Below are 140627 nucleotides of genomic sequence, written 5' to 3'. Positions count from 1 at the left end.
AGCTAACCAGTGTTCTAGTCTGTAAGCATACTGAAATGACTAGTTTAGATTTCACATCCTGCTTGAATAATACCTTCTTCTTCTTGACCTGTGTCTCTGGTGTATTCAGATGTAGCTCAGCAGGAGTAAGGTGAGATCTTGCTCAAGTGTATGCTACTCAGGTTGTCTTTCTGCTTGTGATGGTTGAGAAGCATATGCTGCAAGCTGAAGTGGAGGAGAGAGAAAGGCTATTTTTTCCCATCAGTGAGCTGCCAAGCTTTGGCATACGTTCACCATGTTGTATAACCAGAGACAGGAGGGATATTTCAGAAGCACATGGGCCACTAACACACACACACACACACACACACACACACACACACACACACACACACACACACCACAACGGCTTTCCCTAAAGCCCATGTTGTTAACACATTCCCATCTGCTTTACAGTGATAAAATATTTTCATGCAGGGATTTATTCTTTGGACGGTTTTAATATTATGCATATAATTCTGGAGTGTTATATGACACCATACCTCCTTAACTTTTGAATTCAAACAAACTATAATCTTGGTTGTAATTAACATCTCCAAAATAGTTTCAAATTAAAAGGATGAAATTGTACTAATAATTTCTATTTACTGGATACAGATAGTGAGTGCACTGGCAAGGAACGGGGCAGAAAGGACAAACAGCACCATCTGTGCAAGCATCCAAGTGACAGGAAAGAAAACTACCATTATATTATTTAACCTGACCTAATCGCCATGAAGAGTCTACACTTATTTTAATTCTGTGACATTTATAATCAAATAAACTTATGATCAAGTAAATTCTGTATTTGAAAATATGGAAATGAAAGCAATCAGAAAACCCCATGATTTTATTCATTTGACCAGTGGAAATATGATTCTATGGCATTTCTCCAAGTTCCACTTTCCTATCCTTACAACATCTGTGCTCTTACTCTTAGGAGACTAATAATATACCTTTGGAATATGTTTCTGTTTATACAGAAGAAGATGTATAAAGACATGGAAACGTAAAAATCACTATACTGTGACAAAGTACAGACAGGGGACACTCATAAACATATCACAATTTGGAGAGCACATTTGGCTATTTTTCATAAGGTATCATGTGACATAATTAAAAAAGCACTACTTTCCAGAAAAATATTGTGCAGAAGCAACTCAACTGACAAGAGAAGCAAAATACAAATATGAGCAAGATTCCAAAAATGTGTATCTCCACACTGCAAATGTGAAGAATATTGAAAGCAATTTTAAATGCTCATTATTAGACTAATAAAATTATAATCAAGTCACACAGTGAAATATATGACTAGCATAAAGAAATATGTTTACTTGTCCTGACCACATACACGTCTTCTATATGCATATATGCATATATATGTATGTATATGTATATATGTGTATACATGTATGCATATATATCTGCATATGCCACTTTATAATGAGAAATGATCAAGTGCTTTTTGCTATACATAGAAAAATGTTGGCAGGGGAGAAAATTCAATTTATGCTTTATAATCTTCTGATCTGGTTATATTTGCTCTTTGGAGATGATACTTGCTTCTATAGAATAATATGAAGAAAATAAAAACAAAAGGAAGTGAAAACAAAAGCAAATTGCTCTCATTTTGTCCCAATGTCTCCTCTGGATGGCGACTGGGCTGCTTTAGAAGGGGCCATCTCTTCCTTCTTGATGCACCCAGAGCATTAGCATCCAGGCATAGATTATCTGCACTCATTGTCGTGGATGACTAGCGCTGTACTTAAGTCAATTTGGAGAGTTTATACTTCTCATGGGACATATGGTTCGGATACTTCTTATCCCAATTCCATACCCCTAGATTAGAAGACATTTAATTTAGCCATTTCAAGGCCTTGTGAATGAGTCAGGGACTCTCTCTCTCTCTCTCTCTCTCTCTCTCTCTCTCTCTCTCTCTCTGAATGTATATAAAGCATGGTGATGTTATCTCTTACTTATTCTTATCAGAATTTTAAATCTTTTCATGTGCCTTCAAAGAGAAGTGCCCCTGCATTCCCAGTTCTCTTATCTACTCTCCTCTGGGCATTATCCAGCTCCACTATGAAATTATTTGAGTGATTTCAAGATCAGAATTGCAAATGACTTTCTCATCATGGTTGTGCGGGGATTTGATGCAGTGCTCTGGTTTGTTTCTGTTGCCTTCGGTCTTGATAAATCCTACTATGTGTCCAGGTTTAGGAGCTAGTTATCCAAATCCATTTAGCCATCTTTGCCTTCTGTAAGACATAAAAATCTCCAACTGAAAGTGGAAACTGTTCTGTGGTTTCTAAATGACAGAATCACAAAATCACTGAATAGTCCTCACTGTGTCATTAAATATTAACATATTATCCTATGCATACTTTCATTTTATTAATTGGGGAAATGGAGGTCCAGAGACGTTAAGCAAGAAATCTTAATTTTAAAACCCAAACTTTCAGGTGGGAGAGTTTGGAGGGAGTAAAGGGAGAGGGGATCTGACATTATAATCTCGATAGATAGATAGATAGATAGATAGATAGATAGATAGATAGATAGATAGATAGATAGATAAAAGAAATTTTTTATAATCCAAAATTTTATGTCAGGCCTCTCTTTGCTGCATCATTCATTGTGCAAGACACATATTCAAAGTATTTCATAATTATTATACATAGCACCAGTTAACTGACCCACACAAGTATTGGGACAGGGTCCCGAAGAGAGCCTGAGATAGCAGACTCTAGCTATTTATTTTGATTAGCTTCTAAGATCCTGAGAAAATGGCCAGTGTTGCTTCAGTTGCTGTTGAAGGATTTGTGGTGGTCAAAGAAACCACTTTTGACCAGGTAATATGGAATCATTTCTATATATTAGTAACAGGCATCTCATGGTACCATGACTAGACGGTAATTATATCTGTAGAGTGCTTTGTTTTAATTTAGATAAAATTTAGATATACTTTATCTGTATTTGTATGCTTTGATGTGAGAAGACTCAGAGTTCCTGGAAAAATGATGTTTTAAATCTTTCAAAATGTAGGCATCAAAAAAGTGACTTTCAGTTGTTCCCAAAACAACACACAGCAAACCCAAAATCTAACTGTCTCACACATCCGCAGCATTAGTGAAACGTAGACTTTTAATATCAGTCATAACAATGAAATATTTAAATTGCAAAATAGATGCATCTACACAGCATCTGTGAGCTCTCTAAAAATGCATGAGCTGCTGCTCATCTGTCTGCAAGGAAAAATGAGTCTCAGTAATGCTTTGCTCTACGCAATAGGCTTTTAAATTGTGATTTATGCAGTCTAAAAGTGGCTAAGTAGTCCTTGTCAAGAAGACTATCATGAGATGGTTTGATGGAGATCATTTTGGAGAAGTTACCTAATCAACACAATTCCTCCTTTCTCAGAAAAGGGGAAAAAGGAATAGCAAATTGCCAAGTGACAGGAGGAGGGAGAGAGGGAGAGAGGGAGAGAGGGAGAGAGGGAGGGAGGGAGGGAGGGAGAGAGGGAGAGAGGGAGGGAGGGAGAGAGAGGGAGAGAGGGAGAGAGGGAGAGAGGGAGAGAGGGAAATAGAGAATTAAAAGTATTTTTTGTTCTGTTGTTTTTTTTTTCTTTCCAGCTTTTCAGGAAATACTTCCTAAGGCATAGCACATGTCAAAAGTAAAGAACACGATGTACAGAAATGTTGCACCCTTCTCTGTCCTAAACCAAAAATCTCTCCCACATCTGGAAATTCTACCCTGCCTTTGCAAGTCCCCAGATAAAGCAAAAATGATTACTGTAAAACGCCAAATACTCATATCCTTTTTTTGTCCCCAATTTCTTTCTTGTCTGGTTTTAACAAGCCTTTCAAAAATATCAAGTTAAATCACAGCCTCACTTTCAAAGATAAGTCTTTCTGAAAATCGAAGACTATATAAATATAGATAGAGGATCTCTTCAGTAAAATATGTCAGGTGCTTGAATGAATTAAAAGATTAATCACATGTATTAATTAAATATTAATAAAGCAATTTAAATTAATTTCTTGAAACTTAGTTATATGAACTAGAGGATCCTGATGTCAAATTCTGTCTGTGTCATACAGAGCTCAGTCTAAAATCAAAATCATTATACTAACACACATACACATACATTACACATGTTGGTGCATGCAAGAGGAAGTCATGTGCATTTGTGGAAGCTAGCAAAATAATCTTTGTAAGGTTATAGTCTTTGCTTGTGTTCATGATTAAAGACTTCAACACAGGGGGGTGGAGAGAGAGAGAGAGAGAGAGAGAGAGAGAGAGAGAGAGAGAGAGAGGATATAAAATGAGGGAAAGCAACAATGGGCAGCCAAGGACAAAGTGAAACCCATGAGTTCTTATGTGTCCGAACTTAGTAGTACAGTTGTCTGGTAGAATCAGGGGAGTCTTCTAAACCTATACACTTAATGGAAGAGTAGAAGAAGCCCCAACAAGAGCTAGGAATACCAGAGCTCTTTAAATTCAGTTTTGTCTCACACCAAATGAGTCAGCAGACCAATGACAAAGAGTGTGCACTATTTTACATCATGGATGTTCATTGGCAAATGTTCCAAATCTCATCTAAAACCCTCTATTTTAGTCAAATTTGCAATATGTGTGTGTGTGTGCGCGCGCGCGCGCGTGCCCGCACATGCGCGCATGTGCCCACATGTGTAATATCTGAAAAATCAACCCAGACTCTCCAAATTAACATATTACAAAGGCACCAGAATAATATCCCTGTATTTTAGGAAAAGGAGAGACATATTAGCACATTGTTGAGAATTAAATCCTTAGAAAATGAACTGAAAGCCTTGCCTGGCTTGTGAAAAAGAGGACCGGGTGCTGCGAGAAGAGATTAGAAGGCACCGAAGAGGACCATGGTATTGTTATTCCAGCATGGTTCTCCTACACTGTAGTGCTGGCTTTCCTACACCAAGAGATGTGGACCATGTTCACGTCCCTGAAATCTAGACAGAACTGGAACCATGACAGAAGTGACACTATTTCTTTTGGGCTAGGGTAAAGATAATGCATATCCACTGGGCTCTCTCATTCTGGAAAGTCTCAGCATTGAGTTGGTCCTAATATTATGAGGAAACAACCTATTAAAGGTCCTGTCTGTATGATCTGGTTAACATTTCTAGCTAGCTAATGTCTTACTATGAGCCAGAAGCAGCAGTTGGATGATTTTTGTCCCAGTCTCCAAATAGCCCCTGCAACTGATGTCAGATGGAGTACAGAAATAAAACACTTCACCAAGTCTTGCCCAAATTACAAATATGATGAGTACAGTTAATATTTTATTACTTCCTGTCACCAAGTTTATGAAATATTTTAGATGACTATATTAACTGAGTCAATTTTTTCAAAGAAAAAAATACATATGATAATGGATGTATATTGTTTTGTTAAATTGTGTGTAATTATCTCTCATAATAATTAGTACTTTTATACAAGTAATATTCTTTTCATTTTTAAAGATTTATTTTGTTTTTAATTATGTATATGTGTGTCTATGTCATGGTATGTGCACTTGTATGCAGGTGCCCTTAGTGAACAGAAGGCAGCACTGGATCGTCTGAACCCCTGAAGTTACATATGGTTGGGCCATCAGACATGAGTACTGGGAACAGGACTTGAGACTTCTATAATAGACATGCTCCTAACCCCTAAGCCATCTCTCCAGCCTCAAGAAATGGTATTTTCTGCTGGCGAGGATGTGGAGAAAGAGGAACACTCCTCCATTGTTGGTGGGATTGCAGACTGGTACAACCATTCTGGAAATCAGTCTGGAGGTTCCTCAGAAAATTGGACATTGAACTACCTGAGGACCCAGCTATACCTCTCTTGGGCATATACCCAAAAGATGCCCCAACATATAACAAAGACACGTGCTCCACTATGTTCATAGCAGCCTTATTTATAATAGCCAGAAGCTGGAAAGAACCCAGATGCCCTTCAACAGAGGAATGGATACAGAAAATGTGGTACATCTACACAATGGAATATTACTCAGCTATCAAAAACAATGACTTTATGGAATTCATAGGCAAATGGAGGGAACTGGAAAATATCATCTTCAGTGAGGTAACCCAATCACAGAAAAACACACATGGTATGCACTCATTGATAAGTGGCTATTAGCCCAAATGCTTGAATTACCCTAGATGCACAGAACACATGAAACTCAAGAAGGATGACCAAAATGTGAATGCTTCACTCCTTCTTTAAAAGGGGAACAAGAATACCCTTGGCAGGAAATAGGGAGGCAAAGATTAAAACAGAGGCAGAAGGAACACCCATTCAGAGCCTGCCCCATATGTGGCCCATACATATACAGCCACCCAATTAAACAAGATGGATGAAGCAAAGAAGTGCAGGCCGACAGGAGCCGGGTGTAGATCTCTCCTGAGATACACAGCCAGAATATGGCAAATACATAGGTGAATGCCAGCAGCAAACCACTGAACTGAGAACGGGACCCCTGTTGAAGGAATCAGAGAAAGGACTGGAAGAGCTTGAAGGGGCTCGAGACCCCATATGTACAACAATGCCAAGTAACCAGAGCTTTCAGGGACTAAGCCACTACCTAAAGACTATACATGGACTGACCCTGGACTCTGACCTCATAGGTAGGAATGAATATCCTAGTAAGAGCACCAGTGGAAGGGGAAGCCCTGGGTCCTGCTAAGACTGAACCCCCAGTGAACGTGATTGTTGGGGGGGAGGGCGGTAATGGGGGGAGGATGGGGAGGGGAACACCCATATAGAAGGGGAGGGGGAGGGATTAGGGGGATGTTGGCCTGGAAACCGGGAAAGGGAATAACATTCAAAATGTAAATAAGAAATACTCAAGTCAATAAAAAAAAAAAAGAAAAAAGTAATGGTATTTTCTTAACTTTTCTTCCTGAGACAGTTGTAGATTTGCATGCAGCTATAAAATGTAATACACAGCTCCCATACAATTTCTACCTAACTTCTCTCATCATAACATGTCATTAATCATAGCACAGTGTCACCTCTCAGAAAATGTTATTGATACAAGCCACCAATCTTACTCAGATTTACTGGTTTTACAAATAGAAGCTGTGCTTGTGTGTGTGTGTGTGTGTGTGTGTGTGTGTGTGTGTGTGTGTGTGTGTGTGTAAGTCTATGTAATTTTACCACAAATATAGCTTCAGTTGATCACCCTCTAGTCTAGAAACTGTGATCCTCCTGTCTCTGATGCTTCTCAGCCTGAAGTAGCAGGATTCTAAGTAGGCACAGCCACACTCGCAGGTTTTGTTTGTTTATTTGTTATATGCAGATGGGTGGGAACTAAATTCAGATCCTCATGCTTTCACAGCAGCATGCTTACACACTAAGCCATCCATCTATCGCCCCTGTCCCTGGCTTCCTTTTCTTAGAAAGCACTCCCGATATCTATAAAGGAGCAGAATGTACTACCTCATCCCCCAGCAGAAGATTTAAATGTGTTTTCCACCAGATATTTTTAAGTGCATGAAGAATTAAAAATATGCAAAGGACTGAATCTGGAATAAGATTAAAAATATAAAATACATAAGGTCCCGTGCAATTGACTTGCAAATTTGCCTATGCCTTTGGAGAGTTAAGAGAGGGGTGTACTGAGTTTTCTAGTTCACAACAATCTTAAGAAAATAATGATGCAGTTGCTCAGAGATGTCTAAACTGATTCTGAGGATGGTAGTAATGCCTCCCGTTGTGTGGACGGAGGTGATGTGGTTACCGTAAGTGAAACTGATTGACAATAAGACAATGAGAGGCAGGGCTTGAAGCTTAGTTAGACTAGAAAGCACATGCAGTAGATGATAGCTACCGATTGCCTTCATTTCACAACAGGCAAAGGGAAACAAAGACCTCATGCTGCAGATTTCTCATTGTTTTAAAAAACAACAGCAGTGAAGTTGCACTTCAATGAGTTATTGATTCAGTTCCATGATGCTCACAATTATATCAGTAACTGAAAAGAGCACATATTGGTTCAGAGTTGCTCTCCCTCCACAATTTGAAATCTCTGGATTGGAACAAGTCATGCAAGGCAATTCCTGTATATATGCCCTCTGCCAGCGCAGCTTTGGTAACTGTTGAACACTGCTAAGGGGAAGGTTATACTCTCCGCCCCATGCAGAGAGTGTGGCCTACATGGCTGGTTAAATGTGGCAGTTTATAGACACTGACACTGGTTCTTTAAAAGGAACCAAAGAAAGAGCTGAGCATGCTTTCGGGGAATGTAAATTTCCCACAATCATAGGAAAATGTGTTCAATATCCTTAGTCATTAGGGACTCACCAAATGAAAACCACAACCAGGTCACATTACATAACAGAATGGAAAAGAATCAAAAGCAGCAGGTGTTGGCAAAGATGGGAAGCAACTGGAAGGCTCTCATTGCTGACACACATGTCAAATACCAATTCTTGTTGTATCTAACATGACTTAACATAATCGTTTTTTTATGACCCAGCAACTTCACATATCTATTAACCAAAATAAATAAGTGCATCTGTTACAAAAATGAAAGACTTGTACATGTGCATCCAGGGCTACTTTATTCAATTATCCATCAACTGAAAATATCCCAGATGTTCATCAGTAGAAATGTGAACAAACAAAAGACTACAAATGAACAATAAAAAGAACAAAATAGACTCTGTCTATTAACATAGATTTGTTTTAAAAATAGATTGGATAAAAAGAAACCTAAACAGAAGAGTACCATAATCCCATTTACGTGAGGGTCAGGAATGTGCAGACTGATTTAAATCTGACTGCTAATGGCAGACCTGCTGGTTCACATCTATATTCTCAGCTACTTGAGAAGCTGGGCAAGAAAACTTCTAATTCAAAGCTTGCTTGGGCTACAAAGTGAGTTTAAGGCCAATTAGCATAGTTTAGAGAGACAGTGCTGCAAAATTTGTAAAAGACTGATGCTGCAATTCAGAGGTAGAGTTATATGCATGAAGTTACAGGTTTAGTCCCCAGCACTGCAGACATAAATAAATATACAAATAAACAAGCAAAAAAATTATCCTGCCTTGTGGATAGGAGAACTGATCAGAAAGATTGAGATAGTCAACTAACTCGGATTCTTGGGACTCTCATATTCTCAACCACCAACCAACAAACGCACACGGGGTGGATCTAGGCCTCCCTGCACATATGTAGCAGATGTGCAGCTTGGTCTTCATGTGGGTTGCGAACAACTGGAGCTGGGACTATCCCAGAAGCTGTTGCCTGTCTGTGAGATATGTTCTCCTATCTGGGCTGCCCTGTCTGTCAGTGGTAGAGGAAGTGCCTAGCCTCGCAGAGCCCCCTCCCCCTCTCAGAGGAGAAGGGGAGAGGAGATGGGGGAAGGATTTTGGGAAGGGGTGAGCTGGATAGGGATAGTAAGCAGGACATAAGGTGAATTGAAAAAATAATTTAATTTAGAAAAAAATGAGGGATAGTTCTAGAAGATGAAAATATTCTGTATTCTCAATTGCCTGATGGTTGTGTGTTATTATAAATTCATTAAAGTTCTTTATATTATGCACATAAGATCTTATACATTTTAATGTATGCATTAGGCTATAGTAATAGACTAAGATAATATCTAGATTTTGACAGAAACAAAACTGGTCAAATCAATTTTCCAGCTTCATACAAGGAAACAATACCAGCCTCCATGTTTCCATGATGTTCATAGGTACATATACAGGGCCAGTTACATTCAGAAATGACAAATATTGAACACATAATACCCCAAAGAGAAATCCTTCTTTTCCCAAACGTTTCTATTATACAGAGAGGCATTGCCTGCTATCATACCACACACACACACACACACACACACACACACACACACACACACAAACAATTATTAAAGAAATAGAAACCTTACTGAAACACCCTATTTTCTAAATGCCCATCTTCAGTTAAGCAAAATCTTTTTCTTCCGTTTACTTGGTAAAAGGGATGCCTATGGGACCTGCCTTCCTTTAGCAATGCTTTCTCCTGTAAGGCAAATGACCGCTCCTGTACATCTAGTTTATCTTTAAGGAAGTCACATCTTAGTAAATATAAATTGCTCAAAGGTTATTATTTTCCATTTTATTTTTGAGATTAGAATTGAAGCAGGTCTCCCTTTCCTCTCCTCCCCTCAAGCCATCCCATAGACCCCACTCCACCATCCTTCAAATTTATAGCCATGTTTTTCTAATTCTTTGATAAAATGGCACATCGAAAAGCAACATGGTTTCTTTCAGCTTACAATTCCAAGTCACAGTCCATCACTGAAGGAGGTCAGAGCAGGACCCTGGAGGCAGGAGCTGATGTGGAGGACAAGAAGGAATACCTTCCCCTCCCCCAAAGTTTACTCAGCCTGCTCTCTTATAGAATCCAGGGACCACTAGCCCAGGGTTGGCACTACCCCCAATGGGCTGGGTCCTCCCAAATCAAACACTTACTAAGAAAATGCCCCATCGGCTTGTCTTTTGCTAGCTCTATCTTCTGGAGGCATTTTCTCAATCGAGGTTCCATCTTTCGGCTTGTGTTAAGCTGACATAAACCATAACACTATGGGCCCAAAACGCAGAATTCATAGGCACCAACTTAAAGCAGGAAATAACTACTGAGTATGTTGTCCTCAGATTGTTTGCACCGGTCGCTCTAGATTCCAACTCCTCTTGTCAGGCTTTCAAAAGTGGGAAAGACAAGATGCTTTTGGCTTCCATGCAATCAAAGAGGAAATTAGAATTAGGATTATCCTAATGAGTCCACTCTAATGAGAGAGATGTGGTTCCCTAGGAAACAGGATACTCTAGAGAAGTAGCAGTGAGTACTGGGAATCTGAAAAGTAGTACAAACTGGCCAAAGAGAACAACAGGGCAGAATAGCAGAGAGCTACAAAATGCTCTTTTCTCCTTATTAACTTCTGGAGTGACTTTGTGTTGAGAGCTCAGTGACCTTTTCAGTGATCCCACTATGAACTTCATCTCAACAACATCTCAGAGCGGTAGAGAGGACGTATCAATTCATTTCCTCATTAGTGACCTCTTCTGTCTTACACTGTATTTCTTAATAGTCCCTGCATTTTCTGTGGGTGTCAGCAAGAAGCCTAGAGCAGATATTTAAGGACATTATTTGATGGGACTCATTTATGAAAGTTAAGAGATAAGGTTAGCTTTTTTGCAAAAACCACTGAAAAGCACCCGTTATCTCAAAATACACATAGGACACATCAGGACCCTGGAAAGAAGAGTTATTCAAATTTTGGTTGACTTACATGCTGCCACAGAAAATACTTTACTTGTACGTAAAATCACCCGCTGCTGCCCACTGTACCCTTCCAGGGAAGTAGGAGGGCCAAATACAAATGTGAAAATTGTTACATGCCCCAGGCTGAATTTTGAAATTCTCCAGTCTGCCCCTTATACAGCTTTAGAAAGTATCAAAGGAAATATATATTTCTGTATTCAATACCAGTGTTACCACAAACATTTTTTTAAAAAACATTTTCTCTAAATTTTAGGCACATAGTCTCCGTAAACTTTGATTAGTGCCTTTTCTATTTTGATGGATATAACAACATAGGTCTTTGGAAATCAGTTTTTAATCATATATGCTTATTCCAAATATCCATAAGCTATATTACATCCTTATCCAGTACAAATCAAAACAAAAACTTTTGTTTTGCCATGGCACTATGCTGCACAGAAGTTATTCTCATGTGATATCACACAACAACTGAATCCTCAATGTTGAACTTTTCAACTGAATTTTTGATAGGAGTAGTAGTAATATTATGTGTTCCTTTTGACAGATAGACTTTTAATAACTTCATGGTGAGTCGATGAATTATGTGCAAATAAAATTAAGTCATCATTGGAATTAACAGATGTTCCCCTTATTTGAAGGCTCTAATAGAACGAATATAAAAATCCATTTATTTACTGTTTTGTGATGTTCTTCTGCTCATGGGTCAAAAAAAGTTTGGAATAAAAATGGAATTATTGTTGAAAATGACCATTTTCTCTAACTTAAAAGCTATATTCTATATTGAACTTGGGGTACACATCTATAATCTCAGCACTTGGGTGTCTGAAGCAGGAGGATAGGGAGCTTCATGCTATCTTAGGTTACCTAGCAAGTTCTAGACCACCCCAGGCGTCTCAAGATTCTGTCTCAAAAAAGATCAAACCAAAACAGGTTTCTATTTCTTTTTTTCACTGAGTAACCTCTAAATTAGTTTTCTGAACATATCATTGTTAAGTTGTTGTTATGGGGTATAGGTTTCTTAACTATCAAGTTCAAAATATGCACTTATGCACTGTTTATGCATTTGCTCCCCTAGATTTCCTTATTATCACTTAATGTATTAGTTTGACTCCCTGGTCAAATGCTAAATGTCTCCATTTTTTTTGTCCAAATGACATGTTCATATGTAACTTTCTTTAGAAATGTAACATGGGTAATTTGTTAATGATCATGCATTTTGGTTTTTAGCCTGTAGAGGACTGGCAAACTTCTGTCATCAGGCTAAATCTAGAATATAATTTTTGTAAATAAAGTTTTATTGGAGCACACATATTCACTTTATGAATATTGTCTATGGTTGCAGCAGAAACCATGTGGCCCACAAAGCTTCAAATATTTCCATGTGGCCCAGTAATTATTTAAATGCTATTAAAGATAATGTCCACTGAACCTTGTTCCACATTCAACATAACAAGGCTTAGAGGCCTTAGTTTTCAGCATATAATTTATAAACCCAGCTTTGCCACAGCAGCATTGATACTTTGGACTGGGTATTTTGATAACAGAGGAATTCGCCCATGAACAGAACGATGCATTTTAGCATCTGTGTTCTTTATTCACCAAGCACCATCTTTATCCTCCGTTGAAATGACTGAAAGCATCTATAGATGGTGCCAAACACCATTTCTGGGTCAAATCATCACTAGACGAGGATTATTTACCTAATTTATAATTCCCCACTATTTTATATATTGTGAATTTTTAAGATTTTGTTTTATTTTGAATTATGTGTGCTTGTGTATACCTGACTGTGACTGAGGGGTTGCCTATGAAGGAGAGAAGAGCCTTAGATCTATTGAAGCTGGAGTTGCTGTTCGTTGTGAGTCCCTTGACATGGGTTCAGGGGATCAAACATGGGTCCTTTTGAAAAATGGAAGGCATTTTTAATCACGGAGCCATCTCTTTCTAGCCACAATTCTATGCATCTTAAGGCTGTGACTTAATGCTGCCTGACTGAGTGGTCACAAGGGATAACATTCTTTGAGGAAAAGCATGGAATCCTGATAGCTTGTTCTTATCTTGTGACAACACATTAAGAGTTTTAGGTTGGGGGCTGGAGAGAGGGCTCAGCAATTAAGAGCACTGACTGCTCTCCCAGAGGTCCTCAGTTCAAATCACAGAGATAACATGGTGGCTCACAGCCATCTGTAAAGAGATCCGATGTTTTCTGGTGTGCCTGAAGACAGAGACATATAAATAAAAATAAAGAAACAAATCTTTAAAAAAGTTTTATTTGAATGTTTGAGTGTCTTAGCTACAGCTCCTATTGCTGTGATGAAACATCATAACCAAAGAAACTTGGGGAAGAAAGGATTTACTGAGCTTACACTTCGGTATCACTGTTCATCACTGAAGGAAGTCAGAATAGAAACGCTAACAGGACAGGAACCTGGAGATAGGAACCTGCTCGTGCAAAAATTCTGGAAGGGACCTGCTTATTGAGTTGCTTCCTGTGGCTTTCTCGTGCTGCTTTCTTATAGAACCCAGGACCACCAACCCAGGGATGGCACCATTCCAATGGGATAGACCCTCTCCCATTAATCACTAATTTTAAGAAATGCTTTATAAGCTTTCCTATAGACCCATCTTATGGAGGCATTTGCTCAATTGAGGTGTCCTTTCCTCAGATGACTTTAACTTGTGTCAACTTGACATAAAACTGCCCATCACACCAAGTTCACTTAAAAGGAACTAAATTATACTCCACATTTTCAATTCTTTAAACTTCTCATAATATTATGATTTGGATATGAAGTGTCTCCTCCAAAAGTTCTTATGTCAAAGACTTGGTTATTGGCCAAGTACTTGGGAAATAACTGAATCATGCAGGCTCTGATTAAATCAGTGGGTTAATCTACTGACATATTAATACTGGGAAGGGATGGACACTTTTGGAGGTAGCCAATAGAGGAAGTAGAACACTGGAGAGCGTCCTTGGAGGATTTATTTTTCCCAGTTCTTTTCTGGGTCGTTCTCCTTCCCAGCAGCCAGGAAGTGAGCAGGTCTGTCTCATCACATTCTGCCCTTGTATTCTGTCTCCCACAGACTTGGAATCAATGGATCCAGCTGACTATGGATAGCACATTTGAAAATATGAGCCCAAATAGATCCTTCCTCCTTTAAGTGATTATCTCAGACATTTTTTCACAGCAACAAAAAGCTAGTTAACCCACATATTATTCTATGATAATAGTAGATTCTTTTGAACTGTACCCCAAACAAACACACTATTTCTATAGAGCATAGATGGGGCTGGGGATTTAGCTCAGTGGTAGAGCGCTTACCTAGGAAGCGCAAGGCCCTGGGTTCGGTCCCCAGCTCCGAAAAAAAAAAAAAAAAAAAGAACCAAAAAAAAAAGATGACCTGGGTTTTTCTAGATTTTAAAAAAAAAAGTCTATAGAGCATAGATAATAATTTAATTGCTGTCCCATCAACTGATGCTTGTCTTGGACTGCCTCTGTACTACTTGAAATTTTAGAGGCATTAACAGGAATTAGAAGAGATAATATGGGACTCTCCTCTATTTTACTTGAGATCTGTTGTTTGCAACCACCTCTGACTTCGATTTTTTTGATTAGATTGATTGTTAAGAAGAAAAGTAATTCATAAATAGTCCTCATGTTTACTGAGTGGGCTGTAAAATTTGGCTTGAAACTAAACTGAAAATTATTCCTTAAAACAGACTTGACAAATTATTACCAGTAATTACTCGAGGAAGCTCACAGTGCCAATATCCTGAATGGCAGGAACTCAGCTTCGCAATCACCAGGAAGCTGCTGTCATTATGATGAGTCTTACAGAAGAGGGCATCTCATTCCCAGGATCTAGGCGGTTCCGCACAGTAACTCCAAACACTGCTATTATTGATTTTTTACTTTAAATTTGGCATGTTGGACTCAGATGTGGGGGCTTTCTGATCCTGGTTGTGGTTTGGTGTTTAGACATCTGCCTCAAGTATTTTATTGTCTGGAAACAATGTTAATTTTACTCATCAATATGACACCGGGGATAAGATACAGAAAGGACTCTTTGTACTTTGTTATTGTTGTCACTTCAGTAAGATTCCCTTCTTTCCTTCCATCCTATCTATCTATCTATCTATCTATCTATCTATCTATCTATCTATCTATCTATCTCATCTATCTATCTCATCTATCTACCTATCTCATCTATCTATCTATCTATCTATCTATCTATCTATCTATCTATCTATCTCATCTATCTATCTCATCTATCTACCTATCTCATCTATCTATCTATCTATCTATCTATCTATCTATCTATCTATCGATCTATCTATCTATCTTCTTTCTTGTTGATCCAGGATCTCTGTAGCTCTAACTGTCCTGAAACTCACTCTATACCTTAAGCTAGCTTTAGAATTGCAGTGATCCTCCTGCCTCAGCCTTTCAAGTGCTGGAATTACAGTCCTGAGCTACCCATGTCCTTTCCCCTTTCTCCTAGTCTATAAAATTGCTTTCAGTCTACAATATAGATTTTATGCATTCAGTAGCATAATTACCACAAATTAATTGGCTTTGTCCATGGAAAATACCAAACTGAGGCAGAGTGGAATGAATGAGAAGGTTGCGTTGGTGGAGTTGTTTTTAATGTTTGAAGTTGAAAGGACAGTTGCAGTTTGCCAATAAGTTTCACTGATCTGGGGACTGGAAATATAGCTTAGCAGTTAAGAGGGCTGGTTGTTCACCCATGGAAAGCAGCTTATACCTCTCAGAGCATCCAAGTCCTTCCTGTAGCATCTGGGAACATCCACATGTATATGCAACTGCACATGTGCATGCATCACATAAATAAAAATAAAACCAATATATCATTACAGTGTTGACCATTATTTTTAGAAAATCTTCTGAAATTACATATTGACCATATACTTAAGTCATGGGAAAAATTAAAGAAATAATTCCAATAAATTAAGCAAGATCTGAAAAAACATACATTTAATGTATGTCTACCACTGATTTTAATCTTAGTTGCAATGAAAATGTTTTGTCTTATCAAGGAATTGGAAATGAAAACACAAGAGTGTATTTCATAAAATTATAAACCATTCTAGACAAGCATTTCTTATTTCAAAAGGAAAACAGTAGCTCTCAATTTAAATTTTACAGCTGGAATGTAAGTCATGTTAACAGTGTGTCACTGACTGGATGGTTTCATCGCTGTGAAATGAAGCATGGTTCAATTCAGCAAGCATTTATGGTACATCTATGAGATGAATGCCTGTTCTAGGTGTGGCAAGGAACATAGAGAAAACAACTGTACATTTGTGCTTTACTAAATGAAATAACCAATGACCTAAGAGGTGAGTGGTGCAGGAGGATTATCTGCTGATTATCTCAAGTTCGTGTTCTGCTAGCAGAGGGAAAATTATGTTAGAAAATATGACAAAGCAATTTGCTTTGTCTCACTTTCTAGCTGTGTCACCATGGCAGATGAAAAAAGCAAAACAAAACAGTGAATTCAAAACAAATTACACATGTCAAAAAGAGGCACTGTAATGCTTGCAAAGAGGGAAGGAAAAGGATTTTTCTTTCAATCCTTATGCATTTTGAAGATACTTAGTTGGTGGTCAGGTGCGCATAGACCTCTGGGGTTTAGGTGTCTGATGTTTGCTACTCTTGTAGAGAAAGTTAAAAGGGAGCTCTCACGGCTATGGCCATCCTTTCTGATAGCTAAGTGAAAGAGGACTGCATTGGATATGAAATGGACCTTTCTGTTTATGAGATAGTGGACCAAAGGTATTTGAAGTTTCCCATGGGCCGATGAAAGGGTAGAGTTGATATTCTTCCCATGACTATTCAGTTTTCTTTATCTCTTTTACTCCCAAGCCTTTCCATACTTCTGCCTGGAAGCTGAGCCTGCTGTTGTCTCAAGTCATCCCACTAAGTAGACAATAAGCACACACTCTCAGGGTCCCAATGAGCCACAACAGTTAGCCCATTTTGATAATTATAAGTGGTATTAGTTAGTTACTTCTCTTAAGGCCGTGATGAACCTTAAAGCAAGAAGCAACTTAAAGGAGGACTGATTACTTTGGTTTACAGTTTGAAGGGACATTATCTACTATGGCAGGGAAAGCATGGTGTCAGGAGCTAGAGGCTGTTGGTCATACTGCATCCCTAGTCAAGAAGCAGAGAGAGAACAGAAAGTGGGGCCAGGCTATAAAAACTCAAGGTCTGCTTCCCAGTTACCCACTTCCTCCAGCAAAGGTGCATGTCCTAAAGGTTCCTACAGCCTTCCCAAACAGTATCACCAGCTAAGGAATTGAAACACACGAGCCTATGGGGAACAAAATAATGAAGAAGCTCACACACTTATAGTTAGAGCGTGGTCCAAATACATTTCCAGTCATTTCCGTTATCTTTATTGTTTACATGGAGTATCCTTGGTTAATAAGGTTCACTCACAATCTACTGGACATGATTTCTGTTTGTTTTTCCACGGAGTTTCCTATTTCCAGAAATTCACAAATGATACGTGGCTTAGTCTGTCAAGGTGTGAAGGAGATTTTGAACCTTTTTTATAGGCATCAAAATTACCATCTCTCTATGTCTCCTTAGTGTTGAAACTTTGGTCTATTCAAATGGGTTCTACTGGAACTTTCTCTGCCTGACCTCATCGTAAGTGTTTCTCTACTTAGCAATTCTAGTCAATATCTTTTCACATTTATTCCTGGCTCAGTTATCTTTCTAATTACCTTGACAAAACAACTGACAGAAGCATAATTAAAAAAGATAAATGTATTCTGATTTTGCTTTACAGGGTGACAGTCCACTCTGGCAGGAAGGGCCTGGCTGCAGGAGCAGTTCTGTCTGTGGTGTCCAGAGTGTAGCAACGGTCCTCCAGAAGGATACAGGCAGGAAACAGAGAAAAAAAAATGGAACCAGAGGCTCGTTACAATCTTCAAGGGACCGATTCTCTACAACCAAGCCCTACTTCCTGATGGCTCCATATGTTCCAAAGTAATGCTAGAAGCATCCAAAACCAGACTATTCAAAACCAGAGCCTTAATGGGACATTTCAGATGCATGGGTATAGTCATGTCAAGACCAACATCTCAGCACCATGGGAATGGCAAAGCCTTCTTAGGACAAGACTCAGGGATAGCAATGACTCCTTTGGTCCAAGTGCACATGTTGACAGCGTATGCAGAACGTGCCTATCATATCTTTCTTCCCCTGGATGTTACAATATGAATACTGTTCTCCCTGACAAAGGCTGTTCCTATTGAAATTAGCTAAATCTGCCTCCCCATTTATCTGTATACAATTTCTGCCTCCTTGCTTGTTTGTCCATCTCTGTATTTAGCTGCATGCAATGGGTCCATCTCCCTTTTCGGTTGTGTGAGTTCAACACACTGAGGTTCTGCTGGACTTGGTGTGCTTCATCAGAGAGCCCAAATCACCCTATCACAGTTCCTCTGTGTCCCAGTTTCTGTTATTTCTTTCTTTCTTCACCATCCCTGGTCAAGCCACGCAAAGACATGGCCCAATGCAAAACATTCTCTGATGTGGCTTCATTAAAGAATTTGAATTTTGTATTATCATGAACATATAGCTTCATATCATAAAGAAAATTACGTGATACTTCAAATGTGGTGCTATAACAAATATGAGATGTCTAGATGACGGACACTTATATGCTGACTCTCATAAAATATGCCTTAAATCTCTGTGGTTGAGAGAACATCGTAACATTATTTCCCTAGGAGTTTCTCAGCTATATAGAGCTGCCTGAAAGACGTGCAGAGAGCCTCAGGTCGTAGCTTTTATGAGTCTATACCAACAATGGGGTGGAGTTTCCAATGATACAGCTGCATTTGTGGCATGCATGTTCCTGTAAGTAGCCACTCAGCCATACTTCTGTACGTAACCTCTAATAAACTCATTAATTCACCATAAAAAGGAATATTGCCCATAGCGGGAAAAAGGGTAGGGCAGAGTACTTAGAGGTGACTATTTTGTCTCTAGTTTTGAAAAGTGAACATGTCTATTTGTGTTTTAGATCTTGCCAAGATTTAGAAGTAAATATTGATTTTTTAATTTCTTCTTACACAAAACTTAACATATATGATTGATATATAGCACCTTGGGTTTTATTTAATAACATAGTTGAGAATTTATGTAATATCAGACTATAAAGAGCATCCCAAATAATTTTAAAGCTGCATAACATTTTATGGGGGTGTTGAGACGGTTTCTCTGTATAACAGCCCTGGCTTTCTGGAACTCACTTGGCAGAATTTGCCTCCCAAGAGCTGGGATTAAAAATGTGATGCACCATGCCTGATTCAACACTGCCTAGCATTCTAATGTGTAGTTGTACCATAATTTTTTAAAGGCACATCAGGGTGATAGACATTGAGTATCTTCCAAACATATAAAAAAAGAAGTTACAGTGAACAATTTGCATACTTTTCACACACATGTATATGTTTTTGCATGTATGCATGTGTCCATTGACTATAATTTCTGAATTTAGACTTTCAGTTTCCACTAAAAACGAGTCTACATTTGTTTCTTTACACAGAGGGACATAACATTCAAAGTACTCAAGACTTTTAAGTTGTCAGAGTGGTGGTAAGTTTTGATGGTTAAATAGGCAGATGTTAATATTACTATACAAATCAATTAATATCCTACTCAAAGGATAAGTATCTTTGAGGCTAACCATGGTTTTACTTGTTGTTCTTGTCAGAAACATTACTAGTTTCTGAATTACACAAAAACTAGAAATACTCACACATTCACTTTTCTCTTTTATTCTGGCCTCAGCACCGTAAAAATAGTTAATAGTGGAGTGAGAATTTGCTTTTATTTTCTGTCTAGCCCTCTACTCAGTAATTTTTGTCTTAGATTGCCCACGATGGACCTAAAACCATAATGAACTGATTTAAATCACAAAACCATCAACAGTAGAAGTGAAGTTAGCCTACCAGCAGGTATTTTAAAACCAAAGACTTAAGCATAGGATGTCAAAATGAATCCAAGGGTTCATTTAATAATGAAGGGTTTAGTAATCCCAGGGTAATCACTTAACTATTGTACCCCAGTTTACTCGATTATAAAATGAAAAGAAAGATCATAGTTTAATCTATTTGTTATTTTAATTTTTATTATTTTTTTCATTCAATATTTTGACCATACCTCCTTTTTAACTCCTCAGAAATCCTCCCCATCTCCTTCCTCCCCCACTCTGAGTTTTTAAATTCCACAATTTTGCTTATAGCAAAAACTGTTTTATATTGGATGATATACACTCCCCACCATCATTTCACAACTATCATGCTTGTTATGAAACAACACTAAATCTTACAACATGTAAGGTACTCTAGTATTTTGTGTTCAATTTAATTCCTGTATTTTAAACAACGTGTTTATTAATTTTGAGCATTACATAGAATGTATTTTGATCATATTGATTCCTTGATTGGTATTATCTTAAAGGCCAGAGACCTCTTAAACTAATATCATAATTTACTAACAGATTGATTCCTGATGTTGAAAACATTAAAGTTAAGTAATCTCTCTCTCTCTCTCTCTCTCTCTCTCTCGCTCTCTCGCTCTCGCTCTCGCTCTCTCGCTCTCGCTCTCGCTCTCCCTCCCCCTCCTCTCCCTCTCCCTCTCCCTCTCCCTCTCTTTTTTTTCACTCTTTGGTTGGTGGTTAAGTCTCTGGAAGCTCTGGGGGGGTCAGTAATATGGAGGAGTTCTGGCTTATGTTACATATGCAGCATCTGTATGTTTTATTGTTTAAATTACATTTTAACTAGCTAGAAGAAAATGTAATACTTTCATTTTTTATTAATTATATTAATTTATTGGGGGTGGTACACTCCTGTCAGGGCACACATGTGGAAGCCAAAGGACAACGCATGAAAGTCTGGCCTCTCCTTGTAACCATGTGGGTCACATGGTCATCGGGCCATCAGGCTTAGCAGCAAGTGCCTTAACCCACTGGGGCATCTCATCCATCTATTATATGTATTTTTATGTGACGGTTTGCACTGCAAGCAAAGATAGTAAAAACAAACTGAATTCAAATGAGTTAGTGATATGAGGAAATATGACACTGAAGTTAGCCAATGTTAGTTCATGTTTGATTTTAAAAGAAAGGTCAATCAGCATGATAAATGTGATGATAATGGCACAGTCTCTTGAGCAACTAAAATAGCCTTTGGTTGAATTATCTGTGACACAAGCCTTCATCAGTTGTATATTTCTTGTAAGAAATATATTTCTTATAAATATTGTGATCTCTGTGCAAGCATAACATGGTTTAAATAAAAGATCTTCAGCAATCCAAGGTTCCTATGCCTTCGGAGTGAATTGCTTAGAATTGGATACATATACGGCATATGCATCCAGAGAATGTTTATCTGCTAGTTAGTTGTCTGGTAAGAAGACAAGCACACTTGAAAGTGAGCTGATAGGGAAAAAAGATTAGAGCTTCCAATTCAGCTGAATTATACTATGAATTATAGGGTAATAGGAGTGGCTGCAACCCTGCCTGGGATAGCCATTAGCATGGATAAAGTCATCTTCCCAGGCCATTTACTTAAAAAACAAAACAAAACAGTGATTCTGAAAATGTTGCTTCAAAGAGAGTTACAGATAAGGCTCAATGCCCCAGCATAGGGGAATACTAGGGCGGTGTGGCAGGAGGGGGTGGGTGGGTGGGGAGCACCTTCCTAGAAGCATGGAGGAGGGGGATGGAATCGAGGATTTGCAGAGGGAAAATAAGGAAGGGGATAACTTTTGAAATGTAAATAAGTAAAATAATCAGTAAAAAATTTAAAAATTAAAAAAAATAGAGAGTTACAGAGGGTTTTATGGTTCCCCCAAATCAAATATCAATGCAGATGCTCTGAAGATAATTACTAAAAGCAGATTTATTTCTGTTTTGCTCAAAAACAATTTAGTAAATATAAGTTTAGAAAACGTTGAGAATAAAAGAAGAAATCAAAGCGGTAATGTATGAATCATGAAGCCATAATTATTAACATTCATTTTTATCTCCAAATGCATTCACACTCATTGGAATTATACTATAGATATTTTTGTTGTTTCATTTTTCAATTCATCGTTCACTCATAAACATGATTGAGAGGATTTCTGCTTAGAACACCTATTATGCCATCAATTTAATGGCTATATAGAATTCCTTTTGTGGACACGGTATGTATAAGTGAGTTTCCAATCAAGCAAACAGAAATCACTCTATAGATTTGATGCAGGAAAGGACTTGATATTAGCAATTTTCTACAAAGTTACAAAGTCTCAGAAAATTAGAGAAGGGTTAGTTATTAGCTTGTCACGAATTATCCCAAACATACTGGGGTGTAATAAACTTTCTTAAAATCAGTAAGTTTATCTGAGAGGCGATTGTGTGGTCAGCAGTGTCAGCTGAGCTCCTCTGGACAGTTCTTGTCTCACCTAAGTTTCTCCTGCGTCTGCAGTTGGGGATATGTTGGTTTTGCTGACCTTGGGGGGGCAGGGCTGCCTTACATATCTAAGGCATCAGCTGGACAAGCGGTCTGCCTAGACTCTGCACACGGTTAAGTCACTCTCCATGAAGCTAGTCTGTGCTCATTCTCATAGGGTTTTAAGACAGTGAGTAGAAACACTTGGGTTTTCTGAAGGCTTTAGCTTGACACTGCTACAATGTCACTTTCATAGCCTTTAAGGATTCAAAATAAGGAACAAAGCCAGCCCAGATTCAAAGAGAAAAAAAAGATTTCACTTTTATGGAAATGGCTTTATCATCACCTTGAAAACAAGTCATGAGAGCAGATGGGGGAATACTTTAGGAGGCAGAAGGGAGCCCATAACAAAAGGGCAAGGGGGACTTAAGGTGGCAGTGGGGGAGGGGAGTTGACTGAGCAAAAAGTAAGATGGCACATATACTTGAAAGGGAAGAATGAAATCCATTATTTTGTGTGCCAACCTGAAAATGTTTTTAAATGACACACAGAGAGATAATTTTCTAGTTTTGCAAACATTTGACCACTGTGTATTTTGTTGAGACAGCAGAAAACCATACCACTACTGTGTTGGGGCCCATTGGGCTTTATCAAATATAGCTCTGCGAACAGTACTGTAACTACTCCTTTAAGAGGCACTGCTAGCACTGAGAGTTCAGGAATCCAAAGGCTTCACTGTTGTTAAAACTGCCACAGATGCTGTTGAGAATAAAGGGTTCCCTGTAGTCTTGCTGTTGCTTCTGCTGGGAGGACCCCAGAGATAGGAGAAAAGGCTTCTCTTTCTTCCTCATACTACAGTCTGTCTACCAGTGCTTCTCATTGGCAAACCTCACAGAGGAAGCCAGTTGGGAAGAGAGCCAGGAAAGTGTCCTTTGTAGGTTTCTTTCTCTCTGTAATACAAAAAGAAGTATCAAAAGTAATAGCGGAGAGCTAAGTGAGATTTGGCTATGAAATGATACCATTTATACACCGACCCTTTATCGCTAGATATTTAGATGGCTTCTTTAGAGATACAATATAAATATAGACGGTAAACACAGCAGTGGGAGTGTCCAAATGCTATGAACAATGACACCTCAGTTCCAAGAACTGGGTTTAAGCTTAGTCCTGTTGTCCCTGAGCTTAGCAAGAAATGGGCAAAGGAAAACTAAGGACAGTCCAAAGGCTGTCTGCTCCGTGCTCCCACCAGGGCATTTGTGTTCATCTTCAAGGCCAAAGTCTGGGCATTCTACACATTTGGACTTCCTAATGCTCAGAGTTGACCTCAGAAACTCTATCCACACTTCCTTTGTACCAGATGCCATGCTCAAAATAGAAGGGAAGTGTCTAAAGCAGTTTTTCAAGAAAGGAAAATAATCTTATTGCAAGTGAAATACAATGTGGAAAAATTAAGCGATTATTTTTCACAGGTGAAATTTCTTCCTCAGAACACCGACTTAATGAACACTAATACATTTCACAGCTGTAATCACTGAAGTGCCATTTTTATTTTCCACTCTGATTTATATGTAACAATTATTTATGGTATATTTCATCTTAATGGACCTTTTGCTTTGATACAGTTAAAGGAGTCTAATAATTCTATAGTATGTATACAATAAAGTTTACTTCACTATTTTTCTTCCCTAGGACAGGGTAATATCCCCAAGGATAGAAATCTTGTTTTTTGGCTCACAGCTGTAAATATCTTGTATAGCTGTTCTTAACCTATGGGTTAATCAGATATCCTGCATATCAGGTTTGCAACACATTATTATGATTTGTGGCAACAGCAAAATTACAGTTATGAAGTAGCAACGAAAAAAAAATGTTATGGTTGATGGTCATCCTAACATGAGGAACTGTATTAAAGGGTCACAGCATAAGGAAGGCGGAGGACCACTGATCTAGTAGTTCATTTATTGCAGATAGAACACAATTTTGTAGAATGAATAAATGCAACTAAACTCATTACTGATGGCTATTTTAAAAGACAGTGTCTGCGGGACCTATCATGACTGCCCCCTGAAAGACCCAACAAGCAGCTGAAAGAGTCAAATGCAGATATTTACACCCAACCAATGGACAGAAGCTGCTGACCCCTGTGGTTGAATTAGGGAAAAGCTGGAGGAAGCTGAGGAGGAGGGCAACCCTGTAAGAGGACCAGCAGTCTCAATTAACCTGGACCCCTTAGATCTCTCAGACACTGGATCACCAATCAGGCAGCATACACCAGCTGAGATGAGGCCTCCAACACATATACGGCAGAGGACTCCCAGGTCTAGACTGAGTCAGAAAGATTCACCTAACCCTCTAGAGAATGGAGGCCCCAAGGAGTGGGGAGGTCAGATGAGGTGGGGACATTCTCTTGGAGACAGGAGGAGGAGGAGGAGGAGGAGGAGGAGGAGGAGGAGGAGGCGGCATGGGATGTAGAACAGTCAGAGGGTGGACTGGGATGGAGATAAAATCTGGACTGTAACAAAAGAATAAATAAAATTTAAGAAAAATGAAATAAATAAAGTTTGAAGATGAAGGGACAGTTGCAGTTTGCCAGTCCGTTTTACTAATTTGTGGGATGGAGATAATAGCTTACCAGTTAAGACGGCTTACTGTTCTTCCAGAAGACCGGAGTTTGATACCCAGCACGCAAGTACAGGGATTAAAGGCGTGCATTTCCACCATTTGGTTTAGTATTCTTATAAATATATTGCATACATGTGTTTACTTTTGTACCATAAGATCGTAAGAGAAGAATTGATCAATCAAACACAAGAGGTGAGCAGTTAAAAGCACTTGTTGTTCTTCCAGAGGACCCGGTTTTGATTCCCAGAATAAAAATGGCAGCCCTCAGACATCTGTAACTCTAATTCCAGGTGATCCAATGCTCTCTTCTTACCTCCAATGTCACCAGTCACATGCATGTTGCACATGCATATATTTGGGCAAAACACTCATACACATAAAACAAATAATTTTTAAAAACCAAAAGATACACAGCAAAAAAAGAGCAAAAATCAAAAACGAAACTGAAGAACTTCTCTCTAAATTTTCTTCCAAAGTATTCAGGCAGTCCCTGGTGTGTAGAAAGGTGACACTTCTCTTTTACAACCCTATCCCCCTACCTATCTGTGAGTGCTCCCATTATCAATCTCAGGGTTAGAGTCCTGTTAGTGCTGTTGGCCTTTTACTTCTGTTGGCTTTGTTTGATTTTGAGGAAGCTGTCTCTTACATTCCTGCCCCATGTTCTGAGCCCTGAACAACCTTACCTTCTGAAGTGCTTTTACCAAGTCCCCTTGAGCCAAGTTTCCTAAGCTTAGTATCTCCTGCTCTTTGGTGGAATGCTTTCCTCGGTGCTTTGTGTAAGCAGATTCAGGGTGTTGCACAGACATTTCTGAATTCCAGGGTAACAGTCATTTGGGAAGCTCAGGTAGGGACCATGGGGACAGACAAATACATTAACATACTTAATATAATATTAATCAATTGATATAGGAGTGTAGATAAATGAACGTATACTGTCAATTTTTGTGCATGGGTGTGTACTTGACATAATCTAGAATCATCTTCGAAAAGGGAATCTCTACTTAGAAAATGCCTCGATCAGATTGACCTTACGTGAGTCGGTGGGGCATTTCCTTGATTAATGATTGATGTGGAAGGACCCAACCCGCCATGGCTTTGTTACTTAGTACAGGACAGTCGGTGCTGGGAATGTCAGATTCCTGCTTTGAATTCCAGCCTTAACTTCCCTCAGTAATGGCTTGTAACCTATAAGATAAAATAAACCGTCTCCTCCCTAAGTTGGTTTTGGCCAACATCTTATCACAGCAATAGAAAACAATGATAGAAAATATGTTCAAAGTTCACATTAGCAACGTTTCAAACCAGTTCAAAGATTGCTCTCTTTAAGTCCTGAAACTATAATATTCTATAATCTTTCGGGTGGAGGGTTTCTTTATAAAATATTATTTTCTGATTACAAATATAAAATTTGGGGAACTAGAAAAAGTTAAGATGAGTAAAGAACTTACAGCCATAACTCTGAAAAATATATACATACTTTGTTTTAGAGACAAGTTTTTGCTTCATAGTCCAGGCTTGCCTCATACTTAGTGGGTAGTCCAGGCTAGCTTCAAATTTGTAGCAATCCTCCTGCCTCCATACCCTGAGTGCTGGGATTATAGGAATACATCAATCATCATGCTTATTTTATACATCTACTTTCTTCCAGTATCCTTCCTGTAAGTCTTTATACAGAGTTAAGATGAGATTGCATATATTTTTTCTGTTATTTCCCAATAGTATAGCAACAATTTACCTTTAAGACTAAAAAAGCTCCTTTGCATATTTGTAAATGGCTACATGTTAGTTCATTATTGACACCTGTGATATGCTCTGGTTGCGTGTGCTAAAATCTGACTCCCAAGGTTACTCAGACTAGAGGGCACTCATGTTTTCTACCACCATCCAGATGTTCTTTGTTCTTGGGGACATCTATTTGATGTCAGAACAGTTTCTTTGTCAGCCCCAAGGGTTTCTATTCTACCTAGAGCAACTGGGGAACTTTCTAGAATAATGACCAGTACCCATCCCTAAACCAGAGCAATGAGAATGTGTCATAAATCTCAGAAGTTCCGAGTGGAATGTAACCTAGGCATAATTGAGAAGATGCTCCTACCTGTCCTCCTTCCTTAGGTCCAGCCATTCTGAATGTTGAGGCAGACTGTTATAACTCCCTCTCTTCCTTCTGCTGTCTTTTTTTGCTAACTTCTCAACCTTCAAACTACTTCCCAAAGCACTTCCCCAAACCATGTCAGATGAAGTCATGGCACTAATGGATGTTCTACTACTACTACTGCCTGTATTACATGCTAACGTAGGGTCATAGCCAGAGTGAGGCCCACTGCCATCACAGCAAAGCCAACTTTTGTCCTATTTGCCTCCCTTGGGTCCTCTAACTGCATTGCTACGCTTCTGAGTGAGCTTTTTGCTTTTGTTCAAGCTGCCTTTGTTCGTACTGTTTCTAGCCTGCAATGAGCTGCTTCTGCCATCCTCAAAGACTACCATTATCCCTTTTATACTTCAAGGCCCATTTCAAATATCGCTCCCTTATTCAACTTGTTGACAATCATCTATTGAGTCACTACTGTGCGCCATTCATTTGTCCAGCAATTTTCTTGGCGTTCCTACTGTATCTATGTGCTGAGGATGCATCCGTGAACAAAACAGACACGAAGGCCATCCTCTCTTAGAGTTTACATTTTAGTGAGTGGTGTGGGGCGATAAAACCAACAACAGGAAAAGTCCAAGCACACACATATCCAGAACCAAAACCCAAACCAAGTATGTAAACAAGAAAATGTTATGCCAAGAAATGAAAGGGACAATGACTGGGTGACTGTTTTCATCCAGAATGGCTTCTCTCAGGAGGTGACATCTGTATTAAGATTTAAATAGCAGGAAGGAAGGGACTAAACATTCAGTGTGTGTGTGTGTGTGTGTGTGTGTGTGTGTGTGTGTGTGTGTGTGTGTGTGTATAAGCATACTAAGTGGGAAAGGTGCCTGGTTTGTGGGGAGACACCATACCACTTTGTTTATGCCAAAGCAGCTGAAGCACAGGGCTGAGGAGAACAGGAGCAAAGTTAGAGCCAGTGCAGATGTATTTTCCAAGCTGAGGTAAAGAGTTGAAATCTGATTCCAAGTGTAGTGATGGAAAGCCCTTTGGGGCTTTTAGAAGGCAAGAGAGTGACATACTAAGGATTGTGTTTGAAGAGTATGGCGAAATGTTACATAAGTCAACAGATTGGAGGGATGATAGCAGGGGCAGGGAACAGATAGGGGTTTTGGGGGTAGCGCTTGTCTCCTTAAAATACTTGTCCAGTTTTGAGATAACAAAAACTAACAGCTCCCTTCACTTTTAGGTAAAAGTAGAAAGATCTTACTATTACGTTAGAAGGCTTGGAGAAACCTACCCCTCTCTAGCCTCCTGCACTCCTCTTTGCCTCTGGAATGCCTTGCAGTTTCCCAAACACACCCTTTCTTCAGGTGGCAGAACCTTTGGACTTGCTGTGGTTATATATTATTGCTGTGTGTCGTAAAGTAAACACAACATAAACTTTACCACCTTACCTATTTTAAAGTACAATTTAGGATAGCTTACATGAATGCAATAATTACACTTGATCTTAGCCAAAAGGCCGAGAAGCGATGAATGCAATAATTAAATCTGGTCTTTTTGTCTGGTATCTTTCACTTAACATAATGTTCTCAAGGTTCATTCACATTCTCACACATAAAAGGTTATTTATTACTCTTTATAAGAGAATACTATTCCATTGCATGTATATACTATAATTTGTTTATCCATTCACGATCTGATGAAACACTTGGGCTATAGTGAATAGTGCTATGGTGAACATTCATATGGAACTGTTTAAATGTCTGTTTTCAGTTCTTTTTGATATATACAGAAAGGTTGGACATATTGTCTGTGGTTGCCACCAGAAAACATGAAAAACGGGATGTCTTTTTTTTAAAGGATTATGTTATTTCTAATTATGTGTACATGTGTGTGAGTATATGAGTCTGAGTCTAGGTGCCCATGAGACCCAGAAGAAGGCCTTGCATACCATGGAGCTAGAGTTATAAGCAGTTCTAAACCAACCAGTGTGAGTACTGGGAATTATAAACACTCTTCTTCTGTCAAAACAGTAGGAACTCTCAACCACTGAGCCATCTCCCCAACCCCCAAACTCGATGCCTTAAGGCAGTAGGAACATTTTCTCTAACAGATTGGAAGGCTAGGATCATGAGATCAAAATGTCGGAAGACCCTGTTCTTTTTTTTTCTTTCTTTCTTCCTTCCTTCCTTCCTTCCTTTCTTTCTTTCTTTCTTTCTTTCTTTCTTTCTTTCTTTCTTTCTTTCTTTCTTTCTTTCTTTTTTTATTAACTTGAGTATTTCTTATTTACATTTCGAATGTTATTCCCTTTCCCGGTTTCCGGGCCAACATCCCCCTAACCCCTCCCCCTCCCCTTCTATATGGGTTTTCCTCTCCCCATTCTCCCCCCATTACCGTCCTCTCCCCAACAATCACGTTCACTGGGGGTTCAGTCTTGGCAGGACCAAGGGCTTCCCCTTCCACTGGTGATCTTACTAGGATATTCATTGCTACCTATGAGGTCAGAGTCCAGGGTCAGTCCATGTATAGTCTTTGGGTAGTGGCTTAGTCCCTGGAAGCTCTGGTTGGTTGGCATTGTTGTTCATATGGGGTCTACGAGCCCCTTCAGCTCTTTCAGTCCTTTCTCTGATTCCTTCAACAGGGATCCCGCTCTCAGTTCAGTGGTTTGCTGCTGGCATTCACCTATGTATTTGCTGTATTCTGGCTGTGTCTCTCAGGAGAGATCTACATCCGGTTCCTGTCGGCCTGCCCTTCTTTGCTTCATCCATCTTGTCTAATTGGGTGGCTGTATATGTATGTGCCACATGTGGGGCAGGCTCTGAATGGGTGTTCCTTCTGCCTGGAAGACCCTGTTCTTGCTGATACTCTGGGATGAATCCTTCCTAACCTCCTTAGAACTTCTGTAGATAACCATTGATCCTTAATGCTCTTTTGTGTTACATAGATGTTGGCTTCTGTTGTCAGATGGCCTTTTCCCTGCAGGACTCAGTCTTCACATGGACTTACCTAGTTACCTCTGTTTTAAAGGACCCAGTCATTATTGATTAAGGGCCCTAAATGGATCAATATGACTCCTGTATTAACTTAATAACAACATTTGTAACAAGGTTATTTGAAATGAAGCTATCTTCTGAGGTACTGGAGTTATGGCTCCAATTTATCTTTTGGAAGTATACAAGTCAACAGTGACCCCCTCCCAGGAACTTATGTGTAGTTAAATCCTGGGAATTTAAACCTGGAACTGCAATGAAGCCATGAGGCTTCACATTTTCAACAGACTCTCCTAATGTGTGTCAGTGCTACTAGTTCAGGCACAGGGTTGACACCAGATGGCAGGATCTGACATTGGGCCATAGTTCTCAAATAAGACAGGCACAGCTTTATTAGAACATTGCTTCAAGCTATCCCACATTGCCTAGACTTGGAGAAAACCCACAATGATCAAGAGGAGAGCCATGTTACTGCTTGTCAGAGAGGTGAGAAGAGCAATTTTGATACATTTGGTGGGCGGTTGGGTAAAATATCATCCTGAGTGAGCTAACCCAATCACAGAAAGACATACATGGTATGCACTCATTGATAAGTGGCTATTAGCCCAAATGCTTGAATTACCCTAGATCCCTAGAACAAACGAAACTCAAGACGGATGATCAAAATGTGAATGCTTCACTCCTTCTTTAAGGAAGAGCTGAACTGCTAGTAGTATCGTCATGCTACATAAACATTCTTGCTTTATGACAGAGCTGAAGGAGTCGCAGTACTTGTGCTGCTGAGGAATTGCAAGGGCAAAGCAGGAAAAGTACACCTGCCCTGGGAGTCAATAGGGTGAGTTAACTCCGGACAACATGCCCATGTGCAGACCTGAGCAGTGTCTGAGCAAAGGTTGAGGCAGCAAAGGTGACAGACTGATATGAAGACAGATTTGCAAGCTTAGCATCCCAGTCCCACAGGATATTAGTGCGTTCTTTGAAGGGATCGGGGTCTTTTCTTCCAAAGGAGGGCTTTAAGTATCTGTGAATTAACCTAGCCAACTGTTATAACTCACATGTCAGATGTGTTATCTCCAACAAGCCACTGGGAGCTTTTACATTTTAAAAAAATGTATTCAACCTTTGAAATCAGTGTTATTTACATTAACTAAGAACAAATGAAGCCAAAGGGCTTAATTGGATTTGTCTTCAGGGACAGTTCCTTCTTATCTTTGGTTTTTATTTGTGTTGCTGTCTCAGACCACACTCATTTTAGCTTGGTACAGTCTTAATGGGCTCCTAGTCTGTAAACATTCTGGCCTTCTGGCCTTTGAGAAAACAAAGCTGTTGATAAAGAAGAAAAAAGGCAGAAAAGAATCTGAGAGGAGTTAAGGGCTCGGAGGGTGTTTGCCTTTTGTTCTTTTGCAGTAGTTCTTATCTGGTTCATCAAGACCTACCTGTCCTCCTTTGGGCAAGACCTTTCTGGATTTAGCAATGCAACTTGTGGATGCAAAGAAATTTCTCAGTCTTTGTAAAGATACAATGATGGTTTTTTAACCCCAACTCACAGATCACAATTCCTTGGCAAAGCTGGTTATGAAATATTTTAATTTACTTATTAGTTACGTTACATAAGGTATGCATATATTTATTGCTACATGTAGATAGGTTATTTGGGGTAGAATAATCTAAGCTTTCAAGAAATTAGTCCAAAATAAAGCTGCAAACAGAAATGATGAGTTAGTTCAAAATGATGTTTTTGTTAACCATATATACTCTATGAAAACTCATCATCACATTCTCCTTGAGACAATGTTAGGAGTTTTGACCTCACAGAGTCATTTATACATGGCACCAGTATTTTTCAGCCATTGAGCCTGACATCTTTAGAGGCGTTTCTCTGTTCCTCCAGAGAGTCGTCTGCCACAATCAAGGTTCAACGGTAAATGCTGGTTAGTATCAGAACCACCAGGCGACCTTTAAAGACTCTGAGCCTTCAGTCCATATAGAATAATTCAGACTAGCTATGCTTGCACCAGGCAGTCACTGTTTCTTTTAGGTGCCAGTCATTAATGATCACTGTAAAGTCCTTTTCTTTCATGTACACTGTTTCCTGTGATTGGCCATTTTCTTCAGCAGGCAATTCTTCTTTCCCATATTTGTTTCTTGTTTGTACAATGACCTTCCTGGCCTGCCACCATGCAGTTCATTGCAGGTAATAATTATACTAGTCAAGGCTGATCTTGGCAGGCTTTGCCAAGCTTTTATTGACTCTATTATTTTACTCTTTCACAGAATGCATTCCTAACAGTGTCCACGTGGAGTTAGCCTGGAATGGCCTTGCTTCCTACTGGACTTTCTTCGGGGAATCAGATGAAATCTCTGTAGAATCTATACTTTGTGTATGACTTTGAACTAGCCACAGGACATCTAGGTATAGTGTACATTATTTTCTATTCTGTTATAGTTCACACGTCTAAAGGTCGTTCTTGAAAACTGTGCTAGCCATTGGTTTTTATTATTCTCACAAAGTCATGCAACCATCACTACTATGTAATTTTACAACACTTTCCTCACTCTCAAAATCAAAGCAATCACCCAAACCATCAACTGTCCTCTTATTCCCACCCCACCCCCACAGCTCACCCATTTTTCCCTCTCTATGGGTTTGTTTATTTTAGATATGGATAATTCGGTACGTGACTTTTCTGTATCTGGCTTCTTTCACTATGCATACTTGGAAAGTTTGTCACTTGGAAGCATGTATCAGCACTTCGTTCCTTTTTACAGATAAGGTCTCCCATTGGATGACGAGTGTACCATCGGTTTGTCAGTTGAATCCACTCGTTACTAGTATGAATTGTTGTTCTATACATTCATGCACAAGTTTTCATTTGGACCCGTGTCTTCATTTCTCTCCCATAGATATCTAAGAGTAGAATTCTTATGGTAACTTTACATTCCCTTTTGGAGCAAATATCAGGTTGTTTTCCATTTTGCTTCCTTGCTGCTGAGAGACCCCAGAGGAGTAAGATTGTCGGTGTTCTCTAAATGAGGCAAATGATTCTCTGGTAGTTTAAAGAATTTTTGTTATTGTCGTTATCTGTCAAGCATCTAATATGTAGGAAGAATGTTGCTGCATCTCGTTTTTGTCATTTCCAAAGGTTAGGAAATCTAAAACTATGTCTGAAGTTCAAAGGGAGCCTGTGGAGAATTGTAAAGTAGCAAGGATTTAGGGGTCTCTGAGCTCCGGGGTACCTTACGATTCTTCCAGGTGTCTGCTTGTCACAGTCTGTTCCTGGCACCGACAAGGTGTGCTTACTGCCAAGGACATGAATCCTGAGTGTCCAATCGCAAAAGCAGGCTACACAATCCTTATGTAGCTAGGTGCAGGCCCTGTTTCCAACAAAGCCAAAATCTTAAAGCTAGGGTAGTTTGAGAAGGGCTACCCTGACCTCCGACGGAGCCTCTAGGCTCTCGGGTTCCCTCTGACCTAGGCTTGGGATCTGTGCCTGCGCCAGATTGCAGACTTGGGCAGCATTCCCAGCATGCAATCAGTCTCCAGTCATCCTGCTCCTTCTCCCCTAGCCCCGCAAGGCGCGCGCGAAGGCAAGCGCGCCGCCCAGCCTGCGCGCGCACGGGAAGCTCGCGCAGCACGCGCTCCCCCTCCCACCCCGCCTTTCGCGGCCCCGCCTCCTCCCCCTCCCGCGCGCCCGCCCGCCGCCCGCCGCCACTGCCGCCGCCGGAGCTCTGTAGTATGGCATCGAGGAGAATGGAGACCAAACCTGTGATAACCTGTCTCAAAACCCTCCTCATCATCTACTCCTTCGTCTTCTGGGTGAGTGCCCACGCCTGGCTGCTGGCCGGGCCGCGGTCTATCAGACCGTGTGGTGATGCTCTTAGAAAGAAAGGTGGAAGGAAAACCCAAACCCCAAACCCTAAACCCCAAACCCCAAACCCGATCTTAGCCGGTGGACAAGGAGACAGCGGCAGGCTGCTGGGTCGGGGCTGTGAGATGGAAGGGTGCAGGTCTGGGCTGCTCCAACCCTCGAGTTTGCCCACGAAGGCTGAAGTGGGCTGCGCGGTGGCGGTGGTTGCAGATTTTTCACTCTTCCAAAAAAAAATTTTTTTTTTTTGTAAATGCATTGATTTCTTAAACTCGCAGAACAGGGTCAACCCCTGGGGAAAGTTGAGTTGTGGATTTGTCTGTTTTCTCTTTTGGACTTCTCTCCCTACCTTACCAGCCAGTTTGGGTGCCTGTTGGAGCTAAAGGAGCTAACCTGTGGCGGGCTGGGAGCGGGCGCAGTACCGAGGGGGTTAGATCTAAGATTCCCGACTTAGTCCCAACCCTGCAGGGCTGTGGGAGAGAGTCGCTAGGAATCTTCTGCCTGACTGGACAAGGGCGATCAGTCTCCCAAGCGCAATAATGCGGGACAGGCGCCGCCACCGCGTGGAGGCGCACGGAGAGGGTCTTACATAAGCCCGGGGTATCTTTGAGCTTTCTCGCGACTGGGTCTTACACGGTTCCTCTCAGGTTTCTTCCCACCCTTTACTGTTTCCAACCGGTTATTGTGATTTTCTGTGTGAACCCAATCTGCAATGCCCAAGAGGAGGACCCCTACCACCTGGTGGCTGCGGTAGCGCCCCTGTTCCCCACATAACTGGTACTGCTACTAGTCCTTGAGCTCAATGCAGAAAGGTGACGTCAGCCCTTCAGCCCAGGCCGGCGAAGGGCTGTGTGGTGCACCTCGCCAAGGGATGCGCCCTTCTGTGCGCAGGAGGAGGGAAAAGGGGAGGAGGGGGCTCCGGGCTTATGCCTTACCTCATCCTGTTTGGCAATTCATGGAATCAGTGCAGGGCTGACACTGCAGTGGTTTCATTTGCAGAGGTGGGTGGTACCTAAAGACCATTCCCAGTTCTTTTTCTCCTCACGTAGATGCCCACCCCAGTTCCCTCTTCCCACCTCAAGCCACAGCCACCCTGCAAAGGAATGAATACCGTCACAACTACCCTGGCCCTCCGCAATACCATAATCTGGGTCATTCCAGCTTCCAAACCAGTCATTTTGAAACCTGAGTCTCTGTTTAAAAAAGATAGATAGAAAGATAGATAGATAGATAGATAGATAGATAGATAGACAGACAGACAGACAGATGGATAGGGAAAAGAATGAAAAAGAAAGAATCAGGCTTGCCTTTGGTATTTTTTTTCTTCTTTGCCCTCCCCACCCCAATATTAACCCTGATTTGCTTCAAAAGTGGAACGCAGTATTGAATGAAGTACTTGTATTCGGATTGATGGTAAACCGGATTGTTTGCGGTAGTCAAGGCAGGAGCTAAGATTTATTACGGATTTAAAAAAAAAAATCCCTAATGTTTCTAGGCTTTCCTTGCCACTGCCATTGATGATTCTTCAGGTCTGGAAAACCATGGAATGTGTGGACAGAACAGACCAGGGACTCTGCAATGATACAGAGTAGCAAGACTGAGACAGCCCATCACATACGCCTAACATAGAAGCTGAGTCTTTCTGGAATAGAAGTGGCACAGGTTGAATCATGTCAGTAATGGAACAGTGGGCTAGCTATACGTTCAAGGATCTTGTTGTCGTATGTTTGCCTGGGAAAAGCAGCATTACTTGGTGTGACGGTCCAACTTCGAAGAAGCCATTGCTGGGCACTGGTTTAGCTCTTTCTATAGCTCCTTAAGTCTGTTTTTGCTTTGCCCTTTGTTATATACTTCCTATTTGTTAACTGGAGTAAATCTATAGGTGATTATCTTGGGTTCCTGAAAAAGAAGGGTTATGGTGCGTGAGAAAGAAGGAATGCTGTTTTCTGGCATTTCCGAAACATGGTGACGGAGGAGGTGTTCCAGGCTTTCGCTTTTCCTATGGATAATTTAACTCTTTTTGTCACCCCCCCACCCCCCGGCAATCCGATGACTCAGTGCCTCCTAAAACATCTGAAATGGTGGTCACTGTGCTGTCCGCCCCTGAAAGTTCCTCTAGCTGCCGTTTCATTTTTTTTTTATATTTTCAAGATTTTGATATTCTTAAATATTTACCCCGAGTATTTTCAGTAGTTAAAATAGGATTCAATGATAATTTCAGACTTTACAATCAAAGGGATGACATCTCTCCAGAAAATACGACATTGAAAAGATGTTTTTCTTAATAAGCTGTAGTCCAAACGCTGGTTTGTTTTGTTTGGGCTTTGTTTTTTGTCACTGTTGTTGTTTTTTCTGTACCTTAAATGCTATTTTGAACGAAGCAGCTTTACGGAGGATAATATATATGATATATGTCACCCATTTAATGTATGGTATATACATACATGCTTAACGTAAAAATAGTTTGCATTTTAGTGTATTTGTTGTCGTTTTAGTATATTCACAGACACAGCCATTACTACAGACCATTTTCGATGGTTTTGTCATCTCTGAAAAGAAACCCTGTCCTGTCCCTATCCCTCCCATTTTCCTTCCCACTTGTTCTCTCCTGGTGCCAGTCCTAGGCAACCATAAATCTACTTTCAACTGCTATAGATTTTACCATTCTGAACATCTTACATACTTGAGGTCACATGCTTGCCCCTTTTGGTTTCAGTTAGCATGAGACATTCATGATTCATCCATGTTGTTAAGTCTGTGTGAGTACTTCATTCAGTTTTCTGGTCAACTAGCATACCATTTTTGTGAATATACTGTATTTTATTTATCCTTTTGTTCGTTGGTGGATATTTGAGTTGATTGGAGCTCTTGACTGTTATGGATAATGAGATTATAATGATTTATGTGCCATTTGTGTGTGTGCCTATATTTTCATTAGTTTTGGCTATATATCTGGTGATCTGTATGGAATCATATAACTCTAAATTAATTGTTTGGAGAATGGCCATACTGGTCTTTCAGAGCAAGTGTTCCATTTTATATTCCTTTCAACAGCGAGGGTTACGGTTTCTCCATATGCTTGCCGGCATTTGGTACTATCTGGCTACTTAACCTAGCCATTCTAATACCTGTGGATTTGTATGTCTTACTGTGATTCTGCGTTGAATTTCCTTAATGAATGCTAATGTTGAATATTTTTAAATGCTTAATGGTTGTTGGTCATCTCTTGAAAAGATACATATTCATATTCTTTAACCATTTTATTTGGGTCATTTATATTTTTATTATTACATTATAAATTTCTTCTATATTCCAGGTATAGTCTCTCATTAATATGAAACTTTTGCAAAATTTTTTTCCATTTTGGGGGTTCCCTTACCCTTAGCTGTCTTTTGACCTATGAAAGTTTTATTTATATATATATGAATATGTATACATATTTTATATGTATGTATGGAGTATAAATAAATTAGCTTTTTGTTTGTTGTATTATTCAAGCTTTTGTTATCACATGGAAGAATCCTTTGCCAAAGATCACAAGAATAACCTGTTAAAAAACCTGTTTATAAGGGTTATTTCTCAATTTGGTAAATATAACTGATATTTGACTATTTCTTGAATACCTAGTACTATGTCTGACACATGGTAAGTACTCAAATGGTTTTTTATATTTCTGGTCGTATGCCATGTAATAGAAGAAGAGGTGACCTTGCACTGTTTTAAGGGTAGTGTGGAGAGATGTTTAGTCAGAGTAATTTCCACTGTGTTCTTTGAGTTGCTTTAATTTGACTTCTTTTACTTCAGTTTAGGCTGAGAAGTAGAAGGTACTTGGACTTAAAATGATGGTAGGTTAGGAAAATCAAGAAGTATTGTCACGTACCAAACAGACTACTGTTATGAAAAACAGATTGTTTTTAATCTGTACTCTTTTGTTTACAATCATTCTCTTTGGCTGCTATATTTTGATAAAGCTCTGATTATCAACAGGGGAAAATTCCTCCATATTTGGCCATGCCTAAAGACTTTTTTGGTTACATCTAGAGTGGGTTCCACTGGCCTATGGTGGGTAGAGATGACAGGTGTTGCTAAGCAGCCACCTGATGACTCCTCGCAGTGGCTGAGCTCGGCCCAGTAGCTGGCTCAGAAGATGAATAAAGAGTAACCTTTATTTTATTGTAACTGAGCAGTAATAAATGCTATGAAGAAAAGGACAGTGTGATGTGCAGTTTACTGTTTCACCACACCACAGCATGTTCAACACAACCACTTTCAAGAAGAAAAAACCATCCTCTATGGTGTACCATAATTGTTTATTTGAAGATTAAAGGTAAGTGACTCTTCGCAGATCGTGTTTCTAATGGATGGGATGGTTTTCCTTTCAGTTCAATGAAATCACCTGAATGCTAAGTGAACACACTCTTACTTTCCTTGATTTGGATGTTTTATTTCCAGCTTTTAGTTAGAGGGGGAAAATACCTAGGAGCAAGTTATTTTGTGCTTTAAAGACTAGAAACATTATTGCATGGGACGATATTTACATTCTAAATAAAAGAGTGAAAAATGAAATTTATCAACTATGCCTGGCTTAGTTATTAAACCCATCACAGCTGGGGAGAGCTTTTAAAAGTGTACTATTTTGAGTCTGTTTTTACTGGATGAAATGTGTTCTTTCTATTTACATGTTGATAGACGACTAGGGGACTTAGGGACTTGCTTACATAATAAAGACTGTTAAATCCTTGTACTTTTGCAATCTCTTTTGTCAGATATTTCAGTTAACTGTAATTTAACTTAAGTTTATATAAAAATATCAATCTTGCCCTATATAAAACTAAGGTCCTTATTTTCATGAGAAATATAATTAAGAGGCAAACAAGAAAACCTTGTAAATATGTTACTTACCAGAGAACTGTTTGGATTTATAAGCGTTTATGGACTTTAACTACTCATCTGATTTCTGAGGTAAGATTTAAATTGTCTAGACCGCGTCTGAACAATATTGTGAAGAAAAATATCCCTTGCTTCATTTTAATGAATATTGGGTCTATTTTATTGTTTAAGAATGTAATTAGCTTACTAACAGCATTATTAAATCATTCCAATGTGAAATACCAGTGATTTCTCGTTTCCTTCATAACTAATGATCATTAATCATTTGGGGGTAATTTTAAAATAGTATTATTTTCCTTTTTATGGAGCAACTTTTAGTGATTAAACTGAATAAGGATGAGAAAATCTTAAAGAGAAGGCCCTAACATTTACAGAGTGTTTGAGATGGTCACTTTCTCCTCCCAAAATTGTTTCACTTCATGTCAACAAACATTGGTTGAATGTCTGTCATATACCAAATATGAAGCATTCTAAATGATGTTGTCAGTTCATTGCATACATACATACATACATTTTAATTGCATTCATGGGTAACACACTCACCTCCAAATTGCTCATTTTTAGGTCTTATCTGTTGTTGTCACACTATGGGAGATGGAAATTTAGTTCCTTTGTGCTCTTCCTTTTCTTTCCTGGACCCATTTTCCTGGGATGTCCTTTATCAGTGTATCACACACACACACATCATTTGGTTTAAAGCACTGGGCTGTGATGGGTGATGAGTAAATCTCTTCATAGTGGAGCCATGTAGTATGGATATGATGAATCCTTACACAGCCTTTTGTTTTTCCTGTAGTTAGCAATCACCTCACTTTTTTCCCTTGCATCTAGCATATTTATTCAAATTCATTTCCATATTCTTTTCAATAATTCTTTATCTTTGCTCAGTATATTCAAGCAGTTCATGGGAATTTTCTGTGACCAAATGTTATAGATATTGTGTTGGCTTTCAAATTGAACTAATGCTCTCTGGGCCTCCACTATGTTAAATCCTCAAATTGCCTAGACATTCACTTACTCTATTTCTTGACTTTTCCCCCTTCATTTTGGTAGAGCAAATTTTCATGTAGTTTTCTTTCTGGGAAAGGGAACATGGGAAGTCATATATTGAAGTCTTTACAAATTCAAAACTCTTATTTGATGCTTACACTTAGCTTGATAGTTAGGCTGAAAATATAATTGTTGTTTAGAAAGTATTTACCCTCAAAAATTTTACTGTCTACTTTCTACCAAAGGCTTGTTATTCATGAAATTAATTGAAAAATTAGACATTATGATTCTTCTTCAATCATGTTTTTTTCTCCCTTTGTAAGATTTTTTTTTATTTCTTGCATATTCACAATGTTCTGAAATTTCTCTCTGAAAGTATTAGGAATTTTTATTTTAAAATTTTTTATTGTTTCTTCCAAACCATTTTGTTTTAGGGCATATTATAATCACAGATTTTGGGGTTATTTTCATGCTAATTATTTTCTATATGCTTAAGAGGGGTTTATGTAAAAACATTTGGAAGTTGTTATAATGGATCTGTCCCCATGTTTGTTGCTTGTAAGTTGTGTGACTCTGATGGGCTAGGTGAGCTTTAGAATCAAGATCGATACTTTTTTCCCCTTAGATTTTGTCTATTGGTCTAATTGGATGGCCTACAGATGAAGCTTTTCATTACTTTCAGAACAAGAAGGTAGCAATATGACAGATACCACATCCAGTATACAAATGTCCATCGTGTTCCTGTTTCTGGGTCAGAGACGTTCTGTTTTACTCTCCAAGGAGTAAATCTCTGAACCTATGGTAGAATGAGAGAAAAGCCAGAAACAGGAAGTTAGAGGTTTCCTAATTGCTCCTTTAAAAAGGTTTATTACTTCCTTCCTTCAGCTTCGCTCGTTCCCTAACTTCAGCTCTCTGGGTTGTCTGGAGGTGCTTCAGTATAAATACCTTTATTCTGGGATTTTTCAAATCAACTAAAATATTTTTGTTGATTTTGTTAAAATATTTATCTCAGGATATCAATATGGTTGTCTCTTCCCATCTCTTTGCTACTGTGGGGTTTTAGAAAGATCCTTTTAGTGTCATGTCAGGCGAATTTTGGGAGTTAGCCAAGATGAATGTGTTCAATCCATCATCTTTAACTGGAAGTCCTTTCTATCTTTACTTTTCATGCTATTAATTAAATAAGCAATTGATTTCAAGTGATTGAATAGAACACCTAAAATGGTAATAGTTGGACTATCATAATCAGTATTGGTATAAACACACACACCACACACACACACACACACACACACACACACACACACACATGTACACACATACACATATAGTTAGAATGTGTTACGTATGCCAGGCAAGCACTCGATCCTATTAGTATATTTTGAAAATACTGTTTGGATTACAAGGAAAGTATTCTATGTTGGAATACGCTTACTAAACCATAGTCTCTAAAATATCATCTGGTTATCAGGGACTGGACAAATAGGGATGAAGCCCTGAAGGTTACTGGAAATTTTTCTTTCCTTCTAATTTCTTCCTCCTAGGAAAAGACTCAATATGGTGTTTTCTGACTTAATTCACAGTGTACTGAACTAATTTAATATGGTTGCATAAGAGTTTAGCATATGATGTTTGTATGGTGGGAGGCTTGATGTTAAACTCTTCTTTTTATGCTATTACAGTTATGGGGCATGTATATGATAATCTAGAATACTCTCTTTTTTAGTCAACTTTATTTCCTATATACACTTAAAAGTTAGCACATGCACACTATCTTCTTTGCCATCTGGGGAACATTAAGCCATTTCCATTTAGAAGTTCCTGAATTTTTGTTTAAATCCAATGAAATTCACTTTACTTTAATCCCAGCCAGAATTCCTGATTTGACCTTACCATGTGCTACATTGTGATGAGGCATTGGCTCTTCAGCATCATATCCTGTTTGAAGAAAGCATCTCAGAATGTGCTGAGAGCCGGAAGTAATTTGTGACTGTTTCTTTGCTTAAGCACATTAAACACTTAAGATTGATGACTAATGCCATGCAAGCCAACACTTTAAAATATCTTCTTAAGTCGTTCTCCTCTGGTTCAATTCCAGCAGCTTCTGATATCAGCTATCATCACTTCACGGTAGCAAGCAGGTCACTGAATTGATGTGGAAACTTCTGTTGGCTGTTACCCCGCTTGCTGGGACAGAAAGCTTTTCATATTTGGCTGAGCATTTTATTCTCTTTCATATAGTGCTTTAATATTCATCAAGAAAAGGATGAAAGGAAGGGGAAGTAGAAGAGGGTTTTTCGTTTCTCTCTTTTTGTTTTTGTTTTCCATTTTGGTTTCTAATCAGTCGAATATGTAAGCATTTTAAACAATCTAATGATAAAATCAAGGATCCTACTTCTGCCATGAAATATTCTCTTTAGTGCTTTTTGGAAGGTAAGTATTTCCCATCATAATCTATTTTAGAAGTTTGTAGGTATCCATGTTAAGGGTTAGGGTTAGGGTTAGGGTTAGGGTTAGGGTTAGGGTTAGGGTTAGGGTTAGGGTTAGGGTCTGGAACAGATACTAGTTGAGCAACTTAAATCAAATCATTCTTAACCCAGTTTTTTGTCAACAAGAATTGCCTTAAGTTTTCCTAAAATAAATGTCTCAGCTACATTCTAAGATGCTGTGATTCCGTTGGTCCAGATGGGGTTCCAGTATAATATTTTTGAAACAAGTGATTTCAGAGATTCAGCTGTGCAAATAAGATTGGGTTATAAACCCCCAATCCTAAAGACACATACTAGCTAACAGCAGGCCATTTCATCTTGAGTCTCCTGGATTTGAAGGCAGCCAGGAAATGTCAGAATGGGCTTACTAACTGACTCTTCTTGGACTGGGGAAAGATCTATAGTGGTTCCCCCAAAACTAAAGTAGCTTTGTCACCCTGAAGAGACTGTGATTATCATTGGTAAATAAAACAATGCTTATCTAATCAGCAAGGGTCTTCTTTTTGGCATTTATTTATTCATTGAGTGTAGAGGTGCATCACAGTATGTAAATGGAAGTAAAAGAACAACTTGTACAAGCCTTTACCTGCTGAGCGACTTTGCTGGTCTACCAAAGGCCCCCTTAAAGCACAAATTACCAGTCATAATTTTGAAACCTATGTTAAAATTGGAGTTTCAGTTGATGTGGAGAGGGGCCTGGGTATGGACATTTGAAAGTAATACCCACCAAGTGGTTCTGATGCCTGCTTGCCATGTAGCTGTTGGTTATGCATAATAACCTTCATTAGGAAGTTTTCTTATGTGCATATAAGATACACAATCTCGGGTCTTTTTATACCCACAGAACTGGTATTTGTTAAACATCTTCAGATGAATTCTTGGAGATTCGAGTTTTTTACTGCTCCATAGGAAGAGTCTATTTTTGTTCAAAGTAGCGTTGAGAAGTTGGGAAGAGTTCTCTTATGCTTCTGTCAAAAGATGTGACATATACTGGGGAGATGGTTCAGTGGGTGGGTAAAGGCATTGCTGTGAAAGTATGAAAGGATGGCCTGAATTCAACACCCAACATCCATCCTAACACATGGGTAATTTTGGTATGCATTTGTAAGCCTGTTGCTGAAGAAGTAGAGACAAGAAGACACATCAAATACACTGGACAGCTGCCCTAGCTAAGTTGGTAAGCTTCTGGATCAGAAACAAGACAGAACAGAACAGAACAGAACAGAACAGAACAGAACAGAACAGAACAGAACAGAACAGAACAGAACACTGTCTCAAAAAAAAAATAAGGTAGAGAACCACTGAGGAACATACTTGCTATAATATTCGAAATTCACATCCATGCATAGACATTGACATGTATGCTTATGTATGCACATGTGTGTGCATGCGTGCAAACACACACACACACACACACTAATCATCTAATATGTAAAGCAAAAAGATGAATTCACTATTCATCAAAGGAAGACAAAGCTGTGTTAATCAACCATAGTTTATAACTAAAGCATATCTTTTGAGCTGGCTTCAAATTTGTGTCACCAAAGTTCTAGAATTAGAGAAGCAAGTCACCATGCTAGACTACCACTAGTATTTGGGATTTGATTTATCTTTCAAATGCAGAAATACAAAACATTAACCTAGAAAAAGATAAAATGACCTTTTATGGCTATAGTTGCTGTATACCCCAAATTTCAGAGTCTAGTAAAAAAAAAACTAAGAGAATTTGATATACAAGCTAGATATAAGGTAAGTATAAACTATTAACTGCCTTCATTAGTTCTTCATACAAGTCTTAGAAGAAGAAAGTCGTTCCTTTGCAATACCAACAAAAATTGTAACTATTGCAGAAACAAAGTTAACAAGAAATGTAGTGAAGAATGGACCAGAAATGTCACTGAAAGTAGGCCCAGAACAGATTGAAAGAAACCTATGGACTCTGGAGTTGGGAGATGCAATATCATAAAATAACTAGTTTTCTTTACAAAATTATTATGTATTTTCATATAGAATCCTGGCAGAATTTGGAGAGATTAAATTCTATTGTTATTTTAAGAAACAGATAGCTGAGAAATTGGTAGGGAATTGGGAAGTAGGTATTTATTATTAGAATGTACGGTTAGGGGAAGACAATGACAACCCTATCCAATCCCCAGTTCCTGGCATTCATGGTTGTGTGTCACCCCTTCTGTTTCAGTGCTAGAAGGATGTGTGAGTTTCTTCTAATAGAATCTTATAAAGGTGATCAAATGTACCTTACAATCACATTACATAGGATGTCTAATTACTGAGAGGCCTTGTCTCTTTCTGGCTTCAAAAACTTAAGCTGCCTTAGGGAGAGGAGAACATAGTGAGGAACTCTGGGTAATTCTCTACCTTGACAACTAATGAGAAAATGAAGCCTCTAGTTTTGGCAGGATGTAAGTAACTGAATGCTGCCAACAACTGTGTGATCCTGGAAACAGGTTCTTTCTCTGACTTGAGCATCCTGTGAGTCCTACCTGACACTTTAATGAAAGTATCGTGAAACCAAAGGCAGAAGATATTGCTATCCTGTGCCTAGATTAATGGCCCCACAAAATCTATGGAACAGCAAACGTATTTTGTTTCCAGTATCTACATTTTGGCATTAGTAATATTATTATGAAATAATACATGACACAAGTAGGTCACTAGGTCAGTTTTGTATAATGTTGGTTTAGAAAAAGGTAAATAAATAAGAAGGCACCGAGGATTCTAGAAATAAGGGCACATGTATATTAATTAACGAAACAGGATGTTTTTCTAATGGGAGAAAGCTAGTTTTAAATGCTGCTAGTACTACTAGATATAGAAAAGGAATTGGAGCGTTTGCTTAAATCACATGAACATTTTCAATTAATTTAAGTTGGTTCAAATATAAAATAAAGCAAAAATTACATTTATATAAAATATAAAAATATTATTTTATATAGAAGTAATATGTAGAGCCAGGTGTAATGGCACACACCTTTAGTCCCAGCACACTTGGGAGGCAGAAGCACGCAGATCTCTGATTTCGAGGCCAGCCTAGTCTATCAAGCACATTTTCATGATAGCCAGGGTTACACAGAGAAACTTTGTCTTGAAAAAACAAAAAAGGAAAAAAAACAACATAGATATAATATAGGCATAAGAAAGATAGCTTTTAAATTAGACACTCAGAAGCAAATAAAATGTTGATATATTTGGTCATTTTAAAAAAGCATTTAACAAAAATTGTAATAAAGTCAACTAAACTGTGGCGAGGTAAAAACCTTGTGCCAGCTGTTAACACACTGCTTTCTGCATTCAGACATCTATACAAAAGCTCTTATTTCGAATGGACATCTTTTTTCAATATAGATCAATGACACTGTTTTATGACCAGCACTAAGTACATTCGAGGCATCGCTACTCTAGAGAAACAGTTGGCACAGCTCTACTGAACAGAGCCAGATAGTAAATATTTTTGGTTTCATGGACCATGCATCTCATTAGCACCAGCAGTGTTAAATGAAGCCTGTGCGGCATAGATAATAATGTAGATAAATGAGTAAGGCGCTGTCCCAACCAAGTTGTATTTACCAAGTCAGATGGACAGCCAGATTTCATGCATGGTCTGATATTGATTGGCCTCTGCTCTAGATGCAGATATAAGGGAGGTTTAACCCCTTACCTTTGATAATTATCATGCAAAATTTACTATGGGCCCGTGAGAGTGGAAATAAAGCAAGCCTCACATTTTCTACATTGACAAAGGCTACTTGCATCCTGTCTAGGAAAGTAACCACTACAATCTTTCAGATGTGACTATTCCCATTAAAATGTGCTGTAAGTGTTAAATTCACATCAGATTTTTAAGTTTTAGTATGAAAGGCAAAGCATCTCATTATGTTTGGGTTGCATGCTGAATTGGTAATATTTCAGATATATATTGTCTTAAGAAAACCATATTCATAAGACTTAATTATATATAATTTTAACTTGAGTGTTGTTCAAATATTTAAAGCTATAAATGTGAGCTGGGTATGATGGCTTATATCTATAGTACATATTCATGTGGTTGAAGCAGAATTGCTATGAGTACAAGACCAGCCTAGGCTGCAGAGGGAGTTTCAGGCCAACATGAGCTACAACATGAATACCTTGTCTTAAGAAACTAGAGTTTGCCATTGTCTTTTGGATAACACTGAACTAGAAGTGGTAGAGGTGTACTCGCTCTTGTTTAATGGGAGCAGAATGAGTTCAGTTGTACCAAAGGGAAAGGTGTGTGGTCGATCTAGGTAAGCTAGACAAAGGTTTTATTATGGGTTGGCTAGGATTGCCACAAAAGATACTCCTTCATGGTTCTGAACACGTAGATGAGAGCTACACCCTTCAGGTCTAGTCTGAAATTAGTATGTTATCGTACAAAGGCAAGAGGAAGTCACAGCAGATCACCCAGCTAGGAACTGAAGTCTAATATAGGGTGGATTGAAAATGAGCAATAGAGAGCAGAAGATGGCTTTAGGATATATGGCAAGGCTTTAGGATATATGCTTAAAGAACCAAACTGATGTTGATACCTGTGTGATACCTGTGATCCTTAAGGGGCTGGTTTGACATTGATAGGATCTGTTATAGTTTGTATGTGTTTACTTGGAGATAACAGTACCTTTGAGGGATACGTTGGTGTGCTTTCTAGCTGATGGTAGTGAAGATCTTTATTTTGGCCATCTCTGTTCTATGCGGCACCTAATCCCTACCCTCCATGATCACAGTTGTTTGACCTGGGGAGAAAAATCTGACTTGTAATATTTGTGTGTTGGCTGGTCTGTGAAATGTGTGACAAGGTGAGCAGAAGAGAATGGCTCTTTTTTGCTTTTGATAGTTCAATAGAAGAGTAGAGAAAACACTGTTGATATTCAGTGGAAGAGAGAAACCCAGGGGAGGGAAACAGCAGATGCATGGGTGCTGAAGACCTGAAATGGACGCTGTGAACTGGCAGTCAGTAACTCATGTAGGTTCCTGGACAGCCAGCCAGATTGCAAGCCAAGCATTTCCCTTCCAGCCTGGAAGCGGCTCTTCACATTTGTGGGGAGACCTGTCCAACTGGGGAGTGACTCGTAGCCTCCTCAGCTTCTGTTCTCTTATTTCTTTTTTGTCTAACCAAGAAAGGTGATGAGGTAGATGCTTGAAGTGGTTGGAGAGACAGGAGTGGAATTACTGGAGCATTACAAGAGCAGTCTGTGGTTGTCAGACAAGGTTGGGGAAAGCCCATAAGGTCATTTAAGAGGCATGAGACGGTAGAGGTATCCTTTTCAACTGTGTGCTACGCCCAGCATTCTAAGCACAGTTAATGCTATGTTGCTTGCTGATAGTAGGTGCAGCAAAGCATTGCGCCACCAGCACTAAAGGAAGCCTGCGTTTCCAGTAAGTCCTGTCTCAGGGATAAAGGTCCTCCTTCATGGTAGCAGCAAATTATTTGAGCAAGTTACTTATTAAGCTCAATAGCAGCTGCTCTTTTTGGGAAGTGAGCTTTGCCGCTCTTTGGGTTTTGGGTTTTGTATTCTTCAAAGATGTTTTGAGGACAAACAAGTAGCTGCTTTATATGGTGCATTTTTACCAAAAAAAAAGTGTGGGGTGCCTAGAATTCAGTAGGCTCGCCCTCCTTGATGGGTTTATGCATGGGTTCAGACAGGCAACTCTGAGAGGCGCCTCAATGCCTGCTTGCACGGCTTGTACTCGGTGGTGGCAGGTGGCGGAGGGGATCTCCTTAAAGTCTAAATGACCACTGGAGATGAAGTGCACTTCTCCATATTGTCAGGAACACAGGACAAAGGATGAGACGTTGGAAGTGAGCTTTGGGTAGAGCATCTCAAATAGCTTTTAGATAAATATACAAAAGAGGGGCTCATCAATGAATATTCTGTAGTATTGAATGAATGGTCCAAGTGAACCACATGTGATATGATTTGCTGACTTTGTAAAGAAAAATAAGTGCAGGAAACAATTACTGAAGAAGTCTCCACACACAATGTTAGCAGTTATGGCCAAGAGGCAAAATATTTTATGGGTTCCTTTTTGGTGTATTTTCTGAGGCTTTAACTACCATTGCATATAGAATGTGTTACTTTTATAATGAAAGAGAGCAAGAAATGCTTTAAAACGACACTCTACATATTACATATATATGATTTTATTTCTCAAATATGGAGCGCTTTTTAGATATATATCTTATTTGTCATGGAGCAGCTTATCGGCCGGATCCTCTTCTATGCTTGGCTTGAGTAAATGAAGATTAAACTAAATTTAACTTGATTCTTTAAGTCTTAAGTTTCTTCAAAATAAAGAAAAATGTCAGTTCCTTTTGGGCATTAATTTTCTTGCTATATTATAACTAAAATACTCATGAAATAATATGATAATTGTCTATCAACCTGCTGTATCAGATCTTATTATGCTATTTTGCCTTAAGCAATCAGTTTTTAAAGAAATATGAAAATTTTACACTTGGTGCCCTATCTTGTCCTCTCTGTCTTAAATATAGTTCATGAGTTGAGTCTATTTTTTACATATTTAATCATATATGTATATCCATAATTACTTTTTTATTGGATATTTTTATTTACATTCAAATGTTATTCCCTTTCCCAGTTTCCCGTCCATGAGCTTCCTATCTCATCCCCTTCCCCTTCTTCTATAAGGGTGTTCCCCCTCCCTAACCACCCCTCCTTCCCACCTCCCTGACTCCCTGCCCCGACATTCCCCTGCACTGGGGGATCCAGCCTTGGCAGGACCAAGGTCTTTTCCTCCCATTGTTACCCAAGGCCATCTTCTGCTAAACATGCAGCTGGAGCCATGGGTCTGTCCATGGGTACTCTTTGGGTAGTGGTTTAGTCCCTGGGAGCTCTGGTTGGTTTGTATCATTATTCTTATAGGGTTGCAAGCACCTTCAGTTCCTTCAAACCTTTCTTTAATTCCTCCAATGGGGACTCCGTTCTCAGTTGAATGGTTTGCTGCTAGCATTCACCTCTGTATTTTTCATGCTCTGGCTGAGCCTTTCAGGAGACAGCTATATCAGGCTCCTGTCAGCATGCACTTCTTGGCTTCATCAATATTGTCTAGTTTTGGTGGCTGTATGTATATAGGCTGGATCCCCAGGTGGGGCAGGCTCTGAATGGCCATTCCTTCAGTCTCTGCTCCAAACTTTGTCTCCATATTCCCTCAAATGAATATTTTTGTTCCCCCTTTTAAGAAGAACTGAAGCATCTATGCTTTGATCATCCTTCTTGAGTTTTATGTGGTCTGTGGATTGTATCTTGGGTAATCCGAACTTTGGGCTAATATCCACTTATCAGTGAATGCATTCCATTTTTTTGTGATTGGGTTACCTCACTCAGGATGATATTTTCTAGTTCCATACATTAGTTTATAACCATAATTACTATACAGCATTATTTTTATATATTTTAAAGTCCACATGAGCAAATCATTCTAAGCATATTTTCTTGAATCTTAGCATTTTGGTTTAACATATTCTGCAGTGTTTCCCTGCTGATAAATGAGGCTCAACCTTAGGGATTTACATGCTGTGTCCCATGAGCCAAATCTATAGACACCTCTTTTTGGAAACAAGCTTCATGTATTGTCAATGGCTGCTTTCATGCTGTGACAGCTGTCACAGAAGACTGTTGTGGAGAAGGGTGAAGAATACCTTAGCCCGTTCTACTTCAATAATGTGACCTGTGGCTGAGATGAAGAACCCAGCCAAGTTGACACAAGGCAGATTAACAAGAAAATATATACATATTGTGTTGAGTTTACATATATGCTGGGACTGCCACAAGAGAGCAATGATCTGAAGACATGGCCAAAGCAGAAAGCTTTTAGACTATTAAAACAAATACCAGTAAATACTGGAATTGGTGATGGGACAAGGGGATCTTGGAAGGGGATAGTGAATTCTAGTTATGGCATTAGGAGACATATAGAGGGTTAAAAGGGATATAAGGGTTATTTGACTAGATTTATTTGTATGAGTCCGTTGTGGCATTGTTTCCCAGTGATTGTGTGTTATTTCTCATTCTGGTTTAGGAATCTTTATGGTTTGCTACCTGTACAAAGAAGCCAGCCAGATAGTTCTTCTGAAGTTAGTTTCTCAGATGTTTCTAGGTTGGAATGATCAATAACCAGAGAGCATCTTTGGGATGGAATGGTCTTAACTCCTTTACTATGTGCCGTTGAAAACTTAGGAGTATTTACTATCTCTCCTTTTACAGAAATCTGTGAATCCCTAATTCATTCTTTGTGTGATATGTTGTTGTCCATTCATTTTTGTTCCCTTTATCATGGCCTTTCATGGCTTAATTATAAAAAGTAAATTTTTGATGAAAGTTTACACACACACACACACACACACACACACACACACACACACACACGTGTACACTGTATATCTCCTTACTGTGTATGTATGTTCGTGGGTCTCCAATATAGCATTTTGAGCATTAACATTAATCAATTCAACTACTATATAACATTTTGATCCTACTTTCTCCCAAATAGTAAATTCCAAATAGACTACCCTGTTAGCTTCTAGTATTTTATTTGGCAGTTTGGAAGGAGACGGCACTTTCTTCTTGCTTAGATTATTTTTGTCTCCAAGTGTACTTTTATGACTTGAAGGGAGAAAAGACCATGTTGCCCATTTGGGTCAAACAAGAGGACCATGACTGCTGGCAGCAACAAGGAAGTACCTTGTTTCAGTTCACTGGCTTAGATCAAAGTGATATTGCTATGAACCCATACTGCTACTGTATGATTATTGAGTGTTTAGTAAAGTCAAGGATAAGACTGACCATTTCACATATGTTATCTCGTTTACTCCTCATACCAACTTGCTGAGGCAGTAATTACTGTTCCCCATTTTGAGAAGAGTCCCCTGAGGTCGAGAGTGTGGCCCCAGTCATTTCTGAAATGGGGTTTCAATGTAGACCTCTTCACCCCTCTCTGGCCCAGTGTCCTGTTTCTCCAGGTAAAGGTCTGGAGATTATCAGAGGTTACTGTGTGAATCCTTTCTTAGTCACCAATATTCTTGCCTGCATCCTTGGCTCCTATGAGCTAGCAAAAATTGCCTGTACAAGAAAGAAGTCTTCCAAGTTCCAGAATGATCCAAGTTTATGCTTCTAGGGGTTCTGATTATTTTGGTTTATAGTTTTGGAAATATTCCCATTATTTTCTGTCCTTATAGCTCCAAGCTTCAGTTTTCCTAGTAAGAATAACAATACTTTGCAGACTGGAGATACAGACTAAGGGACCCTAGTAGGAGGTACACTCTTCTTGTCAACAACTGATCAACTGCTTTTCTTTCAAAAGTCTGAGTCTATAATGAACCTTCCTTTTTTTCCTTTTTAATTCATGGCTGACATATGTTCGATCAGACATCAAAAGTCCTGACAATTTCCACGGAATAGATGATAGTCTCACTGTCATTTAAGATAAAATTATCTTATGCCTTAAAGATTCTAAATTGGGGGCTGGGGATTTAGCTCAGTGGTAGAGCGCTTGCCTAGGAAGCGCAAGGCCCTGAGTTCGGTCCCCAGCTCCGAAAAAAAAGAACCAAAAAAAAAAAAGATTCTAAATTGTTGCCCCAAAGCACATGAATATTATTTATCCCACTGCTATAAAATATAGTCAACACATGAATTTGATTCCTATGGCAACAAGCCCCAGACCACTTGAACAGCCAGAAGCCAAAGAAGTAAAAACTGCTAGAGATGCAACTTTTCCTCCTGTCTTTACCCCAAAGAGTGTAAAAGGCAGTGGGAACTGTCAGGCGTTTTTCTTTGGCTCTGACACTAGCTAAGCTAAGCGGTTAGCTAATCCACACATGGACACACAGATAAGGCTCATTTGCACAGCTGCCAACTCAGGCTTTGCCAGTTGATGTGATCTTGTTTCCACTCTGTATCTGCTTTTAGGGGGAAAAGAAATCTGACCATTCCTGATTTCTGTAAATAGTGACAGGAATGCTTGCCTGTATAAATTAGCTGTGTTATCTCTGATGAGAAGAGTTTAAGGCACTGGAGAACACTGGAGAAAGTGTAGTTTGAAAACAGAAATTTCCCAATGCTGCTAAATTCCAGTTTCAAAAAATGACATTTGTACATAGACATTGCTATATTTTGCTTATAAGACTGGTTCTATAATGGCAGCAGATATTATAATATATCTATATATTACACATGTATACCCATACACATGGGCATATATATATATATATCTTGCTCTTGGACCATCACAGCAATTCGTTTTCCCTACCCCAAACCCCATCATTTAACTCCTGTTGTGATTTTTATTTGAAACAAGCAATTTGTTTTTTAAAGCCAAATTGAAAGAGCAAACAGCCATTATAAAACCTATAAAACCAAGTTCAAATATTTTTGCCCACTGATAAAACATTAGTATCCCCACACAGCACCCCCCTCCTATTTTTAGCTTCCATTCCTTTCACTGTCCCCAGTCCTCTGGTTACTAAATATTACTAGTCTTCAAGATTTTATTCAGTGGTCCTGGTCCTTAGGAAGCCATTTGTAGCTTTTTGCTGCCACTGTGGAACCAGTCTCTGTTTTTGAACTTTGCCTAGTTACTATATTCCACTTGTTGTATAGTAACCATTTGTTTGCTTACCTGTCAGCTTTCCTCATTTATTCTCTGCTTTCATGCAGGAGAGAATATTTTATGCTCGGAATATTGAGGGCCTGTTAAATGCTAAGTGCTGGGATTCAGCGGGACCAAATGAACAAGATGATCTGTTGAGAAGGGAGGAAATCGACAATAAACAAGAAAAGAAAAAATAGCATTTCAAGCAGTGATAAGTGCCCAGAGGGCATAGTTCAAGAAGTGATGGTATAGGGCCCTGCGTAATAGATATGTCACAAAAGGTCTCTAAGGAGGTGGCATTTAAGTTGAGACCAGAGGGATATGGAGGCTGAGAATGTATATTTAGATGGTTCAGAAGCCAGTGTGTTTTCTGTTATTTGCTACCCATTGTTAAGCTGATTACTCCAGTTATCTGAGCTGAAGCAAGTAATTTAGAAGTCAATTTATTGTTTGATTGCTATTATTTGACTCCTATTGAAAGCAGGGCCAGATTTGCCCTCCTGAAGATGAATTCTTGTAACAGGAGAAAGCAAAGCACAGCACGTGAACCTGATTTCTGGTAATTCGTATCCTTCTTTGTAATGACAAAAAAACATTTTGACGTGAAATAGAGTTGTCACTCAATGATTGTTGACGGCTCCTGGCTTTCAGTTGTGTATCTGGTCCACATGGAGGCTTATGTACACAATGTTAAGTCTCTCAAATCCTCCTTGCCTGTTTGCCATCTGAAATTGTCTATTAAATATCAGTTCAGGCTTTCATTAGCCAAAACCCATTGTCAATTGAATCTCTTTCATATATTGATTTTTTTTAATACGACCAGCTCCAGAGTTAATCTGTCATGTGACACCAATCAAATTGTTTTGAAATTATGAACTTGGGCACTCCTACATGAAAAGCACCTCATGATATTGACCACCAAGTCACTTCCAATTCTCTTGTGGCCTTCGTTTTCATACCTCCCTTATAGTGTACTTAAAAGGCATCCTGAAGGCACAGAATTCCATTGTTCCCAGTTAGTGCTGCTCAGGGAGAGATTTGGATGTGGTGAAATGATTGGGTATCTTGTTTTGTGCCTTAGTTGAAGTCTTTTGTTTTGTGGGACAAATATAAAATATTTATATTAAAAATCAAGTAATAATGTAGTAAAATTATTGTCACTTCCAGAAGCCATCTAAGTCACTGTGATACAGCCTTTCTTTCCTCTACCTGGTGCTCTAGGAAATTCTATGGAGATGTTTTACTTTCTTCTTGACTTTATCTGGAATTGGCTCTTCTGTAATCAGAAGGCATGGAAGAATGTTAATTTTTTTATAATGTGCAAAAATACACCAAAAAGAAAGGAAGAACCGAGGAGGATTCGAGAAAGAAAAAGCAAAAGCAAAACCCCCTCGATTTTGAAAGTAATATAGATTGGGGAGAATCACAGTTCTTCACATGTTCTGGCTAAACTGCTCAATATTTTTCCAGCCTAGCAGATGCATGATAGTACTGTAGTTTCTGTTGTGTGTCTTCATGGTTCATAATGAAGAAGTATATTTTCATATTTATGTTATCCATTCTTATATCCATTTGGGTCTGAATTTCATTTTTCCGCTCAGAAACATCTTATTTTGTCCTGGCCATTATGAGTTGAAAGATTTTTTTCCAATAAGAAGTTATGTTTTTAAGAAAGGATCTTTGAACCGGTCGTGGAGGCACACAGCTTTGATCAGGGCTTGAACGAAAGGAGCATCCATCATCTGGCTCTGCTCATTTGCTTGGTGCTGAGCCCCATTATCCAGACTGTCAGCCTGTACATTTCTCTTTTAGTCCTAAAAGTACCACGTGCGATACCTTCTAGAATGCTGCGATCTGCACAGTGGTACAGAAACCGATCATTGGATTACAAAGGTTGCTCTCATTATTTAGTCACTATGTTGTGCCTCAGAAAGCATTTTGTTGCCTTGTCTCCCTTTACAGAATTGGGAGTTGTAGAATCATTGATACGCAGCAATGCTTGAATACTTTTGGCTTTGTCTTGTGGGGAGGTTATTTTCTGGAATTTTTTTCTACATGCAAAGTCATGTAAGCATTTGTTTCTTTAAGGCTAGTATATCATACAAAAATAAAAGGATCAGATTAGCTATTCACACAGAGTCTATTATCACAAGAGACCTTATTTACTAGGCCATTTTGTAAATGTTAAGAGTATTGGGGATTTTTCTTAATTAGACTGAATGTTGAAATTAGAGGTTACAAATGTAAAAAGCCAATTTCTCAAAAGTAATTTATTAAAAGTCTAATGTGGCTCATCACTCCCTCATTGGTGTAGGGATAAGATCAATCCCTTTGGACTGGAGAAATGGCTCAGTGGTTAAGAGCACTGACTGCTCTTCCTGTGGTCCTGAGTTCAAATCCCAGCATCCACATGGTGGCTCACAACCATCTGTAATGAGATCTGATGCCTTCTTCTGGTGTGTCTGAAGACAGCTACACTGTACTCATATATAATAAATAAATAAATCTTAAAAAAAAAATCAATCCCTTGAACTCCCCTGTGTTCTCTTGGCACAAATGACCCATCTATGAAGCTACTTGGTAGTCAGTGACAGTGACTGATGGTTATAAAATTCATCACATAAGCTTTGTGACAGCTTTGGGAAAAGTGTACTTGAGGTGTCTCCAGCCTTGGGTATTCACATTAGCTAGAGAAGATTACATAGATTGCCTGTATTTGAAGGTGTCCCAAATGACTGTCAAGCCATCATCAGTATTCCATTATTGCCCTGTCTCTGAAATTGTGACCTTTTAACTTGGCCTTTAGCAGATTTTACATAATGTACCTTGCAGTGGGTGTCTAGTCCATGGGATCTTGGAGAGGTGTTAGTTATGTTGCCATTCCACTCTCATAGTCATTTGGCAGTGTCCAGAAAGAGTTTTGGTGGTCAGAATTGATGGAGGAATGTATGAATCGCATGTAGTGAGTACAAACTAGGAATGCTATGAATATATGAATAGTATATTCACAGTAGCCATAACTCTTATGCTAAGTGTTAAGAGTTAAGTTACTAGCCTTATATTGGCAATGCTAATGATAAAACTAAAAAGCTCCAGCTTCAATAAATTTATCTCTTCCATTTTGTTTCTTTCAAGATGTTATTTCCATGTTTTATGAGTTATCAGTTCATATTCGTGTTCTATGGGACCTTAATTAATTTTTCCCAATCAGCTTTGTTTTGGGTTCCCATTGTATTTTCTAGAGCCAAATACTTTTCCTAAAAGTATAAATTAGGACTATATGTGGAACAAAATCAGAGAATATAATTTTCTCCTATAGAATAATTTCCAGAATGTTGACTTTAGGGGAGATAGAATTTGATAGGTAGTCATAGCAACTTGTTGTCTATGGCGAAGCACATGGAAGCTCATACTTACATAGCTGAACTAGTCCCGTATAGTGAGAGGTCCCCCCTTGGCCACTAATTACCATAAATATAATTTGGGGGGATGTTGTTTCAGATGAATCTTGAAATGATAAATGACTCTTCTTGCTTGGCAGATATCTCATCCCCTTTAAGTCCTTCTAGTCAATATGAAATTTGCATTCCTAATTCTGGAGTGAGCTGGCGAATGGTGCTGGCAGGTATTCTCAATTCATGGCTCTTCTGGTAGTGCTGTGATGAGAACGCACCAGTTCTCACTGGATGGCAGAGAGTGGAGTGCCTAGCAGAGCTTGAAACTGTCAGAGCTGTTTAACTACACGCTAACACTGTTACCTCTGGCTTGCAGCAATCATAGTAATGTTTCTGGTTGTATTTCGGGGCTTGTTGTAGGCCAACTGTCAACAGTGCTAAAATGATACACTGGGGGGGAAAAGAAGAATATACCCACAAGTTGAAAATGTTGTCCTTGCTGTTTTGCCCCTGTCTTGAACTTACCCAGCAGTCAAAAGCTGCTGGAGAAAGAAATCATACTTCAATAATCCTGCCAAATCCACTATGTAATCTTGGGATTATTTGTGTGGCTCTACATGGTAGCTTTAGTATTTCAGGACATTCCTGAATTAAATAGCCTTCTAACCTGACAAAAAATCATGTCTTGGCTTGTGGTAGCACACAGTGTTTCGAACAGTAAGAAAAGACTTTTGGGGAAGGAGCTGGAGAGATGGCTCAGTGGTTAAGAGCACTTGTTACTCTTTCAAAGGACCCAGATTCATTTTCCAGCAACAACATGGCCCTTAACGGGCATTTATATTTATTTACTTTAAGGGGAATCCAATACCATCTTCTGATCTTGTTGGGCACCAAACATGCCCATGGTATATATCAGATATACAAGAAAACACTTAAAGATGAAATTAAATTAACAAACTTAATCATTTAAAGAAAAGACTTTGGGGGAAAAATGTTTGCCTTAGTCCCCTTTTCCTGGGTCTCTGAGCACCAGGTATCATCCTTTTGTAGACAGTTGAGTTCTGAGAATGATCCCAGTTCTTCTACAGAGAAGACGAAGTGGGTACAAAATTCCATCCCTAACCAAGAAGCTATTTGTAGGTAGTAGCTGCCGAGAGAGGGGAAATCAGTTTTCTTCAGTGAGCTGACACTGGTTATATCAGCCACACTCTAGGGTAGGCCTTATCCTCAGTAGTAGTTGTCCAGTACAAAATGGACTTCATGTTTTTGTGTATAATTTCTTTTGTCTTTGGGTTAGGAATGTATTTGGTTGGAGTTTGTTTATATGCTGTCTATCATGATGCTCTCACTCTCGATGGTGTTCAATTCTTTTTCAGATTGCATATACATTAAAGCCAACTATCCAGTGCTTTCTTGCACATTAATAATTTTTCCATTTCTCTTAGACTTTACAATGTAGATGCTATTTAAACTGAGTTGGATGGACAAGGGCATAAATATGCTGTAGTGTTTTAGATCACTTGAAAATTAATATTCATTAACCTCCATATAAAGCCCTATTTAAGGCATACTATTAAGGCATCATGACTACAAATTATGGTCTGCTTTAGATTCTACCTTATTCAAAATTTTTGTGATTTTTTTATTTTTTTATTTATTTTTTTTGTGATTTTTTTTTCTCTACTGTATTCCTGGGGAAAATATTTGAGCACAATGTTGTTCTTTTAGATTTCGTGGGACTAAACTCCCTAAACCATGAATAAATTATCGACAGCCAGGATATGGCCATACCACCTTAAACACAACTGGGCTTGTGTAATCTTGGAAGGTACTCAAGGTCAGGTTTGCTGAGTAGTTGGGTGGGAGAATTTATATATCCATGTCTCCGAGAGTTGTTATTGAGTGAGTTTCCTATATCTGTCTTTGCCTCATAAACTGAGTTGTTAAGAATTTCCTATTCTATTATTTTCTGCATGTGATTTTCAGCGTTGTTATCCATTCTTCCTTAAATGATTAATAGATTTCTCCAGTAAAGCTATTTAGGGTTTTCTTTGTAATAAAAATTATTAACTATAAATTTAACGGCTTTAATAGAGAAACTCTATCATCTACATTTTGGTCACTATGGTATGGTCATTTCTGTCTTTCAAGGAATTAGTTTATTTTATCTATAATAGGTTATTAGATTTATGAGCATAAATTATCGTGTAACACAAGATTAGGATTTTAACAACTGTACAATCTATAGTAAGTTGCTTTTCTTAGTCCTCAGATTGGTAATTTGTAAGAGGCAGATCAATTTCCTTGATCTTTCCAATAAACAAACATTTTTTGTGGGACTCAATTTTTTCAATGTTCAGTTTCCTTTAATGTCCCTCATCTCCCTTGAAGGGTAGGTGCAGGCAGCTAGGCGACTGGCAAGACATGTTCACTTGAAGATCTTGCTTTGATTGATGGCTTTGCCCACGTTCTGGAAGGCCCCCTCCCAGGAAAAGTACTCTCGAACCAGGGTCTGGGTCTCCTTGCTACCAGGATCCAGTTTCTGCCGTGTATACGACTCATAGTCCACCTGCCTATCTGGACTCAAGTGGAAAGGCAAGATCTTGGCCTCGGAAGAACCAAACGCCAGAAATGGAGCTGCTGTTGTTGGTTCCACAGAGGATAACACTAGAAAAGGCATTCTTTTGAGGCTGCAACTCATGAAGGTCTGAGTGAGCTCTTCATGGAAGCAGCACTCAGCATACCACAGGGACTAGCCATCCTCATCAAAGTGCTCCCAAAAATATGGCAGCGCCACAGAGAGGGTGTCCTCATTGGAGTAGTTACGCTTAAACTCACCCAACACAAAGGTACTCTTGGGGAGGTGAGCGAAAGTGTCCTTGGCCTTAGGCTCAGCAGCCAATGCCTGCTCACACTCGCCCATCTCTTCCTCAGGAGCTGGGACAGCTGCCTTTTTTTCCTCTGTCCCCTCAGCCTGGGGCTTATGTTTCTCTTGTCGTCCACCCTTTCTTTCCTTGGAGTACCCTTTTTGGGCTGGCTCTCTGCAAACTTCTGAGCATCAAACTGCGCCACCTTCTCACACAGCTTCACGTCCCCCAAGCTGGCCCTGCACTGGGACTGGTTAATGCAGGTAAGGAACCATCGGTTGGTTTTGCGGAAGGCCTGGCGAAAAGAAGGCTCTAAGACCTGTTTATAGAGGCACAACAGGGTACAGACAACTGTGATGTCAACCAGTGTCACCCGCTCACCCACCAGAAAAATCCATGTCTTTGAGTGTCCAGCAGCCCCAAGATTCACTTCACCTCCTCTTTTGTATTGTCAGTGACCTGTTTGTTGTGGCGCATGATGCCTAAGGCGGGGAACACCCAGGTGCTGGCTGGAGGGATGATGTCACTGTCAGCTAAGCTCACCCACTGCACCACCTGAGCTGCTGCCTCTGGCGTACTTCCTCGCAGCTCCTCGCTGCTTACATAATAGGTGATGGCATTACTCTCAAACACACGGAATCCGTCATCACCCTCGAATGCTGGAACCTTGCCAGCAGAAATTTTCAGAGAAATTCAGGGGTGCGGTTGGTGTGACCAAAGTGGAAGTGGAGTGGTGCGGAGAGCACGCGGACCTGAGCCCCGCTGCACTGAGAAGCAGTGAGAGCCTCGAAGGCCCTCCAGTTTTCAGGGTATGGGTACAGGGTCCCAGCCACCACGGTGATTCCACAGAAAAAAGGGGTGTTAAATTTTTTCTCGGGTTGGTGATTTAGCTCAGCGGTAGAGCGCTTGCCTAGCGAGCGCAAGGCCCTGGGTTCGGTCCCCAGCTCCGGGAAAGAAAAAAAAAAGAAATTTTTTCTCTCTATTGATTGTTGAGGTATGGTCTTTTGCTATGTATTGTAATATTCAAAACAAAAAAGCCCACAAAAATGGAAACTAAAATATACAAAGTGAAAGATGAGTAAAACCAAAAATTTCCCAAAGCAAAATGTGAAGAATGAAACAAAAACACCGTTGACATTTGTTTATGTTGGCCATCTCCTCCTAGACATGGGGCCTAGCCCTAAGTGTGGCTAATATATCTGTGTGCCACCATTGGAGGTGAGTAATTCTCCCATGGTGAATGAATATCAACTGAAGTTAGCTTCTTGGGTAGGGATGAGCGATTCTCCACTAACCCTGCCTGCTACGTGTGAGACCATGTGGCTTCAGCCTGTTCAGGCCCTGTGCGTACTGCTTTAATCCCTGTGAGTTCAGGTGTACAACCAGTCCTCTAGTGTCTAAAAGGCCCTGGTTCCTTAGTATCCTCTTACAACACCCGTTTTTGCCTCCTTTTACATCTAGATCCTTGAGCCCAAAGGGGAGGGATTTGTATAAACATTTTTTTAAAATATTAATTCAGTGGTGAGATACTGTTTATACATTTAGAAAAAATTAGTTCTTTTCTGCCCCCTTTGGCTTCTCAGAATCAGTGCAATGAAAAAAAAATGCGTGCCAAGAAGTACCATTCTTCTACCCCCAGTACTCCTTCCCATTCCCCTTCTCCCATTCCGTCCTGTCTTCTGTCTTAAAACAAATTTCTTTGGTTTCTGGATTATCCTTACTATATTGCTTATATTTCTTTCTTACATGACCTGTAGCATTCTACAGATTACTTCCTATTTTTTTAAAAATGTTTGACAAATAGAATATATATGTATTCAAAAGAGACAATTCCTTCCTTCCTGTCTGTGTAATAATTACCACAATCAAGTTAACACAAACGTGCACATGTTTGTTTGTGTATGGTGAGGACAGGTCAACTATATACTTTGCTATTTTCACTTAACAATTTATCCTGTAAATTATTTCATCGCTTCTAGAGAGAGACCTTCATCATATTTTTACTTGTATGTCTTTCCATCATGTAGCTGTATTATAATAGCTAATCTCCATTTTACGGGCAGTTTTGGTAGTTTATATTTTATATTTGTATTTTATAATTTCAATATTTCAGTATTTTATAATTTCAAATGAATTTTCAGTGAATGATCGTGTATAGCTATATTTTCATATTGGGGGTATTTTTGTAATGTAGATACTTTCGAAAACACGATTTCTTCTCTCTCTCTCTCTCTCTCTGTGTGTGTGGGTGTGTGTGTGTGTGTGTGTGAAACAGAAGAGACTGGGGGGTTGGGGGGGTAGGTGAGGTTGTCCACATAGACCAAAGAGTGCATCAGATTCCCCAGAGCTAGGGGCTAGGAATCCAAATCTGCTCCTTTGGAAGAGCAAATAGAGACTCTTAACCACTGAGCCATCTCTCCAGCTCTCTGTGTAAAGTCTTAGCAGACTCCTGGGAGAAATAGCTCTTTATGTCCCATCCCTTGAATGCCTTTAAGAAATTTTTTATTTGTATCAGAAAACAGAAGGTGCCTCCCACAATTTTGGGCAAAGCAAAACGAAATTTGTATAAGCTATAAATAGGATTCTTGTAATATTCCTTCATATATCCAACATTGTTTCTCTGCGTATTCGATTTTTAAATTCTTTTTCTCTCCTTTTAATCATCACTTTCATATAATTCTCTTCCATTCTGGAATGTTCACAGTGATAGCTTGGGCTGAGCTTTGCTTACAGCCATCAACATTTTTGCTTCTTATCTTGTCAAAGTAAAACAAAATGTAACCCCAGAAAAGTTTACATTATTGAAACGTAGCTGAATGCAGCCTGTTTATTTTTTCTTGACTGCAAGTGGAACCATATGTGCAGAAAGAAACTTGGTGTAAGACACAAGGACAGCTGTGGGGAGTTCTTTAGTAGGTGGAAAAATCAAACTGGCTTAAATGTGGCTAAGCCTATGTTTGATCTCAAATTGACCTTGGAGATTTTCAATTATTAAACCCAAACTATCAAGCGATGTGAAGGGATGAGTGTTAAATGCCCCAAAGGTCTTTCTCAACCTTAGCCTCCCTCAGATGGTGACCCATTTGAAGTACCCATAAACACACCCTTCTTTCGTCCACTTTGTGCTTGTTTTTTTTTTTTTTTTTTTGTAGCTCTGAGATACTTTGTATTCTTCTGAATTATATCTTATAGATCAAATTTCCGCTGGGGGCTTTGCTTCAAACTGCCCCTCTCCCAGGCTCTTTGGTGCCAGACTTCCTCTCAGTATGACAGTTTGCCTGATCCGCACTTTCCTGCCTTTATTTCACAAAGTCGTCTTTGATTTATTGTTATCTCTGGGTAAGAGCAGGGAAGAGCCAATATCTTCATCTGCAGATAACAGCTTCCTAATAACCCCAACCCTTATCTGCATGTTAAGACACACAAGGGGTGTTTTTGCCTGCTCCTGTCAGCTGCATGCAAACTAAGCATTCTGAGCCTTGCAGAAGTTTGCACGATGGCTTTCTAAATGCTGGCAATGGTCTGTTAGCAGAGGAAGGGCGAACAAACAGGATGGGAGGTCCTATTTAGAAAGTAACAGTAAAGTGAGATCCGAGCATACATCCTTTATTTTTCCTTAGAGCATTTATAGATTTAGGCAGATGAATGGATGTCATCATCTTTTCTAAAATATTTTACATATTTTATATCAGTTTATATATACTTGTATATCTGTTGATAATCTAAAAGCTTACTTTTAAAGTATGTCCTGGATAGCCATGAGCAGGAGAGAATTTTTGGTTTCCTGCAAGGAGTTATCATCAGTGAGACATATGTCTTTGCTGGCACTAATACATTTCTTGAGGGAACTTGTCATCTACACCCTTATTTCTCCAAGTATGTGTATCATCAGCATTTTCTGGAAGCTGGGTAGAAAGGCCGGATTGTTTCAGATATCACTTCAGGCCTCCTGAGTCAGAAATGAAACTAGTTACAACATCCCCAAAAGGAATGGGCATAGCAAAGTTTGAGAAAAACTACCAGTGAAGATGGAAATCCTGCTTAGGAAGAAGGGAATCTACATAATCGTATTTTCATTCATTCATTCATTCATTCATTCTTTCTTTCTTTCTTTCTTTCTCTCTCACTCTCTGACTAAAATGGCATGTTTCACAATTTTCTAGAACTTTGATTTTTCTCATTTAAATACCAATTATAAGCTAGTTTTTTTTTCAGGCTCATGGAAAAAGAGCAAAGGGATATGAGGACTAGAAATCCATTGTGAGCTCACCCAAGGAGGACATATACCTAAAGAACTGGTATTGTTATAACTTCACTCTGCACATCTATTCACACTTAAATGCCTCAAGGTAGGCAATGATGTCTTGAAATGCAATCAATTCTCACTGTTCATAGGTTTGAGAATTTGAGAATTTGCCTACTTGCTAGAATCTGTTCGTAGCCCCAGTCCAATGTTTGTAATGCATCTTTAGTTGCTCGCAGACATGCATGGGGAAAACAAAACTGAATTGCCTAATAAACACATATTTGGGTTAGGCCAAATAAGGCGGTTCTCTACCTTATTGTTTTCCCTCTCATTATGTAACTAACACCTATCCTTGTCACAGTCTGTGGAGTACCACAGTCTCCCTGTTTTTGTTTCTGCCTTGGCTATTTACAGTAGCCTCCTAGCATAGCGTTAAAGCAATGTTTATTGTTCTTAAGTCTTAAAGGATAGTAATAGACCTTAGAGGGAAAATATGTGTGTTGCATAAGCTTCCTTCAGGGGTAAACAATAATAGTAGTGACTTTGAGGTAATGCCAAGGAACTAGCAATATAAGCATCATATGTTAAATAAGGTATCTTCAAACAGAGACATCCATGCAGGAAGGGTCATGGATTTCTCGCTTAATGTGATAACCAAAAGCTTGCATGACCCTGATACAACATTTCCCCAAGGAACGGTGTTTTCATAGACACTTCAGCATCTGGAGTGACTGTAGAACCTAAGCTGCAAACAGTGGCAGAAGGCTTTATAGAAAGCAACTGGACTGGAATTTCCATCAGTCACTTGTTTCCATTTGGTGCTTGACATTGAGGTGCGCTTGTTAGAAGGTAGCAAAGAAACTTGGTAGTTTACGAAAGCACCTTTCAGTATTTGTGGATGTTCTTGTGATAAAGCAGTGTTTCAGAGAGGTTCTTATTGTCCTGTCAGAATGTCATTTTTATGAGCATGGTATTTGAGACAATCATATTACTATTACTCCAGGACAAGTTTCTATGGTAACCTCCCTCCCTTTTTGCAATTGGGGATTGATGTTAAGAAGGGTCTACATCAGTCTTTGTGCCTGAGTATCACAGGCTCCTAATACCCTCTTTCTCTGTAACGTAATCCTTCCAGCTGCTTTAGTTCAGGCTCACATCGATGTCCCAACAGCTCTTACTGTGGCCCACTGTGCAGTGACACCCGTGACATATTATTCTACCCCGCCCCCATGAGAAATCTGAGTACCTCTGTATGATAACATTCCATTGGAAGGAAGTTCCAGATGTTCTGAGATTTGACCCCAGTCTTGCTGCTATGCTGGAAGGCCCCTTGACGGCTTAATACACCTCCCGACTGTGCGATTTTGTGTATCATTTCTTTTCCATGTATCTGGAAGTGGCCTCACAAGCTAAGACTGTAAATTGTCTATTGTATGCCTACTATTGTATAGTAGCAGACTTACTATTTCTATTCTTCATTAGTCAGTGAGAGCATCGAGGGACAGACGGGAAGTGGTTTTGCTCCACTTGGTTTCACAGGTACCCTTCACCTTGTGTAAGGAAGCAGTCTCCGTCCATGACATTGCAGGAGCCGCCTAGTAAATCAGAAATCAGGAAACATTGTGGGTTAATAGTGAACATTTCTGTGGCCAACCATTTTCCAACTAATGGTATGCAGTGCAACACTTGTTAAGAAGCAAGGGACCATAGATGAAACTGATGCAGGAGAGTCTTAATGCGCTAATGTTCCTCTTGTCTGTTGTGTGTTTGCTCATTTCAAGAAGGGTTCTCACTGTAGCTCTGGCTGGCTTGAAAGCACTACAGGATGCAAAATGCAAAGCAAATCTTGAGGATTTCATGGCTGGAATGTCTGAAAGACTCACACATGATTGCTGATAATGGTGATCTTAGGATGAAGGTAGGATAAAGAGGTGGAGAGTTACAAAGAGGAAGATGAGGTGTTTATTGTCTGTGTTCTAGTCTCCGCTGAACACTGGGTTAGCATGCAGGTTACCATAATGAAAGCAACTAAACAAGGTCATTGGGAATGGATTATGCATGAGAGATTTAGGCTAATGTGATCTATTCAGTTCTCAGCACTGGAACACCATATTTTAAAATCTCCATCTCAGGGACTGGTAAGGGAGCCTCCATCATTGAATAATTGATCCCATGTAGAAGAGTTTTATATGTTTGGTGTGTGGAGTGTGAAAGAAACAAAATGACCAAATATAAAATGTAATGCTAGCGGTAAATTCAAAGACAACAGACATTATGAAACTAAGGAAATAATGGGGACACTGCACAAAGATCTGGTCCTTTTTGAGTCAGTCAGGGACTCAGGGTATGGAGATGAATTGCAATCAACTGTAATGGCGTCCCGTTTTGTGCTGTTTGTATTAGCTTGTCCTACATTTTCTTGGCAGCAGGGAGGAAGCAAAGGGCACTCATCAAAGAAAAGCGACTGCAAGGTTTGCAAGAAGAATGTTCATCCTATTTCTTCTACATTCCTTAGCACAGAAAGAAGCCCCTGCCTTCTGATTTTATGAGAACTCTCCTTTATTAGAAAGTCATTCTCCTTTTCATTTTTCTCAGCAGTACTAGTTTTTTTTTTCAATTTCGTGTCATTCATCTGTTCCCTTTCCTTCTTGAATGCTCGAATTTTCATTTTAGCATCAGTTGGTAGAAGACAATGTGCGTTTCTTTTCCTAGTTGCCGTGCCACAATGTGTGCCTTCACAATGAGCTGCTTTTAAGGCATTTCAGATTTCTGCTGATGCCGTGAACAGACACCATTTTGTCTGGAAGTAAACTTTCTCATTATGAATCAGGCACTTTAGTTAACCTCTTGACAGAACTAGGGAAGCAAAAAGAGGAACTGGGTATTATTTGGTGTCCCATATAAAACTATCATGGGGGTCTTCTTGTCTCCATGATGAACATGCAGCCATTTTCTTCCTAGAACATGTATTTTTAGTAGCAGCAGGAGAGGATAGCTATTTGGGTGAGCTGTCTACCCAGCTGGAAAACCTAAACATACAAAGAGTCTTAAGTTCCCCTTGATCTTGTTTTCCCTTAATCCCCCTACTTTTTTTTTTAAAGCACAGAAACAGAAGGCGCACTTGGAAGCATCGCCCTTCAGGCGTGCTGGCTGCACTTCTCTGCTCCTTTGTTCCGTTTCTTCTCTCAGTGAAAGAAGTACATAATCTCTGCCAGCTGCTTGTCACTTTCAGAAATATTATGCTGTTTCTGTCACGTCTGTCTGGCTAAGCCAAGAGGAGGGTCTTACGACGTGACCAGCTAGCTATAAATAGTCCCAGTGAGGCGTACTTTGACTTGGCTTTTATGTTTTCCAAAGTCCTTTCCGCTTGCTTCATTGGACGGCTAGTATTGTAAACTTGTAATAGTTTCTAACTAAGAGAGGTAATCTTTCTTTCTTCTGAAAAGTAGGAAAGCCACTTTGAATTGTTCCTAATTGCAACTGGGCAGATGTCAGCACCTCTCCAGACCACATGCCCAAAGAAAGAGTTGGAGTAAACTTGGTTTGTTGTTTTCTGTGTGTGTGTGTGTGTGTGTGTGTGTGTGTGTGTGTGTGTGTGTGTAATTTTAAGATGCTAGTAATGGTGTTTTTGTTCTTGGCATCTTCCTGATGTAGATTAGCTTACCCAATTGTTGACCAACTTGAACACCATCATCAACAGATTCAGAATCAAATTGTACTATCTGAATTTCCATTCACTGAGTGGATCTTTGGTTTGCCCTTCCCAATTCTCTTTTGCAGAAGGTGGTTTCCAAATGAACACTCTAGGAACAGGGTCAGGACCAGTGAGTAGAGAATGCAGGACGTCGTGTTCTGAAGCACAGTTGGAAATTGGAAGTGACTGTGGTTGGTAAAGCAGAGATATTTCTCTTCCTGAAAGTAGATGGTCTACAGGATATGTTGTGCAAACAATCTCACTTCACTTTGGGCTTTCTAAACTACCAAGATTTATTCCTGAATATACACCAGTAGAGAGAATGTCCCTCGTCATAAAATTAAGTGTAGTTGTGGGAGAAACCACAGATACCAAATACTGAAAATCTACCTTAAAAGTTTTTTTCCCTGAAATAGTTTGCTTATGGACTTACAAAGTTCAAAGGAATGAAGTAATACACATAAATTTGGGGACTGGGATATAGCATATAGTAGAGAACTGACCCAGCATAAATCCCTGGGTTTGATTTCCAATATTGCATAAACCAGACATGATGGCATATAGCCCAACCCCAGCACTTGAGAGAAGAAGGTAGGACAAAAGGATCAGAAGTTCAAAGGCATCCCTTGTTACATAGTGAATTTGAGGCCAGCCTGGGATATATATGATAGTACATACATATGTAGGTATAATGAACATAAATGAAATTAGTAATTATGGAAATACCCAGAGACCATCTGCCCATTTAACAAATCTACACAAATAAGTACACAAATATGTATTCTATATATTTTTTTTATAACTCAGTAGGAAGTGTTGATTTTCAACTTGACAAGATCTACAGTTTCTTACAAGACAAACCTCTGGAATTTAACCCTTGGGCAGGCTTATTAAAGTATATATATATATATATATATATATATATATATATATATACATATATATATATCAAGGTGTGTGTTTTGAAGTGTATGCTTGGCTGTATAATCCTTTATTAAAATACACTATGTGTGTACTATCAATAAGACAACAATTAGTTGTTGCTGTGTCTAAATTTATCTCCAAATTTAGCAGCTGAAACTAACCATAATTTATTTATTTGTTCAGAATGCTGGAAGTTAGTGGTGTAGAGTAGGTAGGAATACACTATCTCTGCTTCACATAGTACTGATCTGGGCTCATTGTTACGCTTCTTCAGTTGAGATGTCTCTTCATACCATAGCAGAAGATACAGTAGTAATGTGCAAGCATTTTTAATGGTTTGTTTTTATTTAATGTGTATTGCTGTTTTGCCTGGGTGTATGCTATGAAGGTGTTGGAGTCCCTAGAACTGACAGAAAGCTGTGAGCTGCCGTGTGGGTACTGGGAACTGAACCTGGGTCCTCTGGATGAACAGCATTGCTCTTAAAGGCTGAGCCATCTCTCCAGCCTCTAAAATCATTCTTTATGCCTCTATTTAAATAGCATTTTCCTGCAGTCTACTGGCCAAATCAAGTGAGTGTCTTTAAGCCCAATACCATTGTGGGAGGCTAGACCAGACAAGGGGTTGACTATGAGGGAGATATTACTCATTGGAATGTTAATGTAATCACCTCCCAGAGTAGAATTTCAGGATCCAAAAGATTTCAATAGAGAAAGGCACACTCTGGTTGCTGGAATAAGGTGTGACATCTGAGGACTAAGGAATACCAAGGTTCTTATTAATCTGGTGAATGGACTTTCTGAGAGAGGAGTTAGTTGTAGAACAGCTTAGCAGGGGCATTTTACAAAAATAGTCATAAGTGTATACCCTAGTTATGTCTGTGTATTCTTTGGAAGAAAAGGAACAAAAGGTAGTGAATTAATTTAAAGATTTATAGACATCCTTAAATGTTATAAAGCAAGCACCATGACATGAATAAAGAAGAAAAACAAAAACTGGGAAGATTATTGATGGCAGACCAATGAGCAATATTCTTAAAAAATTAATGCCACTGAGAAGGCAAGGGTTATGAATAGACATTTCACTAAAGCATGTTTGCAGCAGCCAAGAGCACATGATCAATATTTAATATTTTATTATTAGTCATTAGGAAAAAACAAATCAAAACCACAAGATACTACTCACACTCACTAGACTGCCTATCTAACAAAGAAAATGTTTCTAGCTATGAGAAAATTGGAACTCTTTCTTATTCATTGCTGGTGGGAACTTACATTGCTTTGGAACACAGCCTGGCATCTCCTTAAATGACTAATGCAAGGTTACCCTACAAGCCAGCAGTTCTACTATTAGATACAGAGCCAAGAGAATTCACTAAACTTGTGTGGGGCTAGAGAGGTGGCTCATCGTTTGAAATCCTGTGCTGCTCTTCCAGAGGACTGGAATTCAGTTTCTAGCACCCATGTTGTGTAGCATACAGCCACTTATAACTCTAGAAGACTCCAAACTCTCTTAGAGATTGTGTGGGCACTGACACATACATGAACGTGCACACAAGCACATACATAGAAATAAATACCTTGTAAAACACTTGAAGGAGCACAGGTTTATTTGGCTTACATATTCTGATCAGAGTCTATCATAGAGGGAAGTCAGGGCGGGAACATTAGAAGCCTGCTCTTTTTTAATAAGAGACAGAAAGAAAGTGGATCTGGAAGGGGGAGGAGGTGAGGAGGAGCAGTTGATTTGAACCTTAACTGGAGGAGCCAGAGCTATAGGCTTCTTGAACATATCAGGTCATAGTCAGTAGCTGGTAGGATGACTATAAACTGCTTGGTCTTGAACCCTGAATCTTAGGTATTTAACAGAGGGCACTTTCCCCCACATCTTTTCTCTTATCAGAGCTAGTGCTGTGATGCATAGTAGCATACCCCCCACCCCCCGTGTTAGCTGTGCCTAATCTGGAGCTTGAACATTTTCCTAAGAAACCGCCCTTTGTAATGAGTTGATTTCATTGGCCTGACAGTTTATTGCAAATCTAGTCTCCCTTCAGATCATCTATTACATGCTATAAGGAATGCATCTAGGCCTCAATCACATGTCTCCTTTTAAAGATTTTTTTTAATGAGATGGAACTGCCTGTGTACAGGGGAGAGGATCTAAGATGAAAATAAGACAAAGAACTCTAGGCTTAGGCGAAAAGGCTGTCATCATCAAGTTCCCATTCCAGCACTTGGTGCCCTGACATTCTGGGAGTTCATGTAGAGATGTATGGTGTAGCTTGTTAGATGTGATTTGCATGCAGCTGACATCCAAGAACATCCATGTGTGATGAAATTCATTAATCCAGTGATTTACCAAGGGAGCTTGCATTAAGCACTTCTTCATGCTCCAGGGACTGCATTGGGCTGTTTGGTGTTTGTTGGTCAGCAGAGTTTCTCCAAACACAGTGAAGTAAAAAAATGAAAAGGCAGCTAGGAATGCAAGATGACTCTGAGACATATGGGAATGACATTGGCATTTGTGGAATAAGGAAATGAATTGCAATGTAATTTACCTGTCCCCCTTATAACTGCTTAAAAAAACTTTTGTGAAATAAAAAGTTATACCCTCATTCAACTTCAGTTTCCTACCCTACAGTAACAATTTTCACAGATACAGAGCCCAAGCTCCTGAAGAGCTTAAATGCTGGCACATGCACTTGGTCCTGTGATGAGGCCAGAAAACAGACATTTTAAACAAATGGCCAAGCAATGCTGTGGGCTAATCCTCCTGGTGCTACCAAACCAGCTGCTCATCTACCAAAGTTAGAAAATTATTTTAACTCTACTATCCTTTAATTACGAGTTTGGGTGACTGAGATACATGCATGGGACCAAAGGGGACCACTGACCCTTCAATTTGCTCAGAGGATTCAGTCTTTCTGACTTCGCAGAGGCCAAAGAACAATCAGGGTTACTATGTGCAGAGAGGCTGCTCTAATTAGATCTAAATGTCTGATCTAATTTTGGCTCTGAGGGGGTAAATAGATGGCTCCTAGGAGAAGCTGGTTTAGAACTGGAATTAAGATTTGAGTGACTTTTTAATATCTCCTAGGGTTCTATCGGTTTTTGTTTTAGGCATCACTTGCAATCTAGTACTGAAGCCATTCGGAAGTGTAGAGAAAGGTGGAGAGAAATAAAATAAACTCTAAGGTTACAGAGAGGGCTGACAGTTGTCTACAGGGACACTGGGGTACGCTGTTTCTTAAAGATTTATTTATTATATATAAGTACACTGTCGCTGTCTTCATGCACACCAGAAGAGGGCATCAGATCCCATTACAGATGGTTGTGAGCCACCATGTGGTTGCTGGGAATTGAACTCAGGACCTCTGGAAGAGCAGTCAGTGCTCTTAACTGCTGAGTCATCCCTCCTGCTCCTGGGTATGCTTTTAAAATTTAGGGAACTTCCTTTAGGCAGTTTGAATGTGCAGTGGCTTTATGGAGATGATGCTGTGGAAAAAGAACCAAGGGAGTTAAGGAAACTGATTGCTTTGACTTCATCTACACCATCTAGACAAACTAACACAGCCAACAGTGTGTCCGCCCCATACTGCTGCAGCAGAATCAATGCATGGTAGGCAATTGGCCTGTCTGCACATGGGATTGGTTCATAAAAGCTCAGCACCACTGCTTTGGATTTCTGGTCCTTTCTCAGTTAACGAACACAATTAAATGGCAAATTTCTAAGGTGCTACTGCCTGAGCTTGTAGCAGATAATTCTTGAGAAACGTGAGGAAAGGATTGGGGTGGACAAGGGGGCTCTTCCCTCCCTCCCCTTCGTTACATACTATATTATTCCATGGATGTGCAGGAATTAATTTAACATCTTGTTATATTTAAAATCTTGCTATAAACCCATTTTTCTTCAGGGCTTACAAAATGGAGCCCTGCTACCTGAACCATGTAACCACTCTCTCCTGAAAACCATATTATATGTTTGCATTTCTCTTAATATGTCGACATGACTGGAGACTCGTACATGATGAATACATTGTCCTATAGGTAACCAGTGCTCTATGACAATCTTATTCCTGTCCTTTTTTGACATTGTGCCATGTTAGAGTGACAGGAATGTCTCCTTATTTCCCAAAGAGAGCTCCCTAGAAGCTGAGTCTTGGGCTAGAGATATACATGTTTTAAATAGCATTTGATGCCCAATGGCTCATGGCCCTGTAGAAATGTGTCACCCCTCCTAAGTCCTTAGCAGTGTTTGATTAGCAGACTGTGTCCTATAAAGTAAGCCACTGCTATTTTAAAAAAGGGATGTAGAGAGTTTTTGGGTTAGCTTTTTCTTTTCTTTTCTTTTCTTTCTTTCTTTCTTTTTTTGAATGAAAGTGTTAAGAAACAGAATGTATCTGAAGTGTTTCTGAGGAATATTATTGGAGCTTTCTGTCGTCATACAACCCCCTTGTAACATTTGCTGGGATAAGGAACAGCTTCTATTCTTAGTGAAAGACAGTGTGAGAGACACCAAATGTTTACTCTCGGGTTTCCTCTGTGTTTAGAGCTTCATTGATGAAAATAGTTTTCCTTAAATACTACTTTATATTTATCTGTAGTTCCGTAGTTGAAAAGCTTATGCAGCCAACGATCTGCTCACACAGGCATCTCAAGTCTGCCTTCAGTTTTGATCTCTAACTTTGACATCATTTAGAATCACTGGATTTCTGTGCATCATGTTTGCCTGCAGTATTTTGACAACTACAGTAAGAAAATTCATGGACCTGAGTTTCTTACAAGGGTGCAGAGAAGCCTTTGTTTTAGAAAATGTTCCTTTATTTTCTGAGTGAGGCTGTGGCAAACACCTTTGAAAATAAAGCTCAGAATTTTCAAGCTTATGTTCTTGCTAATCCTTGCAAATGCAATGTTCAAATTTTATTAATAAAGACAAGGGTACCTGACATACAGAGAAGAACAGTGAATACAGCAAGAATATTTCTATGTGACATTAAATTTCCATCTTGGATCTCAAAAATGCCCCCTTTTCCAGAGCTAACATTCTAAGAGGTTGGTCCAAAGAGTTGAAAGGATTTTATTCGCCACGTGTGCATATGGTATCTCCAAGACAGTTCTATTTTGTTCAATTTTATTATTAATTCAATTGCTGGGATTTAAAAGATTATTTTTACTTTTTGTATATTAGTATTTGCATGCATGTATATAGAGTGTACATGCCTGAAGACCATTGAGGCTGGAAGAGGGCATTAGATGCCTAGAACCAGAGTTACAGATGGTTCTGAGCCACATTGTAGATTCTGGGAACTGAACCTGGGTCCTTTGCAAGAGTAGGAAATGCTCTCAGCTACTGAGGCCCCAGTTACTGTTTGTTTTTTTTAATAGTTTCTTTTTGGCAGAAAGTAATGACTGACTAATAGTCATTCATTTAGCAACTATTTCTATAGCATATCGTGGATCTTAGTTGTTTTTGAGAATTTTATAAGTATCAGCTAAGTTAATGGCTTCTCATATTAACCCATTTCATTTATGAGGATGGTACATGGTCATTGACAAATTGTTCAGAATCACCCAGTCAATGAATGAGGTAGTCCAAATTGTCTAGTAGCCTGAACTGCCTGGCATCTATATAGCTTGTAGCTATGATAGTTCTTTGATAGTAATTTATAATTTTGAATAACATATATATTCATTTTAATTAAATGTTCATTGCATAAAGTATTGAGTTTCATAACATTTCCAGCCAGACACATCCCATTATCCTCAGCTTCCTCTCCCTTCTACTAGATTCCTTCACAGCTCCAAGAACTTTAGATTGTATATATATGGAAGCTTCCACATAAGAGAAAATACCTGATATTTGTCTCCTGTGTCTGGCTTATTTTGCTCAACAGGACCATCTCCAATTCCAGCATCTGTTTTCTTGCAAATGACATTTTGATAAGAGGAAAATTATCCCCCTTATTCCCAAAATATTCTTGTTTATAGCCTTGATTGGGTATAAGGCTAAGCTTTGAACAACTCAAGTACCCTAAGCTTGCCTCCTATCTGGGCAAATCATTCAGGAGGGGAGATCCAGAACTAGGAGTTTGGAAAGCTCCCTGGGTGATTCTTGTGGCAGTCAAGAGGAAGAAACTCTGATCTCAGAGAAGAGGCATTTTCCAGTGGCCTGTGTGTCGTCAGAAAACGACAATGAAAAATTATCACTCGGCCCTTGATTTGATTTACTTTATTGTCTTCTGAGAGGTGAACCTCTTCCCTAAAGGCTGGTCAGTCTTCTTCAAGTACAAGTGGTTGAAGGTTGGAGAAGAAACAAATCCTTAAGATTCTGTTTCTGACATTAGAAAAGGTCACACTGCAGATTCATTTGTGTTAACATACATTAACCAGATGTTTTCATTTGTTATTTTAGTGACTGAGTGATGCTGCTTTTATTTCAATTTTCCACATCTGAACTTGGAGATGAATCTGAAGAGACTTCCAATGGTGATAGACCAGGCAGGCCATGTTTCAAGCAGATAGATGAACAAGACTGAGTGGGCTTGGGCATTTTCAGTCCTCTGAGAGGGCTCTAGTATTTGGAAAGAATTTTGTTCTGTTATAGCAACTTTGTAAAATGAAACACCAAAATACCTCTGAAGAAATGTGGCTTTTGGTCCTGGTGTAAGCAAAGGCTATGCATTTGGGTAAGTTTGTCAAACATGGTTCCGGATTTAATGCTCAATGCTTCTTCTTGCCTTCATCTGAATCATGCTGGGAAAGGAAATTTGCTGTTTGGGGAATTTATTCTGAAACTGCCATTTTGTTCAAACAAGACTGTCTTGTTGAGGAAAATGGTAAGAACAGTCCCTTTTGAACAGACACTAGTTTGTTTACCCTAGAAGCCTGTCAGCTTGCGGGATCTTACTGTCTAAGGAACATGAAGACATTCTTTTCTCATTATGGCTATACTTGAAAGCTAATTACAGAGAACCCTGTTTCTGTTTGTTCCCGCCTAACGGGTCCTCTTGACTTCCATTTGAGTGACTGCCGTCTCTGAATCTGCAGTGATAAAAATATACTATGACTGCTGTTCGTGGGGAGAGCAGAGACAAATAGCCCAGATCACGATACCTTTTGTGGCATAATTTGTGACTCAAAGTATTTTTAAATTTGTGAAATGTTCTGGGAACATGTGGCCCATACATATACAGTCACCCAATTAGATAAGATGGATGAAGCAAAGAAGTGCAGGCCGACAGGAGCCGGATGTAGATCGCTCCTGAGAGACACACCCAGAATACAGCAAATACAGAGGCGAATGCCAACAGCAAACCACTGAACTGAGAACGGGACCCCCGTTGAAGGAATCAGAGAAAGGACTGAAAGAGCTGAAGGGGCTCGTAGACCCCATATGAACAACAATGCCAACCAACCAGAGCTTCCAGGGACTAAGCCACTACCTAAAGACTATACATGGACTGACCCTGGGCTCCAACCTCATAGGTAGCAATGAATGGCCTAGTAAGAGCACCAGTGGAAGGGGAAGCCCTGGGTCCTGCCAAGACTGAACCCCCAGTGAACGGGATTGTTGGGGGGAGGGCAGTAATGGGGGGAGGATGGGGAGGGGAACACCCATATAGAAGGGGAGGGGGGGGGCTTAGGGGGATGTTGGCCCGGAAACCAGGAAGGGGAATAACAATCGAAATGTAAATAAGAAATACTCAAGTTAATAAAGATGAAAAAAGAAAAAAAGAAATGTTCTGGGGCTATAAAAAAAAGTCAACAAAGGTGCAGTATAAAAATAACAAAGCACATACCTATGCATTAACTTTTAAGGAACGAGTAGCATTATATCTGATAAAAGCCCCAAAGGTTGTGGCTTATGTGCAACTGAGTGAGTCCGCAGAAGATGGAGTTCTTCTCAGTCAGATACCTGATCATCACGTAGGCGTGCACTGTGTATTGGGTGTCAGCAAAAGAATGGCCCCAGGCAGACATCATCTCATTTTCTGCTCTGGAGCTCACAGACACCCCTCTCCAGCTCTCAGGAAGAGGGTAAAGTAGATTAAATGAGGAGCCTTGACGTTGCTGTTGCGCACAGCACAAAAGGGCAGGAAGCACTTCAGCCCATAGCTCCCAAAACCCAAACAGTTGACTTGGTCCTTGTTTTACACTTCTAAGGCAGACGCCTCGGATTGTCTTGATGGACAGTGCTACAATTTGCATCAGCTTCCCTACTTTTGGTACTGGCGTCCATTTGGGATAATTCTGTATATTTCCTTAACTTCTATCCTGTACTAGAGCTTAGTTTACTGTGTGGTTTTCCTTTTAAAATTTTACTGCAATGCATTCTAGTGACTTCCTGGGAATGTATACACGGGAACTATATTTTTGACTCTTTGCTTACTTCAAAATATCTACTCTTCTATTAATTCCCAAGAGATTGTGAGAATTCTAAAGTAGAAATCTGGGGCCTGAGGTTCAGTGATGGAACATGTCCTTGTTTTGTGGGAGCTCCGAGGTCATCCCTAGCATCAAAAATTAGAACCTTTCTAATGAAAATGTGTATATTGCTCTGTTATTTTCTGTTTCTATTGTTGTTAGTTACAGGGGAATGGAAAGGCATTTAGATTCCTGATGGCCTCATTTCTTTTACTTTGTGCGAGCATGTGAGGTCTCGAACATCCCACCCTAAAGGGCTATGGCGCAGGTCTGCTTGTCTCTACTCTGCAACTTTCTACGAATTACTGCGTATACCTTCATTCTGGCGCCTTGACTCCTGATGGATTAGAAAATTTCCTTGAATAAACGTTATCTTTCTACTTTCCTCTTTTCATTCAGAAACTAATATCCAGAAGCCGAAAGTCTCCATCGTAAGTGTCCTATGTCATCCAGACTTCCCTTAAACTACCGACCCTCTTGATTTTTCTATATGCTAGGATCACAAGCATGGAGTGTAGCACCATCCTCAGCTTTTCTCACATTTTTAATATCTTGGTCTTTACTGTGTCCTTCTCATGTGGGAGGGGCTGTTAGTATTTCTGTTGTTTTTGATTTCTCAAGAGTTTTTGATTCCAAACCTATTTAGGTTTTTCAAATGTTTAAATTATTTCATAGACACCATCTATTATCTCTTCGAGAATGCAATGGGTATATGTTTGTTTATTTCTTTGTGTTCTAGCTGCGCAGTGTCTATTCAGTTCAAGTTGTTCTTTTGTGCTCTTGTTTTGATCTGTCTTCTTTGGTAGGAGCTTTTCAGAGATAATCCGTGGTTGCTTGGAAACCAGATAGCTGCCAAAGCTCTAAATAGGTGGGTGGGGCTTTGGTATTTTGATTTTAAGTTGGGCACTGGCTGAGAAACTCCAAGGTTAGTATCTTTAGGTAATTCTTTTACCTTGGGTCACGTGCCTTTGAGAAGCTGAGGGCACTTAGGTCTGATGCCCAGTCTGGTAACCTCTTGGGGGCAAGAGGACTAGAATACTGTCTGTTTCTACATGCATCTGATCACTTCATGCCCATTGTTTGATTAGCATGCTCATGGCCTGCTTCTGCCTCCCAGGCCTGGATGCTTGCCTTGGGTGGCACTGGGTCGTCCCTTCTTAGAATAAAATGGGGAAGTGTGCATAATGACTCTCTTTCCAGCCCACGTGCTTTCCGCCATCCTCTTCTTCCCACTTTCAGAGGCCCATTGTCAGTTTCCCTCCCCGCTGGCTTGAGGTTGTTTGTTTCCCACAGGGCCTGCTGAGCAGGCTTACTCTTTACCCTTCAGCTTCTAAAGCACTCTTGCAGTTACCACCTGCTTTCACCTCCTGAGTTTATGTTGTAAAGAAAAAAAAAAGACAAATTACTTCTTTGGGTGATCTTGGTGTGGTTTCAAGGGAATGAAATTCTGAGAGTGTGTTCTGTCCATCTTGGTAGCTGTGGTTTTCCTTTTTGTATTATGTGAATCTGCCAGCTTCGATGATGCAAAATCAAAGGCTTCTGGGCCTTTATGGAATGCCTTTGAGCCAGGTACTCTTCCATCCTTTGTGTTTGTAGAGAGACCTGTTGGATCGCATGGCATCCTTACTTTTAAAAAGACAAAACTCAAAATGGAATTTTGCGTGAAGGGCTGTCCCCCAAAGTGGACTAAATGTATTCCCAGTGGGCTGGAGGAGATGGTTTAGCACTTAAGAGCACTTGGCTGTTCTTCCAGAGAACCCAGGTTCGATTCCCAACACCCACATTGCATCTCGCAATCATCTGTTACTTCAGTACTAGAGGATCGGATCCTCTATTCTGGCTTCTGCATGCTACAGGTACCTGCTTGGTACACAGGCACACATGCAGGCAAAATACTTCTATACAGGATAAAATAATGATGAAGGGTTTTTAAACGAATATAGAGCCAGGAATTATGGCAGGGAGAGGCAGGCAGATCTCTTGAGTTCAAGGCCAGCCTGGTTTATAAAGTGAGTTCCAGAACAATCAGGGGTACACAGAGAAGCCTTGTATCAAAAAAAAAAGGAAATAAAGAAGAAAAAATGAATATAATTGAAGATGTGGTTCAAAACCCTTTGAAAGTTTTGGACAAGTAAAACTCTTTCTTTGCTGGGGCTGATTTCTAATCATGCCTATGAATCCTATCAGGATCAGCATGAGTTAACTAGGTTTCGAAGGAGAAAACTATTCCAATATGCTTTGAGTTGACAAACCTTGCTTCCTCTTTCTGGAAGCAAACAGGGTTCCCAGAAAGCACGAGAAATGTGTGCTTTCCCCAGCTGCAGGAACTCTCTCCCTGCTGGCTTGGTGTGTGGCTGGAGGTCATTCATGGTCACTGTTGTGCCTTCTGTGCGGAGAACAAAACACACATGATGTTCTGGTCTACCCAGTGGAATATATGCCTGTGAGTGAGACTGCACGTCATGAACGACTTGCTTTCTGTCTGAGTAGCAGGCTAGGCGACTCACTATTCATTCACTGTCATGAGCATCAGCATCTCAATTTCCTATTCATGCTTTTGCTTTCTTTCTGCAGCAGTAGGAAGCCGTTGATCCATAAAATGAATATAGCTATTACTGTGATCTTCAGAGTCTTTGCAGATTTAATTACTTGCTATTAGTATTTCGTGCAGACCTTTGTCAAACCAACTAAATTATGTATCAAAAATATTTTAGCACTGACAAGCTTTAAATAGGGGCCGGATACGTTTGTGTGTTGGAGTATTAGAACTATTGACAAATACATTTCCTGAGTATGCTGGGTTTAATTCTTAGCTTTCAACTGTAGTGAACCTTCTGTGCATGGCTGCTTAGTAACTCTAAGACTCTGTCTGTACTGTTTCCCATACCTATAAGTAGCCTTTTGCTTAGAAACATATAGTACAAAATTCTGACAAATAGCTGAAGATAGAAAGAACTATCACCCTGCTGCTGCCTGGCTCATTTCCAGACCTTCATTTCAAAACCATGTCTAAAGGCCAGTTTTTCTTGGTGCTAAGAGGAAGAACACCCTTTTCAGTTAAAAGGTTTAAACAAGTGCTGGGCCAGTTTAAGCTGTTCTAAGACACAATTTTGAGTCAAGTTCTAACAAAACAAAACAAAACAAAAACATTGTAAGGACACGTGTTAAACTGCCTTAGTCTGTTTAACTAGACTTTTACCTTGGAGGAAAAATGGTGGAGAACATATGTCATGAGCATTTCATTTGGTCGCCGCAAAATGTTTCACCTTGGATTTTAGTTTGTTGTTGCTATTGTGTGCATCATCTCTCACAATTCTTACCCAAAAGAAAAAAGATACATTTGTCAGACTAGGAAAATATGCTCTCTGAAAAGCAAATGTTGAGTCCCAGAGAACATGAGAAGACCAGTGCCTACAAACCTGGGATAATTGAGGGCGTGATTAAGTCAAATCTGATGAGAGAGTTCACATTTGACTTTGGAGTTGGACTTACCTTTTAAATCTGCCTCCATTTTATATTCTAAGAAAGGTTCTTTGACCTCTCTAGGCTTATTCTGCATCCTTAAATGAGGATAATTGGCAGGTCAAATGGTTAATGTGAACTTTAGAAAAAATTACCCCTGATGGATATAATGGAACAACTAGAGTGTAATTGGGGTCTTTAACCATAGTTATGGCACTGATCACCTAAACTGTGTACCCATAAACCTGTGTGGTAAGAAATATATGTACATATATACTTATATAGAGTTTTGTATATTTATGTGAGCGTGTGGTGTGTGTGTGTGTGTGTGTGTGTGTGTGTGTGTGTGTGTGTGTAAGCTGTCTCTGTGGTAGGCACTATGTTAATATCCCCACTTAATAAAGGAGAAAGCTAAAGCACAGGAAGCATAGCTTATACTGCCTGTTAAGCGGGAGAACTGGTCTTCCCACTCAAATGGCTCAGCTCCAGAGCCTCCAGCTTTACTACCACCCAGGAAGTGGTTAATAAAGGCACACTACCTTATGTGCATCAGTAGGACAGTGTCCTCTTCAGTTCATTTGCCTACCATAGGCAGTAATAGGTCCTCCGTACGTCTATAATGGATAACGGGGTGAAGACATTTCCATAACCTTCTTGAGGCCACTCTGGGCTCCCCAAACCTGAGGGGCTATGTTCAACTTCCCCACCCCTCTACAGACATCCTCTCCCCTCTGAGAGCTGTGTGAAACCTTGTGTTCCTATTTCTACTTAGCATCCCAAGCTGTCCGTTAACTACAATGGATAACTTTGAAGGTTACTTCCTAAGAGCAGGGGTTAGGTGTTAGGGGTTAGGCTTCTGGAAAATAAGAGATAGTAAACTTTTTAGACTTTTCAAGACATAAGGTCTCTGGCACTACTCCACTATAGCGGCAAAACAGCTGCAGACAGTGTTTGCGGCTTTGTGCCAAGAAAACTTTATTTACAAAGAACCTGGCTGGCTGCCATCTGCTGTCCCTTGCTGAACCTGCTTACACTGCTGGCGTCCCCACTTTGTATTGCTGAAGAATCACCTTTTAAAAATAGAGTTTCCCGGACTTGTCCCTGTTCAGTGATAATATTTATAAAAAAGCACAGTCATTACTTTCATACAGATAAAATTGAGCTTGAGTTAAAACTTTTTATTGTATTCGTGTGTGGAAACCTGGCTGACAGTCCGAATGTACATATTTACATTGAGTAACCGAACTGAACTGCAAAGAAGGGCAAAAGTAATATTGCCCCTTGCAGGGGGAACATGGCAGGTGTTATATCTGTCAACGGCCTGTAACTCATAAAGATACAAAAATATCTCACAGGCAAGGAGGGCTTAGAACTTGAAAACATGGACGGGTGTGTTCTATATAGACAGTGCGCAAATTTCCTCTAAAGTCAGTGGTTTAGACAACCTGAAGACTGCTTCTTTGCAAAATTTTAACACAGAGAGAAATCAAGCTTTTGGGAGGCAGGGTAGCTCCACGCCACACTTGGAGCAGCAGTGTGTACATCTCCCTTGTGGGCTTCTCTCCCTCCTTTGGGGCTTGCAAGCCTCTCCTCTGATTTAGTCTGACTCTTGCATTTAAAGCTCACCCTTCCGTCTGACTAAATCGATCACAAATGGTTTGCTCCCCCTCTCTCCCTCCCTCGCTCCCTTCCTTTCAACCTTCTCTTCCTCCTTCTTGTAGGGTGTGATGGAGACAGAGCAAGATCGGGTATTGGGGAAACTCTCATCCTTTTATCTTTCTGCACATATCAAAGATGGCGATCAAAGATATGGAAGACACAACTTGTACTAATTGTTATTTTACATGGACGAAAGAAAAGATATTCACACTGGAGAGAAACTGAACTTGGAAAGTTCTTGGTGCCGTTATATGAAGGAGAAGGAGCAGAGATGGGGAGAAGCAGGCTACCTCTGAGCAGGACTGTCATGTTGGACAGGCTAGGATAGGAGCAAGCAGGAATTTGTAAACAGTTTAGATAATAGAGACATGAGTAAATATGTCAGGGAAGCTGAAACTCTTTAACTTGACAATCCAGAATAAAGTTATGTTCTTGTAGATCTTTGAAGCAGCTGTTGAGTGTGATTCCTCTGCACATGGATCTCGCTAAGGATTCCATCCCGAGTGCATGTTCTCTATGACATGTAATCCTAGGACCTGCTAAATGTCCAGGGAATGCTAAGTCGCTATTCATCCTGAGATCTTAGCCAATCCTAAAAGGATAAGGCTGTTCATCAGCCACTGTCTTGTCTCAAGCCTCTTGCTTAGTGAAGTGTAGAGAAAGCAGAAGTCATAGCAGCTGCCTGCACACTTGGGGTACCAGAATGGACACTGGAATCCAACCTGGCCTGCTGGGATTTGGAATGTTGCCCCCTTGCTGGGTTCAGCCTGTTTTCGGCATTTGGTGTTTCCTAAAAGAGCACAGTAAGTGTGCTATATTCTTTTTGCGCAGGCAGTCTGTTCTTACCTTGTTATGACAGAATCTGTCCCCGATATAGGGTACTCATCAGTATTAATTAGCCAAGGCCCAGGCTCGCCCTTCAGTCGCTCACTGAGCACTTCACGAGAGGACTTCTTATCTTTGAAACAATCATTTTCTGCAGCTTTTTAGAACTGTGGCTGCGAACCCATAAGAGAGCTCAGAGTTTCATGCAAGACAAGAACCTGTTTTCAGGGACTCATGTTGACATTTCCTATTCGTAACCCTTGGTTCCTAATTTAGACTGAGAATCTGAATGGCTCTGTGACTTCCATAGCATTGACATTCTTAGTTTCGTGTCCATGAGTTGCCTGCACAGAGCGGAGTGAAACCAAAACTTTTTAATGAAGTATCTTAAAATAACAAATAACAAAAATGCTGCTAGAGAAATGATTAAAAAACATTGTAATAAGTCTACAACTAAAGGAAGAGGGGGGAGGGCCAGAGGAATTCTCATCTGAACATTAAATTAGTGTTGGAGTTTAACCCCAGGGAATAGTGACAATGTGGGGCATTGAGTGGAAGGCAGATTCTCTTCATTATCCTTCTCCATTTATCTTTTAAATGTTATGTGGCACTTCTTTATGATCTTTTGGAAATAAGTGAATTAAAAGCAAAGCTTAATCAAAGACAGAGTAGTCTCTGTATCGCTTTGCCTGTCAGAAGCATAGCAGGCAGACTGATGGCCGCTGAGGTGAGCCCCCTCACTCGGCTTTACTGGCGTGATTAATATCAGTGAGGCTGACTCTAAGAACAGATATAGTCACTGAAGAGATAAGTGACTTTTTCATTTACAACACACCTTGTGTCTTCTGATAGTCTGTCATCTAAATTAACTTATTAAACCAAGAAGAACGGCTTCAGTGTGGTACATACATTAATTCTGGAGCCCTGAAATGAATCCAAAAATTTTCAGGTTTCCAGATCTTGGCCAAGCAAATGATTGGCATGGAACTTAGTTCTTTATGATAACTTGAAACTGTTGATGTTTAGTTATGAAATATAATATTCTTTAGTTTGTCTAGACTTGAAAAAGCTCAGAAGAACTGAATTTCTTGGCTTCAGGTAAGTTCCCATGCCTTTGATAAGGAGCCTGACTGACTAGCATGTGCTATCTTGATCATTACTGGGCCCTGCTTAGAGTGACTTGATTATCAGGTTAGCTCTCTGTTGCCTCAACAGAGAATAAAGTATAACCATAAAAGACAAAGGAAACCATGCTAGATCTCATGTCCATCATTAATTTTCATTCTCCTAGCTTGCTCAGTTGAGGCTTATTTCCCCCTTTCCCTGATATTGGCCATATCATTAGTATGATCTGAGAAACAGGATGCAAATATTTCTTGTGGCCCACCATGATGGCCCACACTCGTAATTACAGTACCCAAGAGACTGAGGTAGGGAGAACACTGGATCAGGCTGAAATTCTATCTCTCAAACAAAAAAGAAGGACCGATTTTAGTTGTATGCCTCTTTCTGTGTTTGAGATTTTCTTGCTTATAGAGACTAAAAAGCTGATTTTTTTCATCAGTTGTATAACAACTCAGGGAGTGGGAGACAGCATCAAAGATTTAAGGTCAGACGAACCTAATGCTAGTCCATCTTTTCAACAGTCTGTAGAGTTGTAGGTGATGTGTGGGCACTGTCAGGTTTATTTACTCTTCTTCATGAGCTCTCCCAGCAACAGGCCATTTCGTTTGGGACAAGGTGTTTATTATAATAATGCGGATTCTAATGTTATTTCCTGCTACGACCAGAGGTCCCATTCCTCCGGAGAAGCCAGAAGAAGATGCAGAATGTGTTCCCCTATATTCTGGAGCTTTCTCTTTCTGATCTTCCAGAGTACTCTGCTCATTTAGTTTTCTTCTTACATCATGTGCTATTTTATATTCTAGCCTCCTTTGCCAGCTCTTGCCCTTTGCCCTAATTTCTTACATTGGGTCAGGCCCCGGGCCTCGGCTCCTTGATGACCTCATAGACTTTTATGATTTTAAATATCATCTCAATCTTCAAAACTGACTCTCTCTCTCTCTCTTGATATTGAGGCTTTTAGCCCACTCTTTCTCTGCTTTGATATTTGAAGCTCACTGGCTTCCTAAACTCAAATAATCTTTTCCTCTCAAGACTAAACCAAGCCTAGTTCTCCTTACAGCTGTGCCCGTCCTTAGACCCCACCTCTTTCCCCCTGAAATTGTGTGTTGTGTCCTTCTTCTTGCTCTACTCTCACCCTCCATGCCAAGAAGAGATGTGGTAGAACCGAAACACAATCTAAGTCCAACCTACCCCTTGGATTTTTAAGGACAAGGGAACAGACCCAATGCCATAGAGCCAAATTACATGGATTCTTCTTCTCGCAGAAAAGACCTCTGTGATAATGTGGAAGGCTTGTGTTTCTAGATCCAGCGCCCCCACCCCCGCCCCCGCAAGATTTCTCCTTTATAAAGAGAGGATATCCCAGGGTGATTCCAAGCAAGAGAGAAAACCTGTGATGTATGGCTATAATTTTCTTTTCAGCATTTCTCTTTCTACCTGGTAAGCTATAACCTCCAGCCCACAAAATTCTATTATTAAAACACTGAATCATAGAGTTTAATCAAGCCAACCTATTGGAAAACATGCTGCCATATTGGCTGTAAGGCCTTTGAGTCCGGAGCAAATTACTCCACTTACTCTTAGGTCATCAAGTTCTCCTGTTAACATTTGAGAGGTGTCTCTGCTTTGAGGGAGGCAATCAATCTTGACTTCTCTGTGCAGGGTCTTTTTAGTGCTTAGTAATCTTATAGGTCACCTAGAATAGGATTCAGTTATTGATGTTTCCTAAGCCCAGTATTACCTAGAAGTAGTTCCAAAAGGATCAAGAAGAAACTAAAGATTCAGGAAGGATCACCTAGTCTAACCCATAAGTACCCACATTTGACTTTTCTGCATGTTGCTCACTTAAATTTAAAAGGCAAACATCAAATTGAAGGGACTTTATTGTAAGATTATCTATGATGGATGCACTTTTGCCACTAGAGGTGCTATGCCTAGGGCTCGCAACTAAAGAGTCCGATTTTATTGTCTTTGGATGCGCCCAGGCACCAGGAGCTCCTCAGGTGATGCTAATGTGGAATCAGTGGTAAAGATTTTCTACAATACTGTCCTCATAAGTATGCAGTGAAAAAAGAGTCACAAAGGAGGTGGTAGTTAGTGCCCAGTGTCCATGATCTAGTCTACTGAAGATGAGATTCATGGGACTTCGTCACTGCAAAGATGTTCTTGCTCGATGCTATTTCTCCATTGCTTTGTATGACGCCAGTAAGTGGCAGGTGATGACTAAATGATTGACTGACCAATCAATAAATATAGTGGCACTGAAGAAATGAGAAATGGACCAAAGGAGGTGGGCAATGGGCAGAAAGTGTGATTTGTAATTGATTCCCAGAAGTCATTTATTTCTAGGTGCTAACAAATGCTATGGATATAGGAATAGCTGCCAGGTGTGGAGTGGAGGTAAAGATCATTGCCATTTGGGGGTACTTTGGAATGGGTGCAAAAAGGCAGAAGTTACTTGAATGATAGGATATTAGAGGGAAGTGCACAACAATTAACAAGCTGTCAGTACTTGCAAAGCCATAAAGGGACTGTTAGTTGAAGCTAATAGAAAAGGGCTGTGATAGACGGTATAGACAGATGGTCTGAGCACCAGGCAAGAAGGCTGGCTGTTGGGGACTGGAAGGGCAGTGGTCTGGAAGTTGCGCTGGTACATGAAAGAGAAGCTGTGTTTGATGGCAATGACTGTGCTGAGGGTTAGAGAAATGGCACAGAACATGAAGTAGTCTCTGAGGAGAACTGTGTTCTACCCAGAGACAAGAAGTGGGTGGCACGTTCAGAAGACAGGAGATATTCCTCAACAAAGGAACCGATTTACTAGAAACAGCTTTGGGAGTGGGTTTCAGTATGTACCAGGATTCCTTGCTGGATTAATTTTGCATACCAAGAAACCGTCGAACCTCGGAGGTACACAACAGTGTTTGTTGCATGTTTATCCTGTCAATTTTGGGGGTAAACGGGAGTCACTTAAGTGGCTGTGGTGATGTGTTTTGGCTGGACCTGATCACATGCCCGGGAGTCAACTAGCTGTCAGCGGATTTCTACTGTCTTGGGCTGGAGGTACGTGAATGTACTGTGTGGATCTCCCCTACCTCCTGGGACCCGTGGACTTGTCTGGACATGGCCTTATCAGAGTGAAGATGGAGGGCGAGGTGAAGAACAAGTTCAACTGCTCAATTCCTTTCAAATCTCTGCTTGGGTTACATTTGCTAATAGCCTGTTGTCCAAAATTGTAGCTAAGCCACGAGTAAATAATATTGTTGCATGACAAAGGGTGGTAATGTTAGGCAGGGTAGAGAATTTAGTCCATTTTTCTGTCTGCTTCACAATGGGAAAGGGGATAAGGAGTCAAGGTGAGAACTCTAACTAGAAACGTTCCCACCAATGAATGAGCAGCAATGTGTAAATGAAGCAGCTATGCTATTTGACCAGGTTTCCATAGTCATTGTGATTGATAGGGATGGGCTACCTGAGCCCTCTTAGCAAAGCATTGGATCTACTCACACTCTTTGCCTTTGTTGTTACATAGTAAAGAGGGATTTTGACATTTTTCCAAATTGTTGGGTTACAGTGAGGTAATAATTTTGCAAATCATGAACTTAATGCCAGGAGTAGAACATACCTCTTCATCTTTTCCCAGATAGATCCACTGACAACTGGCTAACATCCAGGTATGTAAGTCCAGCCAAGACAAGCAGAGCTACTTTAAAGAATGTTGTGGCCAAGTTACTACCAATTTCTCTCTGGAGTATCAAACGCCTACAAATACCAAGCCACAAGTCGCTTGAAAACAAATTCTTATTTTTAGGCCACCAAATTGAGTATTGACTCTGTATTAGTCTACTCTGTTTGACTTTAACGGAAATATTTGAGGTTGAGTTGTTTGGCTTTTTTTTCCAGAATAAAGGTTTATTTGGTTAATAGTTTGGGAGGATAAAAGGCCTGAGCTTCTTGCCCTCTGGTGAGGCACTTATGTCTCTGACACAGAATGGCCAATGGCACCATAGCAGGAGTATGTATAGGTGAGAGTGGTGTACATAGGGAAGACTTCATACAAGGAGAGAAGAAGGAAGACACTGGAGAGGGACCAGGAACTCTTTCATAGGAATTCACTCTCCTGGGACTAACCTGGCTATGAGGACCACATTTATACCATCTGAAAGTGATAGCCGCAGAACCAAATCACCTTCTTGTAAGGCCCCACCTCTTAAAGATCTCTTATTTTGCAAAATTATCACATTGGTTTGCAATTGCATGAACTTTTGAGGGACACACTCCAACTTCTGTTCATAACATACAGAGGAACATTGACTCCAAACCTGTAGTAACACCTATGTCCTCTAGGGGCAATGCTCTCTACACAGCCTTGGGCTCAGAGGACTCCGTTTTCTTCAGAGGACCTGCTCTGGACTTGAACATGGATAACAAATAAATCTAACTGCCAGAATGTTGTGTTAGGCTGGCTTTCCAGCTTCCCATGGCTCGAGGACAACTTCTTTGCTGTCTAGACACATCTTTCAGATGCAGGGCTTTTAATGCTGAATCTTGTCCATTAACAGGGATCTGTTGGCATTAACATTAAGTGCTTTTTGGATCCCTCATCCCACTGTTCACCAGGGCGTATGAGGGCTGTGTTGGTAACTGGACGCTGAGCCAGATGTTCAGGTGACTGACTATTGGAGTCATCACAGTTCTGTCTCTGAACAGGGACCGGCTTGTGACAATGAAGTGTTGTACCAAATATGGGTTTTTTACCTTGGGTACACTTATGCTGGCTGTTCTGGAGGTTTAGTATTATCTTCTATCCTCTGTTGCTCAACAGGGAAAGATACTTTTCCTATGTGTTTTGTGGATTGGTGCATGATAGCTACCCCTGAAGGTTCACCAATGAATGTCATATAATTTGCTTAACTGGCTTAATAAAAATTTCACATGCACGCTTGTGCTGTTGCCCTAGTCTTCTGTGACTCGTCGCAGGTCAGTCTTTTAGCTGGATGCTTAAGCTACTTGTTTTCTATTCGGCTGCTGGCCAGCCAGCTGCCATTATGGTTTTAATGTCTCCAATTGCTCGACCATTCCTTGGTGGGTTTGGAAAACTGAATTACTTCAAACATTGGTATTTATCAAGTTATTGACTTGCTTCTCCTTCATGATTACTAAACATTTGTTTTTTGAGGTTTGATGACATCATCTTTAAGCGGAACTCCATGAATTAGCTGGGTGTGTTTAGATCTGCTTTCTATAACTGACATATGGCATGTGTAGAAAAAAATGGTATCTTTTTTTTTTTGGTTCTTTTTTTCAGAGCTGGGGACCGAACCCAGGGCCTTGTGCTTGCTAGGCAAGCGCTCTACCACTGAGCTAAATCCCCAACCCCAAAACTGGTATCTTTAAAGTGAAATTTCTGCCATTTATTTTAGAAATAAATATGCAACTTAGTAATGGCCTCAAATTCATAATGTGGATTCCTACTGGGAAGTTTTATATTTTGACTACAAGCCAACCCATTTACAGCTCCACTTGAATATGAACATATCATAGAAATCTGGCAAACAATCTCGGAAATTCAAAGTATAGCCAACCTATGTGCTACTTGTATGTTTAAGGAAGTATATCTGTCATTGAGCATTGGCGTCTAGAATAGGATTTATGAGAATCAGGGCAGGCGGCACTGCTTACTGTAGTGGTCCATGAGATGGCACAATGATCTCAGCCCTTCTGAGACACTGGAGTATCCTGGGAGGAGTTAGTTCTTAGCTTCTCTGTCACATTTGACTGTGGCAAATGGTCTGGTCAGTAGCATTCTGTGAATCTGAGAAGCTCGGCATGTCAGGAGCAGTGGCATGCATCTGTAATCCTATCTCTTGGGAGGCAGGGACAGGAATTTTCGCTTCAAGTCCAGTCTGATCCACAGAGTGAGAGATATATTCATTCTCTCTCTCTCTCTCTCTCTCTCTCTCTCCCCCTCCCTCCCCCTCCCCCCCCCCCTCTCTCTCTCTCTCTCTCTCTCAAAAAACAATTTTTTTTTTTACGAAACAGCATGGAGAGCCTTTCCCATAGTTCTTGTGCAGTGTCGTGGTATTGTTTTCTCATATTTTTTTGCTGTTGTGAGCAGCAGCATCTTGATTAAATTTGGGATATGCACCTGAAGCCCTTAAACTACATCTGTGAACATCTATCTATCTCCCTGTTCACCTTTTGGCACCACGTTGCTTTTTGAATAGCTTTGGAGAAAAAAAAGGGAGAGCGAACTAGTGCTATCTCTATTAAAAAGTTTTCTTTCTCATTAACATTTTAGTAGCATGCAAAATAATGGGTTTGATTATGGCACAGGCCTGCATCTGTGTTCTTTTCGTTTGCTCTTAGCACTTCCCCCAACCCTCCCATTGCTCTAGCTCTTCGCAGTCCTGCTGGTCCCCTTCCTCCCCTCTTTGCTTTCATGTCATTTTTTAAAATCTAAATTCCACCTGAGAAAATATACGACATATTGATCTGAAAGTGTTTCTTGATGTAAAAAAGCTAGGCTGAGAATTCAAGGCCAGCTGTAATGAGGCAGAACACTCGTGTAGATGCATCAGCATGATTAAAGGCTCAGTACATCAGTGGCTCTTGAAGGAGGTAGGCCGGAGATGATAGTGGGGGACAAAGGGCCTAAGTGCATTAGCGCTTGTTCGATTCAATTGAATGCCACTTTGACTTGAGGCCCTCTAGCAACTTGAGGATGGCTACCACCAAATAAATAAATAGGAGTATATAGGACTTCCAGATAGTTGTGACCTCTTGTGACATCTATCTTCTCCAGACTTGTTTCATTGGAGGCCTGTTCAATTTAGTATATGCTGCTCTCTAATGGTAGAGATGCCTTCAGAGCCATGCCTGTCAACTTTGGGGACTAGTTACTTCTTCAACACCACTGGCTCCTTTGCATCATCTCTGGGCGGGGCTGTTAGCTGTGTGTGACTAGAAAGTTGGCTTCTAACTTACTATCTTTTACTACGGAAGGTTTAGGACTCTTGTGGTGATGCTTGAATAGGGACAGTTTCAGAAGAATTTTCATCAGAGTGTTGTTAAGGGGAATGGGAACCAATAATAGAGATAATGCTAATTTATGATTTTAGTTTATATTAAGATATATTTTTAGGAAATGATTGTATGCTTCATGTAAGCTAAAAAGTGCTGTCATATGCCGTTAACTTGATGGCTTGTCTTTTGAATTACTATCAAATATGTAATTGTTGAAAGTAGATGGTGCCTCTTTTAGTAATTATCTTTCTATTAATGCTTTCTGAAAATCAACAAGCCACATACTTACAGTATAAGGACTATGGCGACTTCTGTTAACAATGAATAATTTGAAGGCTTTCCATTTTGAAATTTAAATGTAAACCTCCCATAGTATGATTGAATTTATCTCTCTATCTAGATTCAATGTTGGGCTAATTTCGTCTGGCAGTGATTACTCTTGGAAAGTATAGCATTCTTGCGATAATATCATAAAATGAGAGCATACAAATGAGGACCAAATATCTATATCGAGTTACTTTGCTATCCCCTGCTATGATTATGTTTAATTTACTGTATGCCATTAGGTGATTTACAGAGCTAGCATGCTCTTTCCATCCTCTTCCTCTTATCCCTTCCACATTTAGCAATTTCTCTTTTTGTTTGTTTGTTTGTATGTTTATGGTTTGGTTTTTTTTGTTTCTTTTCTATTTGTTTGAGACTAGGCATCTCATGTAGCCCAGGCTGTCTTCAAATTCCCTAGGTTCCCTAGTGCTGAGTGGGATTACAGGTGTGCACCACTAATACCCAAAGGGCTTTCCAGATGATCTCCTTTTATATCTGAAATACCTAGAGAAGACTCCTGTGACAGAGTCACAAAATGGCACAGCCCTGTCCCATCTGTGATGACAAATGAATAGAGCTGATGTCACCCTGTGCCTAGGGAGAGCGGACATAGAGCACCAAGAACAGGAATGATCTCAAACCCTCGCCTTTTTGCTGGTCCTACCCACTCAGAAACTTCTTTTGGGAAAAGAGGAAGAACAGATGCTTTTCTTCTTACATTAGATAGTAAATGATCAATTAATTATGGATATAATTTGTAAACGATGAACTGGTTTTAAATATATTGCACTAATCTTTTTTATTCAATCAAACTTGAAGTACACATCTTTCCACTTGACACTTGTTTGCTTGTCAGCTATCTAAATTGTGGTTTTATTTCTCTATCGTTTTCTATTAGCACAAATTCACTGTAGAAAAAAATGGACTTCTGTGTAGCATGCATGATATGTAAATATCATGTTCTTTGATCAGATATATCTCCTTGTAGCCTTTCTTGACCCCCCAATGCCTCTTCTCCTTCCTAAATAGTCACCCTTTTGCTTTCATAACACACGCACGCACACACACACACACACACACACACACACACACACACACACACAAATCTATTTGTGTTACTAGCTCTTATGGCCTGCCCCATAGTAAAGTATGGTGATGATGCGTTATATAGAGGACATCCTTTAGGGGATTGGTTCTAAATTTAGAACTTCATTAATCAGTGTAAACTATTCATCTTCTAATTGTACTAATGTTTTTGAAGGTTCAAGAGCACTGAATGCTAAAGCTGCCCCAGACCGTTAAGCAGCATTGTGTATATTGTTGCAGTGATGGTAAAACAAATCTGCAGTGAGCTATAGGACTCTTGGTCAGTGCATGTTTTGTTCACTTTGTCTAAAATTCACCTTCTCTATTTAACAGCTCCAACAAGCCATGTCTAGTTGACTCTTTCAAAATAAATTATTTCTAAGCAATAACTTTGTTGAGATATGAGCCGGGGGGGGGGAGAGAATTGTGTTAAGAAGAAACAGAGTTAATTACAACCACTAAGTCTGTTGAAACATTCCACCTTCAGGATTTCACTTTTACCTGCCTGGTGGCGGCCAAAGAGGAGGATTTGAAGACACTAGCCTTGTCACATTTCATGTATTTGGGGAGAAATTGAAGAAGTTTGTTTCAGTTCAGGATTGAATGCCATCATCTGTCATTTACTCTCATTACAACAACAGGGACATATCTCTACCAAGTGCAACCCACCTAAGGATCTACAGAGTGGCTGTCGGCAGGGAGGGAACCCTGTAAGGCTTGTGTTCAAGGCTGTACGTGCTGTTGTAGTACTCAAGAATATGATCAAAACTAATGACTGGAAAAGAGTAAGAAAGGAGATCTTTAAGACTGTAAGCTTAAGCATGACCCGTAGCCATAGAGTGCTAGCCAAGGCTACCTTGTCTACTTCTTACCTGTGGAAGTCGCCTTTGCCAGTTCCTAGCATCCAACCTCCAGCTATCGGGAGCACACCATCATTAGTCGTCTTGAGGAAGAATGTCACAGATTTCTTTCCTGAAGCCTTTTCTTACATGTGTCTTGATGTGGCAGTCTTTTCAGTCTCAGTCTTGCAGAGCAGAACAAAGCACAATGTGTCTATTCACACTTAGAGCATAAACCTTTAGAGCGTTTCAAGAAGTTGTAGATAAGTGACATTAAAGTATTTGTTGGGGGAAATGTTTATATCAGTGTTTAGGGACTTACTATTCAATAACCATGTAGTAGTCATTGTGCCCCCAAATTTTGACAAGGTCTTAGAAAGGTCTTAGAAAGGTATGCAGTGCCTGAATTTGGCCTTTAAAGATCCGAAAAGAGTTATAAGCACTAATAAAAATGAGAAAGGACCACAAAACCAACACTCTCACACAGGTTGTATTATATAGAAGTTTGGATGATATATCTAATTCTCTCAGTAAAATTCTTGTTATTTCCAAATGCCATGTTGATATTACAGTGTTGACTGGCATAGTGATAGCTACTTCTTCAGGGAAGCTTAACATGGTAACTGAATCATTACCGTTTCCTTCAATGCAGACATTCACAAAGTGGCACTGTCTTTGACCTTTACTTGTTACAGAATTGAAATTCTTGATGTTTTGGCTATATTACCAAGAACTTTTCATTGGGTTATGAAATTTATGACTTCTGAAATTGTATTTGCCTATTAAAATTTTAAGGGTTTCCTCAGTTTGGATAACGTATATCATAATGGGAATATTTTAATAGTTATAGATAATATTAATTTTTAAAAATATTTATGTATATTTATTTTATGTGCGTGGGTATTTTTCATGCATATGTGCTTGTTCTCCATATGCATGCAGAAGAGGGCACTGGATCTTCTGGAACCGGAAGTACAGATGATGGTTAGCAGCCATATGGGTGCTGGAAACTGAGCCCAGGTATCTGCTGCAAGAACAGAGCTTTTAACTGTTGAGACTTCTCTCAGACCCCTGCTTACCACCACTTATACTCTGTTCCTCAGTCTGTACTAATCTACTAATGTCGTTTTCTTATTGTATTATTTTAGTGAGTATTTTATTACAATTAACGTATTAATTTTGCCAATTAGTGGACTTCACTGTGATATTCCCATACATGTACATTTTGTGCTTTGATCAGCCCATTTTTTTCCTTCTTGTGAGGAACCTCACTTTGACCCAGTTCACTGTAGCACCCGGTGGTTTTCTCTTAAAGAATTCTTTGCCAGCATCTATGAACACGAGCATAGAGATTCAGAGGTACAAAAACCAGCACTTGAACCTCATCAAACTGACAATCCTAAACTGCTGCTTGAGTGCCAAGACTGGTAAGCCATGGCCAAGTGGGAACCAGGAAATGAGCTCCCTGCAAAGCGTAAAGTGGGGACATTCATCTAGAGCAAAAGCAACAGGAAAGCAGGATGGGACACTCCAGGAAGAGGCCAAAGGTCTGCTTCTGAATTCATGCTGAACTTCAGGCAGTGACCTTGAGTGCTACTGCTTCAGATTGTCCTTCCTGTCCTTGTCCTTACACAGCTGTGTATTGGAGGGCACATCTGTGACTTATGACTTCCCTTCAGAGAAATAGATTACATCTTCAAGTGGAATTCTGAAGTTTAGGCACAAGAAAGGCCAGCTAATCCATTCTGAAACTGGTTTTAGATATATTCTAAACAAAACACGCCATGATCGTGTTTGCATTGTCCACGTTAGCTTAGAAGCAAAGGATTCTAGAAGAGGCCAGGGAAACTCCAAGGGAAGAAAGTATTAAGAAATTGTTTTTCTGTGAAGTACTGGTAAGACTTTGGGGGACAGAGGCGGTGCCATATGGGACCTTCTGTTATAGTTTCATTTCCTAAGGAAGCTGAGGAAGACACTAGGTGACATTTCTTAAGAAATAGACACTCTTCCCTATCCCTATTGATGAATACTGATGCTATTTTGTTTCCAGAAATAAATGAAATATCTCTTGATTGATGAAAATAAAGCTCACTTTATAATTATCTAAAGGAATAATGATAACACTATCTTTCTAATGTTTACTATATGCCTCAAAGTACCTGAATATTTACCATGGAGTGCGAGCCTCATTTAGTTGTCAATACAGCTATGTGAGTCACGGTAATTGCAGTAATGCTATCATCATTTAATAGATGAGGACACTGAGACAGAGAATAGGCCAGTTGCCCTAGTTTCCACACCAGCCAGCTGTACAGTGAGACTGTACTGCAGCTCTGTCTGTACAACTATTACGGCAGCCATGTGGGCTCCTTTGGTCATCATGGACTCTGCATTAGGAATTTCAGAGATGCAATGCAGGCCTCCTTTTATGAAGCCCACACTGTAAAGTTCGTTGCAACCATCTCCTTTCAGGCAAAGGATTTTGTTATTCATGTTTAGACAGTACTTTTTAAATGCCCTAATAGCAGCATCAATAAATTTACTTATGCTCAGTAATTCGGGTTGACTGTCATTCTGTCCTTTTTCCCCTTCCTTTCTTTATGGAAATGTAAGTAGGTCACAGACTCAGGGTCAGTGAATTGGCAAGCATTTGCCCCACCCCCACCCCCCTGGGCTTTTCCATTAGAACTATAGTCCTGTTGAAAAGATGCAGGGCAGATAGCCAAGATACTACAAATCCTGTGGCTTTAAGAAATGGCACCTTAATAATCCAGGCTCATTGTTTTCTCCTGACTTTCTGGAAGGTGTTTCCTTACCCTGCTACACTGGAAGCTCCTGTGTCTGGCTAGGATTTCAGCTTACTGCTGCATTTTGGCATCTTGAAAACTGGCCTTTGGGTGTTCTGATGGGCCAATCTTCTTCCTGTAAAATTCCAGAAGTGTTGTTTCAATTTCATGTGACTTATGTACTCTTTTGAATACAGTGACTGAAAAGTCACTTTAATCTTGTGACCCCTGGCAATGTTTGCTTCCTTTTAAGACTTCTTCCAGTTTGTGTCTGGTTTATATGCTTAAGGCTGGTCTATTCTAAGTGATAGATAATTTGATGTCCTTGGTCTGACACTTAGACATACCCTGCCAGCTGTTGCTACAGTTCAATACCACATTCCCAGAAGGGAGCCAGATCCATAGGGCCTTTCTTCCTTCATATGTTACTTAGTGATTGGTGAGGATGCTGAAGTCTCCTGCCGCCTCTGAAAACACAGCATCTTTCCTCAGGAGACAGGAAGCCCCTGCTGATAGGAAATCTTTCTGTGTGCATATGCACACAGCAGTTTGCCAGCATGGGTGGCTGCCAACAGTTTTCTCCTACTTGCAAAGACTTTATTTTCCCTGGACTGCAGTGCTATGCAACCCAGGTGGCCAGCAACACAATAAGTTCCCATTGATAGTGTGTGTGGTGAAGTGTCTAAAATATACTTGGGTCTCCTTCAGCAAACCCTACCGGCGTGCGCCACCACAACCGGCATATACTTGGGTTTCCCATATGTGGCACTTGAGTGATGAAAAGTGATAATTTTGCTTATTCTGTAGCAAAGAATGTGTCAGTGTTATAATATGCTACCAGTCTGTCCTGAGGTAATGGTTTGCCCCAGACCCAAGAGGGTTGTCTAGCTCTTAAAGCAGACTAGGAATCACTAGAGAAGCCCCAGTACCTACCACATATTTATCGAACGGTGCTGGTGAGAATTTGCTTTTCCTACTGTAGAAGGATGATCAAGTATGTGAAGGGGAAAGAACCAAGAGCAACCGTAAACTCTACCTTCTTCATTAACTTTCCAATAAGTGAAAATGTCACAGCCTTTCATCTTTCTTCCATCGTTTCCTTTTTCATTTGAAATAGCCTCTTTTGAAGTAGCCCAGGATCTCTTTATGTTTCTCTGACTAGCTTGGATTTTGGAATCTACCTTCTTCAGCCTCCCTAGTGCTTTAATATTTGTATGTATGAGTACACTGTAGCTGTCTTCAGACACACCAGAAGAGGGCATCAGATCCCATTACAGATGGTTGCGAGATACCATGTGGATGCTGGGATTTGAACTCTGGTCCTCTGCAAGAACAGTCAGTGCTCTTAACTGCTGAACCATCTCTCCAGCCACTCTTTGCTTTCTCTTAATTGAACTTATATTGATTTACTTTCTTTGCCTCTGGAAATACAGGTACAAACCCAAACGCTAACATAAGAAGGTTTATCAGACAGAGGGAAACTGAGATGGTTCAAGTGATCCACAAACAACCATTAAAAATTGAAATAGAAAATGTATACATGCTCATAGTGAAGCTAAGTGTGGGTTTAAGAAACCATTAAGTACATGTGTATACAATATAAACCTTATTTCTTTTTTGTTTTTGTTTTTTCTAAGCCAGCATCTCACACACTATAGCCTAGGCTGGCCTGGCATTGCCTAGTATGACAGGCTGATCCAAAACACATAGTGATCTCACTGCCTTAGCTTCCTGAATGCTTGGATCACGGACTCATGTCAACATATTCAGATAAACCTTAGTTCTTATGTGGTTCACAGTGAAGCCTGAAAGACCAAACTGTCTCCTTTGCCTCGCAGTTTGATTTTACCATTGGTCTAGATCTTGATCATCAAAGTGTCAATTATGTGGAACCTTCCTTAATTGTCTGGACTAGGCTGCTGCTAAATCATCAAGAACAGAGGAAATTATGGCCATTTTGCATGTTATAAGGCAGATCTAAGGGATTCTTGAGTTAAGACAAATTGGTTTTATATTAATTCCTGGCTACTGAGAAAAGTTTGTAAGCGTATTTGTCATTTTCAGCTTCGCTCTAGAATACATGTATTTAAAGCAAGGACTTCAGGAAATGGGCGTGGTCCCTTTTATTTTCATGGTTTAGTACATAGAAGGAGCTCCCTAGTCTACATAGAAAAATAACTTCAGCTGTCTATTAAAATCATCTGCTGTGGACTAGTGGCTTGGGTTAGAGAATTGTTGTAGTTAGCTGGATTTTTTTTTCTGAGTGAATATGTGTGTGTGTGTGTGTGTGTGTGTGTGTGTGCGTGTGTGTGTGTGTGTATGTGTGTTGTGCCTGTGTATCATGTGGGAATACACTTGCCTTTGTGGGTACATGTGGATGCCAGAGACTAGTCTTTAATCCCTTCTCCACCTTCTGCTTTTTGACAGGGTCTCACACTGAATGTAGAGCTCATAGCTTTGGCTATACTGTCTTGTCATTGAACCACAGAATCTGCCTGTCTCCATCCTTCAGAACTAAGGTTAAACATGCACACTCCCATGCCCAGCTTTTAAATGGATGTTCATAATTCAGGTGCTCCTGAGTTATACATAGGTTCTTTTTAATGGATACATTAAATGAGGAAGGTTTTGCCTAAGGTTACATGTGAAGGATTCGTGACAGATAGACTTAGTGTTTCTCTGAGGAAATCTGTTTGTAAATTGTTCACTATGGAGACTACTGCATAACCCTCCAGTGGTAGAGCTCAGATCTGTCTATAGTGTGACTGATGCTCTGAGTACAAGTACCATAAGTATTCCTTCCTGCTGCCATTCTGAAGGGAGGCTGTAGACTCCTGCAAGTGAAAGTTTGTCTTTGCTGATGTTTGTTTGTAGTTGAGGAACCAACTCAAATGTGACATAAGGAATGCCAGCTCCCTTGACCTTGATGAGCCCAGACTCTCTCTTATCTTTACCTTCAAAGTGATGTTACCAGAGGTGACTGAGGAGGTGAGTCGAAAATCAGCCTTACACACACACCAAAAAGAAAAATCATGAAGCAGCTGACTTCTGAACATCCCTCGAAGAAGCAGGACCCTGGTCAAGATGTTTTCCAATGCTATGCTGGATAAAGAAGAACCCATCCTTTCTCATCCCCTCCCTGCTTCATTTCTTTTGTTTGTCCCTCTTATGTTACCTTCTGTTCCTATTAAAGTACAAGTTTTGAGTTTGGGTAAACTTCAGGATGCCCCCCAATGATGTCCCCCACAGAGCAAATAGCCTCTTCGTTTTACAGATTGAAGGTTGAATCAGCAATGTTAGCTAAGATCACAGCAAGGACGTGGCCAAGGTCAGATAAAGGGACGCAGTAGATAGCAGCCAAGAAAGAAGAAGTGCCTTACTCCGTGACCTCTCCATGTACGCTAGGAAGCTCTCACCTCATCTCCACACTGGGAACTGTCTCCACTGTCCAGCCTCACGCTACTATGGCTTGCTCAGTTTCCATTACAAACTGTGAGATAGTGGCCTCTTTCAGGTCGAAAAAGTTCTCCTTTTTCTTTTTCATTGAAAAATATATAAAATATATTCTTATCCCTGTCTCCCCTCTCCCAAATCTCCCCCAAATCTGCACTTACTCAATTCCATGCTGCTCCCTTCTCTCTCCCTCTCCCTCTCTCTTTCTCTGACATACACTGTAGAATTACAGAGTCAGACAACAAAATATACAAATAAAAGAGCATTTACATTGGCTACTTTTCATGGTCTGTCTATGTGGTATTTGGGGTGCAGAAGTGTGTCACAAGAGCAGGTCTTCAGTTTATCTATGACTCTCTCTGCAGTGATTCCCCTAGGTTAAAGGGTACACATGTTGACTTTGCATGTGCTGTCATGTGAGACAGCTATGGCTAGGACATCTCAAGACTAAGCTTAGCATTCATGGTGACCATGATTAATTGGATCCATAACTCTTGAGATACCTAACTGTATAAAGACTTTGCTAAAGAAGTAATTAAATATGAAGTTACAGATTCTTAGTAGTAGGCATAGCTGTGGTAATATTCCGAAATGCTCAAGTTGTGTCCATAGTCTACTAGTAAAGCCACAGGTCCATTTAAAATTTCCTGTTTACCAAACCTCAGTGCCTACTGAGTGGTTCAGCAGGTTACATCTAGCTAAACCACTCAGCAGTCATAGAAAATACTAACGCTGAGCTAGCTTGCACATGTGTCCTTTGAAGTAATAGGACTATGAGGGTTGGTTTTGTGTCTGCCTTCCTTATATTTAAGCTGATATATTCCTTGCTAGCCCCTGCTAATGAGTTACTGGCCTGGAAAATTCCTCACTTCTGTTGTTCGAACAGACTTCAGATTCGGTTTTTCATTAGTAACAGTTGGTGTGGTTTCTAACAAAGCTGTAAAACCAATGTTAACATTGAGGAAAGTCACCTCAAAATAAATGCAGAAGCAATGACCCAGAGCTTCTGCTGTACTACTTTTTGTCTTCCATATTCACCCATGAATGGAAAAGCTGCAAAATTGTGTGACAGGTGGGATGTGGCAATGGCTTTGCTCAGTACACTGTGAGGATGTATGGCTCAAATATATAGTATGTTAGCTCCGAGGTCTTACAATGATGCTGCATTGTTTTGGGCCTTCCTGGGTGTCAGTGTAATCAAATGGAAAGATGTGGAGGGATGGTTAGCTGTGAAAACTGGAGATGTTCTAAAGGACACAGCAGAGGTGGATATCATTAGGAAAAGTGTGTTCCTTGTTTGGGAAAAACCTCTAAAGTTCTAAATCAATTCAAGGTGGATTGGAGCCATGATGTGCTTGCCAAAAGGACAAATTCGGAAATTAAAAGCTCTGGTTTCAAAAAAAAAAAAAGGTCTGGTTTCTAGGTTCAAGGGCATACTGTACGATGTAGATGCTCTAAATATACGCATTTCCATGGAGTGAACTGATTCTGAATTTCAAATTTTACAATATGGCCAAGGGATCCTGAGGTGTGGTTCAACTCTCAGCTTGTAAGACCCAGAGTGAGAGCTGGTGCTGCTTCACTGCCTTTCTGTTACTTCTGGAATGTTTGTGTCTTTGTGCTGCTGGGTATTGGTGGCCACAGGAGAGCAGGTTGTTTTCTCTGTTTCCAGTTCCACACCGTGCTCAGTGCTCACATTCCCTAGTGTTCTGCTTAGGGAGAAACGGGCTCCCAAGCCTCTTTAACTCAACCTGAAAGCCATCTGTGCTGCTGAGAGGACAGAGCCGTGCAGGAGGAGGCCTACAGCATAGCTGAGAGAACTCCTCGCTACCTACAAATATACTTGCTATGCTACTCAGGAAGGGTATCCATTTAAAAAACAGCACATTCTTTCTGATGTGCTCAAATATATTTCTGAAAGTGGCTTTTGCTGGTTGCACTGCCTAAGTTAAGCTATGTAAATGATTCCTGTACTTGGATTAAGAGGAAGAGCCTACACCATTAACACATAAACCACTCTGACTTTTATAGAAATTCTTTTTTGTCTATGCTATTAAACTGTCTTCTTGACATCCTTACTAGAATATATCAAGTATATAGTACAAAACAAGCATTTATTATGTATTATATGGAAGACACCAGGCTTTGTGCCCCTGGAAATATAAAAAGAGTCAGTGTCTAACTTCAGCTGATCGCATGCTATTAAGAGGCCCAATTGACCTTCGTGGAGCTGTAACAAGTTTAAACTACAGTCCACAAAGTGACATAGTTATGGTAATATAATAGAATTTATTTTAACCCTTTAATTATCAGGTTTTGATACTATAGTTTAATTACTGGGTAACCTGTAATACTAAATGTTAGACCCAGTGGAAATTATACCCAATGGAATGCAGTAGTTTGTAGACTCGATCCATATATTTTTAGAGAATGATGATGTTAATAAGCTCATTGCTCCAAGGAGCTAACCCCTTAGAGAAAAGCAGATCAGTGAAAATCAGATATACAAAATTCAGTAAGTTAAAGTAAGCAAAATGAATTTATGCATATTCCCAGCATGGTGTAGTCCAGAGGACATGGCCTAGGAGTCAGAGTATTACCTTTTTATTCTTAGCCCCTTAGAGACTGGGGGCCTTGAGGTTACGCTTAATTTTCTCTCAGTTCACTTCTCTGTCTTACAACCAGGCATGGTAATTATGTGGCCTTCATGGAGGTTTGATGTGAGAAGTGGAATTTTGTGAGAAAAAGACTGTACCAAGTACAGATGCTACAAGATCTCTTTAGTGCCACTCTTTTTCTCCTGCTGTCAGTGACCGTGTATTAATGTTTCTGCACTCACATTTTGGGGCTTCATGACATCTCCCCTTGCACACATGCAGACCTTTTGCTTCATCGTTATGTCACCAACAATAACAGAATAATAGCTGTTAGCAGATCATTTTCATTATAGGAACTTGTATATGTAATATAAGGAAGTTTCAAGGGATCCAGGACAAACTGTAGGGATTATGAGGGGGGAAATACACCTTAAATATAAGAAACTTGAACATAGGAAACTTAGTTTCCATGAGCTTGCTGGAACTGAGTCCCCCGAGTAATGACTGTATCTGTTTGGCAGTAGGCCCTTTTGACTTCCCAAATGAATACAGTAACAGATTGTGCATAATGTGGCATCTTTCTGTATGCTCTATGTTCTTTTAAAAGTATTTATTTATCTGTTTGTTTATGTGTGTATGGTTATTTTGCTGGTACGTAGTTCTGTGAATCATTTTGAGTGCCAGAGGCTGATGGAAGCCAGAAAAGAGTGTCAGTCCCCTGGACCCAGACTTACAGGTTGTTGTGAGTCACCTGATATGGGTGTTAGGAACAGAAAGCAAGACCCTCTGCAAGAGTAGCGAGTGTTTTTTACTTTTGAGCCATGTCTTCAGCCCCTATACGATAGTCTTACCTCTCCTATTAGCCAGGCCCTTGTTCTCATATGCTCCAGTAGTGCCAGTAACTGTGGGCTGAACTTGCAAGTCTGAAATGGGTAGTATAGAGCTAGATGTGAGACAGTGGCTGTGAATTAGAGAGTGTCCTTCGAATCCTACCAATGCTGATGGATTATTTAAGAGAGACATTCATTAAATGGTACATAGAGTATGGTGCACTTGGGAACCAAACAGTTATTTTAATGCATTTTGATTTATCTGTGATCATTCTGCATAAAGCTTCATATAGCTAGTCAAGGGCCCTAGCCCTGCTTTGGAAGGGACCAAGTGAGCAATGGTTTGGTCTTTTAGGAGTTCCCTGTGCTATATCTTCCCTCACTCACCCTGGTTAACAAGCCAGGCTTCCCACCCCTGCAGGTTGGTCCTAGATACCTGATTAGGGGTTTCCTGGAGTCTTCAGAACAAAGGTTTCTGCAGGTTTGGTTTGATCCTGGAATTTTCTCTAGTGCTACATAGGCTGCAGGTTATTTCAAGTCAAGCTGACCACCTATACCGCTTCATATGCCTTGTCTTGTATTCCAGGAGGAAATTTTCATGGTAGCGGGCATTCATAAATTGCCTTGATCACAGCATTTTCTGGGTCACTGTTTTCCTGGCACTTAGAGGTATGGAAGTGTCTTAGGGTAAAGTTCTGCCCCTATCATAGTTTGAGGCTCCAAAGAAGTGACCTGATTTGAGACGGGTCCTCAGATTTCAATCCAGGGGCCCTCTGGATTTCACATACTGTCCAAAGTCACTCATTGCTCTCTGTTGAATATTTAGATTTGGAGGCGATCTAATCAGAGACTTTTGACTATAGAAAGATTACCTGTACAGATAGAGAAGGTGTCAGAAATATAAGAACAGAGAACCTGCAAAAGGTACTTGTTATAGAAGCCTTAAGACCTGAGTTCGAATCCCCAGAAACCATATAAAGATGAAAGAAGAACTTACACAGTCGTCCTCTGACACGCATTCATGCACATTATACAAACACACACATACAAATGAATGGATGATCAGACAAACAAGTAAATCGTGCAGGGTCTAGACCCTTACAGTGGAGGATGACTCCTCTGGTTAGTCTCTGCTTCTGCAGATAGTTGTTTGTGTTCCCCAGGAATCCCTCCCTTTGGTCAAGGTAGCTTATACGACTTTTATTTCCTATAGCTTAATGCATGAACAATGAACGACATACTGCATAGGGAATGGCTCAGTGAAAATACCAGCCGCAGAGCTCTGGGGCCTCTCTCCCGCTGTACCAGTGAAGCAGTACAGCCCTGTGCCATACTTACCCCAACTTTGGTGGGCTCTTGGTTTTGATTAAGAAGATTTGGTAAGATTCAGTGGCTTCCTTGTACTTGGGGATGTATGCGCTTGGCCATTACATTGCATATAATAAAATCATGCATGTCTTTCTACAGAGCAGTCAGTAGAGCAGTCTCTTCAGCTAACACCACCACAAGAGAAAGAGTCCTTCTTTTAGCAAAGAATTCTAAAATAAATTACTCATAGCGTCTCATTGGGGAGAAGATAGTTACATCAGTGGCCTCTAGGTCAGGGACCCGATTACTGCCTTGTATATTTCTGAATTACTGATTTGCCTAAGACCACAGAAGACATTGTATTTTGTAAACCAAAACATAAAATTAGTAGCAATAGCTTTTAATACTTAGGCCACACTTGACTTTAATGTCTCTCCAGCAACCCCCACCACCACCACCACACACACAAACACAAACCTCTCGGGCCATATGGCCCATTTATATTCCATTCCACAGCCTTTGAGCAACCTAGGAGACAAAGTGGAATTTCTTTTCCTGAGTACAAACTACTTGCAATAAAAGCCACTTGCTAATGGTGTTTCAATATCAAAAGAAGATAACTGAGAATGTAAACAATACACTCATAAAGTTTCAGAACCATCCATGAGAGATAGATAGACAACCGTAAGCATGTTCAGAGGGGACTATTATCTTTGTTACTTTGTTACAGAGTTTACTGATGTTTGAAGGAAGGAAGCAGCAGGCAATCTGTAGGAGCAAGCTTGGCAACTCGGTTATCGATCAGGAAAACTATGGCTGGGTTTGCTTCATACGCATCTGTAGAACCAGATAGCTGTTTTAAAGGAATGGATCTCTATGAAATAGACTCTAATTCATAGGAGTCCTCTAATTAGTTCTGGTATATATATCAGGTTTTTAAAAATTAGAGTCCTTTTATATATGTTAAAGTTATGCATGTTACCTCTATAGCTTTTGAAATCTTACCTTTAACCAACTTGGCTGATTCTTAAAGTCACACATGATTTCTGACTATAGCTGAGAAATGCAAAAGAGCTCATTTGCCTAGGGAACATGGAGGTTTTAAGATAACAGGGCAAATGTTCCTTCAAGTGCAGAACAGGACTCACTTGAGTTGCAACCTTATTACACTAAACAGATATTTCTCTTAGTCCTCATGTGACAGAATTATGTGGCATATCATTTCCTTTGGGATTTTGAAGGCAATGAAACTCTGGGCCTGAGAAAATGGTCTTGGGTGTTCTTCCATTGCGACCGTTCCTGCTCATTCATATATGAAAATGCAGGGAGGGAGATAATTGGGGGGAAATCATAAGGCTTCCTGGATGCTACGAAGGATGACGAGAGATTCTGAGAATCTGTGTATTTCAGCCTGGACTCTTGCCTCTGTAGGCTCTGTGAAGACACCGGATAGCTGTTGTTAATAATACCTCTCAAGGCAACCTACACAATTCTGGGCAATGCTTATTATTTTAAAACTTCATATTGAGCTAGAAAGTCTGTTTCACTCTAGCTTTCCCTAATGCTGTCTTTAAATATTGACTATTGAATGCTGGTACCGAAACACAGCCATTATGTATAATTAGTGTTCCCCAAAGAAGAGCAGTTGCAGTTGAACAAGTAATATATAAACAGTATTCTAGAACACAACTCTGTGCATCTATGGGCATTCCCTATAGAGGAGAATGCCCAAGGAAAAGGGAAGGGACCTGGTAAGTTCTCATAGAGTCAGTCTGTAGAAGCTGTCTCCCAACTCTGCCCTTCTTTCCCAGTATTGACAAAATCTACCTAAGAAAACTCTGTGGGAAATGGTTCAGGGTTGCTACCTTCCACGTAACTCACTCTCAGGAAAACCTTCCTTTCCTGGCTCTTATTTAGCTATGGGAGAGTGGTTGTCTGGGCAACATTGCGTGTAGAAGAACTTAGCTCTCTAGACTGCCTGGTTTTCCTTAGCTGGCTACAGCAAGCAGAGTGTCATAATGGCTTGGAAAACTGCCTCCAGTTGGACAATGAACTTGACTCTAGGGTGTGCTATTTATTAGCCCCATGAGTTTGAGCAAGTTGTTGACCCTGATGTTTCGGGTTCCCACCTGTAAGACAGAGATGGAGAATGTATGAGATGAAGCATAGCAGAAACACCGTCTGCGCAATAAATAGCATTTGTCACACATATACTCTGTAACTGTGTTTTTAGGTTGTGTGCCATTAGTTGGGAAACCTATCAGATTCCACTCTAGAACTTAGGATGAGGAGCCTTAATGCTACCCAACCCATCACTTTGGGTCGGAACTTCCTTGAAAGTAGGGTAGTTCTGCAAAGGAATTGCTTTCTTTCTATGATTTCAGCTATGACTCCCTCTTTTTCTTCTTAGGGCTCGAAGCAGAGTACTTTAGTTTAAGATGTTTGGGTTTTTTTTTTCTTCCTCAAATATGCTTGATGAAAATCAGTACTCACCACACTGTGTTTTTTGTTTATATGCCAAACTGGTGTGGCTCTTCAGGTTGATTATTCCATAGGGCTGTGCCTGCCTGCTCCATGACATGTTTAACATCTCTAGTTTATCCCCACATATACAACTGGACGCATATTCCTTGACCTGTCTATTAAGAAATTGAAGTATATATAGCTTGAAGTGGAATAAATTTCTATATTTTTAGAGATGTCTGTGTTTTAAAATAAGTGGGTCACAGTCCATGCCTACAGATTTTAATTTTTCATGGTGGCCGTCAAGTTCTCAAGGTTCTGTCATGATACAGCGGTACCTAGATGGATCACACTGGCTTGTGAGTTTTTCTTATGAAACTATGACTCTATGAGTAAAGGGATTAGGAGAAAGAAAGTAAGTCCTAGAGACAGGCTGAAGACTGCATAGAGGATCGAGGCTCAGAAGTTGCTATGTTTCTGTTTTCCCACTTAGTTGTAAATAACCTAGGGTTAATTTCTTTGGCTTATCCAGCAGATGGAGCAGGTAAAATACTGGGGCCCTTGACATAGTGCCCCGGGTCCTCGTACTAGGTTTTTAAGAACAGAGAAATCTCACTAGTACTAGCACCGTCCATTCTCTGGACTCCTGCTGATTAATTTCAGTTACTGTGTTGAATAAAAAATATTAGAGTTTCAAATTACTTTTCCATAGTGGGAAGGAGCCATTCCCATGCTATCATATTTAGTCTTCCCAGTGGCCCCAAAACGGACATTTTACAAAGCATTCTGCTGGGCTGGAAGTAAATGAACAGGCTTGATAAATGTTTTTTTTTACTTTTGTTGTTTTCTTTTTAGTGTTAATGTAGCTACATGGGTAATATGGGAGTCAGGCCTCATATTTGATCTCCTTAATATGGTGCTTATGTAAATAGACTTCATGGCCTCAGAACTTGCCTTATCATCCAGCATTTAACAAGTACATATTAAGCACCTACTATCAGCAGGCATCTCTGTCTTAGGCTGGGGGAATAAACCAACAAATAAGATCAAATGATGCCCTTGTGAAGTTTAGATTCATTTCTAGATATCGACAAAGCAAATAAATCAAATAGTGTTCCAGATAAGCCCAGCAGTTTAAACATGTTTAAAAGATTTAATTATGTGTATGTGTGACCTATCTGCATGTTCACCTGTGTGAAGAAGAGGGCATCGGATCCCATTACAGGTGGTTGTGAGCCACCATGTGGTTTCTGGGAATTGAACTCAGGACTTCTGGAAGAGCAGCCAGTACTCTTAACCACTGAGCCATCTCTCCAGCCCCAAGTCCAGAGTTTAAAAAACAAACAAACAAACAAACGAACAAACACATAGGAGCCTTACTGAAGAGAAGGCTTTAGTTTTAATTATGGCTGTTAAGGAAGAACTCATTGAGCAAAAGCTTGAAGAAATCGGAGATCTCAAAAGTCTTACGGAAGAGGTAGCAAATGTGGAAAGGATGAAGCAGGGAACCTGAAGGTGGTTAAGATTAGATCTGGAGAGACTGGAAAACAGGAGCAGGTCACAAGATTAACCAGGGAAGGCTGCAGGTCAAACAGCCCCTTCCTAGTTAGAGAAGAATGTTGGCTCTTTTTCTAGGAGATGAGACACCACAGGAGCATCTTGAGCAGAGGAGTGGGATTGTTGGATACGGGGCTCATTGGAGTCTCCCTTACTGCTTTGCTGAGAATGGAGTATGGGAACAAGGGTAGACTCAGAGACTAGGGTCCACCACCGAGGAGAGTGGGAGCCTGCCAGTGGGAGAGAGAGTGCTCCATCACCTTTCTCAGTACTAAATGTATGAACTTAGCCTACACGATCCACACATCACTTCACTGGGATATATACTGAGAAATGAACGCATTGCTGGGTATTTTACACAGTGTGATTATCAGAACAGGTATATGTAAGCCTTGGAGGCCACATGGCACAGCAGTATAATCTTGTGGGATCACGATGCCATAAGTGACTATTTATTATTGAAGTATTGTCATCCACCGCAGGACTAGACATCTTACTGGGTGGTTTTATCACACATGTGTGCAATGTGGACCTATGAGTGCTGAGGGAAACTTATTTCAATCACCAGAGCACTTTTATCTTCCTTATGTTATCTCAGGAGAGAGTTAAGGGAAAACTCTACCTCACTGTTATTGGGGGGGGTTGTTTTTGTTGTTTTTCATGAGAATCTTGCTTGGAATCCTGCACATGTATTTCCTTTGTCTTGTATGAACCTCTTTTAATAGTTGATCCTTTTCTGAAAGTATTCATCCCCAGCCCTAGGTTTGTTTTAAAGGAGACATGAAGTTCGCATCCCACATAGCTCCCCCCTCCAACACACTCCCAATATATAGTCACACAGAGTGTGGTAACTGACTACTGTTTGGGTTCTTTTATATATATATACCATATCTATTCAGATACAGTTTTATTTTTGTGAGTTGGAGATGATAATTCTATCAAAAAACTATGCAAAACACAATATCCCTTTTGGAAATAATGAGACCCCATAAGAACAATGTGTTGAATGACATGATCATAACATGCATGCTACTCTGTCACAGATTATTGATTAGATTCATATTCATATGGAATAATTGTTGAGATGAGTTTATTCAGGCGTATTCCCATCTGATAGCTCCCAAGGATGCAGCCCACTGGAAAGCATTGCTAAGACACACTGTATTTGTCAAATCCTCGTTTTAGGCCCCAGAGGGACATTGTACTATAGGCACCAGTGACTGATTTTCAAGTTGAAAATTTGGACTCAGAATCAGCAGTGGTTTTGCTGAATGGATAGTAGGACAGAATGAATGACATATTGTCTTGGAAAATCAGACACAGGAAGTGGCTGAGACGTTGGGTGCTACAAAGAAGCAAAAGGCTTTATTCTCCTTTACATGACTCTTTAAATCCCTGGTGTGTACACAATAATACAGAATGGGATAAACATGTGGTTAGGGAAGTTTTCAATGCACATTAAGATCATTGTAGCTCTTGGTCATGCACTTGTTTGATGAGATCTTTTTTTTTAAAGTCTCTTTTTCTTGCTCATGTGGGGTTTGGGCCACCAACTTCTCACAAGGTCAGTTCCATGAGCCCGGGAAGTGGTTTCTTCCACAACTCTTCCTTCAGGGGAGGTTTGCTCCCTTCCAATTGCTGTAAGCCTTTTAACACTGAGATAGTCATGTGACCTCTTTGTGAGTTAAATTGCACTAACAGAGTTCTAAAAACAAGTGTGATCAACCTAGGAGCTTCGTGAGGGAGCGGGAGCACAGAGGAAATTCCCCCAACATTCAGCCTCTTCCACTCTTAACTACTACAGCTGGTCCTGGTTTCTAAGTACATAAAATCTCCTCTAAGTGGCTTTGCTGTCTCCAATTACTAGTTCACCCGTATGCTTTCTATTTCTGGATCTAGGTCATAAGGAAGGCAGAGGTGTGAGCTCATTCTGAATAGTCTTGTGCTCTGGGGTGCTTGGTTCCTACTTTCAAGGGTTTCTGGACAGTTGAAGAAGAACTATCCACTCTCTAGGAGTGTTAAGTCAAAAGCCTAAAGCCGCTTTTCAACTTTTGCAAGTAGCCACCAGTGCTTCCTAATGAAAATAAGAACCGTGCCGTACAGCTCATGCCATACAGCTCACGATGAGCTCCCCATGTTTGCTCTCCCATGTTTTCAGTTCACTCCTCCAAGTTATATCCAGAGCTCTGTTAGTGAAGGTCCTCAGCAAATGAAATTAGCAATCTAGAAAATAGTTGCCTTGGTCTTAACTTATTTTTTTTCTTTTTCTGAAAATAGGTTTCGTTCTCTCACCTAATATATCCTTATTACAATTTCCCTTCCCTTTACTCCTCCCATTTCTTCCCCATCTTCCTCCCCATCCAGATCTACCCTTTCTCTATCTGTCAGTAAAAATAATGAGGCTTCTAATAGATTAGAATAATAAAATAAAACAAAAATTAACACATCGGAATAAGACAAAACAGAAGGAAAGGGGCCCAAAGAAGTTGCACATTTTTCTGCCTCCTGATCTTACTGGAGAGAGAACCAAGGCCAAGAAAGCTTTGGTGATTTGCCAAAGCCCACATGACTAACAGAACCTGCGAGCCCTGTCTCCTAGCCCCTAAGTCTGGAACTCTAATATTGAGTCCATTTTCCTTGCCTATCCTCCAGTGGCTTCCCAAGTCTACTAGAACCCCATTATACATTAAAATTCTTAGTCCATTTTACTGTACAGGGTGCATAGACAAATAACTACTAATAAAAAAGCAAAATTGTAAATATAATGGGCACATACTATTCTCAGAGTTAAAAAAAAAAAAAACAGAAGATACCAGAGGTTTCTGGTTTCTCTGCCAGCCTGAACTCTCCAGAACTATGTCGGTGATGCTGCAGAAAACATGAGCCTCTAGTCTCCCTTCTGCAAACACATTCCCCTAAGAATTAAGGACAGGAATACTCTCTTGCCTAGTTTTCCTCTTAAATCTAACACCTGAGGGATCTATATTTTACCTGCTAATAATTGCCATAGACTTTCCACATTATATTTTTTCAGAGTTGCAGAGGCATGGGAATGGAAGGCGAGTCTACGGTATGTTTGTGTGTAGTCATCAAGAAAAACAGCCTGTGAAGCTCTGTGATGGTCGAGCTGCGGATTGCCCATAAAATGTGAACTGGCTACTGTGTCTTTGATGTTTCTTTTGATCAGTGCTTAGATGCAGAGCCTTCTATTTCATACATCTTCTTCGGACAGGCCTCTTAGCTGTACCTTAGGCCTCTATGACTTCATTCCCCATGTTGATCTTCAGTTGTCCTTTAGTTGTTAATATGCTGAAGATAAACTGAGATCATCATTAAAATGATTGGGCATGTTCATTTAGAAGGGGGAACTCCCAAGCTAGGTGTTAGGGCGTTGGAATGATGATATGAGGACTTTGCCCTTTCATATGCAAATCCGACACAAGTGTACAGCTAGAGCAGGTTGGTCAGATCTATGGTCTGTGCACTGACAGAGCAAGAAGGCTCTGGACTCCTGAGGAAAATCAGGATGGCGCAGGATTGGCAAAGAGCCTACCCAGTATTACCTGGAATGACCTGAGAGGAACAAAGAGAATCACTTAATGTCTCCTGCCCGCTTCCCAAATATCTACTTCCGGATTAAAACGAAGCCTGGCAAGGCTCTTCCAGGAGCCTTTGGGAACACTGTGGCATATGGCCAAACCTCTCCATGACTTTCTTCCATTGAAATTTTAAAGCAACATATGCTAGTTTTTCAAAGCTTTTCTCAGTCTGATCTAATGTTTTGGGTTTTTTTTTCTTCCTGTACTAAATATTGAACGTAGACTTTCATTCATGCTGGACTGTGTGACTGAGCTAACCTCCCCAGCACCAGTATACCTCTGCTAGTGCTACTATTACAGTTTTATTTGGCCTGGTTTCAGAGTCTATATTAGTAGCAGCTGGTGGTATTAAACTGTGCCCAAAATAATGTACTGGAAAGTTAAGACCTATCTCTGACATGTCCTCCTTAGTCTCAGTTACATTCTCTTTCTATCTCTGTCTGTCTGTCTGTCTGTCTGTCTGTCTGTCTGTCTGTCTCCGTCTGTCTGCCTCTGCCTCTCTCTCTCTCTCTCTCTCTCTCTCTCTCTCTCTCTCTCTCTCTCTCTCTCTCTCTCCGTCTCTCTCTGTTACCACATGTCAGCTGTCATGTGTGACATACCTAGGCCTTGCACTCTTGCACTTGTCTTAGAACATCTTAGAATTCAATCACTGTGGAATTCTTTGTAGCTAATTTAAGGGTGGAAGGCTGGTGGTGGACATCTTATTTTACCAACACAGCCTGTTTTTACCCCTGGTAATGTGAGACTTGATTCTACTGGGTAAAGATACTGTTAGATTTCTATCCAGCCGAGTATGGCAAAGGGAACTGTTCAGAGAAGGTGCTTTTTAAAAAATAGCCACCAGGTGTCAGCAGAGGATGGGGAACTCTTGGCAACATCTGCATTATTGGTTTTAATTTACTGAAGCCGCTCATACCCATTGGCAGGAAGCCTCTGCTGGGCCCCTTTCCTCACAATTAGCATCAAATGCTTTCTCCTCGAGTCTGCATTATTTCTTCACTCTTTTCACATGTAACACTTAAGTCTGGCATGCACAGTGATAGTTCTACAAAATAGGCTATTGGGGCAAGACAAAGGGAGTTACCATAACAAATCTCATATGTGTTTTATCAAAGTTCAGAGACTAATTCGACAGCATACAATGTTAAGGTTCCCTTTTGCCTATGCCTTTTCTTTCAAAAAGCAATTTATCGTGTGTGTGTGTGTGTGTGTGTGTGTGTGTGTGTGTGTGTGTGTGTGTGTGTGTGTGTGTGTGTGAGCGCGCGCGCGCTGGAGCACATGTGGGTGTGCTGTTTTTCTCTAGTTTCTTATCTTGCACTTATTTTGGATATTTTGACTAGAAATCTGAGATCTTTAATAGGGAACATTGAGCTGTAGGCTAGGACAAAACTAATGAAGCACTTAAGCCTCAGTTCCAAAAGTGGCAGCAATTGGAAAACAGTTACTTCTGAATATGTCATCAAGCTGCAAGTGAATCAAAGGATACAGCAACTGTGGGATGGTGAGGACACAAACCAACACCTGCCTTCACCAGCCACAATTGCTGAGGCCTGGGGTCTGCAGGGAATGGAGAGTAAGGGCTAACACACAGCCCTGATCCCACTACCTTAGGTAAGGGCCTGATAAATGCACAGGGCTAGAGTTTAGGCATATTATAAAGATTTCAATTGGAATGATTGATGATATTTGACAAATAGCATTATAAACAATACCAAGAGATATTCAGACTCTTCTGGCGCTTTATAATGAATAAGGTATTGTAGGCGGCACATCAATGGGGATTCAAAACTGTCTAGAATATTTTCTTTATAGAGATTTTGATGATAACGGACAAGAAGAATATCCTCGTTCTTAAAATGTTGTAGAAGATGGCCATAAAACCGACTCTACCCTTACATACCATTGATGAAATGAGCCAGCATTTTTTCTGGGGTCATGCCTAGCTCAGTCACACACATTGGAGGAGTGCCTCTCAGAAGTCTCTTAAGATGTTCGTAAGCAGCTTTTAAAAAAATGTCCTTTATTAACTCGATTTTCAATTAATATAAAAACTATGTAAGGGGAAGATATAATTTGTATACTATCAAAGTGTATTTGCTGGGTGACAAGTTTTGGCTAATGGTCTCTAACATTTTTTGATGTTGAGGGTGAAGCCTTCAGCAAATGCACCTTACTTGTGGAAGCTTGAGTCTTAAAGTATGGCCATATTGCTCTGTGTCTGTGGTAGTTTGATTGAAAATGGCCCCCACGGGCTCATATATTTGAATGCTATATTTGTATTCCCTCTGTTGGTGAACCTGTTTGGGAAGGATGGGGAGGCGTGGCATTGTCGGAAGAGGTGTGTCATTGGGGGTGGACTTTGAGGTTGCAAACTACCACATCATTCCCAGTTAGCTCTCCCTCTTTGCCTATACTTGTGGATCAGGATGCAGGTTCTCTGCTTCTGCTACAGCACTGTGCCTCCCCACCTGCCTCCATGCTCCCCACCATGGTGGGCATGTACTCCCTCTGGAACTGCAAGCCCCCAAAAACTTTTTTAAGTTGCCTTTGTTGTGGTCTCTTTTCATAGCAACAGCGGAGGAACTGAGATCATATCCATTCTTATCTCTTTTGGCAATAGTTTCATGTTCTGTTTTCTCCCTTTTGCAGATCACAGGGGCGATCCTGTTGGCTGTTGGAGTCTGGGGAAAGCTGACTTTGGGAACCTACATCTCCCTTATTGCGGAGAACTCCACAAATGCTCCCTACGTGCTCATTGGAACCGGCACCACCATTGTGGTCTTTGGCCTCTTTGGATGCTTTGCTACGTGCCGTGGTAGCCCATGGATGCTGAAACTGGTAAGTATATCTCAGCATAATGTGCTTTCTCAGTTATTTTTATAAAACTATAAAGTCACATGACACTTAAGTAGCCCTTCTTAAAGTCACAAAAAAGGTTTTAATATTTATTGATTTTAATTTTACACTAGACTCTTAACTAATCCACCCTTTAAACCTCCCTGTGGGAAAAACCACTGCAAACACAGCCTGGCACAGTAAACAGAGTCCCGCCTTCCTGAGGTAAATTGGCAAAGCAGTGGCCATTGATTCCAATGAACAATTAATGTCTTCTTGGCAAGATGCCCTGTGCCAGTCTCAAACCAGCTTAGAAATCCCTTGTAGGATGTGATGTGCAGTGTTGGTGGGCACGAGATCGTCCTGAACCTGTTCAGAGATAGGCAGCAAAATGAGGAAGCACACCGTGCTATACATACTCTGGCCTTTAACGACAGATGACAGGGGGCACTTCTGAATCAAATGTATGTGTAGTCATTTACTATGAGATGTGGTTAAAAAATGGAGAAGTGTGCACAAATGTAAAGCAGCTAGCTGCACAGCATTGCTTCCTGGTCATGCTCATACATACAAAGGGCTAATGTATAGAAGTAAGCTTCGGCCCTTTCCCTTTTTAAAGCAGAACCGCTACTGGCGGGTAGAAATTGGAAGTAGGAAGACCTGTGGGCAGAGGCAATGAAGTCTTCCCAATAATTGGAACAATTACAAAATAGAGCAGTCAGGGCTGGGGTGGCAGCTCAGTGGTGTAGCACTGAAGGCCTTGGGTTCGATGGCAGGCATTAAAAAGACGGTAAAAAGAGGATTCAGTTTGCAGGTTCTAGCTCACCTCTAAGAAGTTGCTTGAAAAGCCTTGTAGACAGGGCAATGTCCTGTGAGAATTCTAGAGGAGACAGTTTTCTAAATTAAATATTTTCATGTTGAAAGTAGACAACACTTTGGAGTACATGACCCTTTCCTGTCTCTCCTGACTGATCTGAGCTGATGGACACAGTATCAGTTGAAGTCTCCTTAGCATCTGTACCCCCAAAATGTTTGTACATATTAAAATGACAGTCTTCTATGAGGATACTCACATGGGAAATTCTAGCAAGAGTATTTATATTTCTGAATTTGCACTAGTGATACTAAGGACTTGTCAAATTGCCCCTGGCAGAAAGATGCTCACTCTAAAGAAGCCATCTTAACTATGCGTCTGTCTGTCTCTCTTGCCCTCTCCTTTTACCTCTCTATCCATGTGTCTGTGTCTGTGGGGGTGGGTATATATACGGGAGCACAGGTGCCCACCGAGGCCAGAGGCATTGGATGCCCTTGGAACCGGAACAATGGGCAATTGTGAGTTGTCTGATATTACTGCTGTGAACTGAACTTGGGTCCTCTACAAGAGCAGTCTGCTCTTAACTCTTGAGCTATCTTCCCAGCCCTGAAAAGCCCTCCTCTTAATCCTGTCTTGTGACTTTATCCTCGTTCACTTCATTTTTAGTATGCCATGTTCCTGTCCCTGGTGTTCCTGGCTGAGCTGGTTGCTGGCATTTCTGGATTTGTGTTTCGTCATGAGGTGAGTATACTCGGGGAGGAAAGACTCAGTCTGTGTGAAGAGGAGTTTTGGAAATGAATGGCATGTGTAAACAGTGCATGCAGGCTAAGCAGGAACTTCCCCAAACTTTTTCACCCTTCAATGTTGATCCTCACTTTTCTCAGTAGTTCTTTGGTAAAATGATTCTCCTCTCTTTTTGAAAGCAGTGACTTCTAATAAGGATTAAACACTCCTTTGAGAGTAGCTTTTTCCACAAAGCATTGCGTGCTCTTAAAAAAAAAAAAAACGACACTAGAAGCAAGCAGAGCTAATTGTCTTGCCTGTTAATCCATTCTTATAGCACATAAAGAGCAAGAAAGCTGTAACAGATAGGTGTGTGGTAGTGGAAAATAGAACATCATAGACAGTGAATGCACTGAGGAGTGTGGCTGTGGCTCTTGAGTGCCCAGCAGTCTGTCTCAGGCTCTGTTTTTGCCCTGCAGAGCTATCATCCCGGAGAGCTTAGCTCGTGGATGTCCCGTTCCTTTCCCCACTGCCCTGATTTTGCCCTTGACTGTGGGTAGTATTCCAAATGCCAAAGCTAACTTCTAGAACCTGGTGCTCATGGATGCTGCCTCTAGTTAGACTGCCCATTCTTACAGTGAGCTGAGAGAAACGGGATGAAGTGGTGGCCTCAACAGCCCTGCTGGAAGGCCTCAGTACATGTGTGAAAACCAGAGGTCCTCTTCTCCCTTTTCATTATATTCATTAGGGATTGCAATCTCACCCTGATTACAAAATAAAAGTTGACTTTGGCCAAGTGGTGAAACTCACTGGGTAACAGTCTCATTGATACCATTTACTTGGACCTATGTTTTAAAGAAGCCTGGATTGCCTTCAGGGCAGCCACGGTCTTGTTTCTTAAGCCTGTGTCCTCGGGGTGACACAAGGCCTATTCTATATATAACACCCCCGCCCTGAGAACTTACGAGTGAAGTGAGGTGACAGAGTTGGCTATGGTAGCCACTTTGGCTTGTAGCGTAGTGCCTCACAGGTAGTGTTTCTTTATCTCTTATAACTATCCAGTGGGCATTGCTTCCAGAATTTAGTAAGGAATATCCCTGCTTGGGAGAGTTAGCATATTTATCTTGGAGGCTGCCACCAGATAATTATTGCTACTTTCTGCTCTCCTAATTCAGAGGCATTACATCAATCAGGCTTTAGTTTTTGCCATAAGCCTCATGGCCTAGTAGTATATCTAACACCTCACTTAGCCCAGATTTCAAAGGGATGGAACTGGAAAATGATCCGAAGGGCAAATACATTCACTGACAAGGAGAAAGGGTTTCATTAACTTTTTACTAACAAGAAAACCCTGTCCTTTAGACTCTTTTATTTTGGCCCCGGTAATTACAGTTAAGTGAAAGATGGCTTTTGTCCCACTCCTACATGGTAGAATAGAGGTCAGTTTGGGGCCAATACCTTAATCTTCACATCACGCTGGTGTCTGGTCTATTACCATTCTGTCTCCATAAGTCAAAGAATGTTATAGAAAGGAAGTTTGCCGTGAATAATTAAAAGAAAAATAGCTAGAACATTCATGCCTGATGATTGGCCAGTCAGTCACCTTTATAGCCCTTTTAAAACCTACCCAGCCACTTTAGTGAGCCATCTGAGAGGCCTGGTTCCCATTTTGTTTTTAAATCCCTCACCTAGTTAAACCTTTGGTGAATTTTCTCAGCTCCTTTGTCTTAGAAAACAGGACTTTCTCTCCCTAGTCACCATCAACTGAGAAAATTTCAAAAGAAATGGTGCTGGGGTGGAAACTGGTAGGAATCTGAGTCAGAGTAGGCCACAGTGGACTGGATATACATTCCCCCTTATCTTCTGTAGATCAAGGACACCTTCCTGAGGACTTACACGGATGCCATGCAGAACTACAACGGCAAAGATGAAAGGAGCCGGGCAGTGGACCATGTGCAGCGCAGCGTAAGTTTCAGGGAAGGAGACCGGTATAAAGCGGGCATGTACAATTCTGGGCTTAACCCTCTAGGCTTGGTAGGTAGGTAGGTTAGACCAGTTGCATATACCGTTGATTCTCATTCTTGAATGCTTGGTACAGTTCTGTTTTCAAGAGTTGGTTCCAAGCCTTTGCCCAGGCTTTGGTTTTCTAGGAAGTTAGCGTCAAGAAGACATATGCTCCTTTGTGTCTTGTATTGGTCAGAACCTGAACCTGTCAGCAATACCCCTTGCCCTTAAAAGCTGAACCATTGGAAAGGATGGAGGTAGTGGGTGTGTGTCAATCTAGCTAACAGCTGATTCCTGAATGCTGGCTCTTTAGAATTGGTGACTCTAGGCTAATAGAGAAGTCAGGTGAGCAGCATCTACTTGGGCCAGTGTACTAAAGATGGAAATGGACCAAAAGGAAAATGAGAACCTGTCAGGTATAGTCTGCAAAGGGGAGAATGATAGATATAATTATATTTACACTTCATAAAATTAAAAAAGTAAAAACTGTAAGATTTTCAATTTTATTTTGATAACATTTCAGACTTTTTGGAAAGTCAAAAACTATATGTTCATTGAAAGATCCCCAGAGCAGGGAGACCCTCACTCAAGACTCAGGATGACACGACCCCTCAAGAACTCACGAGAGACCGATCTTGATGCAATCAACAAGGGGTTTATTGATAGGGATGACAGAAACCAGTGCACTGGGGTTGAGACTCGTATCCCACGCAGGGGTAGAGGAGCTCGACCTGGAACGGTTGGGAGAAGGGGTATTTAAAGGAAAAACCATACCGAATCACAAGGAAGAACCTCATGTTTCTCGTGATTGTTCTTTAAGATTTTAATCTAACTTTATGGTTAACCAGTTCCTGCTGCTATGGTCAGCTGCTATTATGGTCAGCTGCTATTACGGTTAGCTTGTTTCTGGAACAAAGTGGCTGAACCAGCTGGTGCAATTACTCTTTCTGTGATCAGCTAGTTTCTGGAACAGGCAGTTCCAGGGCCCGCTTTTGGTTTCAACTTTTGTCTAGGTGGCAATTTAAAACTTTTTCCTTTCACTCAGGTTTTACCAAACAGAACTTTTTGTCTCATTTGCTTTCATATTCTCTATGTGAAATATCAGAAAACTTTTTATAAAGGGGGGATATCGATAATATTTTAGGCTATGGGGAGGGTCTTATACTCTGTGTTGCAACCAACTGTGCCACTATAGCACAAAAGGAGCCATGGGCAATAGGCAATACAAAAACATATGGCATGACTAGTTCTTTACTAAGAACACCTTTAATAAATGAGGCAGGTAGTAGGCTGTAGTTTACCAATATCAGCTTTCCACCCCACATTGAAATCATTTTCTCTAAGCTATTTCTTTACTTACTATCATAGGTCCAGTGGAGAACTTTTAGAAACCATTAATGGTCTATCAGTATTCTGGGTGTAATTAATGTTACATCTGCATGTTTCCAAGCACTCTTACATGATTGTGATGTTTAGCAAGGTCAGAGACATATTACTCTACTTGGGGAGGTCATAAGAAAGACAGCTTAATGTAGCCTCAGTTTTCTTCTCAGAGTTCAAATGGGCACCAAAGATGATTGATAGTACATCTTAGGTTGATTATTCCACACCAAAGGTATATATGCTATATTGGGAGCCTGGCTGATGTTTTGTGTTCCCTCTTGCTCTCTCTGTATCCCTGACTATCTTCCCACCTCTGCCTTCTGAGTTCTGGGGTTAAAGGGGTGTGCTACCACTGCCCAGCTTGATTCTTTTCTCATAGAAGCTTCAGGGGTAGGGGTCACAGCATTTGCTCAACCACTCTTGCATTCTTTTATTTTCTTGTTAACAGCTGAGCTGCTGTGGCGTGCAGAACTACACCAACTGGAGCAGCAGCCCCTACTTCCTGGAACATGGTATCCCCCCCAGTTGCTGCATGAACGAAACTGATTGTAATCCGCTGGATCTGCACAATCTGACTGTGGCTGCCACCAAAGTTAACCAAAAGGTACATCTTCCTCCCAGCCCTAATGGGACAGGCAGGTGATGTGTGTTCAGGAAGATTTTGTTACTTTTGTGAAATTAAGACAAATAGATTAGAGAAGGTAGTCTCAGAGGGAGTTGAGCTTTCTTTGTGGTGTTTGCTCGCCTAGGAGAAGCCCTTGAGGCTGCTCACTTCTGAAAGAGGAAGCTCTGCCTCCAATTGGTCTCTTGTGGCTCTCCCACAGCAAGCCTCCACCAGGCACAGCTATGTAGGTTTAGCAAATGGTTCCTGTTAACCTCGATGCCTGTGTCAGACAGAGAATGTTTTCTTTTTTTCTTTCTAGGCGCCTTTCTTCTACTTAATATACCATTGAAACATGAAATTATTCACAGCTGGGTGCCAGTCTTTGGTAGGAAGAAGGGAGTAGAGTTGACAGACAGCATCTGCTTCTGCTAGGAGTGTGGCCTTTATTTTGGGGAGTTCACTGGGGTAGGAAAAGAAATGAACAACTGCAATTCAACTCACTGTCAAAATCCAGATTGCCAAAAAGGGGAGCAGAAAAAATGATGGTGGAAGGAGATATAGACATCAGCTCATAAGGAGAAAGGGAGAACGAACTTCCAGTAGTCAGAGAGAAGGGAAATCAATTCTGTATTACATTTTACAGAGAATACAATAAAGACATGTTACAGCTGTGTGTTACAGCTGTGCATGGATGCTATCAACATTCTTAAACATTTAAAGAAATGCCCTATATAAACTATGATTTGAGAAACAAAGGAACAGAATATACTATTGAGATTGTCTTTAATTCTGTTCTGTTCTCTTCTCTTCTCTTCTCTACTCTTCTTCTAATATCTCCCCAGTTCTGTGTTATATGGGCCATGCGCTTAATAAAGAGATGATAGCTGTTCTCTCAAGATTAGAATATTATGAGATCATTTCTTTATTTTACCCATTTTATATTGGGATCTGTAACAGTGAGTGCTTTGGTTCATGGGGCTGGTAAAAGCAACACCCATCCAAGTTTTGTTAAATATAAACATTCTGTTTTGGGAAATTTAAGGACCCAGAAATCTGAATTCAGAGACTAGAGACAGTTCTGAATCAGGCATGTGTTGATTATAGGATCTTGTTGAAGTTACTTAACCTTTCTCAGGGTTTGCTTTTCTCATAGGTAAAATGTAGATAATAATAATTCTTAATTTTTAGAATTAATATAAGAGGAGCTAGAGAGATGGCTCAAGGATTAAGAACACTGATTACTCTTTCTAAAGGTTCAGTTCGCAGCACCCACATGGTGGCTCACAATCATCTATAATGGTATTAGGTTCCCTCTTCTGGTATGTCTGAAGACAGATTGCACATATACATAAAAATAAATAAATTTAACAATTAATATGAGGAATGAGTGAAATAAGTTATCTGAAGCATAATGTCAGGCACACACTACAGACCCTATAAGTATTAATTTGATGCAAACATGACCTCAGCAATGTTTCTAGAAAGGATGCAACAGGTCCTCAGAGGAAATAGCTTCTGTCAGCATCTGAAAAAAAGTGTGGGGGCCACAGAGATGGCTCAGAGCTTAAGAGAATTCAGGAATTCAGTTCCCGGCACTGAGGCTGGCAGGCTCAGGTCTGCCTATAACTCCAGGGCCAGGGAACCTGATACCGTCTTCTGGGCTCCACGGGCACAAGCTCATGTAAAAACCCACATACATTGATCTACCTGAGGACCCAGCTATGCCTCTCTTAGGCATATACCCAAAAGATGCCCCAACATATAACAAAGACACGTGCTCCACTATGTTCATAGAAGCCTTATTTATAGTAGTCAGAAGCTGGAAAGAATCCAGATGCCCTTCAACAGAGGAATGGATACAGAAAATGTGGTACATCTACACAATGGAATATTACTCAGCTATCAAAAACAATGCCTTTATGAAATTCGTAGGCAAATGGATGGAACTGGAAAATATCATCCTGAGTGAGGTAACCCAATCACAGAAAAACACACATGGTATGCACTCATTGATAAGTGGCTATTAGCCCAAATGCTCGAATTACCCTAGATGCACAGAACACATGAAACTCAAGAAGGATGACCAAAATGCGAATGCTTCACTCCTTCTTTAAAAGGGGAACAAGAATACCCTTGGGAGGGAACAGGGAGACAAAGTTTAGAACAGAGGCAGAAGGAACACCCATTCAGAGCCTGCCCCACATGTGGCCCATACATATACAGCCACCCAATTAGACAAGGTGGATGAAGCAAAGAAGTGCAGGCTGACAGGAACCGGATGTAGCTCTCTCCTGAGAGACACAGCCAGAATACAGCAAATACATAGGCAAAGGCCAGCAGCAAACCACTGAACTGAGAATAGGACCCCCCGTTGAAGGAATCAGAGAAAGAACTGGAAGAGCTTGAAGGGGCTCGAGACCCCATATGAACAACAATGCCAAGCAACCAGAGCTTCCAGGGACTAAGCCACTACCTAAAGACTATACATGGACTGACCCTGGACTCTGACCTCATAGGTAGCAATGAATATCCTAGTAAGGGCACCAGTGGAAGGGGAAGCCATGGGTCCTGCTAAGACTGAACCCCCAGTGAACGGGATTGTTGGGGGGAGGGTGGTAATGGGGGGAGGATGGGGAGGGGAAGCCCATATAGAAGGGGAGGGGGAGGGGTTAGGGGGATGTTGGCCCGGAAACCAGGAAGGGGAATAATAATCGAAATGTAAATAAGAAATACTCAAGTTAATAGAGATTAAAAAAAAAACCCACATACAGGCGCCCACACGTACACATTAATGTGTTGTGATCATGTATTTTGAACCCTACCCTGTGATAATACAGAAAGATGAAGTTTGACTTTTACTCAGTGACCCATGGAACCTACATTATACAGATTTGGGGTGGAGTGCAGGCAGGAGGAGGTGTGAACAGGGGATTGATTGCTTGGTTTAGGGTGCAGGCTTTATTTTTCTTTTGCTGGGGAGATGATGAAGTGGCTGCAGGTTCATTTAGCTGATTGCACTGGCTGAGCCCCTACCCTAGGAATTTCTTGTCCAGTTTCTAAGAACAGAAGAAGGACTGGCCCTGCTTGGCAGTGACAGTGATGCCTTCGGAACCTTTCTGGGACTTGCCTTCTCCTCCAAATAGTTAAAGGCTGCCACTTGCAGACACTTTCCCACTGGTGACTGGAGATTTAGACACACCAAAAGGGTGAGGAAATTAGCCGCTCTGTTTCTCAGTGTTTCCTAGGAGACCTAGCAGAACTGTAGATTTATCTCATGCTTGACAACCAGGCTTTCATATTAGGAAATTGAGAGAGAAGGTTGTGGGTAGATAAGATCATGCTTTAGTGCATGACTTAAGGGTGAATGCAAACATGACCTGTAGTTGTAGTACCAAAGCAATTCTTGTATCTACAGAGTTGTGCAGAAACTTGGAGAGTAGGCTTTAGGGCTGACTGATGAATAATAGAGAAAATAAATTCAAGGATGGAAAACATTTTTTTAAATCATTCTCCTCTTCTCATTTTGGTTTACTCTATTACTGATAGGATGTATTAGTTTCTTTTCTTATTTGTAGTAGATCTAGATAACTATGTTTTACAAAAGAATACTTCTCGAGCCTTAAAGGACATATGAAATACCTGGAGAGATTGTTAAAATGCACTCAAATTCACCAAAAAAAAATCAAAAAGGAATATCCCAAGCACGTGGCAGATGCTGGTTCTGCAAGTCTCGGATAGAACCTGCAGTTTGGTCTTTCTCACAAGTTCTGTGCTAGCCATTCAAGAACTACACGCTGTAACAGGGAGAACTATTTCTGCCACAGTTGTACTCATGCCAGGCAGTTACTTGTGTTTGTGATTTCTCCTCCTGATTGACATGAACATATCAAAAATAAAGTTACTCTTAAAATGTCCAAAAATGGCACTGAGATGTGGCTCGGTGATAGAGAGCTTCCCTAGTATGTGGAAAACCCTGTGTTCCGGGCCTCTCATGGGAGAAACACAAACAAAACTCCTCCCCGTAAAACAGTAGCACTCATACTTTTAGAAACACATACTTGGCTTGAGTGCAGAAAACACGATGAGGGCCAGCATTAACATGTCTGCCAACTAGTTTACAGAATGAGAAAATGGCCCCTGTGGCTCCTCTCTGTTGGGATTATCAGGCTTGTGTTTTTATGTTGTGTCCATGTAATGCTGAGGATTTGAAGCCCATTCTCCCACTTGGCCATCACTATGGGCAAAGGGCTGTGATGATGGCCAGCTTAGAGAAACACCATGTGGGAAAGTGTTCGAGTGGCTGCTTGTCTTCCTGCTTATTGAAACCTTCCTAACCCACGTGTTTCTCTCCTGCTACCTTTTGGAAACTGTTGTGACGTATCGTGTCCTTAGTAACAGTGAGCTAGGCAAGCTTCTACTGGAAGAACCAAATCCTACAAGTGACCCATGATCCAGCATGCACTTACCTTCATATTTACATGAGATAGGAAGGCATATGGTTCGTAAATTGCACTGAAGCCATGTTATAGCACTGCTCCAAATTTATGCGCCCTCTCTCTGTAAAGATACTTTGAAGATGAAGATGATTTAGAGCCAAGTGTATTAGCAGACTTTTCATACACTATGAACTTTGTTAAACAAAATTGGAATTTAAAAATGAAAGACAGTGGGAGTAGTTGTTTGAATGTTATTATGACTTAGAGTGACAGTCCAGATAAACAAGGATTACTTTGATTCTGTTTATTAAATATCTTCATTTTTGCATAATTTGTATATTCAAGTTGGAGTTCTTTACTGGAAAAGGCCATTTATTCTTAGCTGAATAAGTCAACTCAGAAATAGGTTGATTTGGTTAGTTCCATATAAATGTACATTTAAACACACACATGCACATGCATGTACACATGCACACAATCACACTTGTAGTCCTGCTGTTTGATCTAAAAGTAAGGGATTTACTAGTAACAGTCAGCTTTTGCCTATTTTTGTGTAGTGGGGGGATACAAAAGAAGTAGGAGTTTCCTCTCTGGAATAGGTTGATAAAATAAAGTCTACCTCAACAACATTTTAATTTTAGCATTAATTAATATATTAATTATAATCTTGGGGAAATATATATTAATTATAATATTAGGAAAATTGTCCTGTGTGGGCTCATTGTACTATCCTCTATACATTTTTGTATGTTTGAATTCTTTGGTTTGATGGTTGCTTGCTTGGTTGGTTGGTTTGACTTACCAATATTTTCTTTTTAGGGCTGTTATGATCTGGTGACCAGTTTTATGGAGACTAACATGGGGATCATTGCTGGAGTGGCATTTGGAATCGCATTCTCCCAGGTACTCAAATGATTATGCCTAGTGTAGCCTCGCGTCTAGCATCCCACTCTGGTTTGCCTCCCTGGCCTCCGGTTTCCAGCCTATCTTTCAGTACTCTGGGGAAGGTTGATAGATGAGGTCAGAGATCCTTGCTCATTAGGCTTTAGGTCATCTGTTTATTGATTTTTCTTTTTCAACTTAAATGAAGTTTTTCTGTCAAGGGAGTATCAGTTACAGTTCAACTAATGACTACCTTCAGTAAAACAACTCATTTCTTCACAGGTCAAATGGGGGGTAACCGAAGAAGGTGCTGGCTTTATTTTAACTTAAACAACTCTAAACATCAACTGGATGATCCAGATTTGAGGGAGGCTCTTTCCTGGTTGACCTGTCTCTCTCTTTCTCTTTTTTGTTCTTTCTTAGTTTCTTTGGATTATGTATAACAACAATCTTCATCTTGTGAACATTACTTTAATCTTTGGATTTCAATATCCTGCTTCTGAAGAGGAACCTTAATTCTTGTGTATTAAACTGTCCATCTCTTTATCTCCATAAACCTTTTACAAACCATTGGGAGATATAATTATACCAATTAAGTAAGCTAAGTGTATTAAAGGATGGAACGCATCACATTTAAACTAAATCTAAAATTTAGCCTGCCTATAGCCGCTAATGTCCTGTTTTATAGATCCTCCTAACCTGTGGAACAATGATGCATCCTTGTTATACTAGTTTATGAGTATAAGAACTGACATGTATACTTAGCAGCTTAATAAATATTTTAGGTTTAAGTCAGATTTTTTTCATACTGACAGATTTTTCATAGAAAGCCTAATGGCTCCAAAATTCTATTTCTATAGAAGCCATCTCAAAGTCTAAGTGTGTCTTTCCCCATCGGGTGCTCTGCTCACCAATACAAATGTAGGTTTGCTTTATTCCAGCTTGTTCCTGGGGTGTTTTTATTGAAACATGAACTTCAAAGAAAAGTACCTAAATTATAACTTTGTAGTTTAGTAGGTTATTACTTATGTGGCCCTTGCTTAGATCAGAGAATAGATCCTTAACTTGATATTGTGTGTCTCTATCAAGCAGGGTTTAGTGTTAGAGATGGTGAAGTGCTTTTCTTCTGTGTAGTTACCAAAACTTGTGTGACATGTCATCTCCGAAGAGCATGTGAAGTCAGTCACTGTGAGTGTCTCTTGTGTTTCAGTTTCGAAATCCTCCTTAAACAGACTTCATCGCTTTCTCCATCATTGACTGAATTAGACCCCCCGCAAGCCAACACAGACAAACCCTAATCGGGTCACAGACAGTACAATTACCTTAGTCTCCAGAGACATTCGAAAGGCAGTTACTGCCCTCAACTTTCTCTCAATTGCTGCAACACTTCAGTAATAATACTTGGCAACATCTCTGTAATGGCCTAGGGACAATTTTGCAGATCCCACACCTTTGTGACTCATGCAAATGTATAGGATACACATGACAGCCTTGAGCACATAGGTTCCTCAGCAGTATGGTTGGCACTTGGGTATGTACACACACACACACAAACAGAGAGAGAGAGAGAGAGAGAGAGAGAGAGAGAGAGAGAGAGAGACAGAGAGACAGAGACAGAGAGAGACAGACAGACATACACACACATCCCTGAAGTCTTCCTTCATGACTTTCCTAGAGAAATAAAGTGACACACTGCTGACACAATACATGAGGAGAATACCTCAGCGGGCCTGAGATCTCATAGATGAAGCTTCTCACCTAAGAATATGCCCATATGGTCATGGGTAGGTATGTGAGAGGGTAGGAAGAGCTTGAGGTTTTATTGTTTGGTTGGTCGGTTGGTTGGCTTTTTTGGTTTTGTTTTTTGTTTTATGTTGTTGTTATTGTTGTTTTTACAAAATTCAGTCAGATATTTTAGAGCCGAACCTCATGGATGCTGGTTGATATAAAGGAAGGAGATATGCCTTGGCTCTCCTATAATGTAACAGGCTCTACTAAGTGAAGGCCATCCTCCCTGCTTCTCTCTTCTTTTCTTCCCTCTCAGTGTCCCTTTCTCCCTTTCACTTTTCCTCAGCTTCTTGCCCTCTCCCCTCACACTGTTGTGAGAGACTGGCATTCTGCCCACCTATTGAATCAGATAGTGAAGGTGGTATAAAGTGCAGGGCAAACTCTTCTGAATCCAGTTTTCTTCATTGACTCAAGAGTGCATTGCTGAGATGTTTCTTTCCTTTTCCTTGGGAAGAGACGATCTCACTGTTGATCACAGACTCTCTGGTAACTCCCTGTATAATCCGTATAGTCCAGGCTAAACTCAATTTGAGGCATCCCTCCTACCTGAGCCACCACACCTGTTTCACCCTATGATTTTGATAGGTGCCATCTTCAAGAGGGAGCTTGGGCCGGAAGAGAGGGGATAAGGGCAAGAGAATGGGTGGGAAAGAGCAAGGGCAAGTTGCTAGATGTGCATTCTTGATTCTCTATCTTTCCATGTCTCCTTCTCTCTCTCTCCTTCTCACTCTTCTTCTTTCTTTGTTAGGAAAGAGGTTAAGTCTCTTAATTCAAAGACAAAAGATATTTACCAAAGAAAATACAGAGCCCATTCCTACAAATCCATCTCTTGATCTCCCACCTCCTTCCATGACCTTCCTTAGGTCCCAGAATCAGATGGGATGATTGATTCTGTGCCAGTAATTCTATAGTAGAACCTTAAAGTGCCTCGTCTCCCTTTTCTGTATACAGGGCAGAACAAGTTAGGACTGTTCTCAAATACGAACATGGATGCACCATAAATTTTGGAAAGATTACGTGTTTAGTTTGAGGAAGATAGTTGAACCTATTAAACACATTTTCTTATGTGGAAAGTTGAAATTAAAATATTACAAAGAATTGTAGTAAAAACAATCAGTATGTTATTATGCCTGAGTTTGTTACATACACTCAGGGTTTTTATTTATTTATTAGTGGAATACAATTTTTGACACTGTGAAATATATTCTAGAATTTGCTGATCTTGGAAAATTACAGTCCCTTAGAATGGGCATGCTATAAGTTTAAAGGTTCTTGCACTCCTGGAGGAATTTTGGTTCTCAGTGGGCAACATAATCTGAATGTTACAGCCATGATACCTTCGGCCACTCTGCAGTAAGTGTATGACAATGTGTACTTTGTGGCATGGAGTGACAGAGGCCACAGCTTCAATAGGTTCTAATAAGGTAATGGATGCTTTATACCTGACTGAGGTTATTGTGTGCACATTTCACAGCATGGTTTAAGGTTTTTAACAGAGACAGGACCGGAGCCTGCAAGGTCAGCTAAGAGGCAGGTGAATACAGTGCAGGTATTCCTGAGCAACAGAGCACACACGAAGAGCCACAAGTCTCTCACCTATCAGATGAGGGCGATGAGGTAGACTGCAAAGTGATTCTCCCCTCTGTGACTTATGGAAACCCCATTTGCTGAACTGTACCTCGGTGGCTGGTTCACAGGTCAGTGGGGGGACCTGAAAACACTCATTTCTGATAAAATCACAGGTGATGTGGGTACTATTGCCCTGCCCCAGACTCTCTTTAGAGATCCCTACTATCTAAAAAAACAACAAAGCATAGCCAGTTTCTTAAAGGCACCATTAACCAAAGGAAAATGGCCTCTGGACTCCAGTTTACCATGGAGCATCTCTCCAAAGAATGCTGATCCTCTAGGTTTATAAAACTACTGGTTACTAATGAATGAAGAAAGATGTGATGTGACTAAGGGTATCTTCATACTGTCAGATTCATTTCTCATAGAGTCACCTGTGCCACAGGCTAATCCAAGGCCCAAAGAAGGGTAGGAACCAGGGTGCTCTATGGAAGTGGTGGGGCAAACTGGGAGGGGTTTCTGTGTGTCCCCTGAAAAATTGGAAGTGGTCCCTGAACGTGTGTGAGCCTATGTAGGCCAGTGATAGCTACATGATTGAATTTAAAGCTGCTTTTTCACTCCCCTGTCCCCACCCACCTCTTACACGTGGTGACTTCATTATCTTACTGGCAAATGGACCCAGTCAAGAATAATGTCTCTATTCTTGTCTCAAGGAAAGAACCAGTATTCTGTCAGCCAAGGATAACCAGAATATCATACTGTGTTGAAAAATCTGCCAAATATATTTAGCTTTCCAAATAATTCAAAGCATATTAGCCTTCCAGTTAATATCACACAAAAATTTATGTCATTTAATTACTTCTTACATTAATCTCACAGTGTGGTCATATTTTAATAAATGTTGGTATTGGAAGTTGTTCTGAAGTGGCCAGGGTGATCTACTTCTGGACTTGTAGCCAATTTCAGAACTGCCTATTGATCCCATACCAGTCCTTAGACTACCTCAAACTTTAATCCTATAATTCAAATCTGATTTGTTCTTCAGCCCTGACCTTCAGCCCTTTCTGAATAAGAAAATTTTGATTTACTAAAAGTCATGTCTGGGTATACACTTACATCGGGACAACTCTTTGTGTTGCTAGATAGATGCAGTTGCTATGTATCCAGACTTAATTTCAAGTATGTCTACAGTTGGAAACAGGGGATGGCTTTGTGACTTGAGATTCTTCTTTCTCACTTGTTCTCCTTGATAACAGTTGATTGGCATGCTGCTGGCCTGCTGTCTGTCCCGGTTCATCACTGCCAATCAGTACGAGATGGTGTAAAGAGAAGGTGAGTATGAGTGGGAAGGGTTGGATCTGGGAATTTTCCCCTTTATTGCCCACACTCCCCTTGAAGTGGGCAGCCCAGCCACTGAACTGCCTGGTGGTGGTGTCCACATGTAGAAACCTCATATTCATAGGCCGGGGAGGAGGTCACATGGATACCACTGGGAAAACGTGGGAACACTCGCGCTTTACCTTGCACCTTTTGGGGCAGGCTGTTAGGGATGTGGAATTCCTCACCTCACGTGACTTCTCTTTCTCTTTCTCTTTTCTCTTAGTCTTTCAAGAATTCTGGAATAAGAGGCCTGTTTTTAAAAAAGGAACTGCCGCAATCTGAAAGACTTCCAAAGAACGTTAGAGCACAGTACATACTACCCCTGCCCTGCTCCCACCACCCGCTCTCCACAACCCTCCCCCATGTGCAACTGACACTCCTCCCCAGTCGATGCTCCTACCTACCTTTCAGCCCACGTCATTCGTAGTGTCCATCTTGTGAAGCCCTGTTGTGCCACACAGTGTAGCCAGCCCCCCTGCAGCTAGTCATAGTGAACCCCGCCCTAAGGCCCTGTGAAGTGCCAGCTCCCTCACATGTACTTGGTCCAACTGTAGGTGACTGGTTATCACATCCTCACTGGCCCCTGTGGCCTTGCATGTAGTAGGGGAGGCTTCAGTCAGCCCCTCGCTGTGGTCCAAGAATGCCACACACTTTTCTGTAGATAATGCAGATGGTAATTATCTTTTCTTTCTGGCTTAATCTGATTTGGTTTGCTTTTCCCTTTCCTGGGATTCTTTCCTACCTTCTTTAGGCTGTCTAGCACATTAGAGGAGACACAGTGGGAGGGATTCATGAGGAGAAAACAGCATGTGGCGTGCATGGCAGAAAGTGCTAAGTATTAGCTGCTGCCTTGCTCATTGTTCCAAGAGGTGGGTGTGGAGAGATCCTGTTACAAGGTTGTGTTGTTACTTCCCTGGAAGGCAAAGACGCTACTTTTGATTTGCCCCAACTAATTTCTATTATTTTGCCTTTTCTTTCCGTATGTTATTTTCTTTCTTGCATTGACATTATAGACTTTGAGGACCTCATCAGATCAATTTAAAAGTGAGTGTGGAAGGGAAACAAAGGTCAACATATTTTTAAAAGATCTTAAAAATAATGCCTCTGTCTAGCATGCCAACAAGAATGCATTGATATTGTGAACATTTGTGATACACGTATTAATAAATAGAGCAATTACAAATAGCTGTGTTGTGGTTCTCTTCTTTGATTGTGATGACAATCTTCGAGCACATGTTCCCATTCTATCTGGCTCTCCAGGGTTTGGGGGACAGCTCCATCTTATATATGGATGCAGCCGTCTACATGTATTCCTACCTAACCCAAGTGCTGGACAATTGGGTATTTTTTTTTAAATCATGGATATTTCGGAAGCTTGAATCACTTGTCATGAACAAGATAGACTGTTGGCTGCAGAGTTAGAACCTTCATGGTACACTGTGCCTCTGACATTCATGAAAGAAATACAAAGGTATCCGCGGAGTTTTTTAAGTCTCAATTTAATTTTAAAATGAGATGAGTATCTTATTTCTTTCATCATTTCTATGAACATATAGTTTCCCTTCTTTCCTTTTTTCTCTGGTTCAGATTGAATATAAATGATCTAAAGAACAACTCAATGGCCCGGTGTCCTAGTCTGTATTAAAGTAGGAGATTCTTACGTTTAATGGAAATGTCACTTTTAACAATAGACACAGAAGGATGGATTATCTACAGTCATTGTTTTATCAGCAACCTCTACTGGCATGTGCCACCACAGTGGGCACCAATCATTGATTTGATGAGCCGTCAAAAAGAGAAATACCAGTTACCAAAGCAGTGGATCTGAAAGGGCCCCTTCTTCGTAGAACAGCCTGGAATTAGGGCAGCAGTGACTTTCCAGGGATGTGCATAATTTAGTCTGAACTCAATGGTTTACATGCAGTAAACCATACAAGATGTACAAAATGACATTCCCAAAGCATTCAGATGCCCCCTTTCCAGAAGGTCAGTTTCTTAGAAAAGCACAGAGAGTTGTTTTGGGAAACATGCGTCACTCAAAACTTTTTCAATATTTAATTTTTAAGTTTATTTTTAAGTCTTCACTAATATGAAACATTTGGACTGAGATTGGTTTTACTTCAAAACTTCATAAAGTATTTGCATTTCAATTCCGTATGACTTTTATACAACATACGTTCCTCCTTTAAGTAAAATAGAAAAGACACAACTTTAAATACCTTCCTTGAATCTTTAGAAATAAAACAATGACCAAATTGCTGGATGTACAACTCAAACTTACACGTAGTAGAAGCCAGCACATAAAACATTGTCAGCACTCCTAATGTTTCCTCTTCACTGTTAGCAACCATACTCCACATCCTGACCAAGGATCGGCCACTCTTCGGTAGGCCTATTGTCAAAGATTTGTCTTGTCTTCCTACGAATAGATTTATGTACATGGACTCTTTCATGCCCATTGCCTCATCCTCATTGCCATAAAGGATTCCACTCTATGAATATGGTACAATCCGTCTGCTTTATTATTACTGTGAAATGACATTGTTTTCAGATTTGGTATAGTATGAACGGACCTGGAATGAACACTACTGGGATATCCTTTCATGGCCATAAACACATATGCATATGATATATGCTCCAAGTTAGAAGGCACTGCGTATTATTTTCCCCGAAGTAGATGTAATAATGTATACAATCCCAGCAGCAGTACAAAGCCCTGTGTATTCTCACTAGCACTTAGTAGTCTCAGTGTTCTATATTATCCACCCAGTGGATGGATAATGGAACTTTTCCAGGTAACTAACAGTATCGAATACTTATTTTCCTCCCATTATCAATTTTAATATCTCTTTGTCAGGTGTTTAGGTGGTTTTGCATTGTCTACAATTCATCCATCTTTATTTGATTTATAGTAATTCTTTATATATTCTAGACACAAGTCCTCTCTTGGGTTCATGTGTGGAAAATCTGTCCTCACTTCGGATTTCATATCCAAGAACAGTGAGTTCTTGATTATAATTCTCAAGAGAGGTTAGGCAGTAATGCAGATAGTCCAAAAAAGCAGAAAATCTTTCTTCTTAGCAAGAACATTATTCCACAATGCTGATTGATTTTACATGAAACTTCACCTTTTATTTGTTCTGTGCTGATTCTGATGAAATTATTTTCTTCTCCTTGATACACAAAGATTTGGCTCTAGCGGGAAGATATAATTTCTATTTCTTGAGGTCTGCTGTGCACCCTAAAGGATATAATGCTTGTTTCTCATTTACCAAACAGTGCATACACTCTCAGATTGTTGGGTGCAAGGTTAGGACAAGCCTGTAACCACATCCAAATAGTAAAGTTTATAAATCTTAACACAGTTATGTTCTTATGAAGGGTTCATCTGTTTAATACATTTTTGTGACTGTGTATTAAAGGTCCCCACTAAGATTGCGGATTTTGTCACAGTTTGCTTTATTTTTAAGCTACACTATTAAAAATGTGCAATTTTAATGTCTCCTTGGTGAGATGGCTCCCTTTTAACACTGATAATGGTTTCTCTCTCATGTTCACTTTATTTGAATTTACAATTGTCCCGTTCACTTTCTTTTAGCTAGTATTTGCCAAAAGAATTGCTCTTTATCCCCCTATTTTTAGGGTTTTTTTTCCTTTGTTGTTCAGATGTTCTTCTCACTTGGCATATGACCACATCTTTAATCAGTCTGAGGCAGCCTTAGTAGACCACCAAGTCTTGTTATGGGCTATTATTACTGACACACTTGACTTTATTTCTATCATGTTTACTTTCCTCTAACATCATTTATCTTTTTCTTTCTCTTCTCTTGAATTGTGGTGTCATCCCATTTGTTTCTGCAAACCTATGCATTACATTTATAGGATAAATGTATTTACACTTCAGTGGCTAGCATTTATTTCCTAACATGTATGTTTGAAATTTAAAGCTAATCAGAATCCACAGGTTCTTCCAAAACAATGCCAAGATGGTGGAGGGTTTTGATTCCAAACACCTGTCACAGGCATGGTTTTGTTGCCTGGTATTTTTTTCTATACAATCTCCCCAAATTAATCCTATTAGTGGCTTTATGGTTTAAATTTCCCTACACTAGTATCAGTCGTACCTTCTTCATTGCTTCTTGAGTCTCTAACCTTTGGGGGTCAGGGGTGCGTCTGTGATAAATGACAGTCTTTTGCTTCTCCTGCAAAAGACTGGAGTTTGGTTCCCAGCACCCAGGTCAAGAAGCTAACAAGCAACCTTAATTCCAGTTCCAGATCCAATGCATTCTCCTGGCCTCTTCAGACAAGTATAAATCAAGGGTTGGAGCACTGGGGTATGTAGTGCACATACTGCTCTTAAAGACGACCAGTGCTTGATTCCTGGGCCCCCATCAATCAGCTTACACCCAAAACTAACTCCAGCTCTGGGGATCCAATGTTCTTACTGTCCTCTACAAGCACACACACACACACACAAACACACACACACACACCACACACACAAACACACACAAACACACACCACACACACATACACGCACACAAACACACACACATACCACACACACACCACACACACACACAGAAACACACACACAAACACACACCACACACCACACACACACACATTGGGTGCTCACATGATTAAAAAATTCATTCTGGCTTGACCTCACCATTTGATGCCTAGAAGAAAGAAAAGCTGAGTCCAAAAAAATGACCTGCTTTAGGTTTTATTTACCAGTTGACGTTGAATAAGTCAACAGATTTGTCTCCAGCTTGCAAAGTTCTTCCTGTATAGGGAGTTCCATCTTTCTTCAGGTTGTCTTATTACTAGGACCTATTATTTATGTTATTTTCAATGTGTCATAGTCTGCTTTTCTGGTTTCTCAGATTGTTTGTCATGTAATTTCACTGACATCTTTTAATAATGTTGTTGAGGACAGAGACAGTTCAACAGTGTTTTTATATCCCTACATCGACATGCAGAACTTAGCACTTATGGGAGTTCTCAGATTCGTTTCTGAACAATGAACGAATGTACTGTAAAGCATTAGCTGGATGCCAGAATCTTAAGTTCCTTTGTGTGAAGATATATATAGTTTCAGTTTTTCCTTGAGTCCTATTTGTGTGACTTTAACACTAGAATTCTGTAGTATTAGTTTTGGGGTGTGCCCCCTTTCCTAGTTAAGGAACCATATTGTTTTTTACATGGGTATGTCATAGTTTTTCACATTCCCCTCACAATAAAGAGCTACATTTCTTCAGTGATAATTTGTGATCCAATCTGGACTTTTATGTCGACTTACAGTATATCCCTGCATTTTACTTTGTAGATTTTGTTTCGCGAGTGAAGAAATATGGTAGGTTTTGCCTACCAACAGAACCTGCTATGTGGAATATTGGCTAATGGGCAACAAGAAATGGATCAAAGAATTGACAAATGAACTCCTATTGCTAGGGACTCTCTGCAGAAAAATAGATAATATATGCACAGAATATATATTTTAATTTAAAAAAGACTATTAGAAAATGTCCTAAATTGAGATTGATTAATTGCTATCAATATGTAGTGGAGTTAATGAAAGCTAGTAGACTTTTTGCTAGAATAACTCAGAATTGTACAGTTGACTGTGACAAATCTAATACAATACCATCTATGAGTAAAACTGCATTCATTATCTCTTGCTTTATATCAGCACATAGCATAACATTAATTTAAAACAGCAGCTGTTGTTGTTGTTGTTGTTATTATTATTATTGTTATTATTATTATAGGTTTGGGGAAATCACCATCCCAGTATCACTTAACTAGAGGTTTCTGGCCCTAGAATTCTTTAATAAGGTAATAGTGAGGCCATGACTTGGGACTGTAACTTTCTGTGAAATCTCAACTTGAGGTGGGCACGTCAGGTTCTCAGCTTAGTCACTTGTTGATAGTCCTTGATCCTTTGCTGTGTGATTCTCTAGAGGGTGGCCTTTTGGTTTAACACTATTTTGACCATGAATGAATAATCAAAGCAAGAGTATTTGAGCGAGAAGCCACAGCTTTCTATACTAACATCACTTCTGTGCTACCCGTGTGTGAGAAGCCTTTGAATAAATGTAGCTTGTGAATGGGAAGAGGCTCACATACAGCTGCAGCTATGAGAAGGTTACTCTCACTGGGCACCATCCCGAAAGCCAAAACAGCACAATTATATTTTATTTTGCTCTCCCTTGGGACAGGCTGGAAAGCTCACACCAAGCCTAGAGAAAGACAGCTAAACTGAGGAACAGACTTGCTTGAGACTAACTTTACACTCAATCGTCATGAATCTTAATGCTTTCCATTTCATTTAAGTGAGCCAAGGCTTTTGTGAAACTTCCTTCAAATGGTCTTTTCAGAAATTCTAAGTCCTGGGAAACAAATCAAATGCTTTAAGCTTCCCAAAATATCAACAGTGTCTTTCTATTATTGTGGAATGTTTTCTAGTTTCTGTTTCTAATATTCACTTTTCAGAAACATATAGTGGATGATTTTAATTTCATACTTCCATAGATGTCATCATATAGTCCCCCAAAGAAACCATTAAAAGTAAATTCCTCGGTGTTTGATTTTACCCTTTCCTCTATGCTTTTAATTTCAATGGGACTAGTGGTCTTACATGATACACTCAAGTAAATGTTGGAGTCATTTTATCTGCAATATCTTTGTGTAAAGAGGCCATTGAAAAGCTGGTCAAGGATGTCAAAAGTACTTTCCAGAATAGTAAGGGTCATCTTGGACTTGAAGGAATTTGTGACAGTCTCCTTATACAGGTTTGCATGTATGGCAGTGGGGCACATTAAGGAGGAAAATGGTTTTCTCCTTTAAACAGGGAGTTCGTGAGGGATCAAACCTTGGTCCTCATCTCAATCCTCCCCTCTTGGGAGGATTTTATCCACCCAGGTTGCTTTAATCACCATGTGGGTGGCAGCGTCTTTCATTTTTGGTTATTCAACACACAGGCTTGCAAACTGCAGGTGTATATAGTTTAGCTGCTAAAAACCACAACTCAAAAAGAGAGTCTAGAAGTCCAGAGTGCTAATACCAATGTGACTAACAGGATGTAATCCAGGAGAGGTCCAGATCAATGTGATTTGAACTAAAAGAAATTAGAAGTTCTGTAGATTTCCTTTATGAATAATTCTGCAGGCAAATGCTATGTGCAGTGGTGACAAGACAAGCCATACCAATTATCTATATGGACTTTGTGTTTTAAGAGACGATGACAAGGAGCTCAAGAGATAGCTAAGCAGTTAAGAGCACTAGCTGACAACCAACCAGAGCTTCCAGGGACTAAGCCACTACCCAAAGACTATACATGGACTGGCCCTGGGCTCCAACCTCATAGGTAGCAATAAATAGCCTAGTAAGAGCACCAGTGGAAGGGGAAGCCCTTGGTACTGCCAAGACTGAACCCTCAGTGAACGTGATTGTTGGGGGGAGGGTGGTAATGGGGGGAGGATGGGGAGGAGAAGCTCATATAGAAGGGAAGGGGGAGGGGGGATGTTGGCCCGGAAACCGGGAAGGTGAATAACAATCAAAATGTAAATAAGAAATACTCAAGTTAATAAAGATAAAAAAAAAGAGCACTAGCCGATCTTTCAGAGGTTTTGAGTTCAATTCCCAGCACCCGCATGGCAGCTCATAACTTGTCTGCAACTCCAGTTCTAAGAGATCCAATACACAGACATACATACAGGTAAAACACCAATGCATATCTAATAAAAAATTAAGTTTTCTAAAGAGAAAGTATCAAATAATATAAGCTTCAATAAGGCTAGTGATGGGCATCAAGAGTAAATGTGAAGGAGTGGTAGTTGAACTTTCACTTTCATTCATGAACCTGGACAAGCAAGCTCTGTTATCTCATCTGAGTTCATTGAAATGTTGGACTGGAATCAGATGGTGTGTGCCTAGGGTTTGGGCTGAGACATGTTGACTACAAGAGAATATGCTCACTAAAGCTAGCTATCTACAGTAACATAAACAAGATTAACAACTTTCCCAAAGCTGGACCCCAAATGGGCTTCCATAAGGACAATCAATCGGTTACATGTCTTGCTCCAGAGCAGAACTGATTTCAGACAGGAAGGGATGATTGTTCACGGGAGAATGGTAACAAAGGTGCTTAATGTGATCCTGCTTGATTAGCCTTTCACCCTTGGACCAACCACAGATGTGCTCTTTGTACACCCAAGGCTTTGTCGTAAGGGAGCATTTAAAGGAAAGATGCCAAGGGTCTTAAGAAAAGGTGTTCCTTTATTCCAGATCATTGGGCTAGATTATATGCTAATGAGAGAATTCTGGAGTACACAAATGTGACCTTTGATGGGCAGTGTGTGCCTCACCTGAGAACCTGATTAGACCATCAGAATCCCGAGCCACACTCAGACTCGCCATCTACAGTTTTTGGAAAGACTGTAGGGAATTCGTATTCACACAAAGTTGAGAAAGTGCTTATTTGGAATTTAGGCCACTGTTTTCCAAACTTAGCCCTACTTCAGAATGACCTGAGAGTGGAGGAATAGGCTAGGCATTTTTTAAGCTCTCCAGAGAATTCTGATGTGCAGCCAAGTTTGAGAACACTTATTTAGACCACAGATTGAGCCCTAATGTGAATGGTGTCTAAAAATATGGGTTGTGTGGCTACACAAAGAACCAGATTTATAGTATAAGTCTATCAGCTCCAACCCTCTACCAATGAAGGAAAATAGCAGCCCCTCACCCAACCTCATCCTTTCACATGAAAGCTGGTAAGTAATGGAGAATGGCTATTCTGGTAACTGGGTGGGACAAGTGTCAAGGGCATTGAGAATTCCTTTCCAGATGGAATCATTTATCAGCTGGATTAGACAGCAGCGATATCTCATTTATATGCAGTGATTTTTTTCCCCTCTTCACTAGGGATTAACTCCACAGAAACACTCAGAAAAACTAGCCTGCCTGCTACTCATCCTATTCAGTTTAAATTTATTTTATGTAATTGTATGCAATAATTTATCTGCGAAATTCCTCCAGGGAAAGAAGCCACATGGATAGCTCAAGCTGCTGAAGACAGTAAATAGTAAGGTCTTATGCATTCATTAAGTCATAAAGCAAAGAGCAGAGGATTGGTGGACGAGAGAAAGTAGCTACTGAACATTCCGAAAAGGAGACCTTTGGGTCTGAGCACCCTTCTTCCATGTCTGTCTGTCTCCCAGAAATGCGATTTGAACAATTAAATCTGTATGAGCACTTTCAGGGTTTTAAATGAATATCAAATCATGAAAACACAAGCCATACAGTACTTTAAGAATTCTAATATATGAAATTCCCCATGGTCCTAAAGCTACATTAACTGAGACATTGTTAGAGGAAGCATATGTGAAGTTTTCTCTTGCTGCTCAGAAGGCAGGCTGCAGTGAGCTTTTCATTATGAGTCAAGCATGCATGCTTGTAATAACAAGTGAAAACCAGTACTCTGAGAGTGGATGTTACACATATGAGAGGACTAAGACCTCTGAGTGCTGTGGTCCTCCAAACTGGTGTCCATGGTAGCTGAAAATGTGCTTACACTGTAACCCTGAGATTTGCAATTCAGATATGTGTTTCATTGTATGCGCGTTCCCCATGGGAATACCCATTGCACATGGGGCCTGGGAATACATGTAGCAGAGCGGATCCACTGGAAACAGGTTAAGACACATAGTTTTATTCCAGCCCACCTCCTCCACAACTTTAGCATTTTGTTCCTACAAACTCTGTGGCTCTTGGTTAAAGGTAAGTGGAGAGACTTCGCTCTTGTTTAAAGGCAAGTGGTGGGACTTTTCATACACAAAAGACTGCAAGTCTAACCCCTACTCTTCTCACGTAACATGTATTTTATGAGAATATTTTCAGTTAAGATTTTTTTAATGGGGCTGAAGAAATGGCTCAGAGATTAAGAAGTGTTCTTTCAGAGGACTCTAATTTGGTTCCCAGCACCTAAGTGAGGAATGAGGGTGGCTCACAAACATCTGTAACTCTAGCTCTAGGATATCCAATTTCCAGTTACCTTGGCTAGCTTCCATGGATGCGTGCGCGCGCGCGCGCACACACACACACACACACACACACACACACACACACACACACACACACCACGATTAAAATAAATACTCTTTTAAAAACGAAAGTAAAACAAGAATGTATAAAAATGTTTCTCCAGTAACCTTTGTTTTATTTAATCCCTACTAGACAATGTGTATAGCACAGAATTCTTCCATAAAATAATGAACTGAATGGAAGATTTCCCCCCTTTTTGCCTTTCTGATTTTAGTGCCTTTATATCCTTACTGGTGCAAG

General features: G+C 40.2%; 1 protein-coding gene and 2 pseudogenes across 1 annotated transcript; 1 reads left to right on the top strand and 2 right to left on the bottom strand.

The window, feature by feature from the left end:
• Nucleotides 1-28900: 28900 nt before the first annotated feature.
• LOC120099542 (U2 spliceosomal RNA) lies at nt 28901-29040 on the bottom strand (annotated as a pseudogene).
• Nucleotides 29041-34232: 5192 nt separating this feature from the next.
• On the top strand, nt 34233-131464 carry Tspan7 (tetraspanin 7). Its single transcript, NM_001398737.1, has 8 exons — nt 34233-34316; nt 114511-114699; nt 116177-116251; nt 118103-118198; nt 120069-120224; nt 125480-125563; nt 130156-130231; nt 130503-131464. Exons 1-7 carry the CDS (start codon nt 34236-34238, stop codon nt 130222-130224), a joined length of 750 nt encoding a protein of 249 aa, NP_001385666.1. The 5' UTR covers nt 34233-34235; the 3' UTR covers nt 130225-130231; nt 130503-131464.
• On the bottom strand, nt 59202-95761 carry LOC103690795 (elongation factor 1-gamma pseudogene; annotated as a pseudogene).
• Nucleotides 131465-140627: the final 9163 nt, after the last annotated feature.

Source organism: Rattus norvegicus, chromosome X (genome assembly GCF_021556685.1).
Source record: "Rattus norvegicus strain SHRSP/BbbUtx chromosome X, alternate assembly SHRSP_T2T, whole genome shotgun sequence".
Taxonomy (NCBI): domain Eukaryota; kingdom Metazoa; phylum Chordata; class Mammalia; order Rodentia; family Muridae; genus Rattus; species Rattus norvegicus.
This window is presented reverse-complemented; position numbering and strand designations above follow the sequence as displayed.

Excerpts from the sequence above, each read along its gene's own strand:
- Tspan7 (NM_001398737.1), top strand. The coding sequence starts at position 34,236 with ATGGCATCGAGGAGAATGGAGACCAAACCTGTGATAACCTGTCTCAAA. Across the intron at positions 34,317-114,510 it reads TCTACTCCTTCGTCTTCTGG|ATCACAGGGGCGATCCTGTT; the intron begins GTGAGTGCCCAC and ends TCCCTTTTGCAG. Across the intron at positions 125,564-130,155 it reads TTGGAATCGCATTCTCCCAG|TTGATTGGCATGCTGCTGGC; the intron begins GTACTCAAATGA and ends CCTTGATAACAG.